Genomic DNA, 134472 nt, shown 5'->3' with positions numbered 1-134472 from the left:
GTTTTTCTGGAAAGCCCCTAAGTGACAGACAGAACAGAATTGAACACTTTGTCATACACAGTTGTCCAGCTGATCCCAGTGCTAAGCTTTTCAGCCTGTTGTCACCGCAGCCTGCTTAGTATAAGTAGTCACATGTAGCTATTTTTCAAATGACAAAGATAAGGACTGCATCTTTCATATGTAGACTCTAGAAAGACAGAAAGGGAACTATTAGAGGCCAGAATGTCAGAGGCAGACTGTATAGTGTGTGGGTGAGTGTGAGGAAAGTATGCTTGTATGAGGGTGCCGGCGGGAAAACCAGGCACAGCGGCACATACCTGGAATCCCAGTACTTGGGAGGTGTAGGCAGGGGAATTACGAGTACATGGTCATCCTTAGCTACATACTGAATTGGAGGCCAGCCTGGATTGTGTGACAACATGTCTCCAATAAATGTAATAATGAAAATTATCAATCTTTTGTAATTAATGTACACTAAAAAAGCATAATGAAAAGGGTATCTTTATTTAACACTCCCCAAACTACTAAGGTAAAGCCTTGACATACAATGTCAGACATTATAAATGGCTGTTTAGTATTTCTACTGATAAAGTAGTTTTGAAAACATTGCAGTTTTATGAATTAAAATGATGAAAAGTTTATAATAGCTCTATTGATAATCATGCCGAATCAGAGCCAACCTTAACACCTAATGGATGGATCAGCAAGCTGTTGTACATTGGCACAATGAAATACTTCTCAAACATAGAAGGAAACAAATTATCCCCATAGCCTACAACATGACGGGTAGTTGAGGGGCAGACACGGGCCTCGAAAGGCTTTAGCTGGCCTCTCCTATCCAGTGTTCTGGAAGCTAAAACTGGAGGAGGAGCTGATGAGGTATGACAGTTTCTACAATGTAAAACATCGATGAGGCCCTGGGTTTGAGTCCCAGAACTGCTTAAGTAAGCATGAATACACACTCTTGTAATCCCAGCCTTCAAGAGGTGTTGGGTGCAGAAGGATTGGAAGTTTAAGGTCATCCTCCATCATGAGTTTGAGGTCAGCCTGAGCTACATGAGATCTTGTCTCAAAAACCAAAACCAAAACCCAAGGGAGCCCCATAAAAGAAGTATTGCCTGATTATGTGCATCTGTGTTTTCCTTCCTTCCTTCCTTCCTTCCTTCCTTCCTTCCTTCCTTCCTTCCTTCCTTCCTTCCTCCTTCCCTCCCTCCCTCCCTCCCACCTTCCTTCCCTTCTTTCTTTCTTTTTTCTTCAAGATAGTTTCTTCACGTAACAGCTGTGGTTGTCCTTGTACTCACTCTGTAAACCAGGTTGACCTTGAACTCAGAGATCTGCCCGCCTCTGCCTCCCGAGTGCTGGGGATTCAAGGTGTGGGCCACCATGCCTGGCTATGTGTTTCTTTTTCCATAAAGTAGAAGTTTATCCTGCAGACTGACTTGGAAGAAGAAGAATTTTAATTTAAATTCCTGCAAGAAATGTCATGCTCTCAGGGAGGGAGAATGGGGAAAGGAGAAGTGCACCCCTGAGGAAACAGCCTGTGTCTACTGGTGTGCAGGCAGCTGCAGAGGGGCGAGCACTCTCATCCAAAAAGAAGAGCAGGGAGGAAGGGTCCGGCTCTTCTGTTGCAGAAAGCCAAGATAAAAGAGGGCATGGCCAACCCCAGCGCTTGGAGCACAGGGCAGAGTAGAAATGAGGAGCAAGTGCACAATCGCTTTAGCCACTTCTTTCCCCCTATTTTGCTCAGTGATAAATTCCACATGGTGAACATTGTTCTATGGGGAGTGAAGGTTAAATCTGGTTAAATCTGTAGACTTTGTCGGTCACTTCAATGGTGGGAATCCTACTTCATTGTACTGAAAAGTTGGGAAACATCTTTTGGTTGAGGGTTTTGTGTTTGGAGCTGGGGCTCTGCAGACTGGACCCAGAGTTCTCACACACCAGACAAGCGCTCTATGCTGAACCCTGTCCTCAGTCCCCAAGGTCTTCTATGAGCAAAGGACTCCACTCTGGCATGGGCAGGATACCGGTTGCCTTAGTCAGTTATGGTCGAAGCCCACGAGTACTAAAGCAGCCCTGTGTGGTGGCTGAGGTGTGGAGGCCCACAGAAGTGGATCCATTCCATCTTGACTGGAAGGTCAGAGAGTTCAGACCTGTTCTAGCTCCGTCAAGGTTATATGACAGGATGTTTGACCTATGGTGTGGCTACAGGACGTCTTGACTGGACAAAAGGATGGTTTGCCAATGACTGTGGTGACTTGATGTTTTGAGATGTGGGGAGAAAATTACTTTGTTCTTTGTATCACGGTAAGGAAGTCTTTTGCCTTTCCCCCTTTTGGGTTGGAGTATATAAGAACTTTGAGAAATAAACGAGGCAGACCACAGTATTCACTGTGCGCCCTCCCGTGGCTATCGCCTGTTTCTCCTTTATCTCTGCCTTCAATCCACACTCCCCTCCACAGGAATGTAAGCACCCATCAGGCCAGATCCAGCACTGTGGTTTCCGCGGCTCTCCCTGTTCCGTCGGACATGGGATGGCTGGAGTTGGAGGGCTAGGTCTGGGTCTTTGGTGTGACTGTCAGCACAGTTCCTCTAGCTATGTGGTCACTGCATGTCCTCAGGGACTGAAAAGGTTTGTATCATCTCTCGAGGCCTGGACTCAGAACTTGCACGGTCCTGTTTCTGCAACATTTTATTTTAAGTGACTTACAGAGCATCGGCAGAAAGGTACACACCGCTACACTGCACAGGCACACCATTCTCTGGGCCCTAACTGTAACCTTCAGCTACCTTTCCCAGGAACATCTAACACTTTAGAAACAATGAGCTCAATTCGCTCTTTGTGTTTGCTTGTTTTGGTTTCTCAAAACAGGGTTTCTCTATAGTTTTGGAGCCTGTCCTGGAACTAGCTCTTGTAGACCAGGCTGTCCTCGACCTCACAGAGATCTGTCTGCCTCTGTTTCCTGAGTGCTGGAATTAAAGGCATGCACCACCACCACCCCACTTGTTTTATTGTTTTTTTTTTCCCCCAGACAGGGTTTCTCTATCATATAGTTCTGGCTGTCCTGAAGCTTGCTGTGTCGACCATCAGGCTGACCTTCAGCACACAGAGATTCACTGCCTCTGCCTCTCCAGTGCTGAGGTTAAAGGTGTACTCCACTAAGTCCTTATCTCTAAAACGATGAACTAGGTGAAATCAGGCTAAAATCTCTATATTTTGAATGGAAAATTCACATTCAGTGCAATTTTAATGGAATTAATGATTCAAAAAACATCATGAATCAGTTGTAGATGAACGTGAGAAATATTATTTCCTGTGATTTTGTTTGTTTTAACTATTTACATACTTATTTTGTGTGTGCGCATGGGTGTACATAGGTTTGCTTGTGTGCATATGTGTGCATGTGTATGTATCCAGGGATGGCACAACACGCATGAAGAGATCAGAGGGCAGCTTTCTGAAGCCAGGACTCGCCTCTCACAAGTTGAGGCTCCTCTTATTTCTGCAGCCTCGCCGCCTTCTCCCAGCTAGCTGCCCCCTGCTGGGGTTATGGGTGCAGCAATGCCTGGCTTCTTACATTGTTTCTGGCGACAGACTCAGACTGAGTCCTCTCCTCAGCCCCACCTCTATTTTTGTTTTGTCGTTGTTTTAGATTAGCATGGAAAATAACACATTTCCTCATACATTTCATAGATGTTTATTTGGGTTTTGTTGATTCCTCCCTCCATTCCCTATCTCTGTACCCCCCATTCTGTCCCCTTTGTCCCCTTTGCACCTTCCTGTCACATGTTCTGTTACCCTCCCTCCCAGCTCCCTTAAAGCCTTTTTCTTTCCTCCTCTCTGGTCCCTCCCTGCTTTCCTGACCTCTGCCCACACCGACTCCACATAGATACACACATGTAGCTAGAGCCATATGAGAGTACATTGATGTCTTCCCAAGTTACCCTACTTAACATCGTATTTTCCAGCTATATTCATTTTCTTGCAAATTACATGTTTCTTTACAGCTGAGTAAAATTCCATGGTGACTGCGCACCCCATTTTCATGGATTGATGGACATCAAGAATTCCCTATTTTAAATGAGTTTTTTTCATTACGAACTAATAAAAAAACACCACAGGCTCCATTCACTATTTTAAAATGTACTATTATCATGTAATTATGTAATCTCTTTGGTTTCCTGATGTCTAAACATTGCCCAATATTGTAGAACAAAGCAAAGGATCCAATTCCAAGAAGGATGTGGTCAAACTTGAACTTTGTGATGCCCTGGAACTCAGCTATGGTGGCCCTGGTGGGCAGCACAGAGAAAGACCCGTATGATCTTTCCACACCGTGTTCAGACTTGCTGTTTCCCACACACCCCTATGCCCTGCCAAGCCACGCCAAACCAGGGCTCTAGCAATAAGAAGGCATGCTTGGATGGAGACCAGCTCCACAGTGACACCCAATCACCTCTGCAGCCTGGGCTCATTCCAAGAAATCCCTGGAAGAAGGTACCATGCAGAAATACCACAGTTAGAAAACCAAAGTCCAGCCTGCGCAATGATTCACCCTTGCTAACCTCTTCATTTCAAAGCCTTTGTACTAACAGTTCTCTTTGGCCATGAACTTGGCCCTCAAAAACATTTAATGAAAATCAAGAACATAATCAAGGTTTTGGAGTTTTGTATTCTCTGGCCTGCCATTCTATAGTTTAAGCCCAAAGTTTAGCCATATCCATCCATGGATTTTTTTTTCCCCTCTGACTTTGAGTTAGGACCCTCACTAGAATCCTGATCCTTAGCCTAAGCCCACACCCTGAATGTTAGAGGAGACATGAGGCCACGCTGAGATGCCAGTCTCTTGGGCCGGTGGAGAGTGCCTGGTACTTACTGACAAGCTGGCAAACAGCAAAGGAATATGAAAGAGAAAAGGGGAAAGGAGGAAGAAAAAGAGACAGGAGGCACAGGGCTCCTGTCCCCATGGCAGCTGAAGTTGAGGTGACACTGGCTGTCAGTGCAGAAGCCTGAAGGGGCTGGCAAGTACAGTGTCTTGCTGGGCATGGGGTAGGGGTGAGGGGTATGTTGTAGAAAAAGCTCTCTTGGGCAGCTCCCAGCAAGGCAGATGGGAAAGGTACTTCCCCAAACTGAGAACTTTGCGACCTCCTTCCAAACTCCAGGTCTCCTTCTGAAGCTTCTGGAGCTCTCTCTGGTGCTCTGAAAGCTCTGTATTTCTGACCCCCCCCCCCCCCCCGAGCGTCCAATGTCTCAGGAAGCAACCTGAAGATGGAAGCGTTTATTTTGGTTCACAGTTTGAGACTAGAGTTCCTCCTGGAGGGGAAGGCATAGTAGCAAACTGCTCTGTGGCAGGAAGAGAAGGGCAGGCAGAAGCAGGACGCAGGCGAGGTTACACCTATCAAGGCGTGTAACTTCCTCCCCAAGTAGTGCCATCAGCTAGAGACCAAGTTTTCAAACACACAAGCTCATGGTGACTTGTTTACACTGCAGACATAAGAAGCAGTTAGGGAGACTCATGCTGCAAGAGCTGAGAATGTCAGACCAGTTGTTATTTCTCTGGAAAATGTGAAGGAAAGCTCAGCAAAGCAATGTGACTCTCCTCGCTCACCACGGTCCACTGTTATGCATTTACCTCCTCCCCTTCGTTGCCTCCCAGACAGCAGCCAGGTGAGACCCTGGTTCTCTGTCTCCAAGATCGCCTGGATATGAGCCGACCACCTGCCCAGGGAAAGTAAGTAGTACCCAAGACCTCCAGGTTACCCTCTAAACTTTCTGGTACAACATTGACTTTGTGCCTTGGTTTACCCTCTCTCTTCTCACTACTGCTATATGCATCAAATACTCAGACACGACGAAGTTTTAATGCAATCTGGTCTTCCTTCCCAGAAGCCTCTTTTCTGAGTTGCTGCCAACACACAGACTCTTTGGGAGGTTAAGGTAAATATTATCTCAGCTGCTGAGCTCCTCCCCAGACCTGGCAGATCCCTCGGCAGAGCTGGCCTCTCTCAGGCACCCCTGTGAACTTCTCACTTCTAGCTGGAACATCTGGGATGGGCTGTGGCTATGAGTTGGGTGTCTGTCTCCCTCCCACCCTGGTGCTTATTCCCCAAGGTGTTCTTCTGCTCCATCTCCTCTTTCTTGCATTCTGGGATATTTGTAGAAAAGCTCTCCTTAAATCCCCAGGAGGGAAGTTATTGGTGCTCTGCAGGTCTCCTCTTAGGCTACATTTAATTTTATTCAGTGTGAGTGTGTGTGTGTGTGTGTGTGTGTGTGTGTGTGTGTGTGTGTGTGTGTGTTGTGGTCAAAGCATGGAGAAACTTGTGGAAGTTGGCGTTCCCTTTCACCTCATGGATCCTTGGGGTCAAACACGGGTCGTCAGATCTGGAAGCAAGCACTTTTACCTGTTGGGTCATCTCATCACCCTTGTTTGCTTTTGAAATTGCTTGCTCTTCCCCAAAGTCCCTCACTTACCACTTGACCTCAGCAGTCTTGCTTCGAAGGCAAAGGTCAAAGGAACTAAAATCATATAACCACACCATTTCAAACGATTGTTATTTTTCACAACAGCAAAAAAGCAGAAACAATCTGAGCATTCAATACCTGAGGACGATATGCACAAAACGAGGAGTATTAATACAGTGGGCTATTAGTGGCAATTGAAGGGAATGAAAGCTTATTCATGCGATACCACGGGTGGGCTTTGGAAGCATGTTACATAAAAAGAGTCTAGATATGAAAGATCACATGCTCTCTGTCTTACTTTTCTATTGCTGTGAAGACACCATGAACAACAACAAACTTGTAGAAGAAAGAGTTTATTGGGGTTTATGGTTTCAGATAGTGAGTCCATGACCATTGTGACAGGCAGAACAGCAACAGACAGGTAGGCATGGAGCTGGAGCCATAATTGAGAACTTACATCACGGAGATATAATCTCAAGGCAGCAATAGCTAATTGAGAAACCAAGCCCCACCTTCAGGGACACACCTCCTGCAACAACCTCTTAATTCTTCGCTAACAGTTTCAAACTGTGGATTTAAATATAGGAGCCCATGAGGGCCTTCTCATTCAAACCAACACACTATCCGAAATGGTCCATTCTGCCGTCAGAAAGTGGTTCGGCAGCTGTCAGTGACTGGAGGAGCACGTGACTGCAGTGGGGATGGCTTTCTTCTAGGAAAATGGCTAAGATGGATTGTGTCAGGGTTCTGCAACTGTTTTAATAAACAAAAGCACCAAACTGTATGCTTGCAGAAGAGTGAGTCAGACCCAAGGGGGCCTACAAGTGTTTGTAACTTATTGTCTAAGTCAGGAGAGCACAGGGAGACTGCTCCAGGCTCTCTCTCCATCACCTCCCCTTTATTCCATGCTTCCTCCTCTCTCTCTTCCGTGGTGAGGCAGTATGGAGATTAGAGAAGGCTCTCGGGGCCACTGAAGGTCCTTGGGCGGGCGCAAAGGACCTGCAACTCTACCATGTTCCCAGGTCCATGGTTTCCAACATTTAAGGAACTGTTTTCAAATTCTTGGTGCTAGCAAATCAGACTCTGGCACCTGGATTCCATCACTGTCAATCTTGGTGAGAGTTCAAGGCTAGCTTGGTCCACATAGTGCGTTCTAACAAAAACAAGCACAAACAAAACAAAACAAAACAAAAAACAAAAAACAAGAAGGCTGGTGAAATGGCTTAGCAGGTGCAGACACTTGCTGCCAAGGCTGGCAACTAGAGTTTGATCTCTCAGACCTACATAGTGGAAAGAGACTGACAACTCCTACAAGTCATTCTCTGACCTCCACCTGTGAACGGTGGCATGGTCCTCCCCAACCCCACATTCAAACTAAATTAATAAAAATATAATAAAAATTATACAATACACATCGGGGGCTGGCTCAGCAGTTGAGTTTTACTGTTGCAAAGGACCCAAGTTCGGTTTCCAGCACCCACACTGGACATCACAGCCACCTGTATCTCCGGCTGCCAGGGGATCAAAGACGTCTGGCCTCTGTGCGCATCTGCACTTGCATATACAAACCTCCACCACTACATAATTAAAAACAAAGTAATCCTTAAAATATGCATATACACATTGAAGTATTTAGGGGTAAGAATGTATATTTATAATCTCTCAAATGGTTTTTAAAATAAATTGACACATTATACAGACACTGAGAAACATTGGTAAAGAAAATGTGGCAAAATAGTAACTTTAGGCTACTGTGAATGAAATATCTGTAAAAATTTGTACTACAGGTTTCAATGTTCTTGTTAAGCTGGGGATTATTTCAAATGTAGAAGAGGATCAAGGACTGAATGGGATAGTCTTGTTGCTGAGATGAAGGGAACTGGGCTCAGCAGTGTGAGCAAACATGCACACGCGCATGCACGTGCACACACACACACCTTACTGAAAACATGTGGGGAATCTTACGTCCTTGTGCCCATGAGTTAAGTCAGACACAAAAGGTCTACATCTCCTTCTGGATATGTAAGTTTCAAACCAGTTGGAGCAGCAGCGTGTCATGGAAGTCATATCCGTGTTGAAGAGGTGGGCACTGGGGGAAGGAGGAGACTCCTGGGGGAAGCTGGAGAAAAGGCGCTGCTCCATTCCTCCTCTGGATATGATTGGTTGTAAATGATCAGGATGTGCACTCATGCTGTGCACTTGCTCTGCTCTTGTTAACGCTTAGATGGCATGGAGCACTTAGATCCACACCCTCTTGAAAAAAATTGAGGTATTCATACACATTCAGTGGAGGTTGCATTTATCTTGTTATTTTGTTGCTGAGCAACACAGTCTGAGCTGCACAACCCAGTGAGGAAAACCATTAAGAACCAACGCTGGGGGTATGCTAAAGAAAGGCTCAAAGAATGACAGGAAGGAAGAATTCTCTGCCCCCTTGTACTCCCAGGGGTAGGGGATTGGTTGGGCACATTGAGCAACACAGACCACACAGAAGGCTTGGCCTCTACTGGCATGGGCTGCTTGTATCCAGTCACTCTGCAGAGAGCCTGAGCCTGCATCTATCACCATGGCAACTGCCTCCCTAGCACTGGGGCTAAAATGAGGCTCTGTGGGTGTCCAACAGTGATTGGATTCTCCACTGACATAACGAACAAACTGATGAGTCACTGAAAGGAAGGGCTAATTCTCGGGCACCGTCATTTCTGATGAAATGAGACAGACTGGAGGCTGGGGAAGAGCACTCCATGAGTGTCAGAAGGTCGGGGTGGGCAAGATTCCAGCTCTAAGACCTCGGAATTAGTCACTAAAATTAGATAAAAATAAACAAAGGTCATCCAAACGAGAGCAAGCAAAGACTATTCTGTAGAAAAGGAGTCCACCATTCCCATCTGTGTTTGGCAGAGACTAAAGGCGAGCAGAAAAGTGAAAAACCTTTGTAAAGAAAAAAAGGAAAGCTGAGGTGGGTAGGGATGGGACTTGGCAAGAGGCAGACGGTGTGAATGAGGTACAGGGGCTAACTTGAGTCAGGGCATTCCGTGTGACAGGACTGGGAGCGCATTTGCCTTTCTCTGGCTGGTCCTGAAGCAGGAGCAGCAGCAAACATGGAGTCAGTGCTATAGATTAAATCCTGACCTGGCTGTGTCAGGCTCCCTGCTGCAGAGAACGGAACATGGCTTTCTGAACTGGCTGTGGCAGATTGTGGGACAGAGTTCTATTGTTACAAATGGTCTGGCCACCATCTGCTTCTTACATAAGCAGGTTCTCAGGGAATACCCAGAGTTAGAGAGCTCCAGAGATGGGTGCTCACAATCCAGTTAACAAAGAAGTGGGGTACGTGGGAGGGTGGGGAGCAAGCTTGAGGGCTATCCTACTTGGAGACTCAGGAAAGCTACGGAAGGGGTGAACGAGGGAGGAGGGCTCTTCTGGTGTTAAAGGCGAGGTCGCTAATCCTCTGACAAAACAGGACCGACACGAACTAAATGTGGCCAGTTGGGCAGGGCTTACAGAGCCTGGGTGCTCATGGCTGTCTCAAGCTCCTTCCTTTTCTGTCCCGATGTTACTGACAGAGGCATGACTCTGTAAGAGTGAGAAAAGTTTTGGATATTGTTATGATTCGGTGCGAGATTGGACCTTGGCGGGTGGGTCCAAACCACGGTGGGTGATGGACAAACGTGCAGACAGGGCTTGCCTGGGGGAAGGGAAGGGAGAGGGAAGAGAGAGTGTTGGGGTGGGGGGGGGGGGAGACAGAGAGATGCAGAGAAAGGAAGAAGTAGGAGTAGGTGGAGTTTTGCCTTTTAAAGGGACAGGGTGAGATCACACAGCATGCCAGGGTACTGCCTGCCATGTGCAGGGTTGACACACTGCCAGGTTCCCAAGGGGTGGGGCCAAGTGTGCCTGGATGCTAAAAATTGTGGTTTGAATGAGATGTCCCCAGAAGTCTCAGGCATTTGAGTACTTGGTCCCCAATTGGTGGCTATCTGGGGACGTTTAGCAAGTGTGGCTTTGCTAGAGAAAGTATGTCACTGAGAGCAGGCTTTGAGGTTTCAAAGAACTGGTGCCATTTCAAATAAGCTCTCTCTGCTTCCTGTTTGTATGCTTCCTGTTTAGGATGTGAGCTATCAACTGTTGCTACAGTGTGGTGGTTGCCAGCCTGCTCCCACACTCCTCACAACAGCGATGTACTTCGGTAACCCAGTTAAACACTTCCTTCTGGCGCCTGACCAAAGTGATTTATCACAGTGACCCTAATTGAGACAGGTAACTCTTGGGAGACTTTTGAGACTCTCAACTGCAAGTTAAGGAATTTGAAACAGCACGTATTGTGAAGATTATGAACTAAGGAATTCATCGGAGGTTTGGACTTGGGGCATAGCAACTGTACCAGGTGGTGGGTGACAGAGGCGACCATAACAGATACCTAACACTGTGTGCAGGGAGACATGCACATTCAGGCTGGGTGAGAGCGTGTGCCTCTCCAGGGATGGGAAGGAATTCCATGGGGGTGATTTCTACTATCTGCTGTTATTCCTTACTCTTGTAGTTTACCTACATTTACACACACATAAGCCCTCAAAGAATCTCCACAAAGTCAGTAAGTTCAACATAGGTCTATCCATCCAGAAGAATTCATGTTTCCTCTTGTCAGGAGCTTAGGGACCTCACAACCCAAGTTCTTTTCTTTTCTTTCTTTCTTTTTTTTTTTTTTTAAAAAAAGACAGCATCTCAATATTAGTCCTGAATGGTCTAGAACTCACTGTATAGACCAGGCTGGCCTCAAACTCAGAGATCTGCTTGCCTGTATCCAAAGGTGTGTGCCACCAGGTTTGGGCCCAAACTTGTTTTACCAAACTCATTGCCTGAGATTATTTGATCTCCAATGGCTGAGTCTGAGCTTCGGTCCACACCAAGACTAACTCATGAACTTCATTTCAGTCATATTTCTAGCCCTTCCGTCTTTCTACACCTGCACTTTCTGTTGCTGGAAAATCTGGCCACTTCGCTCTTCACGTCTTTAGTTGCTCAGTATGACAGATTGTCTAGCCACACCAGGTTTCTCTCTTTCACCTGCACACTCTTCTTGCCTTCCTTGCTTTTGGGTCGCACTTCAAGGAAGAGAAATGGAAAAGTAGACAGGAATGGAGGAAGGTGAGGAGAGGAGAGGAAGCGAAGTGGGAAGAGTCATCTGTCATACCATCACAGTCATGGTAAAGCTCTTGGCTCTTGCTGGACCTCTGCTTCTTCAGGAGAGCTCTGTGCCACTGTTGCAGGGACACAGGTTGGAGACACACTCAAGTTCACAGCAAAAAATAGAGCTTAGGATGTCATGACAGTAAGAAGTTGCTAGCGCTAAACCAACCAAGTTTAATATATGGCGCCCTGGAGTCAGGCAGAGCTGTGTCTCAATGCTGCTTCCTCTTTCCCTGTAGCGACCTACTGTGGATCTGATGGCTCATCTGGGAAACGGGTGTATTTACTTTGCGGAATTGCTATTGATATTCATTGGCCGTAATAGGGACTTTGGTTAATTACTGTTATTATTCATTTGCTATTGTCATAGTTCTTGCTCAAAAAATTACAGTGTATCTTCCCACATGTCCTCTCTGAGTCATCTTCTACCTTGAGAGTAGACAGCCACATGGCTCACTCTGTTTAATGGTAAGGCTGAAGCTTTAAAGCTGAGGGCTCTCAATGGCCTTGTATCCAGTCATATGGAAGAGGCTGGCTGGACAAGATGAAGCCAGCGTGCACAGAAAGGCCAAGCTGAGGATGAGGAAGAAAGACTGAGCCTAGTAGTCCTGGAGCCCAGCAAACTTCCGATGCTTGAAGTTCATGTTGAAATGCTTTCCTCCTTTTAGCCCAAACATAGTTAAGTTTCTATCAGGTCTGACTGATTTACACAACTTAACAGCACATAGAAGGGGCTAAACAAATACTGTCTAATTATTTCTTTTTTAAAAAAATTTATTATATATAGTGTTCTGCCTGCATGTATACCTGCAAGCCCGTAGAGGGCACCAGATCTCATTACAGCTGGTTGTGAGACACCATATGGTTACTGGGAATTGAACTCAGGACCTTTGGAAGCTGAGCCATCTCTCCAGCCCTACTTCTATTTTATCCACAGAAAAGGTAAGTAACTGTGCATTGTATTGCTATGTGGAAGAGAAACCTGGTGAAAAGTTCTTTCCCTTGAGCTCCCAAGAGAAAACAGGTAATTGAAAGAAAGCCCTCCACTCTACGATCTAACCGCCATCCCTGGCCAAGAGGTTTACACACCTGCCCTGAATACTATTAATAGTGCTTCCTTCAGTAGAACTTTCTCTCCAGAATCCTTCCTCCCATGCTGCGAGCCTTGAGTTCTGGTTTTGTGTCCCTGGTCTCAGTGGGCTCAAAGTGTGCTGCAATAGGCCTTACACTAACTGAATTCTTACTGCGATCACGTGAGAAGGGTACGGTTGGGAAAGAGCTGCCTTCGACTATAATTTTGCTTGTTTCTGAGAGTCTTTACTCAATGGCACCTCAGTTCTCAAGGTCAGCCTTTGACAACAGTACATCGCCATTATTGTGGCAGTAAGCTTGCCACAATACAGGAGACAAATCAATGACCTTATTCGAGAGCTGCTGTCTTTCTTTGAAGGGCTCTTTTTTCATTATTTTAAGCCTTACTCCGGTGAGGATCGAAAGAAGGGTCTTTCCAATTCCTACTCACACAGAAAAGCTGTCACTAGACTATTTAAGCGTTGAAGTTGGAGAGCCTTCTTCGCTTCTGGTCTGTACTAGTTTATTTCCTTAGAGAAAACTCCAAGGATAACGTGAGGAACGCTGGCCAACTGATGCGAGCAGAGCCCAGTTTTTCATCATCCTTTCATCAGTAACTTAGTTCTGGCCAAGTAAGCGTTCCTAATTGTATCGCCACCTAGACCAATTCCCCTTCGCGGCGAATTCCATTTCGGCATTCGGCTGTGAAGTGTCCTTTCCCATCAGTTGCATAAGCCTCCCCTGGAGAGATTTTAATAATCTGGGTGATCATCGTTTTCAGGGATGCTTTCGTACGCCTTTTAAACCAAGCGCCGGAGTCACGCTGGTGAGGAACCAAAATGCTTGTTCCGGAGCCCATGCTGCCGGTCCTGGTCGAGTACCCCACGCCGTAGATCTTCGTCCCGCACGCCCGCTCGGGGGCGCGCCCGGTTGCCGCGCTCGCCCCGGGGGCTCCCGCGCTCCTTTGTCCTGGGACACACGCCGCACGTCCACGAGACGCTGCCTCGGCGTCCATGCCCCAGAGACGCTGCCTCGGCGTCCATGCCCCAGTGCCGCGCAGCTCTCGCCATCAGGACCGCTCACCTCCTCCTCTCCCGCCGCCACAGCAGCCACCACCGCCACGGGCCGCAAGCGAGCCGAGTGCGCGCGCCGGAAGTGACGCCTGGAGCCCCGGCGCCCCGCCTTTTCCGCCGCGCGCCCCGCCCAGGCCCGTCTTTCGGCCGCGTGCCCCTCCCCCTCCGCGGCGCTCGCTCTCTGTCAGCCGCTGTCCGTCTACCCCGTCGCCTGCCGTCCGGCTTCCTCTCGCACCTGAGCTTACGCACCTGCCCGGTCCGCGTCCTCTTCCTCCTCCCCTGTCTGTCCCCCTCCCGCCTTCCCTCCCATCGGGCCCAAGGCTCTGCCGGGTCGCGGGCGCCTCCGCGGCTGCGTCACCGCCGCCCCCCAGACAAGATGGACACCGCCGAGGAAGGTGAGGCGGCGGCGCCCGCGCCCTTGCAGCGGCGCCCGCGCTCCAGTCGGGGCCGGGGCGCTCGCGGCGACCGGCGCACCCCCGGGGGTCGGTTTGCTCGGCGGGCGCGCGGGTCGAGCCGGTCGTCCCGCGGGCTCGGGTCGGAAGGTGACCCTCTGCGCGCCCCCCGCCGGTTCCCTCGGCCGACGACCCGGGAGTGCCTGGACTTGGGTGTCCGAGACGCGGGGTGTCCGGGACGTGGGGTGCCTGAGATACGGAGGTGCCAGGAAGTGGGGTGTCCGAGACGTTGGGGCGCCGGGATCTGACGGTGCCGGGCACCGGAGCCTCAGCCTCCGCCATCCCGCGGTCCGCAGAGGAGGGGGCGGCGGTGCGGAGGCCGGGGGCGTTTTCCACTCCCCTCCCCCACTGTTTTTTCCCTTCTAATTCTGTGTTCTGGTGTTTGCCGATTGTCCTGAAGGCCCTACCTCTGTGCCACCGAACTTCTTTGTTGACTTTGAAAGTTCGCGGAAAATCCACGGTCAGGTGATGACGGCCGAGGGGACTGAACTGGCCTGACCCCCCTGTTGTAACACTTTGCCCTCGGCTCACCTCACCCCAAAGTGCACCGCCCTGACCCGGGAGGCGAGGGCCCCAAGAGACCTTTGGAGGGACCGCGGCTAATGTTTACGTTTCTCTCTTACCGCTTGACACAAGCGAGCCAGGGTCGGTTGGTTTGTGAGCGTGGCTGGTGGATGTGGTTGTTGGGAATGAGCGCCGAACACGAGAGGGACATGAGTGTAGAAAGTAGATGCCGCCCTGACGGTGGCGGGGTCTTTTCAAAGCGCTTTCAGGTTTGTAGAGTCGCTGATTGATCAGCGGGTCTGTAGAGGAAATTACTGATCGTATACTTACTTACCAGTGCGGATACTTACACTTCGGATATGTTTTTGTTAGAACGAGCGTCTTTTTCCTGCCTAAGAGTTTATTTGGGCAACTTTCAATGCGGTTGGGTCAAGCACTGTATTGAAGTCACTAGAGTAATAAAAAGTTTCATGTTATTGTGATGAGTTGATAAAACTTGATTTTTTTTTTTTTAAAAATAGTCTTTCCTTAATAAAATTGTCTAGTTTACAAAATCTGCTCCGGAGCTTTCACTTTGAAGTTCCGACGGCCCGGGAGGGAATGAGTGTGTTGACCTTTCACGGCTGTAGGGATTTCGGTTTATTTTAATAGCTTGTTTAAGGTTCACCAGGTAGTAAGGGACAGTTGCCCCTGTTGTCATTGCTTGTCGCTGTCAGTTCGTTAGGCTACAGTGTGGCTCTTACGTGCAATGAGTGAAGCTGGTTGCCATTGGAGACCACTTTGACTGTAAATGAAACTACTGAAGATTGACAGTCACCCAGGTTCATCTTGTAAACGTACATCTCCGTAGATTTCACATCCTTTTAGTGAATATTCGGTGTTTGTCTTCTAAGAAAGAGTTCTCCCTATTCGTCCGTTTACCTATACGAGTGTTTTATTCACGTGTATGGACGGCTGTAAGCTGCCGTGTGGGTGCTGGGGCTCAGAACCCCCGCCCTGTGAGAGCAAGTGCTCTTAACTGCTGCTCCACCTCTCTTGCTCCCTAAGTTTTAATTAATCTAGTAAGCCATGAGTATATTACTTGCTCTGTACCGGCATGCTATATGAAATTCTGATTCTTCTCACCTGGGCACTTAGTACTTGCATAGACTTACGATATGACCATAGTTATTAGTACTCAGAGATTGAGAAACTGAGTGTCTCTGGTGTCTTGTAATGCTTAAGGATACCTTTTTAAATATTGGGATAAGATAGAAGTGATTTTTAAAATTGATTTTTGATATCATACTCAAAGTAACTAATACTTACCAGGAGTCACTGTGTACTTCCCCTTAGTAAACACTGTATCTTGCCTCTCAATTCTGTCCACATGTTCAGGAAGGTAGAAACCTGCCATTGTTCTGGTGAAGAAGGAACTAAGGTTTAGCTTGACTGACTAACTTTCCCAGGTTCACTCAGGTAGAAAACGGCAAGAGAAAGATTCACACTCAGGTGAGATCTCATACTTAGACGTTTATCATTTGTTCTGCAGTGAGATTTCGTTTATATAGGATGAATCAGTAGTATAAATTAGCAAGACCTTACTTTTCAGCTGTTCTGTGTAACTATATTCATGAAAGTTAATATTGGTATTTTATTTATTTATTTATTTGTATGTATGTGGCAGTCAGAGGACAACCAATGGGAGTCAGTTTTCTCCTTCCACCAAGTGGGTTCCAGGAGTTGAACATCAGGTCACTTCAGCTGATGAGCCATCTCTCCAGGCACATGAAAGTGAAATTAATAGTTCTCATGTCTACTTTTGTAAAGTTTCAAGTTGGAAGTCTTTTTGAAATGTTCACAATTTAAATTTCACTTGAAATAGCTGGAAGGATAGTTTATGACATAAAGTGAAGGTGACAAAAGCTTGTGAACAGCTGTTTTACCTGCTTAGTTACTGCAGGGGATTTATTTTAAAAAAAGATTTATTTTTGGTTAAAGATTTATTTATTATTATTATGGGTGTTTTGACTGCATGCATTGTATGTGTGTACACCACATGCATGCTGTGCCATAGAGGCGAGAGGGCATTGGACCTCTGGAACTGGAGTTTTGAATATCTGTAAGCTTCCCTGTGGGTACTGAGAACTGAGCCCAGGTCCTCTGCCAGAACAGGCAGTTTATTGTCTTTTGTGTTTGGAAAGTATGACTTAACAGAGAGCATATTAAATTTTTTTTACTACTTTTATTTATTCATTTACTTATTTAGAGCGTGTGTGTGTGTGTAAGTGTTCCCATTTCATGGTGCAGTTATGGTGGTCAGCGGACAGTTTGTGGGAGTTGATTCTCTTCTTTTAGTCTCTCCTTCAACCATGTGTGTCCTGTGTACTGAACCCAGGTTGTTAGCTTTAGTAACAGGCACCTTTACTTGGTGAGCCAGCTCCATTACTTCACAAATTGATAGTTTATTTTTTAGTTATTTATTTTCGAGGCAGGGTTTATCTGTAACTTTGGGGCCTGTCATGGAACTAGTACTTGTAGACCAGGCTGGTTTCGAACTCAAAGAGATCCGCCTGCCTCCACCTCCTGAGTGCTGGGATTAAATGTGTGCACCACCACTGCCCGGCACAAATTGATTATTTAAATATCCGTTAGTAAGAGTGCATGCTATATGGATGGAGAGATGGCTCAGTCGTGAAGAGTGCATACTATGGGCTGGAGAGATGGCTCAATAGTTAAGGTCACTAACTGCTCTTCCTGAAGACTTGAGATCTAGTCCCAGCACCCACATGTCAGCTCACAACTATTTGTAACTTCAGTTCCAGAGACTCCATTGCTTTTTTTCTGACCTCCAAGGGCACCAGGTATGCATTTGGTGAACAGACATATATCCAGGCAAAATATCTATACAAATTAAGAAAAAAAAACCTTAAAGTTCATTCATTTTTATTCTTTCATATTCTTCTAGAGGACCTTAGTTTACTTCCCAACCCCCTTGTCAGGTGTCTCACAAATGCCTCTAATGCCAGTTTCAAGGGAGCCGACACACTCTCCTGGCCCCCAAGGGCAAACCTTCCAACCCCCTGCCCCTTGTATACCAACATACATAACAGATACACATGAAGAAAAGAATAACTCTTTTTAAAAAATCTTTTAATGCTATCTCCTATTTAAGGAAATGCTTATTTTTTTAACCCATTCTATGAAAAATGATTGTGGTGGGTAAATGATCCACCACAGAAACTGAATGTTACTCTTAACAATAAATAGTATGTTGTATTCTTCTGATAGACCATCTACAATGCTGTAATGCCGGGAATATTTGTATTTGCAGTAAATTGTTTATTTTATAATTTCTTCCTGTTCATGGTAAATGATTCCCTTTTTTTGTTTTTTTGAGACAGGGTTTCTCTGTGTAGCCCTGGCTGTCCTGTCTAGCTGTGTTAATCAGGCTGGTCTCGAACTCACAGAGATACGCCTGCCTCTGCCTTCCAAGTGCTCAGATTAAAGGCGCATGCCACCACCGCCCAACTTAATTACCAGATTTTAAAGATTGCTAAAGTGCTAAGTATATTGAATTATATTTTTGTCAAGTCAGCAAGTTTTGAGTTCATTTGCGTATTTGGCAGGTGACTCCTCTGGATATAGTTTGCAGGAGTACAGGTGTGTTACGTAACTATTGGCATCACTTCTTTAAACTTCAGAGCTAGAGGAGAACTTAGCCATATGTCCTCTTCCTTTTATGGGTCAGGAGTCTAATCTTGCAATGCACTGAGATTTTTAAATTTCACAAAACCATTTCTATACTGTGCTCAAAGATACATTTTTTTCCTTAAAGGAAAAGTGCTACAGTGTTGGAATAGATGCTGCAATTAAGAACTCATGTCTGAAGCTCTCATAAAAAATATTAAGCATTTTGCTTGAGACGAATGCTATTATTTCAGCCCAATGATATATAAAACAGTCTCCTTTGTTTTCCATTTTGCTAAATAACTACTAGTGGACATAACACACATATATTTATATTTTTGTGGGAAACTAAAAGTTCTGTTTTGTGCTTTATGATGAAAAATATTCGTTTTTCTATGTGTATTTATTTGGACCTCTATAGCCCTAGCTGCCCTAGAACTCATTATGTAGATCAGGCTGTGTAGAATGATTAATACAAACCCGGAGACAGATATTGGGGTTCCATCTGAAGGTCAGAAAAACAAAACAGCCAGCCACTGACTCCTACCTCTACCTCAGTCTGAAATGGTGATTCTGCCTCCAGGAATCCTCAGAATGAGATTGTCTCCTCCCCTCTTATATTCCTCTCTAGGGCTGGGGTTAAAAGCAATCACCACTACCATCCGGTTTCTATGGCAAACTAGTGTGGTTACTGGAATTAAAGGTGTTTGTCACCACTGCCTGGTCTGTAAGGCTGACTGATGGAGCTGTTTTACTCTCTGATCTTCAGGCAAGCTTTATTTATTAAAATGCAAATGAAATATCACTACAGGGCTGGCTGAGAGTCCCAAGTGCTGGCTCAGATCAGTGACGTTCACCAGCATGTCTGGCCCTGGAAGATCCTCATTTTTAAAAGTATGAAGGTGAACTGTATTGTGACTGGATCACACTGTTTAACATTATGGGAAAACTTGGAGTCGTTTAAGTTTAGGAGAAAGGCATTAAAAAAGATGGACTGATGTCAGAGTCAGACAGGTAACTTCTTTTTTTAGAATGTTTCACCTGTTTCCAGACACGTCTGCTTCATCTTGTCCACAGACCTGTGAACCAAGCATGCGTGCATTCGTCTGGCATATCTTTGAGTCCAGACAGTTGGTGTACTTGAATTAGGAAGGAAACAAATGGAGAAAGTTCTTTTTTTCATAGAGCTTAAATCTAATTAATTTGGTAGGTGAGGAAGGGAAAACAAGTATCAAATAAACTATGTGGCATGTATAAATAGAAGGTACTATGTGTTGTTTAGAATAGCAAGCATGAGGGCAGAGCCTACAATTTTGACAGCAGAAGACATAATAGATAGGGCATAGGAGGAGTTGTTCCTGCAAATGCTTTGTGGGTAGAGCAGGAATAACCTCTAAGGTACAAGCATGCTCAGAATGTCAGGAAACCACTAGGAAGGCGTGTCTCTGCGGGGTGTGTGTGTGTGTGTGTGTGAGTGAGCTTCAGGAGAACAGGTACATCATGAAGATATTTGGGGTGGTTGTCTAGGAGAAGTTCCGAGGGGGCACCAGTGAGGAACTGTCTGTAGCCCTAATAGGAGATAGGGCCTCTAGAAAAGTTCCCTTTAGCTAGAACAGAGGTGACATATAGACTTTCTTGGCACTTCGTCACTGATTACTTTCCCTGTGTAGACTTGTTTGGCACTAGGAGCTCACCCTGAATTTCTGGGAGCTAGAATATGACTAACTCATTTTGATCCAAGAAGTAGGGTGTTATTGGGAAAGGTAATAATAATAATAATAAAAAAGCAAAACTGATTGCATTGTCTTCAGCTGGCCAGGCATTCCAAAGGATGTCTGCTGCATGGCTGAGCTGATTGGAATGCTGCTGTGAATGCTGTGCTACCCAGAGGCTGTTTCTCAGTTTTCTTTATCCCATTCTTCCCTAAGGACGTGAAGAGCACTCATTTTTAGTGTGATGAAGAATGAGGTCTTAGAAGGGAATAAGAAGTCTTTCACCAGGAAAGCTTCTTGTAAATGTCTATTGTATTTCAGTGGGTCGTGAAAGTTTGGATTCAGATAGTGGGGATGAAATGTACATAAAGCAGATCAGTATAACCCTTAACTCCGTAGATGATAATGGCTTTAGTTTTCAACTTGTCAACTACCGTGACAGTGCCATAGGCTGTGTGCTAACTGAGCACTGTCCTGCTGGACAGAAGCTTTGCATAGAGGTGTTGACAGGTGGTGTCCTCTCCCATGTGTGTTAATGTGGTCTCCATCTGCACAGATCTATGCCTATAAATTAGTTGTCTCTGCCAGTTGTTCAGACTGGACTTGTACAAAGTTTCTTTCCTTCATCCTGCTTTCGGAAGTGCTTCTTATAAACAGAACCTTAAACACAGTATAGTCTTTAAGGAGGCCAGAAAGTGTAGTTTCCAGACTTCCAAGAATAACAGTAAAGGTTATTGTTTTATAATGATAGTAATTAGAATCTTAATGTTTATTATTGTAAGTGAGGTAAATGTATGTATTGGTTTCTAATGATAGTAATCTGGAAAGGTAATACATACATAAGGAATCAGAATTTTAATCTTTATTACTGTATGTGAGCTAAATGCATGGGAAGGTGGAATCAGAGGACTGGTTTGTAGAGTCATTTCTTGTCCTCCAATTTTATGTGGCTTTGGGGGTTGGCCAAGCTTGTGCTTCAAATGCAAATGCTATTACCAGCTGAGCTGCTTGTAAGCATGGGAATTAGAATTTTCAACAATGTGTAAGGAAGGCCTGCTTCCCAAATTAAGTAATAACATTTTCATAGACAAAGAATTTGAGGAACATAGCCAAGGTTGAGACAGGGTATCATAGGCTTAGGTAGGTTGGCCTTAAAGTTTCTATGGGGCTTAGACCGATTGTGGGCTCATGTCTGTTGCCTCCACTTTCCAAGTGCGAGGATTTTTGTACTATTATACTTAGCAAAATTTTTTAAAAATAGAATTTGAGCAGCTAAAGTATTTTATTTTGTTATAATTGTAAAGTAGCAGCAAAAACACTAGCTACTTTGAGAAACTTTTGTTTCTCTTTTTTTAAACTGAAAATAGACTTTTAAAAATATAATATATTCTGATTACAGCTTCCCCTTGCCCCAGATCCTCCCTGTTCCTCTCCATCTCTCTTCCCATCCAGATCCATACCCTTTCTATCTCTACTTAGGAAAACAAGTGGGTATCTAAGGGATAATAATGAGATAAAAAAACAAACAAACTGATGGTAGAAAAATAGCCTAAGAAAAAGGATGGAAACACATACAGATGCAGAGACACACTTGTTTGCACACACAGGTATCCCATGAAAACAAGCAAAGGACTATCATATTGTGTGTAGAAGGCCTTGTTTCCTTGGTGTCCTCCATCCCCTCTGGATCTTAGCAAATTCTCTTCTAATCAATTATAATGGCACCAATTTTTACATTTTATTTTTTAGGCTGTGACCTAAAGTTTTTATTTCTGCTTTGTTTAGTTAATCTACATTTTTCTGTGTGCACATATAGTTTTAAATGAACTATATTCCATATAGTAAAAGTATACAGTTTATATAGCTGTGTATAGACTAACTAAAAATATCCAGCATAATGTTTTCAGTCATACATTTTTAATATTTGTCTATTATGTTGAAGCTACAAATTGTGAACATTTTCCTGACAGATAAGAACAATGTATCTCCTCCAGGTAAAACTGTATGGCTCATGTTGCTGCTGTCTGCTCAGGGTAGCATGTGAGAGTGACAGTGTGTATGCCTTCATCCCCTGCTCCAAACTAGTGAGGAACGAGACCGTTTCCAGTGTAGGGCGGTGAACAGTAGCTTTTCAAGTCATGGTCATCAAAACCAGGAAAAGTGAGAAACTCCCAGATCTGAGGAAACCCAAGGAGACATGACTTAAGTGTATATGGAGTGTGTATGGAGTGAGTGTACAGGAAAAGAGCACCAGGTAAAGACTAAGGGATTCTGAATCAACGATGGACTTCAATGATAATGTGTCAGTATTGGGTTATTAAATTAAAGAAGGTGTAACAAATCCTAATAAGAAATTAATAATAAGAGATACTACATGCTGAATTTTCTACAGTCTCTTATAATTTTTGTAAGTCTGACTGTTCTATAAAATAGTCTATTAGTAATAATAGTAAATTCTGAAATCATCACATTTATCATTAACAGAAGAACTGAGAGCTCTTCAGATCATCTTACATAAAATAATTTTAAAGAAAAAACAGGACTGGAGAAATGGCTCACTCAGTAGGTAAAGTACTTGATATGTAACTGTGAGGATAATTGGAGCTAGTGGAAAAGACACTTGGCTAAAATTTTATATTTTTAGCAATAAAGAGTGATGGTTAACTCTTGCATTAGAAGGTTTATACTTCATTATATAACTGGTAAAGAATTCTTTATTGCTGGTGGGAAACTGATACTTTAGAATCCGTTTAGTGTTTTTCCTACTTGAGACCTTGCCTGTCCTTGTTTTTATACAATAAGAGTGACTTAAGGAAACAAATGGGTAGATTCAGTTCTGGGGTGTGTGTGTGTGTGTGTGTGTGTGTGTGTGTGTGTTTGTTTGTGTATCAGGTTAATGAACTTGTGTCTAGGCTGAGTCACCCTCCATCTAGTGCTTCTGCACTGTTTATGCTGCCCACCCATTCATCATTATTACCCAATTTATCAGATCAGCTGTGATGCTATCGCATCTTGTGCAAAGATCTCTCACTTTACTTAATCATTATTGATGCTTGTGAGTCTGTTACCAGTTATTATGATGATTGCCTGTTCCCTTATTATTGTTGCTTAGCCTTACCTGTTACCCTGTGTGTGTGAGTGCACCAGTTGTGCGTGCAAGGAAGGCTAGTATATGTGGGGCACTCACTGTTCTTGGTGCTTGTTTGATGTGGGAAAAGAGAAAGTTTTGTTTGTGAGTTTTGTTTACTCCACCTCCTTTCTCTCCTAATGCTCTGTTGACAGAAATGTTATATACTTTGTTATAGTCACTAAGGTCTTTCAAGTATTCTCGCTATTGAGATTGAGAAGCTTCTATTGTCAAATCTTAAATTTACTATTTTTTCCAGTAAATGTTTTTGTTTTTTGCTTATTTTATTCAAAAATTTACACTGGGGTTTTTTTTCTTCTATGTCTCTGAAAACTTGATCTTTTATGTCTTTCAAATGTGTTTGTTATTGCTGATGAAATCATTTTTTTTTCCTTTTTTCTTTATTTTCCTCCGAGACAGGGTTTCTCTGTGTAACTTTGGAGCCTGTTCTGGCACTCTCTCTGTAGATCAGGCTGGCTTCAAACTCACAGAAATCTGCCTGCCTCAGTCTCCGAAGTGTTGGGATTAAAGCACCTGGCCAGAATCATTTTTATGATGGCTGCAGTGTTAACATCTATTGGTTGTGTTTTTTTCATTTAGGCTGGGGTTTTACTTATGCTTAGCATGAGTGATTTTTCAGTTGGATTGTGGATATTTTTGGTTGTGTGTAGCCTCTGGTTCTTATTAAAATGTTTAGGGGTTTGTTTTAAACGGGTCTTTTTTTATGATGTGCAGGTAGAAGAGGCACTGTCTCATTACCACCAGCTGGAAGTGAAAGTTCCTTCCTCCCCCTTTGATCCTTTTTGATGTTAGTCGTGAGTGCTTTTGTTGTTGCTCTTTAGGATATCCGGATCCTTGGTAGGCCCATCCCCGATACCCACAGGGTGAGAAAAGTGGTTCCTTATTTGTGAAAGCTGTAGTCACAATAAGCCTTTTTTTTTTTTAAATCTTGGTGGGTTGTATACTTGTTAGGTGGTGATATTTTGTGGGCTTTCATTGGCAGAGGGAGGGCTAGGATCACATTATTTTTTCATGTGGCATTTGTTTTGGGTGCAGTGGTAGAAGTTGAATTAGATTGTTGACTTTTGGGAATGTTGAGGCAAATACTATTTAAGTTTTTTTTCTTTTTCTTCCCCTGATGGAACTATTGCAAATACAATTTATCCAGTACTTATTATGCTAAAAGATAAAAAGATGGGTCAGTGAAATGAGAAAATTATTAGCATGAATTTTCCTATTTTCTTCTATGCATTAAGTTTAACCATATACTAGAACCTTCTTACAACGTCCTATGACCACAAATATTTATATTCTGCTTTTTATTGTTTCTATAAACAGTTAATAATTATGTGTAGGATTTCTTTGCATTTCCTCAGAGTATAGTCTATGAGGGATGTATGAGTATATTGCTGGCTTTAATTTTTTAATTAAGGTTTATTCATTTTATTTTGGTGTGTGTGTGTGTGTGTGTGTGTGTGTGTGCTTGAATAATTGTGTACCTGTGTGTTCCAGTACCCACAGAAGTGTCAGATGCCCTTGAACTAGAGTTAAGAGTTGTGAGCTGTCTTTACAAGAGTAGCAAATGCTTTTAGCCTCTGCTTTCTCTCCAGCCCCTTCTGGTTGGTCTGTCTGTCTGTGTTTCCCTCCCTCCCTTCCTTTCTTATTTTTTTTTAGAGCTGTATCTGTTTATTATTGTGTGTGTATCTGTGGGCATGGGTGTGACTCAGAGTGGAGGTCAAAGGACAACTTTGTGGAGTCTGTTCTTCTCTTTTACATTTACATGGGGTACATCTGGCTTGCATAGCAAGTACTTTAACTTGCTGAACCATCTCACCAGCTCCATATTGCTGTCTTAAAGTGTCTTAATTTTTTTGTGATTAGTTATGATAGATGCTTGAGTTTATTAATTTGTGTTTTCATTTAGGAATTGCTTGTTTCCCATTTTGATATAACTTTGTTTTATAATTATAAAATGATTTCCATGATTCTGAAACAAAATGGATGAGCAGTCTACAATTACCTTACTTTTTCCCCCATAGAATTAGTCTTATTATGGGAGGCCTTAATAATTTTATGTATGTTTGTTTGGAAAGGATCATTACCATTATTTAACCCTTCTCACCTTCTTCAAAGAGCCAAAAATGTATCAGAACAATTGCTAATGAACAGTGGCTGTTAAAAAGAAAGGTGTGTGTTGTTCACACACAGGTGCTGCAGTGCCTGTGCTGAGGTCAGAGGATAGCGCTCAGGGGTTGATTTTTTTGCTTCACTCAACTTTATTGAAACTAATTTCTGCTGTCGTGCTGTGTACTCCAGGCTAGGTAGTCTGTGAGCTTTCAGGCAGTTCTCTCGCCTCCACCGCCCATCTTGCTATACAGGTGCTGGGATTGCAGATGAAGGTGACTGCATGCAGCTTTTACTGAGTTCCAGAGGTCAGACTTGTGTGAGTCATGCTGTTACCTGCTGAGCTATGGCCTTGACCCTGCCTGGCTCTCAAACTTTTGAGATTTTAACACAATGTTTACACTCTTAAAGACCTTGGAAGAGCTTTGTTACATAAGAAAATAAAGTGGGGGCTGGAGAGATGTCTCAATGGTTAAGAGCTTTGCCTGATCTTCCAAAGATCCTGAGTTCAATTCCCAGTAACCACATGGTGGCTCACAACCATCTGTAATGAGGTCTGATGCCCCCTTCTGGCCTTCAGGCATACACGCAGACAGAATATTGTATACATAATAAATAAATATTTTTTAAAAAGAAAATAAAATGGAACCATTTTTAATTTTACTTAAATACCATATTCATTATGAAATACAATACTATTTTACATAAAACTCTATCTTCCAAATCCCCCAAATTGAGAAGAAGAGTGGGTATATTTTATATTACAATTTTTTTTGAGATGACCCTTTATGTAGCCTTGGTTGTCTTCAAGTGAGGTCTGCCTGCCTCTGCCTCCTAAGTGCTAGGATTAAAGGAGGGTACCACCATTTCCAGTTTATATTTACAATTGTCTTTAATTGTAATAAATAGTTAATAGAACAACAGCTGGATTAAAAAAAATCTATGGTAGCATCCAATATATTGTATCATGTGTCCTCCACAAACACCACTGTAAGCTAGATGTAGTGTTTTATGTCTATAATCCAAGCATTTGGAGACTGTCACAGGAGAGCACTGAGTTTAGGCTCAATCTGGGCTACAGATTAAGATCCTGTTTTAAAAGAAAAAAGGAAGAATGGGCTCACCAGTGACTAAAAGAGAATACTCAGGATTTCTAAAAAGAAGTTCTGACTTTTTGTTCTCTAAATAAGAAAGGAACTACAGAACTCCAAGGATCCAGCTTCTCTGCTACACATTAGCGCTGGCTTGAGTTTGAGTTGGTTGTCTGTGTATGGCATTGTGTTTGTTGGTCAGTCTCCAAGAAGGATGGAGACCTTCTGAAAAATCAGTGTCCTTGCCAGGTGTGTATTGGGCCTCCTAAGAAGATCTCCCCACCTCAGTCCTTCTCCTGCACAGGAGCACCCCTGGGATTTACCATCGCCTTGTCCCCAGCATAATTTTCTCAGCACACAAAATTGTGTTTCCTTGAACTGATCACCATGTCCATATGCTTTATCACTCACGCTAGTCCTTGTCTCTTGCCAACCACAGTGAGTTGCATCCTTGCTCTTCCCAAAACCATACTTGGTAGCTGACCTGTCACCATGTTCCTCCCTGGAGGGTGGGTGATGTGGCAATCCATATTTATATTTATATGAGCCTGGCTTTGTTACTGCTCTTTTCTTTGCATCTTGTTCCCATGGAGCATTCTCAAAGGAGGGCCATTGATACAGGATCCATATCTGGTACTGATCCACCTTTATCAACTCACACCATCCTGTCCCCTTGGTTGATCTGTAGCAATGAATGCCTCTGTCAGTATTCGTTATGGTGGTGGTGTGTAGGACATTGGGCAGCATTCATCTCCTGCCTGGATAACTGGTAACTTTAAAGCTAATCTGCGTCCACAGCACTAGTGGCTCTGGTACTTGAAGATAACCTTGTTCAGCTGTAAGCACCCATGCATGACCTTGTCACCTTTTTTGTGTTGGTTACACGATGTGCTGTGGCAATGACTAACCTGAAACCGAGGTGATGGGGAATCTTGGTTCAATTTCACAGTGGGGCCCTTGCTAAACTAACTCTCTCAAAAGAAGGCAGGGGCATGCATATTACTAACTCCAAGCGGGAAAGGGCAGTGAGTGCAGCCTCACTGAACTCTGCCAGAGACTGAGCTGTGAGATAGCTCTTCTGTGGGCAAGGAAGTGTGACTTTTCCATATTGGTGAAGAGACTTGTCTGGTTGCTTGGTAACCACAGAGAGTAATGTAGCGACCAATTAGGTTTTCCTGAGTGTTTGGTGTCTCTTGGCTTGGATAAGCAGCATTTTGTCATTCAAGAATGAACAGCCAGCAAGTCTATAATGTTCGCAGGTGGCTAAAATTGGTGCACCGTAGTGCTCATCTTGTGTGTCTTTTAATCCAAAGGCTACCACAGGGTCTCTCAGTTAAGCAGGGAGCAGAGTTGTAACTCTTTTCCTTTGAGTGAGGAATTCCCCTTAAGACAGGAAGTCAGAAACAAACATGTGTTTGCCCCCTTTGAACATTGTCTTTGGGATTAATTGGCACTTGGCGGCGAGGGATGGCTGAGAAGACTAAGTAATAGCAGTAGTGAAATTTCAGTATGTGGAACGCAGAGGAGCTTTAGGAAATGAACAGGAGAGCACCAAGATCTCCCAAGGGTCTCCTCCGTGAGGTTTGCAGGCCACAGCTATGGGAGGGCAGGACATGTTTGTGTCTAGAGCCCTTTGTGATGCTCGTCCTGGGCTCCTATAGCTCCTGCTTAAAGAAGCTCCTGGTTCCCCTTTCCCTAGTAGGAGTCTGCTCATCCTGAGGTGCCTTCCTTGGGTCCTAGTGATGTGTGTGCACACAAGTGCATGTGCTTACCTGTTTCTACTTTCATTCCTTGTACGTGAAGCAAGGAAAGAGAATGTACTGTGTGTTCCTCTGCTGTTGCTGTCTTAAGACCCCAGACATGGTTTTTTAAAAAATACAATTATTTAAAAAATTATTTTTCCTTTAATGTGTCTAGATATTTTCCCTGCATGTACTATGCTCATGCCACTAGTGCCGGCCGAGAAAAGAAGAGGGTGTCAGGTCCCTTGAGACTGGAGTTACAGACAGTTGTGGGCTACCAAGTGGATGCTAGAAATCAAACCCTAGTCCTTTGGAAGAGCAGCCAGTGTGCCCTTCACCATCAAGCCATCTCTCCTCGCTGAAATTTAATTTTAGAAATAATTTTATTTTAAAAATAATTTTGAGGTTGGCATACAAAGCAGCGGGCTTCATTGATGCATTTTCATGTATGTCAATATATTTTGGGTTCATTTCCCCCTTCCCTCTCAGTTGTTTTTGTGGTGCTTAAAACCCTTAGGACTGGATTTAGACTTTAAAAAGTCACACTGTAGGAACACTAATATTTGTGGCTAGGTGACCTGATTCTTCTTATTTCATTGAGTGTTTGTTACATGATAATGTAAGTATAGATAAATGAAACTTTTTTGTTACTTTCAGCTTTATATACAGCACTTTCTAAGGAACAGCTCATCTTTATGCATTTTGAAGGATTGTTCTTAGGATCTGATATGTCCTCAATAAAAGTTCCATCACAGTTTTTAGGTCTTCATCCTGTTGACTGATGTGATAGATTTCACCTTTAGCACAAAATATTCTTGTTTTGTTGGTCTTCTTATATAAAAATCATAACCAAAAGTAATTCCATTTTTCTTCTGTTATTAGACATATGTCGAGTGTGCCGGTCAGAAGGAACACCTGAGAAACCTCTTTATCATCCTTGTGTGTGTACTGGCAGTATTAAGTTTATTCATCAAGAATGGTAAGTCATTTGGAAAATTGTATAACTCTTAAATTCAATTTTGTCTTCTCTAATAAAAGTGATCATTTCAGTGAATTTGACCTGTAATTTATTATATTTAAAACTTTTACTATAAAAATCTATAACAAAATGTATAGTTTGACTAAGCAATTACCCATAGTTAATACCAGACAATTTTGGTATATTGTGGATATGCTAATGATAGCTTATTGTTTATTTCTAGCATTGAGAACTTGTTTTGTTCGTGGAAAGAATTATTCTTTTCTGGTTTTGAGTGGCATAATTATAGCTTATTCACTATTCTATGCCAAGAATTGTCTTCTGTACTTTACATATCTTAAACTCCTTTTCTGGAACATTATTATATGGATGAAGAAATGGTATACCAACAGGTTGAGTGATTTGTCCTAAGCACATATCCTTGCCAGGGGGAGAACGGGAATTCAGACCTGGTTACCAGCTGTGAGCCTTGTGAGACCAGTATCAAAACTGATGCTGAACTAATTGTAATTCAGTGTTCGTTTAGTTCTGAAGAGGTTAGAATTTTGGCTAATTAAATATTTTTATTCATATATTGTATACTGATTTGTATTATCTGTTTTTAAGTTTTATACTCTTAGAAGGCACATATAAAAAGTTAAAATATTTCATATTTGAAATATTGAAAACTATCAGAGGGACTGGAGAGATGGCTCAGAGGTTAAGGGCACTGACTGCTCTTCCAGAGGTCCTGAGTTCAATTCCCAGCAACCACATGGTGGCTCACAGCCATCTGTAATGGGGTCTGATGCCCTCTTCTGGCCAGCAGGCATACACACAGACAGAACACCATATACATAATAAATAAATAAATAAGTCTTTAAAAAAAAAAGAAAACTATAAGAGGTCTATGATACAAAAATTTTAATAAAAGCACTAGGCACTAGTTTTCAGTGAAACCTTAAAGTTGTTTTGTTTTTAATATTGTATTCATGGATGTATTTGTGATTACAGCTTAGTTCAATGGTTGAAACACAGTCGAAAAGAATACTGTGAATTATGCAAGCACAGATTTGCTTTCACACCAAGTAAGTTCGTTTGACATTTTCACTGCAGTTTTCTTTTGTTATTTCTGGCAACAAAAGGTGTTTAAAGAATTTGAAAGCAATAATCTTCAACTTCATTGTCTTTGATAGTAATAGAAAAAAACTGTTGCACTTAGAAGGATATTTAAAAAACAGTCATCTTTTAATTTAATATACTTATGCTTGTTTTGTAGGCTGTTTTCTTTTTTCTTTGTGTTTTTGCTTAGTTACAGACAAGTGTAACATAATACACAGAGGTATTATGAGTGCTTGTGAAAACCCATCACTTAGTTCTATTGTTTTTCTTTCTTTTTTCTTTTTCAAGATAGGGTTTCTTAGTAGCTATGCAGTGTGTCCTGGAACTCATTCCATAGACTAGGCTGGCCTCGAACACACCTCGAACATTCGCCCATCTCTGCCTCCCGAGAGCTGGGATTAAAGGCATGTACTGCCACTGCCTGGCAATTGTACTTATTTTTCAACTCACATGGTCTGTCTCTTTTTATCTGTGCTCTCATTTCTTATTATAGTGTTTAATTTTTTTTTAGGTTGTCCTTTTTAAAAGAAACCCTATGAGTTTTAATTTCATCTACATTTCTTCCTTTTAAGAAACATTATCTCTGCAGAAACAGTGATGCCTTGAGTTCATAGAGTCTAATGCCGTTCAGCTTGAACTCCTGATTTGGAGCTGTGAAAATAAACACAGTGGTGAAGAGCGAGCCTTCGAGCAGTTTTTTCTTTCTGAAACCAACTCTTTAAAATATCTATGTATGTGTGACTGTGCGGGTGTATGTGTTTGTGTGTGGGTGCACACATGTGTATGCGAATGCACTTGAGTAGCCAGAGATAGATGTGGGATTTCCTTTTTTTAGACAGGGACAGCCCTGGCTGTCCTTGAACTCACTATGTAGTACGTGCCAGGCTCAAACTCGCAGAGATGGACCTGCTTCTAACTCCCGAGTGCTAGGATTAAAGGCATGTGGCATTGTGGCTGACTGGCATGTCCTTGATTTTTTTTTTCCCTCTATTTTATATACTGTCATTTAAGTCCTGAACTCCTCACCTCAACAAGTCTAGCCAGCTAAATCTTCTGTCCCCACTTTTTAAGCACTGGATACAGGCAGACCAAGGCTTCCATGCCCATCCAGCATGCTTACTGTGGATGTTGGAGATCCTAATGCTAATCTTCATGCTTGCAAGCTATTTCCCCAGCCTTGGGAAACTAACTTTTAAGCTCATGTGTTATAAGGCTTTAATAACTATTTTTCAGATGTCTAAAATTTTAGTTGTAATACTTGTGTTTATTGATTAATATTGTTATCTTAAATAAACAGCACTGTATTGGCAGAGTACTAAAAATGTAAAGCACAGTTTTTCATGCTGGCTGGGGTCCTTGTACATTGCACCTGATTTTTTGTATTTATAAGACTCTTGTGCTTCTCAACGCAAATACTGTAACTTAATCATTAGTTTTACTTGATATCTGAGAAGCATGGATAATTAAAGTTACTGTGTTTTCTTTATTCATTGCCAGCAGAAATGCCACTTGTATTTGTTCATAGTCCTTATTTTCTCTAGTGTATAATCTTATTACTAATTGCGAAGATTTATAGCAAACTAAGACTGCATGATTAAATTCTTCATGAAGTTTGACTGGTAGAAAATACCCTGTGGACTTCTACTTTGAGACCAATAAAAGCTCCCTTTGCATGCGTGCTCTTCTGATGTTTGTGGGCTGTTCTCTGTAGTCCTTCCCCAGGACTCTGCTGTTCTTTACACTGAGTGTACTCTTGGCTGGGGGTCTGCGGCATGGACGGACTTGACGTTTAAGTCTTGCTCCTTATGTTTGTAGATGAATAGTTCTGTGACACTGCTTTTGAATGTTTTGTTTGTATTTTTTTTTTTTGACTGCTTAGGATTAAACCTAAGCAAGTACTTTCTGTCTGAGATACACCCCAGCCTTGTCTTATTTGGTAGTCTAGTTTTAGTTATTTTTTCTTCTCCCCAAGCTCTGTTTTATAAATTTTAGACCATTGGTTTTATATAACAATTCCTTGTTTTTGCCCCATTGGAGAAAAGAGGTGTTTGAAAGACAATGCGTATTATCTGGAGTAGAGAGTTTTAGTAAATAGCAGTTTTTACTGAAACAATTGTGAAGATATTTTCTAAAATGTGGGACTATTCTCAAATGAATTACATTTCGTAAAGATGTCTGAATTTATTGTTTGAAAATTAAAGTAAGATGTTAGAATTGGAGGAGGGTTGACTGAAACCTCATGAAATGACTGTCCCAGGCTTGTTGGGATGTTGTGTCTAAGCCTGCATTTAGGGGGTTCTGTGATAACATACTTCAGGTTACTTTTGCACTTCTTACCTTTTCTTGATCCTTTATAGTTCGAGAAGCCAGATCATTGTATGGCTTACACGTTACATATGTGTAAACTGACTCTGCTTGAGATTCAAGGCTGTGAGCAGGGGAGGTTAGATTTCTTACTCCTGCTGCTTTTTCTCTGCTCAGTGGCCTTTTTTGTTGTTGTTCATTTCCATATTTTAGTTGTGATTTGTATAGATAGATGTCTTGTATAAATGTAGTATTCTTGTAATAACTTGATTTTCAGTGCCTTATAGAAAAACACTTAAGCGCAACATCTCTACTTTGTATTTATGAGTTAAATCATTTAAAAGTTCTCATGAAATCCTGCATATCTTTTTCCTCTTACAGTTTATTCTCCAGATATGCCATCACGGCTACCAATCCAAGACATATTTGCTGGACTGGTTACAAGTATTGGCACTGCAATACGATACTGGTTTCATTATACACTTGTGGCCTTTGCATGGTTGGGAGTTGTTCCTCTTACAGCATGTGAGTAGTCATAACTCTTCTGGAGTTATTTAAACATTCTATAACTATTTGCTATTTTAATTATGTTTCCTGATACTGGGAATGATGTTTAATTATTATTTGATTTATATTATCATGTATTTGGGAAACCTTGTTTAGAAAACGTCCTCACTGAGTTGCTTCTGGAGGAGGGAAGAGTGTTTTTCTTAAAGACATAGAGCAGTATTGATAATCCATGAGTGGCAGAGTATATAGATATGATTCTGTGGACTTTAAAATAAGCAAGGGTTTTAAATACATGTAATTTAGATCCTCTTCTCTCCTTAACTAAAACTAGCTTGACTGCCTATGGAGATGAAAACCATAAGCACTGATGGAGAGTGACTTAGTGAGCTCTCCTGTGGTATAACTCAGAGACAAATAAGGAGGTATGGGAGCTGGAGCTGGCACTTTTAGTAACTGCATAGCTTGTTGTTCTACAAGGTAAGATTGTTGGAGATGAGGAGTTGCTCATTTCTGTTAGCAAGGAGACCACAAACCTAAATAGTCTCAAGTTTTCCAGAACCAGGTAGGGTGATGATGGTGGTAAGTGTATGGTGATATTATACTCCCAGATTGCCCTACAAAGTGGAGACAATCAGATATAAAATCAGCTGGTTGAATGCTAGAAGACAGTGTCAAGTTCCAAATATGACAGTTTTAAGTTCCTCAACCCCCCAAATATACTCAGTTGGAAGAACAGAATACAGACACTTCCTTAGACTTAAGTGTTCAGAATGTGTGCCACCTTAAACTTTAAAGTAATGCACACCTTAATTCTATCACTCTGGAGGCTGAAGCAGGAGGATCCCCAGTGGGAGGCCAGGTTGGTCTATATGGAGCATAGGAAATGAAACAGAAGAAAATTTTTCAGTTAAAGTGGAAGACAACATGCCTTTCTGAAAATCAACAGACCGCACAGTTGAGCACAAGTGAACGTTTAGTTCATTTTAACAAGCTTGGTTCTGTCCCGACTTTGCATATACACTTGTGCATCATATTATAATACACACTCTTACAGATTCTTCTTTTTTTAATTTTTCTTATTTAATGTATGAGTGCTTTATCTGCATGCACAAGTTTATGCCAGAAGAGGGCATCAGATTCCACTATAGATGGCTGTGAGCTACCATGTGATTGCTGGTAATTGAACTCAGGACCTCTTAATTGCTAGCCATCTCTCCAGCCTCCAGACTCTTCTTTATGATTCTGCTCCCCATCCCTCTTTCCTAGTACATATCAGAGGTTTAAGGTGTCTTAATGATGCCCAGCCCATTTACCTACTGACTGATGGTTTGTGAGTTTTACTTACTGTAAGCATGCTTGTTTCCTTTTGTATAGGTACCTAAGTAATTTCCTTTATAGATACTCTTTACTATTCTGCCCTTTTGATTTGACCTGTAAAAGAAACCATTGAACTCATGAAAATGTCTGATTTAAGACTAAGGACAGTGCTTAAACTAATGTGCCAGAAGTGTTCTGAAGGAAAACCTCAGGGTCTCCTTAGTCTTTGAAAAGCTGTGGTCTTGTTACCACATTCTCTCTAGAATTCTGCCTTTCTCACTAAAATCCATTTAATCTTTTCTGAATAAGAGGGCAAGGGATGGCTGTGAATTCTTATAACCTGGTGTTTGCCCTCCATGTTTATAATTTAAGATATTCTTTGAGACCTTTTGAAACTATCTTTCTGTATGTATGTGTGTATGTATATATGCGTGCATTTTTAAAGTCTTTTAAAAACAATTTTCTGTGTATGTGTTCTTGTACCATGGTGTGTGTAAAGGTCAGAACGACTTGGTGGAATACTTCTCTCCTCCAGATTTATATGGGTTCCCGGAGTTGAACAGAGGTTGCTCCCTCTTTACCGATATATAGAGTGTGAAAACCAATTCCAGAAAGTTGTCTTCTGACGTCTACACACACACACTGGTATGTGGGTGCTCATACTCAGTCAACCGTGCACACACACATGTACATACGTACACATGAAAATAAAATAACTAAACCCAATATGACTCATGCCTACAAAGAATAAGAATGCTTGCTTTCTTGGTATTGGTAATATTTCACTTTACCTCTGCTTCCTTGAGCCACACACTTGTGTGAGTATGTGATGCTAGTTGTGACTGTGCCTCTGTGCCTTTGTTTGCAGGCCGCATCTACAAGTGCTTGTTTACTGGCTCCGTGAGCTCACTACTGACACTGCCCCTAGACATGCTGTCAACGTGAGTATTGGCTCTGAGAGTGAAGTTTGGGCAATGTAATGATGCTTTTCCTCTTGTATTTATTCTTTTTTTGTTTTTGTTTTTATTTTTTTATTTTTTTTGAGACAGGGTTTCTTTGTGGTATAACCACCCTGGCTGTCCTGGAACTTACTCTTTAGACCTGTCTGACCTCAAACCCACCAAGATCCACTTGCCTCTGCCTCCCAATCGCTAGGATTAAAGGCATGTGTCACCACACTTAGCCTATGTATTCTTATTACTTGAAAATTCACCTAAGAACAGCGAATCATTTTTTTTCCTTCTAACAGTTGTAGCTACAGTAGAAATTGCTATGTGTAAGTTCTGTTTCTTGAAAACAGAAGAATTTAAGGAGCCTTTTTGTAATGTTGGCATTACATTAGCACCTTGCTGGACCTGTGTTGGCATGTCCATTGACAAGCTTACGGGCTGCTTCCTTCGAAGGTCAGACTACTCACAGAAGAAGGCTAGGGTGGAAGGAGAGTTCTACATATTCTCTATAGGTTGTTACTTGTTCCTGAAAATTTTGCTGATATTTCACATGTGTTAGCAGTGTTGTATGTAGTTGAGTTGGGTCATCTCCAGACAAACCATCTCATTTACACAAATGTACAAAACAATTCTGAGACATTGTGGTGTCAGACAGCTGCCATTTTGCTTATCATAATTCTGGAGGTCAAACTTGGTGTGGGCTTAGTAGGGCTTAGTTGGGAAGATCATCTCTGATCTTGCCTGAGTCACACGTGTCTTTGCTGGAGCTGGATAGGTCTGACGTGCCGTACTTATTCACATGGCCTTTCCTCTTCAGGAGGCTAATGAACACTTCTCCACAAGGGGGACTTGGGGCAGCATTCTGAAACTGGAATAGCGGTAGCCCATAAGCCCTTTTCTAGGCTCTAGGAGCTACTTCAGAACGAAAGCATTAGAGAAAAGGGCTCTGAAGTTTGACTCCATTTAAAACTACAAAAAGCAGTTAGTGGTTTGGCAAGGAAGAAATGGAGGATTATTTCAGCCCCACCTCATCCTTACTTTGATGGTATAGAAGTCCTTTAGGAAGGTTTGGAGATACTGCAGGGAGAGAGCTGTTACAGTGTGGGGCTGCTAAACTGAAGTCTCTCAGACTCACCTTTCCTTCTGTTCACCAGGGACAAAAAAGTAGTCAACTTTCTAACGTCTGTTAGTATTTTTGAGTTATTCTTAAATTATTCTAAAATCACAGACATTGATAGTGAATGATAAGATTTTTCAGAAAAGAAGGAACAAAGGCTCCCAAGTGCTACAAATCTCACATTTCCATGTTTGGTTACTAAAGAACCACACTCTGCCTCTTTGGATTTATTTTGGTATTTTTGCAGCTCGTATTAAAACTAGATTTGTCATGTCATGCGAGTTCCTGCATCTGGTCCATGGTGTACTGAGTGTCTTTTAGTCGTTTTCTTTTTTTTTCGAGACAAGGTTTCTCTGTGTATCTTTGACTGCCCAGGAACTTACTCTGCAGACCAGGCTGCCCTTGAACTCACAGAGATCCACCTGCACTTGCCTCCTGAGTGCTGGGATAAAAGGCATGCACTACCATACCTGGCTCAGCCTTCTTTTTTTACGTTGCCATATTGCCAGTCACTGAGGGAGCTTCCCTCTTTTTTGTTGCTTTCATTTATGTACTTCTATGTTGATCACCCCTGTCAGTTAAGCATTAAAATTCTGTTAAAAGGATTGAGCAGAAGCAGAATTGTTCACCTAATTTAGTAAATTATATAAATAAAATTTGTTGAGTGTTTTGCTGGATTTTTTTTCCTTACACTCCTGTTTTTTTTTGGCTACACTAAAAGGATAGGCTGTATAGTTAATAACTGTATATTCTGATGTTATTTTATATCTACTTAATGTAAATATACAGTAACATAAGTATATAAATGAACATATTAGCTAGCTTATAAGATAAAATTTCAATATCATTATGAATAGTCCTTGAGAAGCAACTGAATTTTACTGAAAAATTAAAATTTTTCTGAATTTTTTTTTTTAAAATAGGGAAAATTTGTTGGCGGATTGCTTACAGGGATGTTTTGTGGTGACGTGCACACTTTGTGCATTCATCAGCCTAGTGTGGTTACGAGAGCAGATAGTCCATGGGGGAGCACCAATTTGGCTGGAGCATGCTGCTCCACCCTTCAATGCTGCTGGACACCACCAAAATGAGGTAAGCCTTTCACTTCACCTGAAATATATCTTACTTGGGCAGAATCTGAAAGCCATTCCACCCTCTTGACTTTCCTGTGCCTCATCACTGTGCCCATGCCACAGAAGACGACAGTGGGAATGTGTTGTCAGAGGGCCTCTTGTTCGTCCCCAGCTGCCCAGAACCAGAATAATCACTCAGAAACTGTATTTATTAAATCACTGCTTGGCCAATCACTTAAGCATATTGCTAGCTAACTCTTCCATCTAGAATTAGCCCATTTCTATTATTTTATATTACCTGCTTCAAATCCACCCTTTCCTTACAGTCGCTGGAATTACCACTCTGGACCACCATGCTTGGCTTGATATCCCAGAAGAAGAGCCAGAAGAAAATGCATTTAGGAATTGATAAAGGCCATATGTGGAAAATCCTTGTCTTTAGCTCAAAATCAGTTACTCAAGTGTTAATAGCAGCAAGTTAAGGTGTATATATGTGTATACATGTACATACATTTATTTAAGAATGTGTTTTCATCCCTTAGGGAGTTAGACACACTAGTCATATTTATAAAAGATTATGGATGATGTGTTTAAGATAGCCAGATTTATAAGCCCATATTTTATAATGCTTTTTTTCTTGTGTGTGTGTGTGTACCCATGTTTACAAGTATGTGCTCATGTGTACAAGTGTATTTGTGCATGTGTCCTTGTTCTGTGTGCATGTGAAGGTCAGAAGACAATCTTTGGTTGTAAGTTCTTTTCTTCTACCTTATTGGAGATAGACAGGGTCTTAGATTCTCTGCTAGCTGGTCCATGAACTTCCATGTTGGAGCACAGGATTGCAGATGCTAAGCTGTACCCAGCTGTACGTGAGTTCTCGGAATCCAGTCAGGTCCTCACACTGGTGTGGCAAGAGCCTTGTCCACAGCAGCCACCTCCCCAGCCACACTTTCTGAAGTGTGTCCTCTGAAAAGTGAGTTCACATTCTTAGGTACCAAGTTGATCCTAAATGAGATGCATTTTAAAGAGATGACTCTGAAAGGTACTTCTTTTTTTTTTTTAACTTTAGTGGGGTTTTCTTGTTTACTGGTTTTGTTTTTCTTGCAGGGTAAAGTATGATTTAGAACTAGAGTAAAACTGAGCCAAGTAGATGAATTCCTGGACTTTTCTTTCTTTTTAGGCTCCTGTAGGAGGAAATGGTGCTGAAAACGCTGCTGCTGATCAGCCAGCTAACCCAGCAGGTGAGAATGCAGTGTTGGGCGAGAACCCCGACGCCCAGGACGGACAAGCAGAAGAGGAGGAGGAGGACAATGAGGAGGAAGATGATGCGGGTGTGGAAGATGCTGCTGATGCCAACAATGGAGCCCAAGGTAGTGGCTGCTCCATTCCCTCACTCACTCTTCAGGACTCCATATTCCTAACTTGCACTGAAGACAGAGAGTGGTGTTTCATATTTTGTGATTGCCAGAGCTCTGTTATGACTGATTTCTGTTTTGACAAGCTAACAGTTATGAATAGACATGCACATAAGTGTGCTTTCTGTGAAACACGACAGCTCGTGTATTACAGCCCCTACACAAGACCTTTTCCTCTCCCCTCTCTCCCTGTCCATTAGATAGATGGGGAAAAAACAGTCATATGTGACCAGGTCTATGTTTTGAAGAAGGGACTTGATCTAGAATTTCTTGGGGTGTGTGTTTGGTGTGTGTGTGTGTGTGTGTGTGTGTGTGTGTGTGAGTGTGTTTTCTTCTGCCTCCATGGGGTTACTGCACTTTTCAAATGAAGAAAACCCTGAAGTGTATACTGCAGGCTAGGTGCCACCTTTGGAAATCATCTTTTCATTTTCTGTCAGTGGGAACTTTGGAATGTGAAATGAGATCCAGATCTGTGTTCCATTGTTAGCTCATTGCCTGTCTTCTCGTGTTTTCATTGAGTCCATCTTGCTTATGTCTGTGTTCATAGTAACAGACACTTGAGACAAAGTATCCAGTTGTGAACAAAATGCCTGCCTGCATTCTGGGAGGTTCTGGGCTAGAGAAGAGGTAGGAGATGTGTTAAGTGTAAAATATGGGTTGCTCTGAAGATACGTGTCTTAGAGAAGTTTCTCAGGAAGCTCAGAGTGAGTGACTTTTGGGCTGACAACTGAAAGATAACCAGAAACAGCATTCACAATGGGGGCAGTGGGCTTTCCGAGGGACCCCTTTCGGTGCTGCTGCCTAGTGATTCGCGGTCACCTGCCTGATTTAATCCCTGGATGCTTTGCATACTGCTACTGTTACTGCTTCTTCTTCTCCTTCTCCTCCTCCCTCTTCCTCCTCCTCCTCCTCTTCTTCTTCTTCTCTCTTTCTTCTCTTTTCTTTTTTCTTTTTTTTTTTTTTGAGACAGGAGCTTACTGTGTAGTCCAGGCTGGCCCAGAATTTGCAGATCGTCTGCCTCAGCCTCCCAAGTGGTAGGATTGCAGGCTTTGTACCACCTGATTTAGCTCTTACATTTTAAATTTATATATTTACTTCTAATTATGTGTCTACATGTATGTCTGTGTGGGTTTGTGTTTGTGTGTTTTGTGCCCATGGAGGCCAGAAGAGGGTGATCCCCTAGAACTGGAGTTCCAGGGAATTGCGAGCCACCTGACATGAGTAGTACTAGGAACTAAATCGGGTCTGTTAGAAGAACAGTCTGAATTCCTAACCACTGACAGGCCTGAGTTTTGTACTTTATCTTCTGCTAATTTGCTAATTCATTAGAACGTTAATCCCTTGACTTCCTTTTTTTCCCTTAAATCTACCAGATTCATTTCTAGCCCACAGCATTTAGATGTTGTCTTTCATATAATCCTAGTTATTAATTTTCTACCACAGTCTAGGATTGTCTTATTTTATATGTTACTGCTTATTTATAAGTATGTATTTATTTGTAGAACTTATAACCTAGTAAGTAAATTAAGTTTGATAAAATTTTAAACATGGCTCAAGTTCTCAACCAATTGTAATTAAAAGTGGCTTTTATATCTGTCAGTAATCTTGACTTTGCAATTGCATTTCCAGATGACATGAACTGGAATGCTCTGGAGTGGGACCGGGCTGCAGAAGAGCTTACTTGGGAAAGAGTAAGAACTTTCTCTGTCACATGTCCTTGTGTTATAATCCTAAGGTGTATTTTGAAGTTTGGCATATTTAGCTATAAATACGAATTTCATAGTTAAATTTAATGAAAACGGGTTAACCAGGATTTAATTTCTACAAAGACCAAGTGATGTCGAGCTGTGGTGAAGACAGTGGCAGTGAGGTCTGTGTCTGCTGTGAGTACAGACCTTGCTCTACAGAGCCACTTTGACCTCAGATTGTGGAGTTGGTGAAAATTCAGTCAAATGCAATAGGAAAATAAAATTAATTCTATAATAAAGTTATGGCTGGTTCTTCCTAATGTTAGAAACTCAGAATGGGTGTTTTTTCTTTTTGTAGTGTTGGACATGTAAACCCATGGCCTTGGAGATGCTAGGCCAGCGCTCTTTCATTGGTCTTCACTTACCAGCTCTTTGACACAGAGTCAGGCTCTGTCTCAGTAGCTGCCCTAACTTCCCTAGTGTTAGGAACACAGACATGCCTCTGTCTGCTCAGGATGGAAATTTCTAGAGGATATTTGCTATATGACCTAGGGTAAAAGGGGCCCAAAGTGTAATACTTAAATACACAGGGTTTTTTGTTTGTTTGTTTGTTTTTTGTTGTTGTTGTTATTAACCTATGACTGGTAGGGTGTAGAAAACTGTTTAGTGACCCTGATAGGAAAGCAGTCTTCCTGTAAGAAAAGAAGGTTCTACTGCATCTTAAATTAATGCTCATTATCTTTATTTTAGATGCTTGGACTTGATGGATCACTAGTTTTTCTGGTAAGTGGAAGTATTGCTTTGATAGAATTAGGAGATGTTTTTGTTACCCATTGACTCTTAAATTCTTGGAGTATGCTTTTTAGGCTAAATGTAAAAACAACCCTTTAGCTTTTGATTATTTGATATTTGAAAGCATATATTGTATGTTGACAATACTAGAAATATTTAAATATTTAAAATGTTATTTAAAAACAAAGTTGCTAAATATTTGGGAAAAAAAATCCAGAGTTAATCGCAGTTAAAAGAACTTGATGTTTGAAGTTGGGTCTTACATGTTTAATACCTGCACCATTGAGAACAAAAAGCAGCCTTGTCTGTTCCACAGGCGAGAGGCACATTCTTATCTGGAAGTCTGCCGTAGGAGTAGAGCTTATATTTTCATGTTTTATTTTGTAGTTTTTAATTTTTTGGTTCTTTATTTACTAGTGTATGTGAAGGCCGGAGTCTTTTATGTGTTATCTCCTTCCACTGTGAGAGCTGGGGTCAAACTCAGGTCATCAGGTTTCCAGCAAGCACTGTACCCCAAAAGGCCAAAAATCCCCCCCCCCATTTTTTTGTCTTTTTGGTTTTTTGAGACAGGGTTTCTCTGTGTAGCTATGGAGCCTGTCCTGGAACTCGCACTGTAGACCCTGAACTTACAGGCATCTGCCTGTTTCTACTCCCAGGTGCTGGGATTAAAGCACTGCACTGCCTGGTGCAAAAGCAACAACTTAAAAGTAGATGGCTGGAGCTGGAGACAAGGCTCATCAATTGAGAACACACGCTGCTCTGTCCGAGTATGGTTCTCAGTTCAACTTCCTTTAACTCCAGCTCTAGAGGCTCCGACACTAACAGTTTGGGGCTCCGTGGTCCCTGTACTAACGTGCACCTACTCCTGTACAGACACAGACACACTACAGGATAATAAAGGCGTGTCTTTAAAGGAGGGGCAGTTCTTTCAAGAAGTTTATTCTTTAAAGGAAACATGGTGTTTTTAGGTCATGTAAGGCACAATTGTTTATTATTTGGGATCAGGGCTTGTGTGCAGCAGCAGAACTGCCACAGGTGGAGACATGGCAATAACAGGAAGCCCAGAGGAAGCATAGACTTGAGGGTTGCATGATCCAGTGGCCCAGCAATGTTATAAAAACCCAGATAATTAATATCTGTCTGTTGCTATTTACTCAGATACATCCTTTACCTCATTGGTATTTCATAAGAATGACAGGAGTTGTTGAGGTCAAATAGGAAAGTCATTTGCAGCCTGACTTCATTCCTTATACAGTTTCAGGGGAATGAGAGGTAGAGGTGAATGCAATATATTCTGCTTTCAATAACGTTTTAAAGTTGATCAAGTTATCAAAATGTTGAGGGTATAATGGTGCGAGCCTGTAATCCCACCACTTGGAAGATAGAAAGCAAGTAGATCTCTCTGAGTTCAGAGCAAGCCTGGTCCACAGTGAGACTTCCAGGACAGCCAGGGCTACATTGAAAATCCCTGTCTCAAAAACTAAAAAAAAAAAAAGATGAGTGTTATTTTCATATTAGCTATGACTAAGTGAAATTGTTCAATTGAGCATGAGATATCATTGATTGATCTTACTAATGCTTTCTCCTGTAGGAACACGTGTTCTGGGTGGTGTCTTTAAACACATTGTTCATTCTTGTCTTTGGTAAGTTGTGCCTATGTATTTAGTGTTTGTGGTATCATAGAAATTTGACTTTCTAGGAGTCTTGTTGAAGGTTTTTGTTTTGTTCTTTAGGAATATTAAGGAACATACAATGTGGATATAGACCCCAGATCCCAGACTTTTACGCAGTGATTGAATCATCCTCTACCCTGTTTATCTATTAGGGTGTTTATTGTTACCATGGAGAAATGAGAATTTATTCAGAACAAACTGAAATTTGACTAGAAAGGATTCAGGAAAAGAGAAGCATAACAATCTTTAATAAGAATTTAAGTGTACTTTGTGATTTAACTGTAGTGTCATCTAAAACTTGTAGAATTCACTGTTTATCAATAATCCATCATATTTGCAATCTTTAAGTTGTTCACTTAAATGCCATTTTATAGTTGGTTTGTTGAATAAAATCCCAAATAATGTGCACACATTACTGGGGAGCTGGAATATTCTTTTCGCTTCCTGCTTCACTTTGCTGTGACATTGTGTATTGTGCACATGTGACGACTTTTTTGATGTTCTCTACCCTCATCCTCTGCCTACTATGTTTTCTAAACTGGAAGTCAAATTAAAGGGTCAGGCCCAGTCATCTTTGACAAGGCTGTTGGGCACATATTTTGACTTCGAGTGTGAGATAGGAAGAGGTATGTGTCTTTATCCATTTCTGCCCCCTGGATTTTTTTCATTTTCTGTTCACATCAAGAAAGAAATCTGGGATGATACTTTAGTGTCATGGGGCTAGTGGGTCGTTATCCTTTCACCCAGTGACCACGTCAGTCCTCGTCAGGACTGCAGAAATGCCACCTGATTCAAATTCTGGCATTTTCAAGATCTTTCTTGTCTAGCTTTTCTATAAAGAAGAGTTCATTTTCATCAGCAGGAACAATTCAGTTAGTGTGAAGTTGGTTCCCAGGAGATGCCAGGCAGGTGTCCTCTGAGTAGTTGGTGCAGAGGAAGCAGCTTGTGCACGAGTCCCTTCCCAGACACGAACTCTTTGTTTTTGTTTTGTTTTTTCATGTTGCTGCCTTTTTCCTTTGTCTTTGGTATTTGGAGCTTTGAATATTAAGAAGAGCTCACAGGTTTGGTTTCTATTGTTTCCATCAATTTTGGTCATTTGGGTGGTTGTTTTTAATTTTTAATGCTCATATCAGCCATTTTAAAATGCCAGTGACACCCTCTTCAGAGTGGTTTTGTGTCTTTATGATAGGGTCCTATTAGACCTTGATGTTTTATTGTGCCAGGTATAGTTTTGGTTTTTTTTCCAAGAATTTTCTATTCTAAAAAAAGTCCCTGGTTCTTTTAGTGGAGATTATGTTAAGAGTGCTCATTGTTTTAATGATAAGTTTTCTCCTCCCTTTTTAGCATTTTGTCCTTACCACATTGGTCATTTCTCCCTTGTTGGTTTGGGATTTGAGGAACATGTGAGTATAATACTTTCAGAATTTTACTTCTACTAATTATCCCCAAGTTTGTTATTTTTTAAAGAATATTTTATTTATTTTTGTTTTTTTGAGATAGGATTTCTCTGGGTAGCCCTGGCTGTCTTAGAACTCACTTTGTAGACCAGGCTGGCCTCAACTCAAAGATGTGCCTGCTTCTGCCTCCCAAGTGCTGTGATTAAAGGTGTGCACCACTACTGCCCAGCTAGGAATATTTTATTTTTATTTTATGTATATACATGCTTTGCTGGCATGGTGTACATCACATGTGTTGTGTGATATCTTGATTGTGTTCTGACAAAGCTTGCTTGGAGTTGGAGGAGTTAGCCACTAGCCGACCAGAATTGACCACAGAGGTTTTGGAAGACTGAAGACAGGTAGGAGAGGAAGTAGTAAGGCAGGGCGGAGAAGGATTTGGCTCGCTGTTTGGAGGAAGGAGAAGAGCGGGTAGGGAGGACTGGGACTTTTCTACTTCTCTGGTCTTTCAGGCTTTTACCTCAATATCCGACCCCTGAATTTTTATTGATAAAGAATAATTAGAGTAATGCTTCACACTTGTGTCTTGTTGGATCCCATGGAACTGAGGTTATGGATGCTCGTGAGCCATTGTGTTGATACTGAGAAGTGGACCCAGATTTTCTGCAAGAGCAATAAGTGCTCTTAATATTGCTGAGCCATGTCTCCAGCCCAATAAGGAGCACAGTGTTGTTCTTTCTGTTAAAGACTGAACAGGAAGTCATGCCATATGCTAGCCAATGCAGGTAGGCTGCGAGTCTCACAGTATGGTGGTCCTGAGGCACACTGCAAGGGGTTTCTCATAGATTGCTTTTCCCCACTTGATGAACTTGTGTGTCCTTTCTATCCCTTTGCTCAGGTGGTCCAAAGGGAATTTTGAAAAGTATCAGTATATTTATCAATTTTCAAAAAGGGACTAGAAGGCTCTCTTGGGGTAATGAACTATAGTATTTTCTCAAGAGTTTGCTGATGTTTTACATTTTGTCATTTTCTAATGATTGATAAATATTTGGATAGTTTCTTGCCTTCCTTTTTTCTAAAGCATTTTAATAGTTTAAACACTCCAGTAACCTGGCATCCACCAGCTCCTTAGCTGTAAGGATGTTAATGTCTGACTCTGATAGCAATTAGATGGTAATGGCATTGCCCATGATAAGACATCTCTTCTACTAAGGGGCTACCACAGCTAGAGGTCCAAAAGATCCATGGAGTATGGCTACTCTTGTGGGCTCTGAGGATTTCTCTTCTAAGGAGGACCTGAGTAGGGTCTTTTGTTCTCTTTGTGTGTGAGTTCGGAGATCACTTTTGGAAATGTTCCATTATCTGCGACTGCTCCAATACCTTTTACTGGTTGCTGATAAGAACCTAAAAGACTGAGATAAATAGTTTCAGCAGAGACTGACTCTCTGAACTGTTGCTATTTATTACCCATAACTCAGGAAATGAAAAGCTAGGAATGAGAAATGTTTGTCATTCTCCAAATTTTAGCTTTCTGCAAGTCTCTAGAACAGTTATGGAGAGTTAGAGAAACTTAAACAGTTACTCCTGAGGCTATGAGATGGTGTGGTCAGGATGTTACCAGGCAAGTGGGCAACTTGAGCAGCATGCTTGTGGTCAGCCCTTACCAAGTGCATCTTTGTGAGAATGAGGACTGGCTGCTGAGATTATGGTCTTATTGGGAGATTTCATTCGCTCTCTTATTTTGACTCTAAATAAAGTGTTACTATTTCTTTAGTCTTCAGTAGTGTTTAGGTCTGTGTATGAGACTCTGATTTACAGATACTTTATAAAGGAGATTTCAATTTTTAAATTATAAATATCTTGAATTAACAGTTTACTCTCTATCATTCAGATCACTTAGTATGCTTAAAAACTGGGTTAACAGCCATGGCGGAAAGCTTTATTTTATTTTTTTGTTTTATTTTCAGGTCCAAGCATCTCATTTTGAAGGTCTAATCACGACGATTGTTGGATATATACTTTTAGCAATAACACTGATAATTTGTCATGTATCCTTTAATGAGCCAGTTTGGAGTACAATGCTGTTTGTACCAAGGAGTTCTCATTAACAATAAAGCCGTTTTCCACTATGTCTTCATAAAGGTTAGTGTTTATGAAGGGATGAGTGTAGGAAGAATTTGAAACAAATGAAATTTGTTATTACATTCATATAACCTGAGGAGTTTCTGTCTCCCACTCTTAAGTGTTCAGTCTCCTTGACTAGATGCTGCAGGCCTTGGCAACTCTTGTCAAGTTTCATAGGTCTCGACGCTTGCTGGGAGTCTGCTATATTGTGGTTAAGGTAATCCAGTTGTAAATTAGAGCCCGAAGTGGTTTGTCTTCCATTTGGTTGATACTGATGACTCTATTTCTGTTTAATTAAGGTTTCTTTGTTAGTTGTGGTAGAAATTGGAGTCTTCCCTCTCATTTGTGGCTGGTGGCTGGATATTTGTTCTCTGGTGAGTTGAGCACCACTGTCATAGAAGACATTCCTTTTAAAGAAAATATTTGGTGATTTACTTATTCTTGGAATGTGACAATATTGAGTCTAAATGTCATTAGTTTGTCCTGTATTGTTTAATGTTTTATATGTATTTGAATGTCAGGGTATTTTAATTGGAGCTTTTATGATAACTATTGGAGAATTTTGTTTATAATTTTCCCTCCTAAATTTTATACTAATGTTGCTCAGTTTTTAAAACTATGATACTAGATGTTAATGATTCCTAGTTTTGATTTTTTAAAATATATGTAGAAAAGCTGCTCTGAGATTGACATTTATTTCTTATTCTTTACTATTTAAAATGTCTTGTGAATGCAGACCTATAACTAAGAAATGAAGATTTTATATAAAGAGAATAGTTTTTACTAGTAAAGGGCTGAAAGTCTAGGTCAGTTAGTAGAATGCTTGCCTAGGATACATGAAGTCCTGGGTTCAATCGCCAGCACCACATAAACTAAGTGTGATAGCGGTGTCTGTAATCGCAGCACTGAGGAGGAAGAGCCAGGAGGGTCAGAACTTCCAGGTTTCCTTCCGCTTTATAGCAAGTTCTAGGCCAGCCTAAGATATATGAGACCCTGTCGTAGACAAGAAATGAACTAGTGAAACTAATTATTTATGCTTCATTGTTTTTTTAATTGCATTATTGGAGTACTTGCTCATGTGATGGTGAGAGCACAACTTGCAGTAGTCCACTTCCTTACCACGTGAGTCTCAGGGCTTGAACTCAGGTGCCTTTACCCACTGCCCATGCTTCAAGATTTTAAAGTATCATGTACTCTGCATATTTCTGTGCCACTGTGAAATGGCATTAAGAGAACTGAAAACCAAAAACACTGACATTATGTACATCTGGTGAACTTACTCTTAGTGGTGGAAGTACTGAGCATTGCAAATGTAAGTGGCACAGATCTCTAACCTGTTGTGTTTTGACTCAGGAAATGTTTGATGCTACTCTGAAAGACAGAGAACTGAGCTTTCAGTCGGCTCCAGGAACTACAATGTTTCTGCATTGGCTGGTGGGAATGGTGTACGTGTTCTACTTCGCCTCCTTCATCCTGTTATTGAGAGAGGTAGGTCCTATTAGGGATGTGTGGGTGCTCTGTGTTTTTCAGACGGGCTTGGTTTTGACCACCAGTCAAAGGATGTTTTCTTTGTTTAGTTAGCACGTTTCCTAAACTAAACTAAACCACACTCTCTACTATTCTAAGAGGGAATTACCAATAGTAGTGGTTTGATTACTTTAAATTAACATTTATCTAAAAAAAAACAGAATTTTTAAAATGATCAAGGCTAGTTTAAAACCCAAGTTCTTACTTGATATGTATCATACTTACCCTCTGTTGTATACTCCTAAAAGTGGTTGTGATAATAAATTGATCTTAGATTTTATCCCCAAGAGAAGTCTTATAGAATTTAAAATATCAAAATATTTGGAAAATGACATTTGAAGTACAGAATTACAGTGAGGATTCTTTATGATCCCAGGTCAGTTGCCAGATGAGTACCTTCACAGATCCTCTTCTAATTGGCTTAAAAATGAGGGGAGATTAGTGTTTCCTTAATATACATCTCAAGCTACAGATTCTATGCTGTAATAATGAGAAACAATACATCTCAAGCCACAGATTCTATGCTGTAATAATGAGAAACAAAGGCACAATTCCTCTTCTCCTCTGTCTTGGAAATGAGGAAATCCTTTGAACAGATTAGCTCACTGTGCTCAGATGGTGACGGAGGAGAAAGCCTACAAAGCCAGTGGGAATATGGAGTGTGAAGTCATCTGTATTTTACTCAGTGAAAAGTTTGAGGAGGATGGGGGTGGGTCTGTATCCGTCCCCTAAATCATACAGTGTAATAGCATTCATATTTTACCTCAGTGATCTAGATTTCTTCATAAATTGTTCTCACTGAGTGTTTTCTAGTTTACGACTAAAAGCATCAAAAGGTTATTAAAAACACAGTAATTTGATAGAATTTCTGGCTGAGGAACTTCTTTTTTCATGACAGTTGTAAATTCTTTAGGATATTATTCTTCTGTTTAGTGTTCATGTGCATAGCTAACATAATGATGTTATTGGGTATCTGTCACACTTTAAATATGTCTGCAGGTACTTCGACCTGGTGTCTTATGGTTTCTGAGGAATTTGAATGATCCAGATTTTAATCCAGTACAGGAAATGATTCACTTGCCCATTTACAGGCATCTCCGAAGATTTATCTTGTCAGTGGTGAGCAGGTCTTTTTATCTAAGCATACTACCTTTTTTATCTATCTATCTATCTATCTATCTATCTATCTTTATTTTTTGGGGGGGTTGCAAAACCTTTTATATGAAAGAACACATGGATTGCTAAATAATCATTTTCCCTTCATACACAAGAATCAAGACTCTCTCAAGTCAATGAAAAATAATTGAAGATTCTGTCATGAAGTGTGATAGATTAAAGTTATATTCGTCTATGTTTTCTTCAGGAATAGATTATAATCCCGGTACTTAAAATGCACTCTTTGAAGAACATATCAGAACTTGAGATAAAAATCAAAACACAAAAATCATTTGTGTTTCCATTTCTTGAAACACAATAGGTTTTTCTGGAGCAAGAAGCAATGTCTTTCCTAATTTCAAGGGAACCTCTGTTTCTTCACAAGGCAGTAGGGAAAAGTTCTGCAGGATTTTTACAATAGCAAGTTTCATGTTAATGAGAGCAAACCTCATGCCAATGCAGTTTCTAGGCCCATATCCAAAAGGCAGGTATATGCATGGATTAATTCTATCTTGGTCCAAATGGATTTATGAAAAGAAGTATCACTAGGTGTCAGAATGAAGAATGGAAGAGAATTCGAACGCTGTTGTCTCCAACCTTCTCCAGTGGTAAACTGAAGGAGATGTTCCCCATCATCCAGCATTATGAAGATGCACTGGTGAAACACATTGGTCAGAAGGCAGAGAAAGGCAAGCCTGTTAACATGAAAGAGATCTTTGGAGCATACAGCATGGATCTTATTACCAGCACCTCATTTGGAGTGGAGGTGGATTCCCTCAACAATCCCCAGGATCCCTTTGTGAGAAACACCAAAAAGCTTTTAAATTTTGGCATTTTCAATCCATTGCTTCTCTCTACAGCAGGTCTTGATTTTCAAAGACTGAAATACATCTTTCTAAGCCCTCCGATCTTACATGATTTGCATTGAGAATTCAGCTGTGACACTGATGGATCTAACTTGCATTTATTGTTCTCTTGGAATTATACAGAAGATAGCACTCTTTCCGTTCCTTAAAGGACTATATGACAAACTTAATATATGCATTCTTCCTAATGATGCTACAAGTTTTTTACAAAATTTTGTGAATAAAGCAAAAAACATCGACTGAAAGATAACCAGAAGCGTCGAGTAGATTTTCTTCAGCTGATGTTAAACTCCCAGAATTCGAAAGACATGCTGTACCATAAAGACTTCCTTCTTAGGTGACTCTAGACTGTGGGATATTGGAAGTTAAAGATTTATTAGAACACCAATTTAAGCATCAGTGGAAGTACTCTATCAGGAAGCACCTGCCACTTATGAAGCCCTGCTAGATATGGAATATCTTGACATGGTAGTGAGTGAAGCTATGAGATTGTGTCCAGTTGCTAACAGGGTTAGCAGAATCAATAAGAAAGATGCTGAAGTCAATGGTATGCTCATTCCCAAAGGGACTGTGGTGATTATACCGATCTTTGCTCTACAACGAGATCCAAAATACTGGCCAGAGCCTGAGGAATTTTTGTTTTTTTGTTTTGTTTTGTTTTGTTTTGTTTTGTTTTTAAAATACAGTGTTTTTGTTGTTTGTGTTCTTTTAGACTGGGAGGGCTGGGAAGCATACTGACTGTACTTGCCTAAGCCCATGGGACATGCTCACCATGTAGTGTGCTGGACTCACAGTAGAACTATGCCTCTTACTTACTGCAGATTGTCTTTGGCTCCATTGTGCTTCTGATGCTCTGGCTTCCTATACGTATAATTAAGAGTCTCTTGCCTAATTTTCTTCCCTACAACGTCATGCTCTACAGGTAAGGATTTTGTTGTTTTGGTGGTTATTTGGGGGATTGAACTCAGTGCTAGCTAGTATGTTAACCAAGTACCATACTACTGAGTGGTATTCCCAAACCCTATAACTAAATTTTTAAAACTTAGAAAAGCTGTAATGATATATCTATCACTGTTGGAAATTTAATATTCAGATTACATTGAGCCTTTTGTGTGAGACTTCCATTTTGCCATAGTCTTAGTCATACTCATGTTCGTAGTTACATTTTTCAAAGGAAGACTTGTTTTTGCATTTATTTAGAACGTTTTACCACACTTAATGAGAATTAGTAGCATTGTTTTTCTTTGTGTGCACCTTTAACTATGAACTAAGACTCAAGGCTTTCATCCTTTTGGGTTTAAACTTTCCAGTGACTTCATTACCCCATGACCTTGAGCTCTGGGAATGGGATTGCTTCCTCAAATATACTTCTGTCCTTTTAAGTCTTGTCAGCTCCAGGCCCTTAAGACCTTGCACTAAACAACTCATTCACCACTCAGTAGTTTCGTTTCCGTCTCCTCTGTTCTCCATTTATATCCCACTCTTATCCCTGCTGTCCCTAAAGTTTCTGAAAGTTTGGTTGTATTATTCCCCTGTTAAAAAGTTGTCAGTAGTTTCTCCATAGTAGAGGTTACATTTATGGGCAGGGGAGAAAGGCTTTAAAATAGATAAAAGATATAGTATGCTTAATAATCATTGCTGCTCTAGGGAAAAGGAGAGAAAAGAATAGCAGATGTCCAGGATGGGGCTTTAATTTAGAAGGAGTAACTGATAAGTCTGAGGTGACAGTTGAGGAAAGCCCTGAAGGGAGGTGAGGAAGAGCTGTTGAACCATATGGATCCCTTGAGATGGAGTCAGATGGGCACAGTAGCACACAGGCCTATTTGATAGGCTAGTTTGGCTAAGAAAGAGAAATCAAAGTAGCTGGCTGTGAAGTCAGAGAAGTCCTTGAAAGCCAGCTCTTTGAGCTTCTTCAGAGGCTATAATAAGCACTTTGGCTATGAGGCTCACTCTGGCTCCTCAGTGATAAGGCATAGAGTGGGGATGATCAGGTTAGAAGCAGGAGGATAGCCAGAGTGTAATGTGATGATCCCAGTGGAGATGGGAAGGGATGGATGAAGGAGGTAGCGATGGAAGCTAAGAAGCAGTTGGGATTCATGATATTGCCAAGAGTCAAAGGACTCTAGCAGTGTGCACGTGAGGTGTAAAGAAGGAAGTCAGAATCAGAAGTTCTGTTGTTAGCATGAGAAAGTAAGGTGGAGGCAAGAGTGGGAAGAGGTTAACAATGGTTTGGTTGGATGCTTATTCTCAGTATGATAGTGCACATCAGCATGGAGCATTGAGTTAGGAGTCGGGAGAAATGCGAGGAGTAGGTGACGGTGGCATTCAAGCCGGATGAGTCACAGTTGCACGATTAATAAGCTTGGTTGAGAAAGAGGCTAGAACTGGGCCCTCACATTTCTAGACTGGGGAAGCAGCTGGTTGGGAAGCTGTTGAGGAAGACATTAGGAAGAACCTGTTACTCTCATAGTGCGAGTGAGCACTGTGGCATGACCATTGGTGGACACCAAGGGCCCAGGAGCAGCTTTGGTGGAGTTTGAGAAGACAGCCTCACTGACTTGAAGAGAGAGTGGGAGAAAAGCAGTAAAAATAATGGGTTCAGTTGACTTGGAGACCTGTTTAATTAGATGTTTTGTAAGTTAAGATGGAAAAAGGACTCATGTCGTAAACCTGTCACTGTTGTAGTGATGCCCCGGTGAGTGAGCTGTCCCTTGAGCTGCTCCTGCTGCAGGTCGTCCTGCCAGCATTGCTGGAACAGGGACACACGAGGCAGTGGCTGAAGGGGCTTGTGCGTGCATGGACCGTTACTGCTGGATACTTGCTGTGAGTATGGCAGCTAACTCCCTAGGTGTATGTGTTGTCTGTGCCCATAACTTTTCTTTTTTCCATTTTGAGACATTCTTACCCAAGCTAACCCTAGAGTCCCCATGCCCTAGTCTTCTTAGTGCTGAGAGCACATTTGCCACCATGGTCTATCTTGTTTTATAACCTTTCTGAAAGAAGTGTGTTCTATGTTCCAATCAATAAAAAGTAGTTTTAGAGGCCAGAGAGATGACTCAGCAGTAAGAGTTCTTGCTGTTCTTCCAGAGAACCCAATTCATTCCCCAGAACTAGTGTCACTGTCTGTGAGTCCACATCTGGGAATCTGGTACCTTTTCTGGCCCTGTGGGCACCTACACACATGTGGCATACATACACATATGTACATATAAACTCTTAGAAAACTCTAGGTTTAATAAGAAACAGTTGAGTACTGTCTGCAGGTTGCCCTTTCAAGGAGGGTGTGTGCACACGGTTCTCTCTTATGCATGCTCACTGCTGCGCTTTTGTGCTGTAGATGTGGCACACAAAGGGTACTGGGGCCAGGCCAGCCCAGTTAGACTATGTGGTGTGCTTATGTAGGAATGTCACAGTTCCATCCACACACATTAACCTAAGAGTTAAAAAATGCAGTACATTTAAAGACAAGCTGGATTCTAACCAGGTAAAGTTTTCTAAGGTTTGATTTTTTTGTTTGTTTCTTACTTAGTTACTTTTTATGTTGCTGCGTTAAAATACTCAACAGAAGCAATTTAAGGGAGTGTGTTTGTTTTGGCTTATGTTTTGAGGGTAGAATCCATTGTGGTGGGGTAGTCTTGGCAGCAGGAGCTTGAGGCATTGGCTCTTGTGTTTGCATTCAGGAAGCAGAGAGAAAGAAAAGCTAGTCTACGGCTAGCTTTCCTCTTTATTCTGTTCGGAATCCTTGGCCTGCCCAGTGAATGGTATCATCCACTTTTAGGATCCTATATTAGCCTAATATAGACATTCCCTCACTGACATTCCAGAAGTCTGTCTCCTAGGTTCTTTCTTTAGTTAGGATTCCCATTGCTGTGACCAAAAGCAGCTTTGGGAAGAGAGGGTTTATTTCATCTTATACTTCCAGGTAGCAGTCCATCACTGAGGAAAATCAGGGTGAGAACTCAAGACAGGAATCTGTAGGCAAGAAGGATGCAGAGTCCATAAAGGAATGGTGTTTACTGACTTGATTCTTACGGCTTTATCATCCTGTTCCTTATATTCCTCCCTCCCTCAAACCACCTACTCAAGGATGGCACCTACTCCTTCCCACATCAATCACGAATCAAGAAAATGCACTATAGGCTTACATGCAGACCAGTCTGGTGGGGCATCTTCTTAATTTATTATGTTCCCTCTTCCCACGTGACTGTAGCCTGTGCCAAGTTGACATAAAACTGGCCAACACTATTGACTCTAGATCTTGTCAGGTTGATGATCAGGGTTAGCCCCTCCCCCCTCAGCCATTTGTATTTATCCATCTGCGTTTATTTATTGAATTTATAAGATAGGGGAGTTTCTGTGAAATATTTGGCATATTGTGGTAAAATTACTGTGTGGTGTAGACTTGGTTATATTTGATTAAACACCACTCTTCCCCCTAGTGCTACTCTTGTCTGAATTGATTTGTAGCTTATACAGGAGACACAGCAGTCATTTGGAAAGAAGAAAAGTTTTTCACTCTGTGGAGCCTACCGCCAACTGTCAGTATTTTCCTCTAAATAACTGGTTTCTTCCCAGGTGTTGAGTGAAGAAACAAAATAGGTTGAATTTGTGGAGTGTCCCACAAGCTAGGTAACATAGTTTAGGGTTTAATTTGAAGCAGACACCAGCATTTAGTCTAGATAGCAGGAGTAATACTCTATATGGAATCCACATACATGTTTTCTATTCTTTAAGAAAATACATTATGCTTGTCATTATCACTCTGACCCGAAATGAGGCTCACTGGTGTAACTTGTGTAGGGACCTGCATTCCTACTTACTGGGAGACCAAGAAGAAAACGAGAACAGTGCAAACCAGCAGGTCAACAATAACCAGCCTGCTCGAAACAACAATGCTATTCCAGCTGGGGAGGGTCTGCATGCAGCCCACCAAGCCATACTCCAGCAGGGAGGACCTGTTGGCTTTCAGCCTTACCGCCGGCCTTTCAATTTCCCACTCAGGGTGAGTCTGTACAGCCTAACTTGTGTACATTAATCTTTTCTTTCAATTTTCTACTGAGAATTAATACTATTAAAATCATGGTTCTTGAAAACAAACCTGTTTTATTATTCATTATATAGCTTAAATGTTCAAAATAGATTTATCAGATTTTGGAGTTGGACACTGTATGGAATTAGAATCCCATGGACTTTAGCTCTTACTGTTTGAGAAAAAAAAAGACTGTAAATTAGAAGAAGCTAGCATGATGGATAACATTTCAGGTCTGTGTGTCAGGAACTGTAATGACATGTTAGTGCTTGTCTCTGATTTAGTCACCATTCACAGCTATTGGATCAGAACTGAACTGTGTTCCTGAGTAGGCAAAGAACTACGAAGCACAGTACAGTGAGCATGGAGCAAGCATGAAGGCCTTTAAGGCTCTTCACCCTGACTCCTGCCCATCCCAGACGGTTGTATGTCGCAGCTTCCCTTGTCCCTCACCTCTCCTCTGGAAATGCTGTCTCCTAAATACAGTTGTCTGCAGTTCCAGGTTACCATGTCCAGTGTATGCTTAAGGACCTGCTATATGTCAGATGTGGGCAGTCATCTCATGTTGATAGATAATGAAAGTGAAGATCAGCTTGGCTAAAAATATGTCTGCTTCATGGTCTTGAAGCTAGCAGTCATTCTGTGATTCAAAGTCGTGACAGAAATTTATCCTGGTGATTAGTGCCATTTACATGCAGTTTGTTATATTTCAAATCCCTGTTCTTATTTTTCAATTACCTGTGGGTCATATGTAGCCATTGCCTAAGCACACCTTGAGTGTCTGTGATATTTTTGATCTGTGTTAGAGTTATAGAGATCATGCATGCTGTCTTTGCCCTGAAACCACTTTCAGACTACTTTGGGAGATTTCAAAGCAAAACCAAAGAGTAGCAAATTTGAGTTCTCAGCATAGATGTTTCCTAAGGGCACTGTTGGGCAGGGGCCATTGGTTTGTAGTACAAGTGTGCAGAAATCTTCATGTAGGAGGTGTCTTTAATGCTAAGAGGACAAGCAGATTAAGAAATGGAAAGTAGGAAGGCTATTCCAGGCATATGCGAGGAAAGGGCACATGGGGCCTGTCAAGCTTGGAACTGTGGGTAACTGGTTGTGATTTAGAGGGTGGGGATGTATGCAGAGGAGAGGTGAGAGACAAAAGAAACTGACAGACAGGACTCAGGAGTGGGCAGCAACCAAGTGGACAGTCTTGAATACTGGTTGTCACTCATGATTTTACACTTCCTGTCCCACTGAGAAACACATTTATTTAGATACAACAACGTATCCTAGAAAATGTTGCTTATAATGGTGAAGAAAACAAGGTCTTTAGTGCCTTTGTCTGCGAATCCTAAAAGCAGGCCTCCTAGTGAAATCCTGTTTCACTTTTCCCTGGTCTCCACTCAGTCCTACTGTTGAGTGGTGGTGACGCCTATAATCCCAGCACAGGGAGGCAGAGACAGGCGGATCTCTGCAAGTTCGAGGCCAGCCTGGTCTACAGAGTGAGTTCTAGGACAGACTCCAAAGCTACAGAGAAACTGTGTCGAAAAACAAAACAAAACAGCAAAGAAAGCCATCAATACAGAATCGCAGAATTGCTAAGGCTTTTTAGGCAGGCAAAACTGGCAAAACTGTAGTGTTAATGAGTTTTTTCTCATCAAAAACTCTGCCCTCTGATCTTGGGGCTCATGTTCATAGTAAGGTAAAAAATGAACTACAATGCTGCCTTTCAGTCCACCAGCAAAGGGTCTCCTCTTCCCTGTGTGCTGTTGTTCCATTGTCACTTTTCAGGACAGTAGCGACTGTCTACGTGTATTTATTTATAGTTAAGAATAATGAAAATAAAATTTGAAATTCTCTTATTACACTACACTATTCACATGTCAGGAATTCAAAAGCTTCACATGGCCAGTGACTGCTCTTTGCTGGACAGGCAGAACTAGATGTCCCTATCATCACACAGAACATCTGATTGAATAGCACTGTTACTGAGTTTAGAAGGATAGGTATTTTAAATTTGTTATACTAAATTTTGGGTGAGTTTGTTTGGCTGAGTACAAATATGTTTGCTTCTTTCTTGTGAGTATATCTGATTATGTGAAAACAAACACTTATTTTCCGTAGGCTACTTCCCTCCCCTGAAAGCACAGGTGCAGACTGCCTACTCTCTCGAAAGCACAGGTGCAGACTGCCTCCTCCCTCAAAAGCACAGGTGCAGATTGCCTCCCTCCCCTGAAAGCACAGGTGCAGGCTGCCTCCTCCCCCAAAAGCACAGGTGCAGACTGCCTCCTTCCCTAGAAGCACAGGTGCAGACTGCCTTTTTCTCTAGAAGCACAGGTGCAGACTGCCTCCTTTCCTGAAAGCACAGGTGCAGGCTGCCTCCTCCCCCAAAAGCACAGGTGTAGACTGCCTCCCTCCCCTGAAAGCACAGGTGCAGCCTGCCTCCCTCCTCTGAAAGCACAGGTGCAGCCTGCCTCCCTCCTCTGAAAGCACAGGTGCAGGCTGCCTCCTCCCCCGGAAAGCACAGGTGCAGGCTGCCTCCCTCCCCTGAAAGCACAGGTGCAGACTGCCTCCTTCTCCAGAAGCATAGGTGCAGACTGCCTCCTTCTCCAGAAACACAGGTGCAGACTGCCTCCTTCTCCAGAAACACAGGTGCAGGCTGCCTCCTTCCCCAAAAGCACAGGTGCAGGCTGCCTCCTCCCTTTCTTTCTCTCCTCAGTTCTGTGATTATAGGCAATGTGTCCCTGTGCCCAGTAGCTTGCTTTTATAGAGGGAGTGTTATGTGAATTCTTTGAAGAGTATCAGAATCCAGTGAGGACATGTGAACCACTTATGGACTTTGTTTTTTCTTACAGATATTTCTTCTGATTGTCTTCATGTGCATAACACTACTAATTGCCAGCCTCATTTGCCTTACTTTACCAGGTATGAAATTATCTTAGACTCAGCTATTAAGTGTTAGGATTCTTTTCTCAGAACAGGTTGTATCTTATAGAGAAGAGATTTATCATCAATTAGAAACTGGAAATAGACCTAATGTTTGGTTTACAGGCTATTGATCCCTTAGGGGTACTTCATCCTGTTGGACTCCTTAGAGCATAGGTTCACAAGTTCCAGAAACAGTTATTGTAGTAGGAAGCCGCTTGTTTGTTCCTAGCTGCCCAGACTTGAAATAACCACACAGAAACTATATTAATTAAATCACTGCTTGGCCAATCACTTAAGAGCATTGCTAGATAGTTCTTGCATCTTGAATTAACCCATTTCCGTTATTTTATATTTTATCTTGAGACTTGTGGTCTACCCGCAAGGTTCCAGCTGGTGACTCCATGGCTTCTCCTTGACTCTGCCTTCTTTCTCCCAACATTCAGTTTAGTTTTCCCCCGCCTACCTCTGTTCTGCTGTAGCAGGCCCAAGACAGATTCTTTGTTAACCAATAGTATTCACAGCATACAGAGGGGAATCCCACATCACCTCCCCTTTCCTTTCCAAATAAAAAGGTTTTAACATAGTAAATTTACATATAACAAAACAGGTATCAAACAAGAATTACAGTTACAATAATTATCTACTTTATCTTTTATCATAACTAAGGAAATCTATGATTATAACTATTTTTCAACTCCATCAAAGATTCCAGAAGGATATAATATTACCTAAGTAAACAGGAAGTGCATTGTAAGTAACTTCCAAAACTCTAGAATTGACAGAGACATCTTGCTACCTGGACAGTCACCCAAAGTATTTCTGTACCATTGGGGCCTCCATCTTCAGCCTACAGGCCCACAGTATCTGAAAGACTTTCCCATGAAGCAGGAAATTTCAAAGGCAGTTATGCAGCTTGTCTTCTGTGTTCTACAGAATGTCTGGCAGACTCTTTCATGAAGCAGGAACCCCGAAGGACTGTCTCACCTTCTTTAGACAACTTCAGCAGTCATTTCTCTGTGGGTCCTGCATGTCCAGTTCATCAAGCAGTCCAGGCAAGAGCAATTCTTGCCCATTATGGCTAGCAAACTCCATAAGGAGCCTTTTCGATGTCCATCTTCCTCTTAAATTAATTGATGCTGCCAGGAGCATATGTGTCTCGTCATGAGAAGTCCTAAGTTATTAAAACATTTTAAATGCCATATTCTGAAAGTCTCTGAAAGATTTGAAGAATACCTATCTAACTAAAATATATCTCTGTATATCTAGAAAACCTAAGATGACTATAAGCTTGACTATTTTAGATGATTATCTGTTAACCTATATTTCTTAATTAACATAATACCTTAATCAAGAGCAGAAATATACATATAATAAAATTGATCATAAATTTGTATCAATAAACCAAGATCCGTACCTATGCAAAGTATTGATCTCTATATCATGTCTTCCTTTAAATGTAAACATTTATAAACAATATTTGGGAATTTGGGCATAATTATCTCCAAACTGCTTCCTGCTTTTTGGGTGAGGTAATTTTGGGAGGTGTTCACAGCAACCTTTTGAGGGGCTTTGATCCATCAAACCACATTAGTCTGGAAGGATTCCACAGGTTCTCATCCTCTGTGAAAACAAAAGCAGAACCTTGTTTTCAAAGTAACATATCCTTAGACCCATATTTTGAAGTCAAGAAAACTTTTAAGGTATATATGTTGGTTTAGCTTAGCAGCCCGTACAATGAAATGTCTCTCTGTACTTAGTTCCTTCACAATAAAAAAATTCAAAGAAAACAATAATATACGTAATCAAGACTCTCTGTGTATTTTCCATCTTTACGTGGCTTATTTTTCTTTTCTTTAAAACGATTTACTTCTTTTTATAACTCTCTATACTCTTTTTCTTCTCTCTCCCAAGCCTACATACATTTATCCAACACTGTGACCCATTTAGAGGTCTTTTTTTTAAAATCTGAATCTGTTTTTATTATGTATCTGTAATTATTTTCTGACCAGAAGCACCCTTTTCTTTTTTTAATGCTAAGTGGGCATGACTCAGGCCAACACAGCCCTGCCTGCTCGCTCTGCCCAGTCCAACATGGCAGATGCATGTCCATTGCCTCTGAGAGCCATGTACATTGCCCCATTTTTAGGCACACAACAGGTCTATGTTGCCATTAAGCAGGGTGTAGCACTCTGCTCACAAACCCCATTTAAATGCTTGACCTCCTGAAAGAGCAAGAGTTCATTTTAGCAGCATGGCCCAGGAAGCTGCTGTTTTAAACCATGCGGGATTTTTTTTATGCTACTGCTGAGTCAGGAAGACCTCTCTTAAAGGAGCTGTGGCCAACAAACAGAGCCCAACTGGAAAAAAAAATGTGGCTAAACTTCTCAGGTTTTATGTGGATTTAGCTAGCACACCATGTTGTTGGAGGCCACTTGTTTATTCCCAGCTGCCCAGACCCCTGAAATAATCACTCAAACTATATTATTTAAATCACTGCTTGACCAATCACTTAAGCATATTGCTAGCTAGCTCTTACATCTAGAATTAACCCATTTCCATTATTTTACATTTTACCATGAGGCTCATGGCCTATTGGCAAGGTTCTAGCTAGCGGCTTGTGTTTTTCTCCTCTGGTGGCTCCATGGCTCCTTGGACTCCATGGAGTCTCCTTGACTCCACCATATTTCTCCCAGCATTCAGTTTAGTTTTCCCTACCTACCTCTATTCTGCCCTGCCAGGCCCAAGACAGATTGTTTATTAACCAATGGTATTCATAACATACAGAGGGGAATCCCACATCAAGTTATGGGTTTATTCCAGAGGATGGCATTGCAGCCTTTCAGTTTTTATGGTCCCCACACTGTGGGTTTTCAAAGTCATTTGTAAGATTTAAGACATTTTCCCAGTCAGTGCGTAAAGAACTTTAAAAGTTAGACTGTTTCCTCTACTCTGGGATTCATAAATGTTGATCTTCTCTGGCATTAATTGTTAGAAATTTCAACAAAACAGTCTTTCTTCATCTAACAAATGAGCTGCTCTGGTTGGATGCAGTAGCTTGTCCTCTCCAGAGGGTCAGCCTTCAGTGGGATGGAGTGTACAAAGCCAGTGATAAATCATAGAAGAGCTTGTCCTGTTGTTTATGCCCCGTCAGGACATTCCAAATCGTGCTGATAGTTGTTATCCACTAGAAGGTGTATTGAGTAAGTCTTGATTGTAATACTCACTTAATAATTTATATGTCAAATTTGCTTTAAAATTTGTTCCTTGAGTTGTTAAAAGGTTGGGAAAGAACAACTAGGGAAATTAAAATTACTTTAAAGCAAAGTTTCTAAAAAAAAATTTTTTTTTAATTTGAAGAAATTACAATTTTTACCTTCATTTGGTTAAAAGAGACATTTTACTATTTCTACATGGAGACTTTAAAAATATTTTTATTGATTCTTTGAGAACTTTGTTTTAGTTTTTTGAGATAGGGTTTCTCTTTGTAGCTCTAGCTATTCTGAAACTTGCTTTGTAGACCAGACTGCCTCTGCCTCCCAAGTGCTGGGATTAAAGGCATGTGCCACCACTGCCCAACACTACACAATGGTCAGCCTGCCAAGTGCCACTACCCTTAAAGAAAACAGGTTCTTCCCTAGTAGCCTCAGCTGTTCCTTAGTTAGGGGTAGGGCTCATGCCCTTCTTCCTGCTCCATGCTAGAAGTTGATTGGCTTGATCTTGTTGAGATCATGTGCAGTTAGTTCGTGAGTGCAGTGGTCCTATTGTGCTGTGTTGACATTTTCTGTTTCCTCTTCCTCAATGAACTCTGACCCGTGGGGAATGGCACGGGAATGCATGAGTGATACAAATGTCCTTTTGGCTAACACTCTGCTCGAAGACTTCTGACCTTGCAAGACTTTAAGCATCCCTGTCCTAAGATGTCCTTAGCCATCACAGCTGGCTAACTACCTAGCTACAATGTGAACATAGTCATAGTTTTTATGTTCCAGTCCCATGTTTTTGCCAGTATTTAAAAAATTAATAAAGGAAACTAATTTTTATGTTTGAGCTTAGTAATATGAAAGTAATTCAGTATCATTGAATATTGTTATTTAAACATTTCCCTTTAGTCTAGTTCCACATGATAAAGTAGTTTCAGTTCATTACAGAAAACCTTCGACAAGGTGCACTTTGGAGGTTACTGGGGCCTTGCTTCTTCCCATTGGTTAACCCTTAGCTACAACTCAACTGATAGGCTGAAAACTACCACTGTCTTCTCAGAAGCAGAGGAAACGGAGACAGAACAGAAGGAAGTTAGAGGGAATAGAAATTGGCTATTAAATATAAAACTAATAGAAAAATTTCAGAGACAAACCCTAGAATGGACACTTATATAGTGCACTAAACACTGTGACAGGGTGCCAGTGGTGATTTTGGTGGCTAAGGACTAATATGCACATTTACTTCTTTCATGAAACAGTAATTCATGAATTCATCCTCTTTTTTTGTTGTGGGTTGAACTTCAGGCTTACGGAATGATTGACTGTTCTCCGTCTTTAAGAGAGCCGTTTCCATATTCAGACTATTTTGTGAGTTGATATGAAGTCTGTATTTATTATGGTTATGGCTTGTAAGGTTTGACTGTTGATCTAGCTTAGTTTGACCAAGAATTAGTTACACAGTACCATCAGGAAAAATATGAGCTTTATCACGTGGATATGCATTCAGATAAATTTTCTACTATGTAACTGATGTTTCTTCATGTCTGTGTTGGAGGAAGGGTTAACCATTGGAGAGTGGATGAGATGATAGGCGGGAAAATGGTCAGCATCCTGACCAGCTCTGTTTAAATACTCAGACTTAGTATTAGGAAGGCAGTACATAATAAAACACCAGCGATCTTGTTCCTCTCTCAAGCTTTAATGTACAGGCAGTAAAGGAATTCTATAAATGATATACTTGAGCAGTTAGCTGTATGACTGTACCGTGGAGTTTATTCCTAACCTCTCTTTGCTGCACCTGTGCCTCACACTTGAGATTCCAGCACTTGGGAAGTTGAGGCAGGAAAATTGCTTTTGAGTTTGAGACCACCTTTGACTATAGTGTTAAACCCTGTCTTAAAACAAAGGAAAAAGCACAAAACTAATAACCTTTAGAAAGATCTCAGTTCTGTGTCTTGTTCTATTTTGGTATTGATTTTTAAAAAAAGTTTATACAGTTTTCTTTGATACTGTGTCTTGAAATGTTACTGTGCCTACCACATTCTTTTAACAAGCTGAGTTTTCTGTACAAATGAATGGATCATTTGGAAGAAAGTTAACCTAAATTATTTTTAAGGTTCCTAGATAGTGTTTACAGCACAAATAATAAAAAAATTCTTCTTTATTTTATTAGCATAATAATTACAGTTGGTAATAAAAATAATGTAAGCACCAGTGCTCATAACTTCCCAGGCTAGGAGAAATTAGTAAATGACCTGGCACATCAGGGTGCGTATTTTGGGGGAATCAGCTCATTGACTGTATTTGGGGTATTTCTGAGTCAAGTAATTCTGTTTTCTAGAGAATTGTTTTTGTTTATTCTGATTTGAAAATATTTGTAGAATGTCAAGATTACAGTTCTCTTTACCTAGCCACATGTCTCATTTGTCAGCCTTTCTATTTTCAGTATTTGCTGGTCGTTGGTTAATGTCATTTTGGACGGGGACTGCCAAAATCCATGAGCTGTACACGGCTGCTTGTGGTCTCTATGTATGTTGGCTGACCATAAGGGCGGTGACGGTGCTGGTAGCCTGGATGCCCCAGGGACGCAGAGTGATTTTCCAGAAGGTTAAGGAGTGGTCCCTCATGGTAGGTTTCTGTAATAAGATATTGATCCTATCTGGTGGTAATGAATATTTTAACAGTTGCTTCCCATTGTCTGCTCTTGTGTCACTGGTTTTCAGAAGTTTATCTTTTCATCAGAAGGAGTATTCCTTTAAGATAGTAGCCTTCCGTTTCTCCTAAACCACAGCTCTTTACCCAGGTGCTCTTGTGAGATAACTAAGAATTACAGAATATGCTTTTGGAGATGTGAATGCACAAGTAATGGAAGTCATTCTCAAAACTCTGCACACAGAGAAAGACAGATTCTTTTCTAAGTGTGGGGAATAATACTTGTACACACTGTTGGCTAGGCTGATAAATACGGTAGGGCACTTCTTTGCCTAGTCATCTGGGTAATTAGCTCTGATTTCTGATCCGAGTTTATAGTTTGCTTTCTCTTAGAGTGTATGCATTTATATTTATGCTGAAATCATTTTTAATATTTTATAGTTTTACTTGTTATTTGCACATACTATGTGCATATGAGTATATTCTAATCAGACTATAGCATATTTCACTTTTCCATCATTATACAATTACTGTGTGTTGATAAAATCCATGTGTGTAGTGAGATATTGTTGATTATTGTAGGTTATGAATGGAGGGAGTTAATTGCTCCTTAGTCCTTAGGGTGATGAGCAACTTATCAATATTTAATACAGAAACCAGCTAACTTTAGTTTTATTTGGTAGTCATATCTTCACAAATGCCATGCAAAGACGTAGTATGTATTCCACAAATACTGTGTTTGGTCATATAGTAGAGTAGCTGTATCCACTGAAGCCACCTTATGAAAAGGTCACCAAAACCCAAAGTCACTTTAAGACTGATTTTATTGCAAGTATTTTCTAGTTCCTTTTATCAATATTTTCTTATTTTGCTACTTAGTCCAAATCTAAAGTTTTATTGTGAATGCACTAGCTATAGTTGTTAATGTATTGAAAAGATAGGCATCGGGGCTGGAGAGATGGCTCAGTGGTTAAGAGTACTGACTGCTTTTCCAGAGGACCTGCGTTCAATTCCCAGCACCCACATGGCAGCTCACAACTGTCTGAAGATCCAGTTGCAGGGGTTCTGACACCTTCACACCAATGCACATAAAATAAAGTTAAATAAACCATAAAAAATATTTAAAAAAAAAAAAGAAAAGATAGGCATCACTTCTTCACCAGAAAGCCAGACTATTCTAATGGAGTCAGTCTGATTGGTTTGATGAATAAATTTAACTAGAGTCAGATTAAACCACCAGTTCACCCGAGGACTCACAGATCAGCTTATGGAGTTAGGTAGCTGTCGGATCAGGGTTTTGACAGATCAGTAGGCTTTTGCAGACAAATAAAAGTCAAGTACAGAGCCGGGCGGTGGTTGTGCACTTGGGAGGCAGAGACAGGCGAACCTCTGTGAGTTCGAGGCCCCAAAGCTACAGAGAAAGCCTGTCTCGAAAAATCAAAAAAGAAAAAAAAAAAAAAAAGGGCAAGTACAGAGAAGGATATTTTGAAGAAAACATCAGAATCATCTTGTTTATTGAATATAACAGTAGATGGAGTTTTTGGGAAAGTACATTTTATAGCAACAATCCATAATAGCAATAGGTTTTGTCGCAGCTCGAGCTCTGCATTCGTGCACTCTAGCAAGTTCACTTCACGGGTTTGGGGATGACTAGGCTGATAAAACTCTTGCCTAACAAACTGGAGGACCCAGATTCAGTCCCTAGGACCCAGATAGCATGCCGGGTGTGGTGACGTGTTCTTGTAATCTCAGTGATGAAGAGGCAGAAGCAGGAGGACTTGCTGGTTGAGTTCGCTGACTGACCAACCTAACCTAATCGATGATTTCTGTGCCAGTGAGACCCTTTTCACAGGGGAGGGGGGTGGCATTTGAGATGTTCCTCTGATTTCAATTGTGTTTGTACAGTTGGGGTACAGGTGCACCCAGCACATGTACATATATGCCTTAGAAAAAGAAACTCCACTGAAATATCTAACATCAAAATGTGTGTATATGTTGTTTAAAATAGTATAACTTTACAAAATAGTATAATTTGCCCTGTTGGACATCAGGCCAAAGAAGGAACAAGCCTTCCAGTGGACGGAAGTGTGTTAGAACAGAGTCTCCTCTGTAGTGACTAGGTGTTCTGTGTCCTGCTAGATAATGAAGACCTTGATCGTCGCTGTGCTGCTGGCTGGGGTCGTCCCATTGCTCCTGGGGCTCCTGTTTGAGCTGGTGATTGTTGCGCCTCTGAGAGTCCCTCTCGATCAGACTCCCCTTTTCTATCCTTGGCAGGTATGTGTGTTACCCTCCTGATTTGGTTACTTTAGTTTATGCAGTTTGTTTAGGAAGATTGTTTTCCTATTCTAGGAACCCTTGTAAAGTTGTTAAAATAATGCCCTTTAAAATGTGTAAAAATCTCTCCCTCAGAATACTTTGGGGATTAAATTGTTGCTCTTCACTGAGCTTGCTGTCTAGGACTCACATATATGAAGAACTGATCTGTGCCTATGCCATGGGATGCCCTTGTTCCTGTCTCCCTAAAATAAATAATGAAATTAAGAAAAAATTTTAAGGGAGTATTTCGTATCGTGGTAAAGATTTATGGTTCTAAGTGGGGACTAGTGCTTGTAGGGTCTGGTGTAGGTTGTTTAAAATGCCTTGATAGGATGGGAGGTGTAGGGTAGTCACTGGCCAGCTGAAGGGGAGAGGCTGGAGGCAGGGTACCATGAGGACCCTGGTTTCAGTGGTACTGGGAAGGGAAGACATACTGTTCTGGTAATAGTTCAGAAAAACCACAAATGCCTGAGCTTGTGAGCCTTTGGAGTAATTTCTTAGGTCTAAAATGTTTTATTACGGCGTAAGTTAGCTGAGTCCATACCAGTAACATAGGAAAAGCAACAAGCATGGTTGTTAAAATAATAGCATTTGTTTTACTTGCTTGCTGGGGTCTCCATTAATGCTCAAACTTCTATATTCTCTTGAGAAAATAATGTTAGGTTTCTAAAGGATGATGAGTATTTTATTCAACTTGAGCTTTTACATATTATTCCCCGTCCCTTGTTTCTGGAGAGTTTTGTACGATGTATTTGATCATATTCATCCCTTCCCTCCACTCTTCCCAGATTCATCTCCCCTTTCCTCACTGGCTCTCAACTTGGTTCCTTTGGGAAGAAAAGTATTTTTAATTCATCAAATAATGTGCTGCCCATATATACTCATGGGTGTGTGACCTTTACCCACCAGCAAAGAATTTCTTTTTTGGGGTGGGGGGACGTCTAAGATACGGTTTTTTTTTCTTTTTCTTTTTTCTTTGTGTGTGTGTGTGTGTGTTTAACAGTCCTGGCTGTCCTGAAACTCACTCAAGGCTGGCCTTGAACTCACAGAGATCCGCCTTCCTCTGCCTCCTTTTTGGTCAACTAGAACTCTTAAAGACAACTCTTTCTTCCCAGAAGCTGTCAGCTGTCAGCTGCTTAACTAAACATTCCCAGTTCTGTGCAGTTCCATTCTGAAACTGAACAGCATTGTGTAAGCTTATGTCAGTCAGTGAAGATGTGTTAAATGTTCCTGGTTTCTTCTAACTGTAGGACTGGGCGCTGGGAGTGCTACATGCCAAAATTATTGCAGCTATAACTCTGATGGGTCCTCAGTGGTGGCTGAAAACTGTCATTGAACAGGTAAGCCAGTTCAGAGAAATACATTTGAAGTGGGATGTGGTTGGATTTAGCTAATGGAGTTTTAGTTTCCATGATTCTGCTTTTCTGAGCTCTCTATTTTCATTAATGTGCACCTGTAGTTTTTTTCTTTTTTTTAAAATGTGTGTGTGTGTACCTATGTAGAACAGCTTTTGGGCTTTCAAGGGTTGCATAGCAAGTGCTTTACCCACTATGCCAACTTGCCGGCCTCTTTTTCCTGTTTTTTTTTTTTTATGAGTTTTGTTTTCTGATATATAGTTGTTAAAATAATATATGTCTTGAGAATGAGTAATTACTAAAGAGATAGCTTTAAATTCTAGCTGATGTAGTTTTATTTATTTTTTTTTTAAGAAAGACTAACAAAATTTTAGAGAACTGATAAGCCAAAAAGAAGGGATTTGAGACTGCGCTTTTTGGGAAAAGAGAAAAAAATGATTTAAAAAAAACTGGTTAATAGCCATGTCTGCTGTTGCATTCCTGCAGTTGAGATGTCAAAGGCAGGAGGATCATGTGTTCAATTATTTAGCAAGTTCAGGGACAGCCTGGGCCACATGAGACCCTATTTGAAAAAGCCGGGGAGAGCGTATAATGAGGTTTCTCAGGGTTCTTTGCTGTGGTCCTTTCTAGGCCTACAGGTTCAGGATGTCTCTAGCTGACATTTGCCCTCACTAGTAGGGTTAGGAGGGTGACCCGGCTGTTATGTAAAGAGAGAGGAAGGATTGGGTGCTTTCATTCCACTTGCTTTCCAGTTGCCTCTTGCTTAACACCATCCTTATGCCAAGGATGCCAAGGCACTTACTGCACTTTCACACATTATGGCAGGTTTTTGCCAGTCACCCATAACCCACCTGAAGGTTAGCAGTAAACTGATGCCTATAACTTTGTCTAAAGCAGAGGCAAAGCTGCTCCTAGTCTTTTTCACTACAGACGTTCTGATGAAACTTGGTGTTCGTACTTCTTAGCCTGTACTGACAAAAGTAAGGTACTACTCAATAACAGATAGGGCCGGGCTGCTTAGGAGTACTGTGATTACATAGCATCTAAGACTGCCGCTCGACTAGGGAGCTGTCAGGAAACTTGGTTATCATGGTGCTAACCTTGAGAAAAGTAGGTGGTGTTTTTGAACACTAATCAGTAGGAAGCACAGTAATTCATATCAGAAAGATTTCTTCCATCTGAATAGCCTAAGTAGAGATTTTAGTACTTGCTTCTTTAAACTTTAGGTATCTGGAAAATATACTCAAGGATAACTCAACCTTTTTATTCTTAGGAAATTACTAGGCAGATAGCCTTACAGGTCTGCAGCAGTTTTAAGGCACACCTCTTCCTGACGTATAGAAATTGAAGACAGTAGTTCTCTTTGGCCAGCATACATGAGAAAATCATTGAGATTATTCCTGGACCCTCAAGCTCTTGATTCTCATACCAAGAGTGGGGCCAGGAAATAGTACATCAGAAGGCCACTCTGTGTGCCTGTGGAAACATATCCCTTCGAGGAGAAACAGGAGCCTGTTCACTACAATGTCTCCTAGTTGAAACTCACTGACTTCTGCACAAATGCGTAGAAATAGGGTTTATTTGTAGTTGGGAGCTATGAAACCTTGTTTGTGGGATCCCTTTGTCTGTTGTACTTTAGAGTTGGGGGTGGGACAGGGGACACAGATGAGAAGCAGTAATGCGGGCCGACTGAGAAGCCCTGGGATGCCTGCTCCGTAGTGATGATGCATGTGGGTCGCTTTACTGGGAGGTAGGCCATGTCTTCAGAGGCTTAAGCCTGCTTGCTCTTTAGATCTTGGAGTAAGGACTTGAGTTGGGCCACATCCTAGCTTCTAAGAAGCCAAGAGAAGAAAATAAAGACAGTTCTGTCTTATCCCTCTGTCTACAATAGTGTTTTTCATTTTCATGGTTTCCCACTTTCATCCATTTTTTTTAATCCCTGCAGAACATAGCATTTTTTGAAGATAATTAGTGTTTCCTGGGGGCACAGCACTCATGTGAAGGCCAGAAGACAAGCTGGGAGAGGCAGTTCTCTCCTGATGTCATGTGGGTCCACGGGATCAACTCAGGATTTTTGGCTTGTTGGCAACCACCTTTATCTTCTGAACGTTTTCAATGTCCCACACCCTAACTATTACTTTTCCACATTTCAGGTTTATGCAAATGGCATCCGGAACATCGACCTTCATTATATCATTCGTAAGCTGGCAGCTCCAGTGATCTCTGTGCTCTTACTTTCCCTGTGTGTACCATATGTCATAGCTTCTGGTGTGGTTCCTCTTCTAGGTGGGTGATGCTCCTTGTGGAGCTCAAAGAGTTCTTTTATTAGAACACTAAAATACTGACGTTAAGCAAAAGTTAGCTTGCTGCTTTTTGGCTGTTTAGAATATCCTACTGGCTATTTTTTATGTCTATGTTTATTGAGGTAAATTACAGTTTCCCTATTGATAGTATGTAGACTTGAGAATTACTATTTGAAACTGGGCAGTTATGGCACACACCTTTAATCTCAGCACTTGGGAGGCAGAAACTGGCGGATCTCTGTAAGTTTGAGGCCAGCCTGTTCTACAGAGTGAGCTCAAGCACAGCCAAGGCTAAACAGAGAAATCCTTTCTGGAAACACACACACACACACACACACACACACACACACACACACACACTCTATTACTGTTTGATTTCCATATCTAACCTTTTCATGCACGGATTAGAAATTTCACTAGAAACATAGGATGGGTGCCGAATAACCCAAGCACTTGGGAGGCTAAAGCTTGAAGATCTTAAGTTTGAAGCCAGTTTGTACCTACGTCAAGATCCTGTCTGAATGAAAGGGGGAGAAGTGAATTTTAGTATACCTCTTGGGAAACCCTTAATAAAAAGAGTAACAGTAGTAAATGAATAGTAAAGCACTTATTGGCACTGTCTTGGTACTTTACATTGTTCTGTTATTATTCTTCAGTGTGTGTGTGTGTGTGTGTGTGTGTGTGTGTGTGTGTGTGTGTGTGTGTGTGTTAGGGGAAGCCAGAGAACGGCTCTGGATATTGTTTCTTAGATAACAATAAGGAGCTGTCCACTTTCTTTTGAAATGGGGTCTTTCGTTATTCTGGAGCTCACTTATTAGGTGAGGTTGGCTAGCCACTGAACCCAGGATCTGTCTGCTTCTACCTCTGCAGCAGTGTTACTATAGATTTCCCATGTGGGCTTAGGAGTCAGACCCAGGTTCTCCGCTATCAGTCCATCTCTCCACCCCTGGCTATTGTTCTTAGAAGACCTCTTGAAGGTTTTATCAACTTCAGTTTAGAGATGAGGAAATTGAAGGTCATAGAGATTGAGCATCTTCCCTAAATTGTGGATTTTAAGGAATGGAGTAGAAAGGGACATTCAAGCTACACTGGGCTCTAGAGCACATGGGTAAACCAGCTGTGAGACTTCAGAATCCATCCTCTGATTTTATAGTTTCCCTTTTTTCAAAGGAAAGTTAAAACTCTCTAGCTGGAATTTGAAAAGGAAGTATTTGAGTGTTATAAAATGAATGCTTAGGGGGCTGGAGAGATGGCTCAGCGGTTAAGAGCACTGACTGCTCTTCCAGAGGTCCTGAGTTCAATTCCCAGCAATCACATGGTGGCTCACAACCATCTGTAATGAGATCTGGCGCCCTCCTCTGGCGTGCGGGCATAGATGGAGGCAGAATGATGTATACATAATAAATAAATAAATCTTTAAAAAATAAAATAAAATAAAATGAATGCTTATTTGATTAGATGGTGTGTTTAGGATCGTACAAAGTGGGGGGAGTCTCAGGTAGTCAGACTGCCTTTGAACTTGCTGTGTAGGTGGGGAGGACCTGGGTCTCCTGCTTCTGTCTCCCTGTCACAGGGATTCTATGTGTGTCCCACTATGCCTGGTTTGTGGAGTGCTGCTATGGGACCCAGCTGGTCAACCACTGTACCAATGCCGTTTTTAAATGGTGATGTAGCTGAAATATATAGATGACACCACCAACTGCTTGTGGAATCCAGGATGTCTGCATTTAATGAAACCTGTGCAACACCTACCTGCTCTCACGTTACCTCGCAGAAGAAAGGCAGATGTTAGTGTGTGGCTTACTGCCTATGTGCAGTCTGCAAGTCAGTCAGCATTTGTGAAGTCTCTCTGCTGTACCCGGATTCCTCTTCTTACTTCACAGGCTTGTTAGTCCGTTTCTTTTACTTTAATAAAATTGTCTTTATTTGGTTTACCAGGTGTTACTGCAGAAATGCAGAACTTAGTCCACCGGCGGATTTACCCGTTTTTACTGATGGTCGTTGTGTTGATGGGAATCCTGTCCTTCCAGGTCCGCCAGTTTAAGCGCCTTTATGAACACATTAAAAATGACAAGTAAGTCAAGAATTCTGTTCCTCTAGCCACTCTTTTTTTTTTAAAAGATTTATTTATTATATATGGAGTATTCCATTTGCATGTATGCCTGCAGGCCAGAAGAGGGCACCAGATCTTATTACAGATGGTTGTGAGCCACCATGTGGTTGCTGGGAATTGAACTCAGAACCTCTGGAAGAGCAGCCAGTACTGTTAACCACTGAGCCATCTTTCCAGGCCCCATCTAGCTACTCTTAAAGTGGTGTCATTTTGTGGCATGATAAATCATATGAGAAAAATGATGTGCTACTTTGTAGCATCCGCAGGGTTTGCTAACAGATTGAGTGCGTGTAGTTTTTGTGGTTGGAAATAAGGGCATCATGGGAAGGGTAAAACTGGGGAACTTGTGTAAACAGAGACTGCACTTTCATTTCCCAGCCGCACAGATTCGAATCATCACACAGAAACTATTAATTACAACACTGTGGTCAATGACTTAGGCATATTCCTAGCTAGCCCTTATATCTTAAATTATCCCATTTCTATTAATCTATGTATCACCATGAGGCTGTGACTTACCAGTAATATTCTGTCATCTTTCTCCATCGGCAGCTACATGGCATCTCTTTGACTCCTTCTGCTCTCTCTCTATCTCTGTTCAGATTTCCCACCTGGCTTTACTCTGCTAAACCATTGGCCAAAACAGCTTTATTTATCAACCAATAAAAGCATCAAATATACAGAAGGGCATCCCACATCAAACTTCCCTGGCTTGAGAGAAGTCTGAGTCCTATCATATGTCTTACAAAGAAAGCAAGTTCATAACTGCCTGTGCCCGTTGGTCTGGAGCCATCACAACAGTATAAATAGTGCTGCCCTTCATTTGTGCATGCCCTGCTTGAGACAGATTCCATAGCCCCTTCCTTATTCTGAGGTTACCTAAGAGAAATGTTTTCATGGAGAATAAGACTTCTCTGAAAATGGAGTGACAATAAAGATACATGCACTGGCAGGTGGAGTGTAAGGACAGCTGAGGGTGGTTTTAGTGCTGGTTTTTAATCACGGCTTTGGTCGAGGAGCCCTGCAGAACTTCCCCACCTCCTCTTCACTCCGGAGTCGTCCTTCACATCCTCGCGCCTGCCTTTCTCAGTCTTCCCCAGCTCTGTGCCCACCTGTCTCTTACGCTGTTATTTTTCATTAGCAGACAGAATACTGTTTCATCATAGCATTTCCAGGCATTGTTTTTGTTTCTTTCCCCTTAGACCTCCCTTTTCCCTCCTGTAATCACTTTCTGGTTTTTTGTCACAAAGGAAAAGTTCCCACACTTTATTTCCTATTCTGTGGCCTAGTGCCCTCTTTAGCATGTGTTGTTTGTCTCTGTATGTACTGCTTGGCGTAGCTTGCTGTACTGTAGGAGTACAGAGAGAGACATGGACTTAGGGTACAGGAGGGAGGGTGAAAGAGTGGGACGTGAGTTCAGAATTTTGTTTCTGCCATTGAATCAGTTTGGGTTTTGGGCAAATTACCATCACTTAGTCTGTATATACTTGTATTTCCTTGCCTTTTCACTGCCGTGGCACTGCCCCCATTCTTGACATATCCTGATACATGTGGTAATGTGTGTTAGGTACAGTTCCATGGATTCTGTCAGGTAGCACCAGCGTTTAGGACATTTATAAAATCCTCAGTTTCAAAAACCACTGCTTTGTTGGGCATCAGTTGGCTAAGAAATGGTTACTGTCAAGAAAAGAACTAGCTGTGAGGAAAGGCATTAAGGTGCTGAGATCATGTACACAGAGCAGGAAGACTTGTGGGCATTATAACCAGTGATGTGGGCAGAAGCCGAGTGATGTCTTAGGCTCGTGTGCACTGACAGAAACATGATACATGAAGTGGTCAGAACCAGAGGTAGCGCATTGAGCTACCTCTAACCATGTGCCAAGTCTTTGTATGGCTTTGTATGTTTTCCTAGCTTCAAAATAATCAGGTGGCATGGCATTACCATTCTTTTGTCACTTAAAAATAAACTGCTGTCCCAGCCCTCTCTTCTGATAGCTTATAACATGCAGGCTCCATTTTCTGCTAGTCTCAGCACACACGTGTATGGCTTTCCCGGCCCATCCAGGTCTGTACTGGAGCCTCCAGTGCGTGCCTCCACATACGTGTTCCCATCTCTGACAACTTGCTGCCATTTAGTTTTGTCACCTGCCATCTTCCAGGTGTGGATGCCCAGGACATCTGCTTACTCACTGAGCCTTCTTTGCAGCTTCTCTGTCCTGCTGGGGAGTAAGGGGTTGTCAGTCTCCTTGTGGAGGTTCTCCAGCCTCAATACCATGTACCTCACTCTTAGAGGCCCCCCCCCCCGTTTTCCATTGCCTCTTCCCTCTTCACAGCACTTAAGTCAGCAGCACTTTTCTGTTCATTCCCATGACTCCGTCTCACCAGTACCTTTGACCCTTCTGAAATTAGCCCTTCATTGCCCCTTGCTCTAGAACCAGAGTTTTTCAGGTCCTGCTTTTTCCACTTTCCAGCCCTTTGCCCATCATATTTGTAGTCTGCTTCCTAAAGTGTAGAATGCTAAGGTGGCTTATATAGTGTGAACCCTAACAAACTGAAAAAAGGAAATGCCTTCATGTGTTTGCCATACCCTCTCTGGGACAAGTTTCTGCAGTCAGGAGGACCTCCAACCTCCCCAAGTGCAAGAGAGGCTCTACCACTGCGCACATGAGCACGCTCCCACAGACCACACCTTATCTACCACTGCACACCATGAGCACGCTCCCACAGACCACACCTTATCTACCACTGCACCATGAGCACGCTCCCACAGACCACACCTTATCTACCACTGCGCACATGAGCACGCTCCCACAGACCACACCTTACAGCAAACCTTGCTCCTAGTAAGCAGATCTGAGTACGTTTAGCAAGGTGTCCCTGCTGCTCCCTGGAAGAATGGTGTATGTGTAAGTTGTCCAGGAAAGTAACCAACCTGTTTTTGCATTCTAGGTACCTTGTGGGGCAGCGCCTGGTAAACTATGAACGCAAATCTGGCAAGCAAGGCCCATCCATGCCACCTCCACAGTCGTCCCAAGAGTAAAGTGCTTATCTCAGCTCCTTGACTTTCTCCTTGCCTTCCCGTGCCCTTTTTTGTGGACTTCTCACTTTGGAGATTCTCCCCATGATCTCTCAGCATTGTTTTTAAGTTAACCGTACTTGACTTGTGTCCTCAGCGTTCAGAGAGCGGCGCCTCTGGCACTGCTCCTCCCTGCATCTGCGACATCACTGCTGTCTGAGATCTGTACATTGTAAATAGGAGCTCCTCGATGACCTAAACCTTGGATTAAACAGAATGTGCATTGTACATCTTTAACAAATGTATATTAATTTATTAAATCTAGCTGTCACTTTATTTTGGACCTGCTGTGATCGACAGGAAAATGTACCACAGAACAGTAGTGCATAGGCGAGACTGAGTGACATCCCGTGGAGCACAATTCACGGTGTTGCCAGCACTTCTCACCAGGTCACTGCGTCCTGGCCTTGGCTGGTTAGTCCTTACCAGGAGCTGCATAGTGGTGGAGTCTGGTAAGGGGTATGGACAGAGTGCCTCACAGACAGCCGTGTGCGGAAGTTATTCCCTGTAACACCAAAGCTGTTGTACGTTTTCTACTGCCCAATTGTTTTCATGTGTCTGTGTTTGTAATATTGTATAGTATGTTGTGCTAGATGAGGAAATTATTTTTAATTTTGATAATTTACTATTCCTAATGATTAGCATTGGGAGTTGGGGTTTTGTGCTTTTTAGGGGCATGTATGTACTTAGAAAGATAAACTATCAGTGAAGATTTTCATTAGTTTCTTCCCCTCCATACAGCTCTTTCTTTCTGTCAGCAGCGGCCAAAAGTGTCATGCCGGGTGAGCAGTCTTAGGGGATACCATCAAACAAACAGTGTGCACGTGAGGCATTGTGACGGGTCAGAGGCTCACGTTGGGCTGTGTTGTGGGACTTGGAATACCCACCATGGTGTTTGTGCTGCCACTGAGGCTTAGTGAACGCATTGGGAAATCTCAGTTTCCAAAGCTGTTTGTTTGTGGTAAACTGAAAATAAAACAATGTTTTATTTGTGGAAAGGAAGCAGACTTAGCTGGTGTTTTCCCATAGGAAGGATCACATTGGAGATGTGCTGTGAATCGTAGAGGACAGAATGCTCAACCTAGCTCCCCTAGCCAAAACCCACATTTGAAGTTTAAAAGAATAGGATGGTTGGTCTGCCATCCGAGTGTTTAATGGTGAAGGTGTACTGTAAGGGTAGTAGTAGGAGCTTTTCTAGGCTGTAAAGGAATTCCACAGAGTATTAAAACCCGCAGGTGGAGTTTTTTGTTTCCCCCCCTCTCTTTTTAAATACAAAAGCCAAACATAAGCTACCAAAATTAAGAGCAATGTGTTCTGCTTTTGTTGTTTTTTTTATTCACCAAGTGATAAGCAAATATTTTGTTTTAAAACGCAGTATATTTAAAACAAGAACAGTGCTCGCCATGGAATCCAGTGTTAACACTGTCTGTCACTTTGTAGCAGTTCTTTCTCAGGTGTGTAAAGTAGGGTTCCTCTAGCAAACCCACCTTCACTTAACAGACTCAGTCCTGTTAGAAAGAATTAGCATTTTAAGATGTGGGGCCACCTGTCATGGGATAGGACTATAAAACCGAATATTTTGGGGAGAAAGATGTCAGTGAATTGGGCATATAATATTATTTATGTTTCATTTTTAACTTTTAAAGAATGTATGGATCTACCACTAAAAAAGTTGAAAATTATTAATCCTCCAAAATTTTAAATGAAACTTGTTTTGTTGAAAAACAAACACAAACAGTACAGGTTACCAAAATTTGCCCCCATATTGCTGGCAGGAGACTCTGCTCTCTTACAGAGGAATTCCTCCAAGATTTTCAGTTGTGTTGTGTCCTGTGGCTTTCAGTTAAATATATTCTCAAGGATTTTTCACGAATAACGTTTGCATATTATCACAAACATTAAAACCCTCAGTTCAGAAACTGTGTTTCTATTTGTTGCCTGTTTTTACAGGGAATTTAAAGAGTTCTGCTTCATTTTGAATTGGGCTAATCCAGTCTTCAAGGAAGTTTACTAGGAAAGACCTTTGTGCTTTATTATTTGTAATCTGTAGACAAATCGCCATTTGGGATTAGTTTTACATGACCGGTTATTAGATGTCAGTTTGAAATATGTAGTTGTCCATTATTAGCAAATTATGGGTTGATTTTTAAATGACAAGGTACTAATAGTCTAGGTGAAAGTAGAAGAAAATGCCAATGTAAACTTTGTATGTAACCAGCCTTAAAGTTCTGTGTTTATGGCCATGGCCCCCACCCCCGACTCCCATGCTCCAGGGGAAAGAAGGAGATAGGACATCTCTATTCCAGATGCGAACAAATAATTTTTATTTCAACATTTGGTTTGATTAGTACTACCATGAAATCTTCGATTGTCCTTCTCACATAAGTAACAAAGTAACTTTCCTCTGATGAGTTCATCTAGTAGTGAAAGTCTATTCTTAAATTTAGGTTGGGATGATGGATTTTTAAGACAAACACAAAAGATGCATTTGGCTGCTTCTACACTGTTGTGTTTGCAGACACAGGAGCTGGTGCCCTTATGCAAGAACTCTGGCCCTTGTCACGGTGCTGCAAAGTAGCTTCTTCCTTTCCTCTCCAATGTGGAGAGTAGTAGGCTAGTTCCTGGGATGCCTCACTTTTACGTTGTGACGTTCAAAGTTCGTGTCTAAAACAGTCCTAGAATCTTAACGGTTCAGTCATTATCAAGGGAAAAGATGAAAGCAAAGTACCACTAAAGTATTGTGAAGACCTCATTTGTGCCGGGGCTGGAGTTGCCCTGCATCCACACACACTGTTTGCCCCGTCAGTCGGATGTTTTGTTTTGTTTTCAGCGTATTGCTGTGTCAAATCTTCAAACAGCTGTCATGAGTAAGGGCTTCTTTCAAATACTCTCCAACAATAGCTTTGGCATTAGTATAAAGATAGGCAGTATACAAGATATGTGTGTTTCCATTCCTGTCTGTTTGTATGAGTGCCTCATTTTGTAATCATGAGAGTCCCTTGTACCTTAGATGGAAATGAACGACTAAGACCTAGGAGTGTCTGTTGTAGGAGTGAGATAGAACACTCAGTGATGTGGGATGTCAGTTTTCTATTACCGCAAACACCTCTTCCCAGACCAATTTTATGTATATATATTCAAAAATGCTCCCTTTTTTATGTGGTTATTTGTTGCCTTCTGAGTTAAAGAGAACAGAATTGAATAAAGTGAATGTTAGTTGTAGCCTCGTTTTCTTTTCGGTTGTGTGTTTTTACTCTGAACCTGAGTGCAGAGCATTCTACTGGAATGAGTGATGCCTCTCCGCTTGTGCCCCAGGCTGAACTGCCCCCTTCCTTCATCTTCATGCCATAAGCCTTCTTTGGGATGAGACTGTGCTAAGGACGTGTCAGAAACCATGTACCAGAGAATGAAAGGGTTACACGACCTTTTCTCCTTTAGGGTAAAAAGATCTTTTGATTTTAGGGGCCATTTTTTTTTTATTTCTAAGTTCAATTTTTTTTCTCAAAAACATTCAACATTTTTCTTATTTTCCCCCAATTAGATACATTGTTACTTAATGTGGGAATGGTGAAAAAAATGCTCTTTGACTCACAGACATCCTTTAATCTGTGAAGCTGTAAGTTCATCAAAGCAAATCAGTACTCAGAAAATTGGCTATTAATTCTTATCCACTCATTTCAAACAGAGTGTGTCAAGAGACCAAGAAATTAGTCTCTTAGGGAAGATGTCTGCCTTCAAGGACCAGTGAAGAACAGTGACTAAAAGATGGGAGGGGTACGTCAGGTGCCTGGGCCAGCACACAGGGAGACTACTGGGACCTAGCCGCTTCCTCCGGAGAATCTATAGCTCCTTGCATCAGTTTACATTGTTCATTTATGAATCCTTTTCTTTGCCTATATAGTACCTATATTCATTTGTTGTTTAGGACACCCTTGGAGGAGGAGCTTCTTGCCCAGGAACCACACACTTGTTCTTTGCTTAGGAGGCGAGTTACTTGCAGCTGTATGTGGGTCTGGTAAAGGACACACTCCCATAGGTAGTCAGTGAATTCTTTACAGCTGTGCATAGATGCCGAGAAAACTGAAGTATTTGGATGTTGGTTACAGAATGAAAAGCAAGCTGATAAACCAATTGACACCACAGGTAAGTACTAATTAAGGGCAAAGTGGGGTAGCCCTAAGTAAGGCCTGAAACAGCAACTTCTGGAGGAAAATGATTTTTTTGAAGGCCAGTCGTGAACTAGGCACACTTTTTTTTTTTTAAAGGTAAAATTCATTTAAGGAAAAAAATTGTCAAAATTTAAACCTCTAAAGAGACTTCACTAAGAATAAAAAGAAAAATGCCTCGGTGTCCACATTGTTCTATGGCATTTCCAGCTTTATGGGTCGTGTGCCTAATTTTTTGTGGTGGTGGTGTGGGCAGGGGACAGACTAGTTGCCCAGGCTGGTCTCCCAACTCAGTCCTGCCACAGCCTGAGTCACTGAAACCGTGCTGTGTGCCGGTTCCCATGGACATTTTTATTTATTCCTCATACTCGGGCTTAAGTTCTTTTGTAGGATAAATATTACTAGCTATATTAGCAGTGTAGCTAAGGCATCTGGAAATTCTGTAGTCCCCAGATATGTGAGCACCTCTGTCAACACTGAGAGTTCTTAATCATTCTATCAACGTAAATGGTTTTTATACCTAAGCTGTTTTGTTTTGGAAAAGTGTATTCATATGGGGGACAGGGTGCATGTGGGCCAGATGGAGCCTAGTCCACAGCAAGAGGTGCCAAGCCAAGGCCCTGGTTTCAGAAGACAGTTGATGACCTCCTGGGATTCAAACCGGCTCAACCTAGTGTTTTAGGAAAACAGCGCTCTCCCCTCTGCAGGGATGGGGAGTAACTCACTGGTCACTTCGACCAGGGCTGGTGGCCTCTCTTAGCTCTCCAAGACTGTGCGCCTGCGCAGCTCTGGTTGCCTGGATACCTCACGCCACAATCGCGCGCTCTTGGGCGGAGGGCGGTTGGGCCTCAGTTACCCAGGAGCAGGCGGAGGAGCCGGTGAGAAGCTGAGCCTGGCCGCTGCGCTGACCCCTGCCTCTCCTCCCCGCAGCACACCGGATCGTCCCTGGCCGCCGGTGCGGTCTGCTCAGAGCGATGCCGCTGCCCGACACCATGTTCTGCGCGCAGCAGATTCACATTCCCCCGGAGCTGCCCGACATCCTGAAGCAGTTCACCAAGGCTGCCATCCGCACGCAGCCGGTGGACGTTCTGCAGTGGTCAGCGGGGTAAGCGCTGGCTGCGAACCTCATTCGGTTACTGAGTGCAGACGCCTCAGTTGTGGGTGTAGACTAAAGTTGAAAGACTGAGTTAAAAATCAGCTACAGGGGCGTTTCTAAGTAAAACCGCCTAGAACAGTGTGCTTATGCCGCCTCCTCCCCAGGATGAGGTGTGCAAAGGCTGTCATCCGCGAAAATTGGACAACACAGCTCACAGCGAGCAAACATTAACACCCTAGTAACAGAAACATAAACCTTAGCTGGGACCAGACCAATATAATCTTACCACTTTTGGTTTTTACAAGAGGTTCTAAAATCACTGCTTAGAGTAACAAAAGTCTTAGCCATGTAGGCAGAGTGGACACTAAGGGACCAGCAGAATGGGTTTCTCCTGGTCTACTGTCTCCACTGTCCACGTCCACCTATGTGACAGATTTAGACAGTGTCTGGTGGCTCATACATACCTGTTGTCCTGGTGTTTTACGTTCATTTTGCTGTTGTTATTTTTGTTTTGCTGGCTACAAGTTCTTTGGTTAACAACTGTAACCCAAGACCCTGTCCAGTACACCTCCCTCGTCTGGCCAAACCTGGAGTGAGTTCACTCTTGAATGGCTGCCCTGAGCCATTTCTGTGTTTGCCTCTAGCCAGGGCATTTTCAGTGTCCTTGAAAGAAACAGTTGAGGGAGAAGTACCTGGCAGCTAGGGGAAAATGTCAAATACCTCAGAAAGCAGCTATCAAAAAATGAATAGCCTTGGGTATGGGGCGCCCAGAGAGGTGAGCCAGCCTTGAGAGTATTTGCTTGCTTTTTCCTAAGGACCTGAATTAAGCCCCTAGCACCCTGTCACACAGCTCACAGTGGTCTGTAGCTCCAGCTCCAGGACATCTGACTCCAAGGACATCAGCACTCCCGTGCCCCTACCCACGTGTAGACTATCTATACTAAAAATAAAGGTCTTTTTTTTTAAAAAAAAAAAAAAAGTGAAGTAGCACAGCATTGGGTTGTTGTCCCTTGGTGCACATGTCCAAAGCTCTCGGAGGAAGTGGGACAATGAACAACAATGAGATAACGGTACAGTGAGGTCCCCCTGGCTCCCGCGTTCTCTTGTCACTTGGTGCTTTCGGGAGCCTCAGATGTCAATCGTCGTGTTTGCTTTGCTGATAGGGAAACCAGGGCACACAGTAAAGGTCCAGGGGGTTCTCAGCAGAGGTATCTGCGGTGATATTTTGTTTGTGCTCTAACAAAACTTGCTTGAGGATCAGAGCGTGGAGCGGGCCACTAGCTAGCCATAGAGGCCAGGTAGTGGTTGTAGCGGCATTTCACTTGTATTTTAATAAATAAAGCTTGCCTGAAGATCAGAGAGTAAAACAGCCCCACTGGTCAGCCTTAGAGACCAGGCGGTGGTGACACACACCTTTAATCCCAGGATTTGGGAGTCACATGCCTTTAATCCCAGTACTAGGGTGGTAGAGACGGGAAGCATAGCAGAGGGGATTATATACAGGAAGGAGGAGATGGGAGCTCAAGGCATTCAGTCTGAGGAGTCCCAGAGACAAGACTGCCCGTTCGGTCTGAGGATTGAGTAGAGGTAGGAACTAGCGGCTGGCTGCTCTGCTTACTCCTATATCAGACTTGGGGTTTTATCATTAAGACCAATTAGAGATGGCACTACAGGTACCAGGACTTCGGTGTTTGCAGCTGGCCTTGGGAGCTCTGACCACATTTGCTGGGTTGTCTCTGCGTGCCGTGGGTGCTGCCTGCCGACTGATGCTCTTCAGCACTGTCTGTCATTCCAGGTATTTTTCAGCCCTGTCCAGAGGAGACCCACTTCCTGTAAAGGACAGAATTGAAATGCCTGTGGCCACTCAGAAGACCGACACAGGCCTGACCCAGGGGCTCCTGAAAGTCCTGCACAAGCAGGTGGGTGACCCCCTCAACTGCCTGTGCTTCGGGTACCATACTGTGCCCCTTGCAACATTGGGACAGCTGCCCCTTGTCCCGAGGCCTGTTCTGCCACATTTAAGGATGACTTTGTTTCTTGGAAAGAACCCCAGCTTTTCATGTACAAATTTTATTTTCATTTGGTGAATGTGTGTTGGTACATGTGCTGTGTGTGCACCAGAGATCAACACACCCACAAATTTGTTTCATACTTTAGTTTTTTTGAGACAGGAACTTGCTATATAGTTCAGGATATCCTCAAACTTGAGGTGACCCTCCTGTCTCAGCTTCCTGAGTGCGAGGACTACAGATGTGCATTCTTCTCTGGTTCTGAAGTTCCTTTTACTGGGAAATAATCTGGACAGTAGGAAACATGTGCTCCATGTCTGCATGTTCATTTCAGGAGGCCAGGGTAGAGCTGTTTTCTTCATTGTCCCTCCCCTCCCCCTCCTCTCATCTCCCCTTCCCTCTCCTCCCCTCTCCTCTCCTTAATTCCCTCCTCCTTCCCTGTGTGTGTGTGTGTGCGCGCATGTGCATGCATACTTGATTGTCTGCTCATGAGTGTGCATGAGTCTGTGGTGTGTTTGCCAGAAGTCAACTCACATATCTTCCTGTATATTCTCCATCTTATTTTTTGAGACAGGGTCTCTCACTAAACCTAGAGCACAATGTTTCAGGCTCACAAACCCTGAGGATGTGACACCAGATTTTAAAGTATATGCCACCACATCCAGCTTTTCGGTGGGTGTTGGAGTGACAAGCACTTCCCCACTGAGCCATCCTCTAGCTGCCCCCCACCTTTCATCACCAGGTGGATGCAGTCCCCCATCTACAGCCCATAACCCGCCCTGTGCGCACATGGGGGTGACCCAGTCTTCAGAAGCATCATTTTCATTTCACCTTTTCCACTTACATTGAGCATGTCATATTGTGTCTCCTAAACAGTGCAGCCACAAACAGTACGTGGAGTTATCCGATCTCGAGAAGAAGTGGAAAAACTTGTGTCTGCCAGTAGAAAAGTTCAGAGCCATCCTGGAGCTGGACCCGTGCGATAACAAGATCGAGTGGATAAAGTTTCTAGCGCTGGGCTGCAGCTCCCTGGGTGGCGTATGTACCTATACATAACATCTAATATTATAATTATTATCTCATAATCTGTGTAATTAATTACATGCCTGGCTTAAAAATAATTTGGATTAAAAATACTTTGGGTTTAAGTAGCTACAGAAAACACTTGGATTACTTTATTAACGTTCTCGGAAAAAAAATCAAATTTTTCTGGAAACGATGTTTTTCCAGACTTAGTTATGTGATGAAGACCTCAACTCAAAAGATGTTAAGAATGGAGCAAACACACAGATACTCTTGGAATCTATTATCTAGGTTTTCAAATGGGGTGTACCAATGAGTTCTTTTATTAAACAGTGTAATTTTGAAATCTGGTAACAGATGTCTTCATCGGTGGGAAGAGACATTAAATTCCATTGCATTTGACTTATCGAGTATTGATAAGTAGTAATACAGTGTAACTGTCCTGCCGTTACAATGTAACTCCAGCAGTTTAGGACTAAGACAGCAGGATGGTTGATTGGATGGTTCTCAGCTGAGGGTCACTGGCATTTGTGAGCCTGGGGACTTGGGCATGAGGTGGGTCATCTGGGGCTGGGGTGGAAGGGTGGGCAGAGCTTCCTTGGGAGGCCCCAGTGTGATCAGCATGTGGTGAAGTGAAGGGTGACTTGGTGTTTGGGAAGAAAGGGACTTTGGGAGGGGAAGCAGCCTTCTGCTGGCTGGATAAGCACATTATATTGCTCTTTCAGTCTCTACACGCCTCGTTATATAACTGTACACAATTCATAATCCTTGTTTAATGTCCACTCATCTTTAAAAATGGATCTTTATTTAATTTTTTATTAATTTCTAAATTTGTATGTGTGTGTGGGGGTTGGGGGTTGTAAACATGAATGAATGTCTGTGGAGGCCAGAACAGGGTGCTGGACCCCTTGTTAGCCTCCTGATATGGGTGCTGGGAACTGAGCTCATGTCTTCTGGAGGGGCACTTAACCTGCCATTGCTTCTGTTCCCGTCTTCCCCAGCTTTGCTGCACGTGCAAGTTTCTTATTCAGTTTTACTTTGTAAAAAGTTTCTCTGCATAGAATTGTCAAGCATGAACTTGAAGGGGAACTCGAGTAAAGTAATCTCACAATAGCTCCGAATTGGATATAATAATAAAGGATTCTTTATTTAAAGGGGAACTCACAGATCACAAGGGGGAACAGGAACTGAATCCAACATCTATGTGTGAAAACAGGGTGGGGGGGAGCGCTGCACCTTTTTGATACCCAAGGCCACGCCCAACCTGGTCCAGCCTCTCACAGGCCACTGGCTGAAGGAGGTTCCCAATCAGCTCACCCTTTTGTCTAAATAAGAGAGTTTTAAACCCAATACAAAACTATACACAATAAGAACAGATATCAAGTATAAAAATTAGAATTACAACCAGCATAAACAATATTAAGCAAGAAACATGTTAACTGTTGTAATAATTATTTTATTTTAAGGAGTCTAAGTCTTGTATTAGAAATGACTTGGCTAAATCATGAGAGGAAGGTAACTATGACTATCTAGTCTTTAACCCCATCCAAGACCTAGGAATGGAGATAATATTGCTTGAGTACAATCAGTGTACTTCTTGTAGGCAGGAAGTACAATCAAGTACAGTAGCTTTTAAAATGTACAGTAAATGACTGGAGAGGAGGGACAGAATAATTCATACAATGAGAAACAACAGGATAATTCATGATTTATGACTTATTCTGTCCCACCTCTCCAGCCATGAAAATAAATCCGAGTTGTACACAGTGAGTGACACTAGGTGGCACCATTCTGTAAAGAATGGAGCTTCATCTTCCGCCATGACTGTGTCAAAACCCAAGCCCCTGTTTTCTTCTATACTGCTTAGTTCTTAGGAAATCAGTTTACGGCACCGTACGCTTCCTTCCTGTCCCCTAACCTAGGTTACTTTTTGGCACCGACCTTGTTGTTTGTCTTAATTCTCTTAGGTACCAGATACCATAGAGGTGCTAGAGTGTGGCTTGGGCCGAGGGCTGTTGGGAGCACAGAGCCTTTCCTGTACAGGGGTCTGCTCCACTCTGCCACGCCCCACCCCACACTGTGGAGAGTGAGCTCTGTCTCAGTGTGGGCTGTGCTTGCAGGGAGGTACCCAAGCCCCACATGGTCACTGGCACACTGACAGTACACGGCTGCCCGTGCAGGCCCCACGTGTGCAGCCTGTGTTGCTTCTGTGGCCTGAATGTACACTAAGAACACTTTAGGTCTCAAGAGAGACCACCTCATTGTCTGCAAACACTACCTTCCAAAAGGAGCTTGTGGGCATGCTGGGTGCTATTACTTCTATCCCAGAGCCTGTCAAGAGACAACGGAAGGGAGCAGACAGATGCTAGCTCCTGGCTTGAGATGCTGTTTGTCGTGGTAGGCAAGGCATGTGCTCCAGTGGCAGGCTCTATGGTGGAAGGAAGGCAAATGGTGAGCGTTCGCACATCCTCAGATCAGAAAGCTGAGACTTCGGGCTCAAACTGAGCCCTCTTGGAAGCCCACTTCCTCTAGCTCAGTCCCACCTCCTAAGGGTCCCACAGGCTCCCCATGGCAGCACCAGCTGGGGATCTAGTGCCACACAAGAGTAAGTAGCAGCGGCTTCCTGCCTGCTACTGTGTCCTTTTGGATGCTGCATTAGTGTCATTGAGACCCTTCTAAGTTCTGCGCTTGCTGGGTTCTGCGTAGCCTACCCTCTGCCCCCTTAAGCTTCTCTTAGCCATTATAGTCCAACTAATTAAGGTTCTCTCAAGGAACAGAGACCTGAAGCCTTCTGTGAGAGTGAGGTCGAAAACTGAGCAGCAGGGGCATTGAGACACACAGGGCCATCTGCCCTGGCATGTGCCCTCTGCCCTGCTGGTCATGCCCTCTTCTGGTGAGCACTGGTTCTCAGTGTCCCTTAGCATCGTACAGTGTTTTTCTGGACCCAGTGGGGTTGCAGTGACTAAAGTTTGTGTTTAAATGGCTCTGGACTCCCAACCACATGGATGAGGTTCATGGTTAAAAATGGTGTGTTTATTGTCTTAGGGTTTCTATTGCTACGAGCAAATGCCATGACTAAAAAGCAAGATGGGGAGGAAAGGCTTTATTTAGCCTACACATCCACAGTTGCTGTTCATTATTGATGGAAGTCAGGATAGGAACTGAAACAGGAACCTGGAGACAGGGGCTGCTGCGGAGGTCATGGAGGGGTGCTGCTTACTGGCTTGCTTCCTGTGACTTACTCCGCCTCCTTTCTTACAGAACCCAGGACCAGCAGCCCAGAGTTGACACCACCCACCATGGGCTGGGCCCTCCCCCCATTGACCTCTAATTGAGAAAATGCCTTACCGCTGTATCTCAGGGAGGAATGCCCTCAGCTGAGGCTCCTTCCTCTGATGACTGTGGCTTGTGTCCAGTTGACACACAAAACCGGCCAGTATACTTATCTTGTCTGTGGCAGTCATTTCCATTTTGATATTGTTATTAATAACGTGGGTGACCTGAGGTCTGTCCCAGGAGGGGTGGCAGCAGGTGACCCAAGGCAGGGTGGGTTCCCTTGGCAGGCAGGAGACACACAGATAAAGCCATGCATGGTACCGAGTTTATTTAGTGGGCATTGGGAATGGCATAAGAGTCAGGGGAGGGAGAAGGGGAAGAGAGGTAGGCAGAGGCTGCCACTCCAGAAGAAGGGCAAAGAGAGAGAGCACAGGCTGGAGAGGAGGCAGAAGGCTTTCCTCCCAGGAAGGTGGGGAGGTGGGAGTGTGTGGGGCTTGTCTCTTAAAGGGACAGGGTACCCAGGTGATAGGCCAGGTCAGCAGATTACAACAGGTATAAAGTCCACGAATTCACCGTGTCTGGTCATTTGCATCCTGGTCAAGCCTTCCTTCTTGCTTTATGCTGTGGAAGCTATGTGTCCACCTAGACCTCTTCCTCAAGATGGAGAGCACGCTTGGGTTTCTGTCGCTGGTGTTGTCTTTACATCTCTGTGACCACAAGAGTGACTGTGTCCTATCCTTGTCGCATTTCCTGCCTAGACACTGAACACCGCCATGAAGAATGTCTGCCAGATCCTCACTGCTGACCCAGAGGGTGGGCCTGCTCAGATTCCATTTGATACTTTTGCCTACATCTACCAGTACTTGACCTCTCTGGACCCAGAACTCCCGGCCTCGGAGACGGAGACCTATCTTGCCACTTTAAGAGAGAAGTCGTAAGTACAGTTCTTTGTGGGTTCAGGTGGGCTGAGTTGGAGAGTCCACCTCTTTACTAAGAATGCGCCCCTGGTGGAAGGAAGGCAAAGATGCTCCCCTTGATTCCAACAGTGTTGAAGGGGAGCGACCTCTCAGAGATCATGGGCAGAGCCGCAGCCCCTCAGCCTGTTCTCTCAGTGCCAGGCAGGAATCCAGAAGATTCCATCTTCCTAGACGTTAGATGAAGTGTGTCCTGTCGCAGGAGAAGCTCAGGTCCAGCCTGTGCCGTCAGACAGTCTTAGACGACAGCTCACTGAAAACTGACATTGATGGAATTCACCTCACCCACACATGAACCCACGCATGAGGTTAATATCCACCAGCGGATGCCAAGTCACCCTCCGACTGTTACTGCTGTCACTCATGCAGTTGTTGATCTGAGGGGCTGGCAACCGACACCCGTACACTGTATCTTCAGACTGTTGGCACCTTCCTTAGTGAAGGAAGTCGGGTGCTTTGAACTTTCCACTCAAGGCTGCCTTGGGCTGCTGTCTTCTCTCTGTGGGATGTGGCCCTAGGTGCGTGCACCTGGGACGGCTCCACTCCTGTGCTCTGTGGATGTGGGAGCACTGTCGTCTTGGTCTGGAGGGTTGTGGCTCTATGTGGGAAGCTCGTGGGTTCTTTCCTGCTATGTTGGGCTATCCCTGGGTGTGTAGAGGAGGGGCGGCCTGGCAGGGAAGCCAACTGGCAGAGCTCAGCTTTCTCACTAGGTCCTCATTGGCACCCACCCTGGAAAATCCCAACCGTACTGGTTCAGGGAAGTCTAATGATGGACCTGGCTGCCCAAATGACTGTGTGCCCAGGGCTAAGCCAGGCATAGCTGATTGGGATATCCCAGTTGGCATTCTTTGTGTGCTAAGAATGCACCACTACATAGCATGTGGTGAGCACCCATGCCGAGGTCAGGCTGCCTGGGCTACCCCGCCTCCCCGCCTCCCCACCTCCCTCCTCAACTTGTTAATTAGGCGGCTTCTTTACAAAAGGAGCTCCCATGTCTGCCAACTAGGGAGAATTTCTCTCTCCCACAATCTTCTATCCATAGGTTTGCTGTCTGCTTGGTTCTGACAGCATCTGGTACCCCTTGATAGCCATACCTCTGTGGACAGTGTTGCTGGCCGTGATCCATCTTAGCTGTGGAGGACAGCAAGTCATGTGGGCTCAGCAGCCCTGGCTCCCTCTGGCCCATGTGCAAGAGAGTTGAGCTGGGGTGGACACCGAAGAGTTACTGTGGGAGGCATGGGAAGGTCACAGTGGTCACTGCCTGTCATGAGAACCGCAGTGTGTTCTGAGCAACCTTTGCCCACTTGCTGACATAAGAGTGGCTCCCAGCACTGATGTTTTACCTAGAAAAAGACATCCACTCTTGTACAAGTAAATAGAGCTGTTCTGCTCAGAACTGTTGCTAGTTGGCAGGAGGCTGTGGTGAGGCATCTCAAGTGCCCAGCGCTTGAGATAACCTTGCCAGCTACATGGTACCCTGTTAAATGGCATTTCTAATGGCATCTCCGTCTGTTTTCCAGAGACTCTAGGAAGAATGGCATGATAGGACTTTCGGACTTCTTTGTTGCAAAAAAGACAATATAGGAAGCCTTGCAGAAAAAGCTCTGAAGAATAAACCATTAGTACAGAGAAGAACACATTTAATGCAGTGCCTTTGAAAACCTTGGCGCCAAATACAGCCTGTCATTAACCATGTCTGTGTGATGTGTGACTTTCTCAGTGGAGCTGTAGTGTGGCAGGTGCTCATGGGACCACTTAGTAACTGCTTCTCACTGTCGTGGGAAGGCCTCAGGATGGCAGGGGAGTGCAGGGGAAGAAGTGGAGTGAGAACTTTTAAGTGTCCAGCCCTTCTGGAATGCACAGATGCTTGCTCCCTGATGCCGAGACTCTCCTGGAAGTTGGGCCTTCTGTGACACAGGACTCCTGGGCTCCCCCACGGGACACAGGACGCCTGGGCTCCCCCATGGGACACCTGGACTCTTCCACGGGACACAGGACACTGGATTTTCTCACAGCAGCTAATATAATTAAAACATCCCTCCACAGACATTCCTACAGACCAGCTTGAACTAATCATCCCTCATAGAGACTGTCCAGGTGATGCTTGTTTGTGTCAAGTTGAGAGAACGAGCTAACCATCCATCACAGATGACCTCACAGAGTTAGTCCTCAGAATATCGGGGCGACTGTAACTGTCATTTCCTGCGTTGTTTTGGTCAGAGGGTTGAGGTACATCATAGCACAGGCTGCTCGCAAGCTCTTGCTCCTTTTGGGTTGGCTATCCAGGTGCTGGGACAGCAGGTGTGCTGAGAGATTTGACATAAAATGAAGCTACAATATATGCTTCTCTCCTGCTCCTCCTCCATGCTGAGAAGCAACCAGGAGACCCTTGGCCCAGAACCAGAAACTGAACAAACCTTTTCTCTAGTAAAGGACAGCTTGGGGCATTTTGTTACAGCAGCAGGTGGCAAACCTGGAGTTAGCAATTGAGGAGAAGCTGCATCTCAGCCTGGAGTTACAGAAAAGTGTCTATGGGGGTGGGGGGGGCACGATGGAAAGGCTGCGCGCCTGGCTATCTCTTCCTTCAGGTCTCCTCTTCTGCGGTTTCCTGTGGCTGCTGTGGCAAGTGCACACTTCACTGGGTCTTCCCACCTCAGCCTCCATTTCTTCTATTTGTCCTTTTCTCTGCTTCCCTTGCCACGTGGTTAGGACCTATCTGAATGACAGAATGGTCCTGTCACTATTTTAAAGACATTTTTATTACACATGTGTGCATGCATGTGTGGACATCACAGGATAAACAGCATAAGTCAGTTCTCTGTGTCGGTCCTGGAGATGGGACTCAGGTCATCAGGTTTGGTGGCAGGTGCCAATACCCACTGATTCATCTCTCTGAACCTCATCTCTTGATTACCCCTTTTCTAAAGACAACAGTCATGGGCTCTGGAGGTCAGGACATATGCACAGCCCTTTGGGGGATGCTCTTCAATACACCATTCTCCTAACTGTACTTTAACCTTTAGAATAACTGACTTCCTCTTTTCCTCCAGCCCTGAAGCAGCGGGCTGCCTATTGGAGATCCCTTGGACAGCATGCCAATAGGCATGGTGTCTGGATGTATCAGCCCATTCCGTCTTCTCCCTTCCCTTCTAAAATGGGCTCCTATCTGAAGGACTCTGCTTCAGGGAATGTGCTAAAAATATAGCCAGGCAGAGTCAGGTATGATAAGATAGCAAAAGAAATGATTGTATGAAGAGACATGTTTCTAGATCTGGTGTGGGGGGGGTACATGACCCACACGGGTCCACATGGATCTGGAGGAAGAGGAAGAGAGGAAAGAGCTGTGATCTGGACCAGTAGTAGTCATTCCTCAGTGACGGGTTCCCGAGAGCGGGGGGAGGGCCAGGGGAAGACGGAGAAGACCAGCAAGTTCTGGGTCAGGAGGTCTTGCATAAGTTGATGGCCCATGCAAGCACATTTATTAAGAAATGCAGCATCTTACAGTTTTCCTGGAAGAAATGGGACAGTGTCAGCAAAAGCTATTATTCAATGGGACACAGTCAGCAAGAAGCCAATCAAACAGTGCTGCACAAAGAAAACACAGGATCCCTCAAGGGTATAGAGACCAAACACACAGCAGCCTTGGGACTGGTAACCATAGGACCTTAGGGTGGGATGCGTTGGGTGCTCAGAGTCCAGAGCTACAGCTCCCCCAGACCCCAGGCCATTACAGGCCTTACCAAGCATATTCCTGGACGTAGACATGGAGCTAAATTCCTTCTCCATGCATCATGGCTTCAGGAAAAGCCCCAGACCGCCCTAGCCCTCAACAGGGTGAGCCACGTCCAGTCTTTAGTGAAGGAGAGGGGCAAGATAGGAATACTAAGACAGCTTAGTGGTGGGGTGTTTGATTTCAGTGGGCACTGGGATTCAAGCATGGTCCCTGGAGCTGAGGTAGTGGAAGGCAGAGAACATGGGCTGATCTCCAAAGAAGAGAGATGGAGTGTGGTCCACGCCTGTGATCACAGCACTCGGAGTCGGAGGCTGGTGGACTGTGAGTTCCAGGCCTGCTGGCCGATATACTGAGACTCGGGTGGGGAGAAGGAGGTATCAGAACATGGGAAAGCAGAGTCCATGCAAGAAGGAGATAATCTTCCTGTGTAATGGATTCCTATGAGCCTGGGGATCCTCCTTGAGGGCCTCCGACCAGGCCTGTGAGATTCTGTAACCTGGCCCATGAGAGGGCTGCTATTCTGGTCATGAGAAGTCAGCAGAGGAGACCTCATTCATTGGCTGTCAGGGCCCAAGGACCAAATAGACACTTCCTGAACAGGGGCACAGGTTGCATAGTGCCCACAGGACCTGCTTGTGAATACAGTCTGATTGGCAGAGTTTGGGATGACGCTTGATTCCATCTTGTCCAGAGCTGACAACGTGGGCAACAGAAACCCACTTTCTCTCCTCACTGAGGCTGCCCATGGGTCCCAGAACCGCTAGCCTGCCGGGCTCAGGTCCACTTGTGGCACAGTATCTCTGGGCTGGGGAGGAAGATTTGGATATCGACTTTGTAGATCTGAGTGTGAATCAGCCAATAGCCTCCAGGATGAAAGTCTGGACAAGGAGGGACTTGCACCTATTTAAAGAAAAACAAAACAAATAAACAACCCAAAACTATGACAGGGCATGGTGGTACATGCATTTTATCCCAGCAGATCTCTGTAAATTTGAGGCTAGCCTGATCTATATATTAAGACACTGTCTCAAAAATAAAGAAGTAAAAGAGAGAGAGAGAGAGGTATTGAGTAATAAGACATATCCATCCACACTAGGACTTGTTGCCATGGTTAAGTCGGCACCTGGTAGTTGTGTGTCCTGAAGGCTTTTGCCTGTGAGGGTGGATTATAGCAATGGTATCCTTAGAGCTGGACGTCACATTCTGGGACCATTTGCTTGGGCAATCATAGGAAAGTACCACAGCCTGGGTGGTACAGACAACAGAAAATTGTTCCTTATTTCCAGAGGCCAGGAAGTCCCTAAAGTTTAGAAGGACTAGTTTTCATGGTGCTGCAACTTTTTCTGGGAAAATTGGAACAAAAATTCTGCTCCCAACCCCCAGTTAGGATGTGAACTGTCAGCAGACTGAAGTATGATTCCACCGAGCTCAACTTGGAGTACCAGTGAGTTTGCTGGGTTACTTTCAGGAGTGTGGGAAACAGAAGCTGCATCCCAGGAGCTCCCTGTCTGACTTCCAGGCAGCTTGGCCAATTGGAATCTCCTATCCCCAGCAATTACTATTACTTTATGTAACCCTGAGAAGGGGCCTTCTGAGTCCTGTAAGTTTCAGGAACTCTGTGCCTTGTAAGTCTCTCTTACTTCCTGGGAGTCTCAGTAGTCTCTCTCATGTTTCGACTCTGCCATCTTGACTTCTCTGTTTCTTCTGCACACTCTGCCCTGCTTTCCTCTTAGCAAGAGTCATGCTGGATCAAGGATCTATCCGATGACTTCTTTTGAATGTCACCACCTTTAGAACCCTTCTGTGCACATGTGGTCACTTTCTAAGGCGTTGGGGGTTAGGACTGTCAGCCCATGAATTTGGAAAGGAACACAAATGAGCCAATATCACATTCCTTTGCTTTTAACTCTTTCGAATTGTTTTGACCTAACAAGTTAGGTCATGAACTGCTAACAAAAAGAAAGACATAATCCTGATGTCTTAGGGTTTCTATTGCTGTGAAGAGACACCATGACATTGGCAGCTCTTATAAAGGAAAAGATTTAGCTGGAGTGGCTTACAGTTTTGGAGGTTTAGTCCATTATTATCATGGTGGGACATGGTTGTTGGAGGCTGCAGACCCCTGGCCCTTGACTTTCTTTGCCTGCCTCAGACCCTTGGCCTGCTGGAGTTAACTGAGCAAAACAACTTGTTTTCTTGTGCCTGCAGCTGCTCTAAGCACGAGACCCTGGTGGCAGGGGAGTGGGTTCTGGTGAGGCCTGCAGCTGAAAGATTCCGAGAGCTGTGGCGTGGCTATCAGTTAAGGATCCCTATATAAGCTTCCCTGGAGCACAATAAAGTTGGCATTCTTATATCAAGGATGACCCGTGTCCCCTTGTCTCTGTCTGTCCATGTGCATGTGTTTTTAAATCTCCAGGCCCTTCCCCGAGGCCAACATAGCTTAGCACATAGCACATGGTGCAGGCCGGGCTCCACACATGGTGTCATGCAGGCAGAGATGGTGCTGGAGAAGGAGCTGAGAGTTCATACAACAGGAAGTGTCCTGAGACAGTGAATATGGCTTGAGCATTGTCTGAGACCTCAAAGCCCACCCCCACAGTAACATACTAACTCTAAGAAGGCCACACCCACTCCAACAAGGCCACACCTCCTATTAGTGTCACTTCCTATGGGCTTATGGGACAATTACGTCCAAACCACCACAACTGGCCTTTGTCTAGCTCTCACCACCTGAACACATGCATCGTCTCAAAATGGTGACCAGCCCTCAAGCTCTGTTTCTGAGAGTAAATGCTCACCAGCCAGGTCCTAGTTAGGTTTCAAGAATGTACTTTGCGGTGGACTCTAGGTCTAAAGAGGATTTGGGGGTGCCTGTCTACTGAATTCCTGTCCTCCTAATGGGGGTCACTGGCTACCCAAGCAAGGGATACAGTGGCAACTCCCCTTTGGGTCATCACACACCAGGGCCACCTCCATGTTCTGTCTCCATCTCCCCCTTAGGAGCCTGTTATCCCCCTCTGGCCCTGGCTGCTCAGCTCAGATCCAGCCCCCAGGTGTCCTGCTAGAGAGGCTGAGCTCCCCCAAAGTTGCAAGATGAGCAGTGGTGTTTAATAACATGTAAAGGAAATCACTTTCTAACCCATTTTGGTCCAGGAGCTTCAAGTACCTTCTTCTAGCACCCAATTCAGGCCCCATGCTTGTCTAAGGCAAAACCAGATGGCTTCCTCACAGTGTACCTGGCTCCCAGTTCCATAATGCACAGCTTCCCCTCATTACAGAGACTGCTCTCCCTTCGAACACCAGCTTCATCTCTCCCGTGACAAGCGGAGGCATCTGTATCCCCTGCAGTCACTTCTTGTTAAACAGCCATAGGAAGCTGGGCCTTCAGTCAGATAAGTAACCAAATTCAGGTCCCAGTAGCTGTACCAAGCAGCTGCCAGCTTCCTGTCACTCCAGCTGCAGGGATGAGAAGTCCTCTTCTGGACTCTGAGGACACCCGCACTGACATGTGCACCCTCACCTCCCTCATATATATATATATATGTGTGTGTGTGTGTGTGTGTGTGTGTGTGTGTGTATGTATGTATGTATATGTATATATGTATACATATATATATAATTTTAATTTTCTAGAATAAGTCAGAGCCTAACCACTGACTCCCCTCTCAGAAGGGATTACAGTAGAGATTCGGAGGCTCTGTGTTAGTGAGTGATCAGTAAGAAGTCAGGAGTCACAAGCCAGATGCAGAAGTAGGACGTGTACAAAAATAACAAGCCATGAGTCACAGGGCAGCAAGTAAAGAATATAAATTGAATAAAAAATGGGTTAATTTAAAATGTAAGAGCTAGTTGGTAATAAGCTTAAGCTATTGGCTGAGCATTATTTATAGTTAATAATAAACTCTGTGTGGTTATTTGGGAAATGGCTGCCAGGACAGAAAAGTTTGCCTAGAAGGGGGCAACATCGGGGCAACATCATGGCCAACAGAGTATTGTTCCATGAGAGGCAAGAGGGAAGTCTGGTTCAATACGGCTCAGTAGCGGATGTTCAAACTTCGAGAGTCTGACATCGGGTAGTTTATTTTAGGCATGTTTAAGCACAGTGCACTGTAGAAAAAACCTTTCCTGGTGACATTAACTCAATCCCATGATAAATAAAGCATAGACATGACTACATAGAAACTCTTTGTAAAGTACACATGACATCGTCCATAAAAATGGGTTTTATAGATTGACAAGCTCATGATAAGGGTTTAGGGGGAAATCTGGTGTGCTCTCTGTCACATAGATAAGTGCAAAGGTCACCAGGCTACCAACTACGTCAGTTCCCAGGCTGGTGTAGAAAATAAAGGCTATACAGCTCTTTCTTTGAAGAGACAGTCCTGTGTGTTTGTCACCCCTGGTTCCCCTGGTGCTTACCCGTGATCACAAGGACCTCTGCGTCTCCTATGCTCTGGCTCATCTGGTGATGTGAACTCTCAGTCTCCCACGCGCTCCTACCTCTACATCCTTGCCAGAGTCAGACCTGTGTCAGGGTCACCATGCCCTTGAACTTCCAAGCCTGTGAGCTAAAGAAACCCCTTTCCTTTATATCTATCCTTTAGATAGTTTACTGTAGCAACAACAACGACAAAAATGGGCAAATACATGTGGCTTTGAAAAAATATCTGGCTAATATCTCCTGGATGCAGTTGGAAAGCCAGAAGTGTCATATGTGTGTGTGTGTGTGTGTGTGCGTGTATGTGTATGTATGTGGGGGGCTGGTTTGCCTGTGCATGCATGTGTGTGCTTGCCCCTGCAGATACATGTAGAGGCCAGAAGTTGATGTCAGGTGTTTTCCTAAATTTCTTCTCCACCTTATTTTCCAGGGTTTCTTCCAAACACCCACAGCTCACTATTTTGGCTAGTCTGGGAACCTAGCTCCTGGGATCTCTGTCTCCACGCCCTTTCCCCTAATGCCGAGGCTACAGGCATGCACATGAGCTTGGGCATGCTCAGCTGTTTTCATGTAGGTGCTGAAGATCCAAACTGAGGTTCTCATGTTTGCACAGTGAACAGTTTACCCACTGAGCTCTCGGCCCAGCCCACTTTTTGTGTTTTTGAGACAGGGTCTTAGCGTAGCCTAAGCTGCACTTTAAGTTCAGGCATCTTCTTGCCTCAGCCTCCTGAGTGCTTGGGTGCTGGACTGCAGGCATGCATACTATAAGTCAGACACAAATTCTCTTAAGGTTTCAGTCTTATGTCTCTGAAGCCTCTCAGTCTGTCTGTCTGTCTGTCTGTCTCTCTGTGAACATCTATTGATATCTATCTATCTATCTATCTATCTATCTATCTATCTATCTATCTATCTATCTATGGAAATACTGAGCATCATTTTTTCCTCTCCTATAGGTATTTATGGTATGTAAAAAAAGGCAGGGTGAAGAAGGGTGACTGGAAATATGTGATCACCTGGTGTGAAGGTGTGGTAGTGTGAATATAACATGCGATCGATCACCTGGTGTGAAGGTGTGGTGGTGTGAATATAACATGCGATCACCTGGTGTGAAGGTGTGGCGGTGTGAATATAACATGTGAACACCTGGTGTGAAAGTGTGGCGGTGTGAATATAACATGTGAACATCTGGTGTGAAGGTGTGGTGGTGTGAATATAACATGTGAACACCTGGTGTGAAGGTGTGGTAGTGTGACTATAATTGACACCAGGAGGGGCACTTTCAGGAGGTGTGGCTTTGTTGGAGTAGGCAGGGCCTTGTCAGAGGAAGTGTGTCACTGTGCAGGTGGGCTTTGAGGTCTCCTATGCTCAAGATAATACCCAGTGACTCAGTTCATTTCCTGCTGCCTTTGGATCAAGATTTAGCCAACGCTACGTCTGCCTGCATGCTGCCACGCAACCTGCCATGATAATAATGGACTAAACTTCTGGAGCTGTAAGCTGCAGAAATGTTTTCCTTTATAAGAGGTCATGGTAGTCTCTTCACAGCAATAGAAACCCTAACTAAGATAGAAGGGATGCTGAGGAGGGGGGTAGGCACAAGATCACCTGGTGTGAAGGGTGCTGAGGAGGGGAGCACCCTCCTCACAAGCATCTGCTACTGCAATGATTTACGTGCAACCCCTCATTTAGTTCCTGATCAGCTGTTATTTCCTGTCACTTGGTAGCACACTTGGGATTTCTGGTAAAGCAGAAAAATCTGACTTACAAATGGTTTTCAAATGTACTCAGATTTTTATCTCAGTTTAGCAATTAATGGGGATGAATATATAAATTAATCATTCAAGCCGAATGAGTCTGCTTCTCCAGTAATTTGCAGCTGGTCATTCTTTTCCAGAGTCTCATCATTTCCACAGGCCCTTGAGACACTTGCAAGTCTGAATCTCTGCCCTAGCGTCTGGGAACTGAGCTGGGCTCAGAGCCCTTGGAAGCAGAACCCGAACTTTCTCACCTGCTCTGCATGGCTGGCTCTCCTCTGATGGGAAGGGATTCCCCATAGATCTTCCGGGGCAAGTCACCAAAGAGTTTACCGTCTTTCCAGGGAAGAAGAGGGACACTCAGGCTTCCTGCCCCAGATTCAGGCTATCTCTCTCTAGTCTCTCTACACGAGCCAGCGTTTCTGGCATCTGCCCCATCTCTGCCCTGCCATGAAATCAGAAGACCCAACAGGTAAAATACATTGAGCAATGTGACACATTGATGCCAGTCTTCCTAGGGTTCTCTAGAGGGTGGCTGTGCCCAGTCTGCCAGGAGGGAGTCAACTTGGAGCCAGCTGACCTCAGATGGAGAAGAGTTTCTTCTGGGCGGCTGTCCCAGTCAGCCACCACCCCAGCGCCAACCTCATGTTCAGATTAACACAGAAGTAGCAGGGACATGAACAGGTGGGCAAGAGAGTGCATGCCAGGGGCCTGGCAGTTGTTCCCGAGGGAAGCCTGGAGACCGGAAAGACACTTGTGCTGGGAGAGCACCTGGGCTTGGGCGAAAATACATTTCCCTGGCACCTGCTATGGGCTGGATCCTGTGTCAAGTAAGAGCCTTGCATCCCACTGAGTTCTCACGCTCAGAAAGAGGCTCCTGCCACCCACATTTTATGGATAAATTCCCAGCTTCTTGTCCGAGGTTAGTTAAAATGACTATAAACCTGGGGAGCCTGCTTTCCAAATCAAAGAAGAGCAAGGTGACTCCTGGGAAGGGGGCAATGGCAGGATGGGGTAGGGGTTTATTTCTTGGTTTCTAGCCAGATTGGTGTGTAGAACAGGCTGCTTGTGAGGGACCCTTGAATAGAATTTGGGAGGAAGGTTTCATGGAAGATTGTTCACCAAGTGTGGAGGAGGTGTCTTGGTTCGTTTTCATTGCTATAACAATTCCACAGGCCAGATTGCTTACAAAGCGTGCAGACTTCCCCCTCTCATGTTTCTGGGATCCAAGGTGGTGCCTGCCTTACCGAAGGAGACCTCCCCAGGGTCCCAAGGCTGCACATGAGCTTCGCCTAGCAAAGGGCCTCAAACAACCCCCATGGTGCCCACCAGCTTCCCCAGCAGCCGCTGAGCTGGGTGGGCCCTTGACCTTGCCTTTCCCTTGTCTTGTTTTCATGATCCATGTTATGTACGGATTTGTGCTTCGAATAGAATCACACATCAGTCTAAAAAAGAGTTTGAAAGCAGCTAAAGAAAATGCAGGCAGAGGAATAAAAGTGGATCGTTGGTTGTGCAAAGGTGTGTTTGAGATGCCTGCAGAAACAGCATGCTGGCAAGGCCTTTCTCTTCTCCTGATGCCCACCAGCGCAACATGGGCAGCTTCAGAGACACCCTGTATCTCTAACCGGCAGACAATATTAAAGGTGTGGGGCACTGGAGGGATGGTTCAGAGGTTAAGAGCACCGACTGCTCTTCCAGAGGACCTGAGTTGAATTCCCAGCAACCACATGATGGCTCACAACCATCGATAATGAGATCTGGTGTCCTCTTCTGGTGTGCAGACAGAACAATGTGTGTATAATAAATAAATAAACCTTTAAAAAAAGTATTGAAGGTGTGGGGGCAGGGCACAGGACTTCAAGGTGGGATACTGGCTTCACAACTAAGTGTGGGGCTTAGGAAGGGGGAATCACTCAATCTTTGCCATCATTTGTAGTCTGCATAAGAAAATGGAACACATGACCTCCGTGTAGACAGGACAAACAAGCTAAGCTGCTCTATCAAAGTCACGTAATCACGTTGTACCATAGAGCACACAGCTGGTTCTTTATCTGGGGACCCTTGGACGAGGGCTTCTTGATGGTGAAGCTCCTGTGCACCACGGGTCCTTCAGGGAAGTAGGTGCCTCCGTTCTTCTACATAGCCGGTTTCTCTTTTACTCATTGGTGGCCTGCCACCCAGCTCCCAAATTAATATATGGAGACTTGTTCTTATTTAGCTTGGCTTGTTTCTAGCTAGTTTCTCTAACTTAAATTTTCTCGTTTCTCTTTATGTTTTGTCTCTGGGTTTTTTTACCATTCTTTATTCTAAATATCTTCCTTTCTTTCTTGCTCCATGGCTGGTTCTGTGACTGGGTGGCCCCTGGCATTCTCCTTTTCTTCTCTTTTTCTTGCTCCTCCCTCTTTTCTTCTCCCAAGCCTAGATTTCTCCTGTGTATTCTCTGCATGCCAGCCCTGCCTATTTCTCTCTCCTGCCCAGCTACTGGCCATTCAGCTCTTTATTAGACCAATCAGGTGTTTTAGACAGGCAAAGTAACACAGCTTCACAGAGTTAAACAAATCCAACATCAAAGAATGCAACACATCTTTGCTTCATTAAACAAATTTTCCACAGCGTAAATAAATGCAACACATCTTAAGCTAATATTCCACAGCACTCTTTCTTGCTTTGCCATCCTGAGTCTGTCTCCTCTCTCCGTGGTTACAGTCCACAGGAAGAGGAAGGAGTTGGAAGAGGAAGGCACAGGAAGAGGGAGCAGCTGGAAGAGTTAGAGCACAAGGTCATGTCTTAAGACCCAGATTCAGAGATGCTGCTTGTCCCCCCCCCACCCCCGTTGGCCTTCCAGTGGGGGCTGAGGCAGGCTGGGTCATGTGACCATGCTGACACGCCCAACCTGCTGGGCAATGGGATCTCCATCAGAGCTGCCCCGTGCCAGCCCGGCTGTATCACGTGGCTGACAGCTGTCAACATCCTCCACCCCATTCCATCTCTTCCTCCCCGAGTCACAGAGCAAGGGTCCAGGTGCACACCCCACAGACAGTCCGGTAACAGCCTTGGCTTGGTGGGAAGCCCATGCCCCATCATCTGGTTTTAACATTTTTGGAATGAAGACCAATAGAGCTTGAGAAAAACAAACCAACTTTCCGTGCTGCAAAGTCGGAAGTGTTGAGGAGATGAAGAAAACAGTCCCTGTCCATCTGCTAGGGAATACAGAGTTTTCCTCCCACATAACAAATTAGAAACCATCTGAGACTCGAGAAATCCGCGCTCAGGTTTCCTGAGTCTGTTTGCACATGGAGCAATGGTGGAAAGTTCAGAAAACGATGAGTCAGTTTGGAAGAACTTTTGGGCATGAAGCGGAGAGGCGGCTGGAAGTTTTCAGTGCTTACGTGGAAGACCAATGGGTGTGTGTGTGTGTGTGTGTGTGTGTGTGTGTGTGTGTGTAAGGATTTCAGAAGAATAACGACCCAAATAATGCCTGCAGAGTCACACAGTACATCGGATCCGGATGCTATACTCTGGATCCGAGTTAATGTCTGTCCACAGGTGCCACCGGGAATGATGAAACCTGGAAGAGGTGGGGCCTGTGGGGAGGTGGGGCCTGTGGAGAGGGCGGTCCTTAGGTCATCGGGTTGAAGCCCCATCCTTGATATTTTTTACTCGCTAGCTATGAATTAAGCAGCTTTAACTTCATGCTCTTGGATAACGTCTTCTGTCCCTAGCAGAAGTTTCAAAGCAGAAGGTCTACTCAGTCATTGAGTAGAACCCCCAAATCATGAGCTGAAACAAACCTCCTCACTTTGTAAGTTTGTGATTTCAGGTGTTCTGTGTAGCTATAAGTATTCTCCGTCCTGCTGGCCCCCCTGGATTGGTTTCTCTCTACCTGCCTGTTCCCGATAACCACTCTGAGGCTTATTATTAGTTATAATTGTTTGACCAGTGACTTAGGCTATTATTGGCTGGGTCTAACTTTAAATTAACCCATTTCTATTAGTTTATATTTACTGTGAGGTTCGTGGTTTGTTACGTCACATCTTGCTTCCCGGCGGCTACGTGGCGTCTCTCTGACTCCACCTTTTTTCCTTCCTGTATCTTTGTTTGTACTTCCCACCTGGCTAGATTTTGCCCTGTCCATTGGCTGAAACAGCTTCACTCATCAACCAATAAAACCCACACTTGCAAGCATACAAAAGGACGTCCCACATTGGTTTCGTCATAGTCACAGGGAGTTGACTGATACACCATCTACGGCAAGTCAGTGTTTCAGGCACCATGGTAAGACTTTGAAAATTGTAATCTCCCGCCAGACGGTGGTGGTGCACACCTTTAATCCCAGCACTGGGGGGCGGGGGCAGAGGCAAGCAGATCTCTGTGAGTTCGAGGCCAGATTGGTCTACAAGAACTAGTTTCCAGGACAGGCTCCAAAGCTACAGAGAAGTCCTGTCTCAAAGAAAGAAAGAAAAAAAAAGGAAACAAAACAAAAAAGAAAATACTAATCTCCCTAAACTTCATAAAAATGTCTTGACATGAGACTGTCATGGCCACCAGAGCTGGGGAACCGGAGGCAGATTGTAGGGGATAACCGACCTAATGCCACAAAGCCAGCCAGAGTGGATTTAAGACTCCAAGTCAGGCAATTTGGTTGCTGAAGTTCTGGGTTCAGTCCGCAGAATTCATACGCCAGGCGAGGTGCATGCCTATAATGTCAACATCAGAGGATAAAGGCAGGAGAATGGACCAGAGGCTCCAAGTCACCTCAGCAACATAGCAAGTTCTAGCTTAACCTAGACTACACAGTCTGTTTCAAAAACAAAACAATAACACCCTAAACTGGCAATCTCACAGGGCCCCATTCTTAGACAAAGGACTATGAGCAAAAAACCCCTGCTGAGAGATGAGCATTAATTAGTCTTTCCTGGAGAGGAGCTCTCTCAATACCAAGTGGTTAGCCTTGAAATAATATACACACATACAAGCAATACTAAGCATATATGTATTTATGTATATACACATAAACAACATAACACATAAAATATGTATATAGTTCTACATTATGCATACATACAAGCAACACAACACACACACACACATCTATATAAAATAAAAAGAGGTCATGAATTTGAGAGGAAGCAAGGAAGGGTATGGGGAAGTTTGGAGGGAGGAGAGAAATGCAAAAATAATGGAATTATGTTTTAACTTTTTAAAAATTGCAGCCAGTGGTGAGAAACCCAAGTGTAGGTGACGGTTCTGAGACACAGCTGCCAAGCTGGGCCCCAGGGAGATGGCTGAGAAAGGCCCCAAGGCCTTGCAGGACATCACCTCGATGGTGGAGATGCTCTTGCAAGGGGTGCAAGACAAGTTTCAGGTCACTGGAAGGACCGACAACAATGAGCAGTCACATTGATGCCTGGGAGGAAACTATCGGAGAGGAAGAACTGGAAGGTGAGAACAGGATTCTTGCTGCACAGAGGCGCTGGAGGCCCTGATATGCACACCAAATCCAGAGCGTCGTTTTCCCAAGCCGTGGCTTTCTGCCACAAACTACCTACCATGTGTCGACAGTTTATGAAGCCTGCGCTCTTACGACAGCCTGCGTAGTCTGTAGAGTGTCCTCCCAATCCCCCAGTTTCTCAAACTTGGCATCTTTACATCTTAGTCAGTTGTCTCAATTATGCAACACCAAAACTTTTTAAAAATCAGGAAAAATTTTAATTAATCAAAAGTTTTTTTGAAAAAAATATTTTTAAAAAATCCCAAATGGCAAATTCAAAACAAAACTAAAACAACTAACCGAATAACTAGATGGGTTTTATGAATGAAATAACTAGATCAGGTTTTATGTCTGAGGCGTGAACCAGTCTTTGGAGCGCGTGATGACAGCTCCTTCCGCTTCTGGGAGTACAAGTCAAGGTGGGGCCGGCCTGTAGGAGCGAGGACACTGCCGTGCAGACACCTCAGAGTCTAGCCGTCTTCTCGGAGTCCAAAACCCTAGAGCCGGGCCCTGGTCATATACGTCGTGACTCTCCTTCGTTAAATACATCTCCAGGATTAAGATGGGGTTTGTGCTCCATTTGGATTGTCCCGCAGTTTCCAGCGAGCCTTATCAACTGCTGTTTGAACAAGATGGCTTGGCAGAGCTATAAATGGAGGCAGGAGGAAGGGACCGTGGCACCGGCACCCATAGGCTTCTCTTTGCCAGCAGAAGAACATTCAGGGGGGCATAGCTGCCTCCTGGCAGAGTAGAACCTCATGGAGAGTAGAACAGAGGTGGCCAAGGTGGAAAGAGGGGACAATCCTACTGACTCTATGGTCACCATGTCTGCCTCTCCTGACTTAGGGGAGAGGAAGCTCCTGCCTCACTAATTCCTCCCGGTGGCTGTAGGACTCGACCTGCAGGAGAGGCTAGGAATTACCATCTAGAGAAAAACATCCGAGTAGGGGAGGTGCTAAAAATAGAGCTTCCCACATCCCTCCAAGAGCAAATAAATGAATAAATAAATGAATAAATGTAATTGACTGTAAATAAATAGAGCTACTTCTGCTGAGTTTTCTTTGCCTTTGACTGCCCCCCAGAGCTACAACATACACAAACATGTATCTTGATAGACTCTTTCATTAATTTTAAAAAAAATCAGTTTCTCACCCCCAACTGTGTGTGAAGTAATCGATATGGCACCATTATGAAGGCTGGAGGTAGCTTCTGATAAAATCACCCAGGGCAAACCTCTAGAAAAATCCCTAGACTCTTCAGGGAGTACAGCCTGTGACGGTTAGCTTTTCACTGACTTGACACAATCCAGAATTGCCTTGAAAGAGTTCTGACGAAGGATTCTCTAAATCAGGTTAGTCTGTGGGATTTTCTGTGGAGGGGGGCGGTTGTCTTGATTTCAAACCACCACCCCGAACCCCGACTCATTAGAAAGGTAGCCTTTGCCTGTCTGAGGATACCTACAGGAGCCATGTACCCACTGAAGCCAGGGGACACTCTCCTCCTACTCTCTGGTTGCTGGAACAAAGTAGCTAACACACTAGGACAAGATTTATTTGGTCTTATGACTTCAGAGGTCATTCACGCCTCCATGACAGGGGGGTCATAGTGGACAGGAAAGACTTGCAGAGAGCAGAGGAGAAATGGGGGTGTGTGGGGGTTTGGGATGGGTACAGAAAGAACCAGAGTCCCCAAATATTCTACAGAGTAGGTCCCTAAGGACCTACTTTCTCCTACTGTCTACACCAGTACTTTTGGGGCCACGAATCATGTCAGAACCACAGCGCTGGGCTGGAGGACTCAGCTCCCATCTTCAGCGGGCTTTGCAGTATGACAGGTCCCTCTTGGAGGACCCTCTTGGATTCTGATCACTTTTTTTTTTTTTTTGATTCTGTGGGGACTATGGGATTCTCAGGGAATACTAAGTGTCGTCACAGGGTAAAGGACAGTCAGAAGGAAGAAGTGTATGCCCAGTGACATAGTCTTTTCTCTGTCACTGTGTCTGTGGATAGCTCTGTCACCCAGGAGCTCAGTAAGGACCAGTGAGATGGCTCAGAGGGTCAACCCACCTGCCACCAAGCCTGACAGTCTGCATTTGAGCCCTGGCTCCCATGTGGTAGATGGAGCACAAACTCCTGACCTCCACACACATACTGTGGTATGGAGCATATGTACGCACCATGAATAAATAAATAGAACATTCAATAATTGTTTAAATCACGGAGGGAGTTCATCAGAAGTCCCTTGCATGGCTGAACGGTTTCTTTTCAGTAGCCTGTCTTGGAAGCCTAGGGCTGCGCACTCAGGTGGTGGTAACAGGACCTATTATTGCCCAAGCGACCGTCAGAGAGCGGTGGAGGGATGAGATGTCACCTGTAGTCTTGGGCTTGTGAACACTGGGTCCCGGGTGGATAGCACTATTTGGACAGGTTTAGGAGGTGTGGGCTTGCTGGAGGAAACATATCCCTGGGGGCAGACTTTGCAGCTTCAGAGATTTGTGCCTTCCCCAGTTTGTTCTGATCTTGCTAGCAGTTCAAGAGGTGGGACCTCATGTGTTCACTATGGAGGGGGCACAAGGTGGGATGGAGTAGAAACCAGAAAACATTAACTTTCTATCCTCATTCGGGAGCCGTGTATCCTACAGGGCAACCCACTCCTTGTCTAATGATGCCACTCTTGACCTCCTTCCTAAGTGCTTAGACTTTATCTCCACTCATTCCCGTTTTCACAGCCACGTGCATACATTATAGGCTCGGTGTAACATGAGGGCTGGCTTGCTGGGGTATCTGTTCCCGCCCAGTACCCCACAAATCCCAAAGAAAATCACACAAAGTCTACATTAGGTTATAAAACTGATTGGCCCATTCGGTCAGGCTACTTATTAGCTCTTATAACTTATGTTACCCCATTATCCTTATCTACGTTAGCCACACGGCTCAGTACCTTTTCCAGCGGGGCAGCTTACATCTTTCCTCTCTGGTGGTCTGGGCAGAACTGCAGAGGGAGCTTCTCAGAATACTCCCAGTTTCTTTGCTCCACCCCTACTTCCTGTCTGGCTTTCCTGCCTATACTGCCTGCCTGGCCAATCAGCGTTTTATTAAAATATGATTGACAGAATACAGATAATTCTCCCGCACCAGCTCGGACCTGTGTATGGGGGAAACACGGGATTCTTGTCTTTCTCAGTTTAGGTCACCTTGCTTGGTTTTTTTTTTTTTTTAATGGGTTCTGGGAACTGAACCCAGATCTTCTGGAGGAGCATCCAGGGCTCTTAATCAATGAGTCATCTCTCCAACCTCGTCACCTTGCTTACTTACACTTTCTAGGTCCGTTCATTTTTCCTAGAAGTTTTATGCTTTCATTGTTCTTTACAGCCAAATATATACAGTTGAATGATATCCCAAGCGTATATAGACCACCTTTTCATTATCTATTTTTCTGTTGATGGACAGCTTGGTTGGTCCCATTTCCTTGCTCTCATGATTAGAGTAGCAATAATCATGAATGTACAAATATCTCCACAGTAGGGGATGGAAATCTCTGGGTATGTGCCCAGGAATGAAACGACTGGGTCATATGGTAGTTCTATTTTTAATCTTTTGAGCAATCTCCAAACTGGCTTCCGTGTTGGCTGTATTAATGCGCACTCCCACCAAAAGTGGATAAAGGTCCTTTCCTTCTCCATATCCTCACTGTTGTTTGCTGTTAGATGTCTTGATGATGACTTTGGCTGGGGTTAAGTGGTATCTCAAAAAAGCTTTAATTTCCACTCCCCTGACAAATAAGGTTGACCACTTCTGAAAATACTTCTGGGCTATTTGCACGTCTTCGTTTCTTGAATTAGCCCATTTGTTGATTGGCAGTCTTGTTTCCTTGGTGCTTAGGTTAGGGTTGTAAGTTCTGCATGTTAATTCTCTGCCTGAAGCATAGCTGCTCAGGACTCTGCTGTGCTGTGGGCTGCAGGCTCTGCGGGCTGTTTCTCCTGCTCCACAGAAACCTTCAAAGATCAGGCAGCCTCATCTATTGCTTCTTGGTGGTAGTCCCCATGCTGTGTGTGTATGGGGGGGGGGTCCTGTCAGGTTCTGCTGACACTGATGCTTATCCTTGTTTCCTTCTAGTCACCTCAGACATTAAATTGGGGTCCTTGTTCCACTTCAGATTTAGCATTCCCCTTTTCTTTCTCCTTTTTGAGACCAGGCCTCACTATGTATCTCTAACTGATCTAGATCTTGCTATGTAGACCAGACTAGCCCTTGAACCCAGTGATCAACCTGCTTCTATCTCCCGAGTTCTGTTACTAATGGCACATGCCACACCACGGGTGACTTCTGAGTTGATTTTTGTATAAGATAAAAGATGAGGGGCTGGAGAGATGGCTCAGCGGTTAAGAGCATTGCCTGCTCTTCCAAAGGTCCTGAGTTCAATTCCCGGCAACCACATGATGACTCACAACCATCTGTAATGAGGTCTGGTGCCCTTTTCTGGTCTGCAGACACAATATTGTATACATAATAAGTAAATAAATAAATATTAAAATAAGATGAGGATCTGATTTCATTCTTCTGCATGGGGATTTCCACTTTTGCCAGCATGACTTGTATCTTTCCCCACTATACGTTTTTGTTACCACTGTCAAAAGTAAGATGGCCATAGCCTTCCAATCTCCACTCTTCCATTCCATTGGTCAACCTGTTTTTAATGTCAGTGCCAGGTTACTATTGTTCCTATAGCAGTGCAATATAATGTGAAGTCAGGCACTGTGCTACCTCCAGCTGAGAGCTTTCTCTTTAGGACTGTTTTGACTATTTGGGGGTTCTCTTTAAAACAAGCAGTGGAATGAATACTTTTATTTTGTTCTCCCAAACCAGTATAACATACTTCACAGTAGCTCAGTTACATTTTGTAAAAATTAAGCTTTTAAGTAGTAAGTATACTGAAGAAAATTTTGAAAATGTGACTTAAAAGTTGTTTTAATTTTTTTTTTGCAAGATTATACTAAAGTCTTAGTAATACTAGCATACACTTGATGTAAAGAAGCAAGTGAGCAGCGGTGGGGATCTTGAAATTCAGGGCTTCCTCCCTTACAGATGAAGCAGCCCGGTATCCTTCCGCTTATGACACTGTCTCTTTCAGATCTTACTTTTTAACTGTGTGTGCACGTAGGGGTTTGCATGTGTGCAGTTGCCCTTGGAGGCCAGAAGAGGGCGTCATATCCCATGGAGCTGGAGTTGCAGGCGGTTGTGAGCTGCCTGCTATGGGTACAGGCACTAAACTCTGGTCGTCTGCGAGAGGAACTGGTGTTCTTAACCACTGAGCAATCTCCAGCCACCACGTTATGAAAGTATTAAAAAAAAAAATCGTGTTGTAGAGCATGGCTTTTCTTGAAGTGCACGTCTGCAAGCATCTGCTACAACACAGTTTGTTAACAGACACTGGTTTCAAAAGCCTCAAGGAGGGTTTGGATGCTCCATGTGTATTGTGTTAGAGACACGGGATTCTGAAACAGCTGGACTACAGGCTCTCAGGTTCACAGAGAAGCAGAGGAAACACAGCAGCTGATTGCCATGAGACAGCGCGGTCCAGCTGCCCGGGTCTGAGGGAACCCGGGACCAGGAGCGCCACTGCAGGCACTCGCGTCTTCGAAGATCAAGGGCAGGCGCTGTGTTTCCACGGGAGTAAGCACAGGGCATGGGTCATTGGGAGTTTAACGTCCTGTCTCCACCATGGCAGTCACTGAAAGACTTCCACGATGGGAAGGCGCTGGAACTTTTTCAGTGGCAAATCAGGTTCAAAGCGGTTCAGCCTGAAAGGGCAATGCTTTCGGACTCTGGCAAGCTCTTAAGTCCGGGGCCTTCAGGACTGGAACAGGCATGGGGAGGAAGTGAAGACTTCGTCAGGCGCCGACTTTGATATGTGGCTTGTCTGAGATGGACACAGCTTCTGGGGGTGTGCAGGAAACAATTGAACAGGAGAAAACCGGGGTGGCACACCTTGAGACTGGGCGTGCTTATCGACGTCATTAAAGTTTACAAATCCCTCAAACAGACCCATTCAAGCTCAGTGTGAGCAGCTCCACACACCGCGAATGGGCTAGCTTCAGCCACCTGACAGCACTGGTTCAGTCGCCACACATTCCAATACAGAGGCATGCCTGAATCACGTGACCGACGTGTGACTCGCATGGAGCGCTGGAGGGAGGCGTGGCATGCGGTGAGGAAGAAGCCCTGCCCCACCCAGAAGAGAACGTTTCTAGAGGAAAGGGCAGAGCTCTCTTTCTTTTTTGAGAACAACAGATATATGGGTGTGGGAAGGGCCTGACCCTGATGGTCTGCGTCGATTACTGGGCAGGCAGCCAGATGGAGATGTTGGGCCCGCCCGATGCGGGGCAAGCCCAAAAGCTCTCTGAGTAGGCACAGAAACATTCCTCAACTTTGTTTAACTCCGGCACTCTTACCCCACCCTGAGCAAGTATATCAGCCCAAGCCTTTTCAGAATGGGCTGAGACCCAAAATAGACGAAGCTCCAAGAAGATAAATAAACCAAATGAACACCGCTTGGCTTCCAAACGACATGCTGGTTCCTAGGCAGCCTGCGCTCGCCTGCTGGGAGAGAAAAGAGCAGAGTGTGTGGAGGAGGGGAGGGGCAGACCCTGAAGCTGTTTCTGTAAGCTCCTCTCCCTGGGGTGGGCCCCGGAGGTCTTAGGGGGAAATGGAGACTGCTTCTGCAGGTCTGGAGCAGCCTTTGAATCTGCTTCCAACCCTAGGTGATGCTAATGGTCCTGGTGCCCAAAGGAATGAGGATTAGAGACTAGAATCATCCAGGCTAAAGGAGAGACGATATAAAAAGTTGTGAGCCAGGAGCATGGAAGCCACCAAGATGGGCAGCCCTCATGGTTCCCAGCAAGACAGGCAGAGAGGGGCTGGTGAGCCAACCAGGTCGGGAGACCCGCTTGAGCCTTGGCCAGTCTGAACTCTCCGAGGTCACCCCCTGGACACACAGAGAGCTTGTATTAGCATTCAAAGGAAATGAGGGCAGATCTCTCGATTGGTTCTGGGATCAGCGCCCAATGATCTCAGCGGGGTCCTCCCTGGGCAGCCTGAGAAGGCGAAGGGGTACAGGTTTCCTTCTGGGCCCACATGCCAGCTTAATCTGGCAATGATGGATACTGGTCCCTACCTCCTCTTCCCTAAGCCACACAAGGATCTCCTGATACGCAGGCTTTACTTCCTGGGTACAGTAGCTGGTCCTTAGATGACCAAGACTCCACAGACATTGTCACGGAGCTTTGGCTCTGGACTCCCTAGAGCTCTCTGGTTCTCATGATCTCCACGGAAAGAATTCAGATGAGATCCCCGGACTGCAGCATAGCAAGTGGACAGGGTTTATTACAAGCAAAGCGGTGTCATAGACAATGGCAGACCGCTGGGTAGGAACCGAGGTGGAGATGGGAGACAGTGGGGATGCGATAGTTAGGGACCCACGCTGTCCTCACTCAAGGTGACAACCTGCAGGAAGGCAGAGATGCCACATTATCGCCACATTTCAGATTTATCTCTGAGCATGGTGCCTAGTTTGGTCACCCCCCTCAACCTGCTTTTGTGATTCTAAACAATTTCCGGCCATTTCCAAAAACTGGGGTCCAGACTAGGGAAATAAAGGCTCACTGTTGCACCTTGAAAAGGAGAGAAGGAAGCATCATTCTTTGGAGACTGCCCTCAGGGCCATCAGCTTGTGGCTGACCCATATCATTCCAGTCCTGCAGTCTCAGAAACAGGAAGAGGCGTGGCTTTGGGCCCAGGCCTTTTCCTCTGATTTTTGTCGTCTCACGGTATGCCTGCACTGAGAGCCGAAGGATGCCCATGTTTCTCCCCACGCTGGGCAGAATGTGGTTGATGCTTCTGAGAGCAAGCGGTCCACATCTTCCCAGAAAGTACCCTGTGTTATTCTTCTGCTGTCACTTTAAGAACTAACCACGCCCACCCCAGCCTCTTCTGACCTCCCCCTTCGCCATCTTTCTCTTGTGTGGTTGTCTCCTGTCATGTGCACACGTTTCTCTCTGTCTCTGTGTCTTTATGTCTTTATATTTGTCTATCTCTGTCTCTCTGTTCTTCTCTTTCTTTTTAAGTAATAAATGTTTACCCTTATGTTTATTTACTATGTCTTGTGAGCCTTTTATCCGCCGTAACAGCCCGCCTGACTCCCCGCCGCATGGCGCTGCCACCCTGGAGACAAAAAGCTGCTCCAGGAGCCGCCCGGGGCCATCCCATCATCATTATTTTTTTAAGAAAGAACAATACCCTGTTCTTCTCTCCATTCTTCTGTACACCAGCTCCCAAGAGCTGGGGTTTGAACACAGAGCCTTGCATATGGTTGGCCGGTGCTCTATCTCTGCGCTTGCTTCTTCAGCCGCTGTTCCTTCTGCTGACCGTTGTCGCCCCCCCCCCCCACACTAATGTTAGGAATTAAACCCAGGAACTTTGTGCAAACTAAGCCAGCATCTCCCTCCCCCATCTAGGTATTTTTTAACCTAAGAGGTAAAAAGAGGAGCATCATTTGGTTGTATTTTGTAGTTTTCTTTCTTTCTTTTTTTAATCCCCGTGTCTGCTCTTTTCTTTCCCCGTTGTTTTGGACTTTGTGCCTAGTTTACATGTGCCAGGGTGAGGGACCTTTGTACGCAGCCTGAGGTCATCAGTTTTCAGAGAAATAGGAGTCTTTTGGGAGAATGAGCGAGCAGCAGCAAGACTGCTTTTGTGTGGGTGGCGAGCACATTTCCCAGAGCATTTGAATAAAGTCCCAGCAGAGGCTTTGGGCTGGAGCAAGTTGCTCAAGCTTGCCCGTGTGTCCGTCCTGGGTGGGAAGTGAGATTCTGGGGATCTCACAAGTTCTCAGGTGACAACCACCCAAGGATCCTGCTTTGCCTAGTCTTAAGAACCTCAGACTAGCCCACCTTCTGAGCCAGAACCTGTGTTTTCACGGACTTTTTGGGCCATTATAGTGTACTGGAATGTGGGAGACTTATCCATGTGGGGACCCCAGTGGGGTCCAGCTGCATCCAAACACCCCCTAGGGAGTGACCTCAAGGACCAGAGCCTGAGACATGCTCAAGATCTTGACGGAGGGAAGAGCGACCCAGACCCTGGAAACTGTCCCAGTGTCCCAGGCTGCTCCAACGACAGCAAGACTGGGCTACTAAAGCCCCAGGCCCTAATCTGACACCATGGACTTTCTTGGGGGTGATTCTCAGAGCCACTTTAGGCTAGAGTCTTAGTTACTTTTTTATTGTCATGATAAAGCACCACAACCAAGGCAACTTCGAGAAGAAAGAGTTTATTGGGGCTCACAGTTTCAGAGGGTGAGTCCATGAGCCAGGAGCATGGTGGCAGGCAGACACGGTGCTGGAGCAGTAGCTGAGAGCTCACATCTGATCCACACACAGGAGGCAGAGGGAGGGAGGAAAGGGGAAAAGAGAGCTAACCTCAAAGCCTGCCCCTGGTGACACACCTCCTCCAATAAGACCACATTTCTCTCTTTAACGGTCCAATAAATGGGGACCATGCATTTAAACACATGGGTCTGTGAGAGCCAATCTCATTCAGAAGGCCACCACCATTGGGAAAGACACTGGGACAGCTGGGAAGTGGCTGTGGAGTCTGCTCTTGAATTGTGCCAGAACCCTCAAGCTGGACCTGGTTGGTAGCAGATACAGGGCAATGTTAGGGAGCACAGTCTTCATTTCTTTTTCCTGTCTGTATCTGCCCAGGTGGGAGAGAAGAGACCCCACCAACACTTAGTATAGAGACCCAAACTCTCGCCTCTCTCTCCCACAGGCCTCCCCCACACGTCTGCACACTCTCCTTCAGGAGGAATCCTACCTGGATGGTCTGGGAGGGGATGCCACTGGGGCAAGCAGCAAAGTGCAGGCTGGTGCAGGAGAATTGTCTGTATTTTGTCAGTCATGTTTTAAATAAACGCTGATTGGCCAGGCAGGAAGTATAGGCGGGTCAACCAGACAGGAAGTAGAGGTGGGGTGATGAGAACAGGAGTATTCTGGAAGAAGGAAGCTCTTTCTGCACTCCTGCCCAGATCACCGAAGAAGCAGGATGTGACCTGCCCCTCTGAGAAAGGTACCGAGCCATGTGGCTAACATAGATAAGAATAATGGGTTAATATAAGCTACAAGAGCTAATAAGTAGCCTGAGCTAATGGGCCAATCAGTTATAACCTAATGTAAACTCTCTGTGTGTGATTTTCTTTGGGGGCTTGCCAGCTGTAGGGTACTTGGCGGGACAGAAACCTCTACAAGCAGGCCCCTCATGTTACAGAATGGTGCCCAACGTATTTGAGTGTTATAGCAGGCCATGAGCAGCGTGGCCAATGAGGAAGGAGTAGGCGGGCATAACAGAGATGGTCTTTGAAAGGATGCCCCTATACCTGGGCAGCAGGATCTAGACCAGGAAAGGGCAAGGCAAGGATGGAAACAGGGAAAATTAAGGGCACATGAGACTCTCATCAAACCCTTTTGCCAGCTGAGAGTCAAGAGTATTGGCCCAACGAATGCACTGTGATGATCGCCTACGTTGAGGCAATCAAGACTCTTCACACAGGGACACTTTAATAAGGAGGTTAAAACAGCAGCAAACATACTTAAGACTCAGCACACAAGATGAGTGAGTTTAACTTTGTTCCTTCCCAGCTCTAAATCTGAGAATCTCAGCAAGACTAGCTAGCATCTTGTTTCTGGTCTGAGCGTGGTTTCACTTCCTTGTGTACTACATGTAGTGAGGGTCCTCTTGGCCCTTTGACCTCTTCTTTATCCAATCAGCTGCTACTCTTAGCCAATGTATGCCAGAGGCCACCCCGTGACCTCGTTTACACACACACACACACACACACACACACACACACACCCCTTAGAAGCCCCCTGAGCAACGTGACTTCCGACGCCACCAAGAAGGCACCGCTGAGACACTCAAGCAGCACCCATGTTTCGGATGCACAGAGTCCTTTCCGTAAGCTCTGCCCTCACTCATCTCATGCCTCTACTTTACATCGATGTTAAAAATCTTTTCCTTGAGGTTGGAGAGATGGGCCAGTGGCTAAGAGTCTGTACTGAGAGGACTTAAGTTCAGTTCCCAGCATCCACATTGGGCAGCTCAGTTCACCCTCGCCTCGGTAGCTGCTATACTCACAGGCATAGCCACACATAGATACACAGACACACAGTCAGATAAACACAGACGACAACAACAACAAATCTTAAAACCCCTTTTATTTTTCTTTGCCTTTTTTCTTTTGACAGTCGTAGACTAGCCTCAAACTATGCAGTTGTAAATAAGGTCTCATGACCTTTCTGCTCTGCCTCCTGGGGTGACAGGCATCCACCACCACTCCCTGCTTAAAATCTTTACTCAGCAAACCCCAAGTCTGCTTCACGGTAACTCACCCTGCAACATTGCTAGGAGCTCAACCTCGCAGCCAGTGAGCAGGCAAACCTGCTCTGAAAAGAGCGGGCAGAAGGAAGCCTGGAGCTGAGATCCCTATCTTCCCTCCCTTCTGTTGCCACTGGTAGGAGGGACCTGGAGACAAGCAGGATGTGGGGGGGGGGGAGAAAGGAGGAAGAGAGGAAGGGGGAGGGAGAGAAGGGAAGGGAGAGGGGTAGGGGGAGAGGGGAGACCGGAGGAAGTTGGCATTGCTGTTGAGAGGTCTGCTCCTGGTCCATCCTGCCCATGTCCAGAGACCTTCACTTCTCCACCCCTTCTCCAGAATGTTTCTCCTTTCTTTATCTAAGCACAGGGACAACTGTATTGTCCCATTTGGACCACCATAACCAGTCCACATGCTGGGCACCTCAAGCCACAGAAACACATTCTCTTATAGATCCAGAAGGCAATGGTTCGAGATGACCGGGTGTCAGCAGATGTAGGCTCCTGCGCCATCTCTCCCTGACTTGAAGATGTCCGACTTCACACCGTGTCCTCATCTGGGTTGTCCTCTTAGGACGGCTACCATATAAGTTTAGGGGCCACCCTACCCCATACCCTAACCCCCCATTTTAGCATAACTACCTCCCTGAAGACTTGATCCCTCACATTCTGAGGTCCCAGGACATGGGGCCTCAGCATACAAGCATGGCGGGACATGGTCCATCTATAGTGATGTAGTGTGCATCCCCATTCTTCACCTCACCAGCTGGGGAAACACGTGGAAGGGTTGCCAGATACAGTGCCGGTCATCTAGTTAAATCTGAGTTCCACATAAATAACTCTTTTATGCATCTCAAACATTTTGCTGTTGATCTGCAATTTACATTTAGCCAGCATTCTGTGTTTTGGGCTGCCGCATGGCACCTCACCTTCCCATGAGCCTCTTCACTCATTTGCACAGGTGTAGGGCAGACTCAAGGAGAAGGGAAAGAACTGGAAACCAGAGGAGTGTCTGGGGTCTGGGGGGGCCCTCAAGGGCCCTCACAGCCATCAAGACACTCACAGGCGGGGTGGTCTGAGGTCAGAGCACCCATTAAAGGAGTTCTAAGAGGTACCTTCTGTTTCCTCCTGGGTCTCAAGTCTCTGTCAGATGGGAAACATTACATAATGCTAAAAGGGATTTCTCTGAGCTTCTCTGAATGATCTGACTTCCAGTTGCACAAACACATTACATCAGCCATGACTGTAACCCAGCACTCAGGATGCTGAGGTGGTGGAGAACCAGAAACCTGAGGCCAGCCTGATCTACATAGCAAATCCCAGGCCAGCCAGGACTACATAGGGGGATGCCAAAACCAGGGGAAAAAAATCCCCCAGAAAAATGAAATGATCTCTTCAAATAACCAAAGAATCACCATCCTCCAAAACATCCCACCATCCATGTTAGGAGGATGAAAATCTAGAGTCCAATCCCATAACTGCAGCTCTGTAAGCCATTGAGTAACTCAGGAAAGTTTAAGAGGGATTTGGAGACCCAGCAGGGGGCACAGCTCATCTGATTTGTGTCTTTTTACACACTTTTTTTTTATTCTCTGCTCTGGACGGTGCTACCTTAAGGCAGCAGACTCATCGGCAAGAAAGGGGGCATGCCCTCATTGGTGTGACTCAGTCAACGCTCACCTGCACCCTTCCAACACCTGCCTCCAACTCAGCTCCCCAGCTGGCCTCAGGCAAGCCCCTTCCTGCACTGAGCTCCCTCTGTGAACTCCCCATCACAGCAGAGTCCAGCAACAGGCCACTCGCCCATGAACTGAGATCTCTGACATCATGAGGCAAAAGAAACCTTCCTCTTTTTAAGAGGAATGTCTCGGGTATTTTGCTATGGTGAAGGGAAGCCCTATTCTCATTTCAATGTTCTTATTTCTGTCTAGACTCACGACTAACTGACCCTAAGCCATTATGCTAGGAAGCAGCAGAGAGGAGATGGTTCTGTTCGTTCACTTTTCCTTCAGCATAGCACTTGCACAAATAATTATCATAGATCCAGAACAGCAAATTCTCACAAACTGAATACACACTCAAGTAACATCCTAAGAAATAGAACACTACTTCCCTAGCCCCGCCAATCTCATAATTCCCAGGCTCCAGATCCCAAAGGACCCTTTGTTACTACTCAACCCCAGAGGTCAAGAGGTCACCACTGCTTTGTCCAGCCTGGCATCCCGTGCCTTCCACCGGGATAAAGGGTGTGATCTCCTTGGTGTCTGGTTGTCTCCTTAGCTGCTGCAGCACCAACCTGCGGAGCTGGGGTTGGCTCTGCTTTCCTGTGGAGTAGAACCCTGCTGTTGCTGTCCTGACACTGCACAGCCTGCTCACCCACCCCCCACGGTGATCACAGGGCACACTCGGGGTCTCCAGCAGCTGCCAGCAATGCTGTTCTCTGAAGTCTGACTGCACTGTCCAGTGAGGAGTATACACACACACACACACACACACACACACACACAAACAAACTGGCAGTCCTGGGGTGGATGTGAGGCAGTGTGCAGTGTGGGTGTGCATAGCTTTTGGAAAACTTGCAGAGTTTCAAGGTAATTATACCTATCAAATATTCCCACAGCCCTTATTGTTACACATATAATACCCACTTAAGGCCACATGAATACGTTAAGATGCAACTTTTTGTTTTGTTTTTTAGGGTTTTGTTGTTGTTGTTGTTGTTGTTGTTGTTTTGTTGGTGGTGATGTTTTGAAATGATGTAATCCAGGCTGGCCTTGAACTCGTGATCCCCCTGCCTTAACCTCTGAGTGCTGATGTTTGTGCCCCCACAGAGTTTATGGATTGAGTTGTGTCCCCTCCAAGCTTAGGCATTGACACCCCAGGCTCAGAGACCTCAGAGCTACCTTATAAGTAATAGGGTTACTGAACGGAGGTACCAGTTCTTTAAGTTGGGAAAAGGCCACACTGGAGAAGGTACCCCTCCCTGAAGGAAGGGGCAGAGAGCTACACAAAGTGGGAACCACGCCGTTCCTCTACAAAGGAATGTCATCTGAGTGTCTCCAAACCACTTACAGCCAGCAGAAAGGCCTGGAGCAGACCCCTGGGGTGCAGGACTCTAAGGTCAGGCATGCCACTCAGCAAGGGCAGCCCCGCGAGCAGGGCTCAGAGTGGCAAGTCCTGCAGACAGATGTCTGCTGACTAGATCCCCAATGGGCCTGGCGGAGCCCGGTTAGATACTGTGTTTCCGGGAGGTTTTCCTTTTGAATCTCCTTCCGGAAGCCATCTCCTGCAGCATTCATCATCTTTCTAAACGCTTCCAGAGAAGGTTAACAAATGACTCGGAGGACAGTGGAAAGCTGGTTGGTAGTGACCAGCCCACTGTCGCTACTCACCTGCCTTGTACAGAGAGGGCCTAGGCTGGCCACAGGCACCGCATTGGCAGACTGGACCTCACGACACTCACATACATACACATGCGCGTGTACACATGGGCATCTACATACCCTCCAATAAAAACATAATAAATCTTTAAACATCATAAGCACCCACTCTTACTTAGCAGGCCAAGGTCACTTGATACAGCTGTGAGGAATGAAGTCAGGCCAGGTTGGAGGGGCCACAGCACAATGGAGACTGTGACAATTTTATTGAGAACAATCAGATTTTTTTATACTTTTATCAGACACAGAACATAATGGCCATCTCCAGGATCGAACAGTTGTAGCCCCAGGAAACAATGTTGCTTGCAAGCTATCCAGGGCCACCATTTTAATGTCTGAGACCCATTGTCCTGTCAAACCTTCATGCTTCCTTGACTACCAAGGGAACACACAGAGAAATACAAAGTGACCAGAATGCTTCACTGCCTAAGGGAATGCATGGGTCTCTCAGGATCTGGGAAGCTCATGTTTGTCAAGACTGTCAAGTGAACTCCATGATTTCCTAGCCAAAAAAAAAATAAAAAATAAAAAAAAAATCCATAGTTATCTAACATTAACTTTTGTAGTCTTCCATGGAGTTTCATTTACTTCATCCCAAACTGCTCACTGCTATAAAGACCAAGATGCTGGGCAGCGTTTTGTCAAAGGGACACAGCCAGGATCACCTGAGAAGAAGGAATGTCCAACCGTTGAGAAATTGCCTCCATTAAATTTGCCGGTAGGCAAGCCTATGGGAGGCGGTCTTAAAAGTGATTGATGCAGGGCGGACCCAGCCCACTGTGGTCCTGAGGTGGGTAAGAAAGGCTGAGCAAGCCGGAAGGAACAGGCTGGTAGCAATGTTCTTCCGTGGCCTTTGTTTAGGTTCCTGCCCCTCTCATGTGGCCTGTAAGGCAGATAAACCCTTCCTCCCCACGCCGCTGCTTTTGGTCGTAGTGTCTATCACAACAGTAGAAGGCAAACTAAAGCAACCGCATTCCATTCCTTTGGGCTCCTGATGACTGACAGGCAGCTGGGTGCTCACCATAGGCGTGGATTATGGAGTGAGCAAAGTAAGAAAGCCCTACGCCACGTCGCACTTGCTGAGCGTCAGCACCTCCCCCTGGGTCTGCCCCTGACTTCCTGTCTCTACAGCTGGAGCTGGACCTGGACAGTGTTTGCTGGTCCTTTCAAATCGGTTGAGTGACATTTATTCTAATGGACATCTTAAGAGACTTGATGTGCTTAGCAAAAGCCATCTGTCTGATGAAATCAGCCTAGTGGCCTCAGAACAGCCGGACATATCCTCGACTCTGAGATTACAGCGCTGTGGGGGGGGGGTGAAATCTGGGTCAGCAGGACACAGGTTAACAGAGCTTGTGGAGGCTTGTGGAGGCCATCGGGGAGCGGAGCCCTGGGCTCAGCTGAGCTCTCTGCAGTCAGGAGGTAGTAGAGGACACAGTCTCAGTTACAGGAGGGAAGGGAGGGAAGGAGGAAGAGGCAGAGAAGAGGAGAGGAGTGAGGGGCAAGGGAGAGGGAAGATGGAGGGCCGGAGGAGGAAGGGAAGGAGGGCAGGAAGAGAAGGGAGGAAAGGTGAAATGGAAGAGGGAAGTGAGGGAGGAAGAAAGGAAGGGAGGAGAAGAGGAAGGGGAGAGAAGAGGAAGGGGAGAGAAGAGGAAGGGGAGAGAAGAGGAAGGGAAAGAAAAGAGGAAGGGAAAGAGAGAAGGAAGGGGGAGAGAAGAGGAAGGGAAAGAGAAGGGGAAGGGGGAAGAGGAGGGGAAGAGAAGGGGAAGGGAAGAAAGACAAGGTTTACTTGCCAGCGTCTAAACGAGATGGAATGAGTTGTCTGGGCAACAGTAAGAGGCTGTGTGCTCTGTGTCTATCGTGTGCTGGGAGCAGAACTAGGCAGCAGGTGTGTATTTTGCTAAACGATACTCTGCTCATTTAAACCTTTTCTTCCAACCTGAAAACCCACACAGCCTTCCACGGAAACATCTCAGAGTAAGGAAAGCTGTTGCAGCAGAAAACAAATGTCTGTGTGGAGGCCATGGGCCAGTCAGCGCTAACGCCCATCGGGTCTGCGTGAGACACGGGCTAGCAGCTAGGCTCTGTGGAATGGATTTGGATCTGGGCCCTCCACAGCCTGTCAGATCTGGACCTGCATACTGGCTTCTTAGAGATGTAAAACTTTCCTGGGGCTGTCGTGAGTGCTTGAGGTGACAGAAGCAAATTCTTTCCATTTTGGAGGCCAGGAGTTCAAAGCTCAGGTTTTTGCAGGGCCTTGCTCTCTGAAGGTTCCAGAAAAGGAAAGGGCCACCAACTTGTTTAGTTTGCCCAAGATTAGTTTCTGTAGTGAAGCCCTCACACGGAGGACAGGTGGCCTCCCTCCTCAGCAGACAGATGGACAAGAGCCGTGTCTGCCTAATCTGCTTTGGCTCCTGTCTGCTTGTTCAGATTTAGCGCCTCGTTGAGGATATACAGCCAACAGGTGTTTGCTGAGTGAACGTCCCTCATCAGAGAGTGGACAATGGCTGCTAATATTACTGATGTTACCAATACATAGGACAGATTGGACTTGCAGCTTGGCCCAAGGCGTGACAGAAGTTCTGCGCTAGTACACTGAGCCAAGTCATCAATCAGAGTGCCTGGAGCGCATCCTGCTTGCCTCAGAGGGTCTGCACAAATGTTTGGGTCCATCACGTACTCATGGTCTCATGGCTGGGCCCCGAGTTACAGGAGCCACGGCAACAGCAGGATGGATTCACCGGGCTAACCCTCATGGAAGCCTTGGTTGCCACTTGGGTTTCCCTGGACAGAGGTCCTCTGCATATGCCTCTGGAATTATCTGACAGAAAGCAAACTCTCCACAATGAGAGACTCAAAGGAGCCTGTCCCGGGCTCCCCAGATGTGAATGGAAGCTTCCGGGAAAGTTGTCACATTGGCGCTGCAGAGCTTCCAGGCGGATGGATTACTGAGAACTCTGGGATCGTAGAGTTGGAATATTGCAAGGCCAGAGCCAAGTTATCTTGGTCTTTAGCCTTTAGTCTCTTAGCGGTCCCTTCTGAGTCTGAGCTGCCATTCCTGTGACTATCAGTGAAGCCTAGGACGCCATGAGAGGCTGGCAGCAGGGATCTCTGCTGTAACTTGCCCGCCTGGCGCTGCCGCTGATGTACCAGGTAAATCTGCTCAGGTGTGGCTTTCTTTGGTCCTGTAAGTAAACAGGCTCCTGCAACGGTTTCCAGAGAGGGTGCGCCATTCCGGGGACGCTTAGATCCACGTTCCTGTGGTCACTCGTGTTCAGTTTCGTAATAAGACATTTCTTATTTCCTTTGGAACAAAGACTCTGCTTCACGTCAATAGTCACTGCACATCTTCTTCTCGGAATAAGTCTTAGCCGGGCGTGTAACCCACAAATCTTTCTGCTTAGTCTTCCCAGAGACTCACCAAGCCCAGAACTCCAACACACAGTCTGTAGAGGTGTGTGGAGCTGCTTGATGCTCCTGGCCACCACCACCCCCCGCCCTCGGCCCAGGCCCAGGCCTCTCTACTCTTGTAAAAATACCTTATCACTGATTCCAGGGCTAGCCCTCCTGGAGAAAGTGGCAGAAAGCATGGCGCCTAGGGCGATGGAGAGGGAGGAGAGCCGGTCTCAGGGCTGACTGCTCTCAGGAATCTCCAGGATGAGTGGACTCAAACTGCTTATGGGAGGAGTCAAGACCTTAGGGTCCTCCTGGGCCTCTGTTACATAGTGGGTAGTTGGCCAACCAGCTGCCTGGCCCAGAGTCCCTGCAGCCCCGCAGTCTCTCACAGGTGACCAGAGTTCATTCCACAGTCCACAGGCGCGTAATAAACACCTCTTTCGCACTAGCATTAGTGTTTTTATATGTGTAAGTGGATGAGTATAATCATGGACAGAATGTCAATAAAATGGTCACGACATAGATCTGAAGAAATCCCAACTTGCTGGAAATTTGAAAAAGTAATCTGTTTTCCAGGGCAGCCTGGTCTACAGAGTGAGTTCCAGGACACAGAGAAGCCCTGTCTCAAAAAAATTTTTTTTTTAAAAAAAGGTTAAGCAGGCAATGGTGGTGCACGCCTCTAACCCCAGCTCTCGGGGAGGCAGGCAGATCCCTCAGAGTTCAAGGCCAGTCTGGACTACAAGAGCTAGCTCCAGAACAGGCTCCAGGCTGCAAAGCTACAGAGAAACCCTGTCTTGAAAACCAAATAAAATAAAATAAGGTATCTGTTTCAACAGATCGACTCACTAGTGAATTAAACATATTGCAGCTCAGACTGCCAGCATCTACATCACACAGGAAGCTGGTGGGAGCCGGGGAGATGGCTCAATGTGTAAGCGTGTTCGTATATAACCTTGAGTTCCTGAGTTCAAATCCCCAGCACCTGTGTAAACAGCTGAGTGTAGCAGAGCCCAGCTGTAATCCGAGTGTTGGGAAGCACTGGCACAAACACAGGGGGGAGAGCATTGCTGGGACTCCCTGGTCTAGCACGAAATCTGAAAACTTTAGGCTCAGTGAAACCGTCTCCCGAGGGAATAAGGCAATAGAGCAGGACACCCAGTCGGTCTTCATCTGGCCTCCACATGTGCTCACACAGGAGTTTGCACACACACTCCACATACACACAGTTATACGCCACATCCAACACATACATGTGCTGCTCCTCCCCTACACAAAACAAATGAACTATCCGGTATGCTACAGTTGCTAAAATGATCCAGAAGACAGACAGGGTAGGGCAGTCCTCATGTCTGGATTCTGACCACATTCGATGGTGATGGAATCAAAGCAGTGTGGGATGGGTGTCAGGTAGCGGTGCAGCCCAGGGACCAGAGCTGAGGGCCTCTACGAAGGCCTGCAGGCCTGTGGTCTGGTGAATTAGCGACAGTGCCAGGAGCAGTCACGGGGAAAGAACAGCTTTTCAACAAATACAAGAGTTTCTGTTCCACTGAACTGGATCAAGATCTAAATACAAAATTCATGATGTTACATTTGGCTTCTAAGATAAGGCACCAAAATCCCGAATACAAGACAGAAAGCCTCGATAAAACTGCAATTAAAACTTAATCTTCAGCAACCCACAGAACGGGAGGGAAGATTCGTAAATCATTTATCAGGGAAGAGTCTGATGCCTGGAAAAATATACATATGTTCAACTCAGTAATAATCAGAACTCAATGTAGAAATGGGCAAAGGGCGTCATTAGAGAAATGCAAATCAAAACAACTCTGAGATTCCATATTACACCTGTAAGAATGGACAAGATCAAAATCACTGATGACAACTTATGCTGGAGAGGTTGTGGGGTAAAGGGAACACTTCTGCATTGCTGTTGGGAATGCAAGCTGGTACAGCCCCTTTGGATGTCAGTGTGGCGATTCTCAGAAAATCAGGAAAAATCCTTCCTCAAGACCCAGTAATACCACTTTGGGGTATATATCCAAAGGATGCTCAGTCGTGCCACAAGGACATGTGCTCAACTATGTTCATAGCAGCTTTGTTTGTCATAGCCAGAACCTGGAAACAATCTAAATGCCCCTCAACTGAAGAATGGATAAGGAAAATGTGGTACATTTACACAATGGAATACTACACAGCAGAAAAAAATAATGACATCTTGAAATTTGCAGGCAAATGGATGGAACTAGAAAACATCATATCGAGTGAGGTAACCCAGACCCAGAAAGACAGTTATCACATGTACTCACTCATAAGTGTTTTTTAAACATAAAGCAAAGAAAATCAGCCTACAAATCACAATCCCAGAGAACCTAGACAACAATGAGGACCCCAAGAGAGACATACATAGATCTAATCTACATAGGAACTAGAAAAAGACAAGATCTGAGTAAATTGGGAGCATGGGGACCATGGGAAAGGGTTGAAGGGGAGGGGAGCAGAGCTCAAGAAAACCAATAAACAAATATAAAAAAAAAAAGAAAGAAATGGGCAAAGGAAAAAAACTGGAGTTGGACATGGGCGGGTCTTGTGCCTAAAATCTCAGCACTTGGTTGGCTGAGATAGGAATGCAGGAGGCAAACCTGGGCTACATAAATGCCTTAAGACTCAACAGGGCTACATAGCCAAACTCTGTCTCAAGGAGAGGAGGCAGAGAAGAAGAGAAAGAGGAGGAGAGAAAAAAAGAGAAAAGAAAAAGGGAGGAAAATCGGGAAATGTGGGCAAAGGACTCATGTAAACATTTTTAAAAACTTATTTGTGGGTTTTCTTCCATACTTAAAGAAAGAAAAGACCCAGCTAGTTGGTCTTTCAGAAGGGCCTACATTCAAATTTAAGGGGCTGGAGAGATGGCTTATTGGTTAAGAGCACTTATTGCTTTCCCAGAGGACCCTGGTTTGATTCTTGGCACTCGTATCATGGCCCACGAGCCTCCGTAGCTCTGGTTCCTGGTGATCCTATGCCCTCTTTTGGTATTTGTAGGCTCCAGGCACCTAAGTGGTTTATGGACATACATGCAGACAAATCACTCATACACATAAAATAGAAATAAATTAGTCTGTAGAACACTACTTGTTCAAGTTCATGCATTTCTGTGGGAGGGCTGCCGCCAGACTAAAATTTGGGAGGATGCACAGCATTCAGGAGGACGCACACGCCTGAGGACGGAGGGAGCAGCGTTAGAGATGTGAACCTTTCCCACACTGCTTGAGCACTGCGAGGAGAAGGGAGCTTTGAAGCAGGGAGACTCCTTCCTTCCCCTCTGGGGACCAGCTGTCTGCCAGCTGTCCTTGGAGTACGACCCTTGGTTTTTGACTCTTGACCTTGTGGGACTGCTGTGTGCACAACCAGCTGTGTCTTCACACAGTGCCTGCTGCTCACCACAAGGGAACTCAGGCCCCAGCCAAGGGAACCCGCACCATGTTCTCTATGCTGCTGAGGAGGACCCTGATTTCCTAACGTGCTACAGTTTCCTTCGGTGTTCATGTGTGTGGGTAGCATTCCACAGAAGCAGTGTGAGGTCAGAGGATCACTTGTAGGAGTTTGTTCTTTTTCATAGTGGGATTGAACCTGGGCTGTGGGGCTTAGCAGCAGACACCTTTACTCTCAACCCCCTCCTCCTCCTTAGCATTGATAGCGATTTGTCCTTGGCTAATGGGCAAGTGACCAATCAGATGCCCCAGTTTTTTAAAAAAAAAACAAAACAAAACAATGCTGTCGCTGACTGGGAACTGGCCTGAGCAACTGTCACCTACACGGCTTCTGGAACACACAATGACCCATCTGGTGGGCAGTGAAGGCCTCCACCTGCCTTAGACTGTTTTCTGATGCTGTGAAAAATACCACAGGACCAGCAGTTTATAAAGAATGAAGAATTATTATCTCAGCTCTGGGGCTGAGAGTCCAAGGACATGGTGCTAGCGCCTGCTGAGACCTTCAGCACAAGGGCCTCACTTGGGAGACAGAGCTTCATGTGGTGGCTCAAGCCACCTGCCCTGTGTTTATTGAAGACATTAAGTCTGTCTTGGATAACCCGTCACCCCCATGATGATATGCCCCTCTAATTGTTCCCATGGGGTCCAAATCTAAGTGCCATCAGGACATGAACTTGGGGACAGTTTAAATTACAGCATCATCTGGGCAGGCATTTTCAGGCTCTGGTGTTGCAGAGTCAGAGAAGTTTCAAAGTCGTCTGACCTCGGAGAGAAGTTTGAAAGCTCACGTGCAGCTTAGGTGTCTTCAAATCCAACTGCAGGGCAGACTCAGGAACAGCGTGGGGAGGGAGCCCTTGCTGGGAGAGATTGGTTTTCCCCTTGTTTCCAGTGACCTCTAGAAGTTTACCCCATTAACAGGACTGAAGTGAGCAGGTGATAGCTTTCACCCCTCAGGTGGCTCTAGTGAAAAGGCTGATCAGGTCAAGGTGCTGTCTACCCAAGCCTGATGACCTAAGTTCAATGCCAATATCCACACGGTCTGACTCCAGGCTGTCTTTTAACCCCTGCTGTGGGTGGTGGTGTGTGTGAACTTACCCCCTCAAAATAAGTGGATAAAATGTAATAAAAAACAGAGAGCAAAGGTATCTCAGTTGGTAAAGAGCTTGCCTAGCATGAGCAAAGGCCAAGTTCAGGCCCCAGTACTACACTACCCATGTATTGGGACACCCATGTGTAATCAGTACTTGCGAGTGGAAGGGCAAGAAGAACAGATGTTCAAGGTCATCTTTGGTTAATTTGAAGCCAGCCTGGGCTACATGAGACCTTGTAAAGAAAGGAGGGAAGAAAGAGGAAGGAATGAAGGAAGGAAGAGAGGGAGGGAGGGAGAAGGAGAAGCAAGGAAGGAAAGAAGGGAGAGATCGAGGAAGGGGAAAGAAAGAAGAAAAGAAGGAAGGAAGGAAGGAAGGAAGGAAGGAAGGAAGGAAGGAAGGAAGGAAGGAAGGAAGGGTGGGTACTGTTTCTTCTCTATCTCTGGAACTCAGACTGGCAATGTGACAGAAGAGATGCTTCATGGCTCCCAAGGCCAAGGTCAGAACAGTTCTGAGGCTCTGTTGCCTCTCAATGTGTTCCTCAGGACTCTCCTGCTTGGAAAGTCCTTCCTTCTGAACTTGGGGGAGGAAGGCAGGTACAGGGTTTCACACAGGGGCTCAGTCAACCCCACCTTCGAATCAGCCCCATTCAGGTGCTGAGAGTAAAGGAGCCTGCTATGCTCAGCCCTTGTCACCCTAACATTTTCTGCTGGGATCCAGGTAGACCCACTGTGCCTCACCCAAAGGCTGCACCCTTGACCTTTGGAACCTGTGAACTCGGTGATCTCATTCTTGCCTCTGAGAGTTGTTGGGCATGGTCATTATGCAGCATAGGCAGAGAGGGCACAATCCAGCATGGGGCATTGTTAGCTGAGGGAACTCTGGGAATAGGATCTTGATGAGATGGAGTCCTCTGGAAGACAACAAGCTGTAGAGCCACAGTACCTGGCTCCAGTCCCTAGCTCTGCAGCCTCAGAAGAGTGACCTGACCTCTCTGTGCCTTGGATGTATTTCTCTGTGCAGTTAGGACAGTAGTCACCCCCAGCTGTGGAGCTTAGGGTGTCCACGCACAAACAGGTCATTGGAAGTGTAGTTGGTGTTTTCTGCCATTGGTGACCAGCACAGGCTAGCCAGGGACTGACCACGGGAGGATTCAATAATGCCAGCTTCAGGGCGCTTGTACATGTCTTTGTCCCACGGGGCGATAGTTGAGAAAAACAGGCTATGTTTCTCTACTTCTCACTGACCTTTACACTGGAAGAGTTGCATGGCTTCTGCCAAGAGGCCTGGTGGAGCTGGGGACAGTGACTCTCCAGAGGGAGGGAAGTCAGGAATTGTGAAGACAGTGAGGTTGGTTTGGGTGCACATTAATTTAGTTGTTTGTGTATATGAGAGTCTGTAGTGTGTTCAGAGAGACATGTGGCCCTAGTGAAACAGAGGCGATGCCTCTGGTAGATATTTCAGAGTCTGTAGTGTAGGCTGGGTGTCAGGGCATCCAATGACAACCACCAGGTATTAGAAGGTTTGGAGCCCCGCGCCCCGTGCAGATGCATGCGTGTGTCTCTTAGAGTCTGTTAACTCTCTCCCGGTTGCTCTCACATGTCCTGGCAGGTGAGTGGCCTCCAGCTTTCATCCTTACTTTTTCCGGTCCCCAAATGGCAATAGTTCTCTCATGTGGCTAGGTTCTCCTCAGCAACACAGCCTGGAGCGGTGATTCTCAGTTTACAAGACAACCAAGCCAAGGAAGGTGGCAAGCAGTTTTCAGAACCTTGAAATTACTTTGATGAAAACCCCTACTTACGATAAACTCCTATTGTGCAGCAAATCTGTGTGAGCCATCTGCCTTTATTAAAGACCATGATTTGATGGCTGTCCCATAAAAGACGTTTGCGACAGCCACCGCTCCACGAGAAAGGAGATTATATTATAATCACTCTGGGCTCCCGAATGGTTAAGCCTCATTGTGCCCATCACTGCACTTAGTGGGTTCTTAATAAGGGGGTGAATGAATAACTGGATAGAGGCACAGGCAGTTATGAGGACCTAATTAAAATCTTTCCAATTTAAACCTCTCAGCTGGAGGCAGCTGGGATTTCAAACGCCACCCCTGCATGGCTGCGCTGGCTCAGTCCCTGGTTTTGTAGATTGGAAGGGAAGGCATTGGGAAACAGAGCAACAGCTGGCTGGCCTGCCATCCTTTGTACTGCAGGGTTGGGTTGGCACCTGCCCCCAAGAACCCCTCCCCGATGAGCCTCTGTATATGATTGGCAGTTGTCACACTTGGTGGAGACCTTGAGAATCTTGGAATTGGCCTCTGACATTACAGACAACTAAGACAACCAAGTAGCCTTTGTCTTTGGCAACCACAGACCCTGTGGCAGCTTGTCCTGGGAGGGCCACCATTGTTGACCTTTCTGGTCATTGACCCTATTTGTGGCATCCCTGGACGTAGCAGGCACCTTCTGCTCTAGCCTAATTGAGGGCTGTCAAGCACTTTGACTCACACTTTGGAGCACTTGGGGGACACAGCCTGCCTAGAGGACGCTGGTTCCCTCGGCTTTCATTTGGGAATACTCTTGAGGACTCAGGTACAGGCACTGCAGTGATTTGAAAGAAAATGGCCCCCAAAGGGAGCGGTACTGTTAGGAGGTGTGGCTTTGTTGGAGTGGGTGTGGACATGTTGGAGGAAGTGTGTCACTGTGGGGGTGGGCTTTGAGTGCTTATATCTGCTCAAGTCACAGCCAGTGTCTCAGTTCACTTCCTGTTGCCTGCCAAGCAAGATGCAGGGCTCAGCTCCAGCACCATGTCTGTCTGCACGCCACCAAGTCACTCCATGATGATAACAGACTACACCTCTGAAAACAGACGCCACCCCACTGAATGTTTTCCTTATAGAGTGGTCCTGGTGTCTCCTCACAGCAGGAGAAACCCTAACAAGGCGCCATCGTCAGTTTCCAACTGTGGAACTGTGGATTTGACGTGTGAGTCTGCTGCCGCCCCCAGGAATGGGCCTCAGTAGCATAGACCTCAGACTGGATCGGCCTCAAGAACCCAGGATTCAGGAGAATGTGTGTATCAGGGGTCCAAGTCCATGAGCTGCTTTCAGACCTGTGACACACTGTTTCCAGTATGTTCCCATGGAAGAAAGAAAAAACAAAAACCAAAAACCAACCAAACAAGCAAAAACGGTGTCATTCTCTGAGTGTTGATTAAATTCTAGAAAGAGCTGTGTCTAGGGAGCCAGACTGGTGATCAACTTGGGAACATGCATAGGAATTGAGGAATACCTTTACAGCCATCAAACTGGTTCCCGTGACTCCCAGCCTGATTTTACAAAAATCAAATGCAGATTCCCTTGACAGGGGCAGTATGTTTATCAAAAGTGCACTTCCCGGGGGCAGTGAGATGGTTCAGGGGGTAAAGGCCTTCATGGCTAGGTCTGACACCCTGAGTTCAATCCCTAGCGCCTGCACAGTGGAAGGAGGGACCCAGCTCCCACATGTTGCTCTGTGACCTCCACACACACTCTATGGTATGATGCCCCTCCAAATAAATAAATAACTAAATGTGGCTGTCCCTGTAGAGCTGGGAACATCTGTCTATGTGGCAAGAAATGTAGTCACGTTCTTTGAGTGCATGCCCAGGGCTCCCATCAAGAGATACCAGGCCACCCCAAAAGGCATTTTAGCTTCAGAAAGCAGTAAGTTTTGGTGTCTACTGATGGGTTCCATGTTCTGTTCTCTGTCTTTAGAAGGAGATGCTGCTGAACCACTAACCCTGGCCCCGCCACAGGACAAAGGCAGGATTTATTTACTGGGTCAAAGCGTTTGCTAGATTCAAGTTGCAATTTATTTCCTAGACTCTCTCCTAAATAATGACATTCAGGTCACCTTGAGTTTCTGTGGCAAAATCATTATCACTCCAGCCAAGTCCATGCCCCCCTCTGCCTTCTGAGAGGTTCTCTAGTTATTATAGTGAAATTTATTCCCCTTGTAGCCAGAGGCATATTAAGTGGAAGCAGAAGCCAACAGATTTCTGTAAAATCTGGGTTTTCCGATAGGAGGCACAAACATGTACGCGCCTTCCCGTCATTCCTTGCTTTTCAAAGGTTCGTACAACGTCTGGAGCTACGGTAGCCCTTATGCAAACAAGAAACAAGCCTTAGAACAAAGAACTCAACTGACAAAGATGAAGACAAGGTTGGGTCCTCGGTGACAGCACACAAGACAAAGAGAAACTGTGCTGGCCCCTTCTCCCAGCATCAGGCCCAGAAGGACTTAACCCACAGACTATTCTACCATCCAGTAACTCCTTAGTGGAGCTTTGGGGAAGACGGAAATACCCCAGAACACTTGGAGGACAGGTGGGAGGAACCAGAGATCCATAAGACTGGCAGATCTTGTTAAAGAATTTTAGGATCAATGGCTCTAATGTAACGTTAGCCTCCGACTTTAAAATGCACCGAAGCAACTCAATATTGCAGTGCTGAGCTGACCATGGTAAGGATGACCCCGGAAATCCCAGCACTTGGGACACTGAGACAGGAGAAGCTGCAGTTTGAAGCCAGGCTGGAGTTTTCATGTGCCTCATAAGCTGGAGCCAGGAACTGGAGGGTGCTGGTCAAGGCCCCTGTCAGGGGTGTGAGGAGTCTTCCGCTTTGCTTTGTTCATCACCTCGTTTCATTTCCATGGCAATCTTGACAGCAAGGTCGTAATCTCCCTCTTTCATATATTGGAACCCCCAAATTTAGAGTAGGTGAGTAACTTTTCCGAAGTCTCACAGCAGGTGGGACGGATTGGCCTCCCAGCTCTCCTATAGCACCAGCTCGCTGCCTTGCATGGCTGCACCCAACTCCCAAGTTCTTAATGGTCAGTGAAGGTCGGGTAACTAGGGAAGTCCATTCCCTCCCTCTTGTCTCCTCTTCCTCTGTCTCCTCCTTCCATCTTCCTTCTTTTCTTCCTGTGGGGTTAACTTTATAACCTTGCCTTTGCTGCATGAATTTAGGGTGCTGCCCTGGACTGTTAGAGAACTCATCAGTTAGGAGCTATTGAAAGAGACAGTAATAGATGCGAAGCTATGATGATTCCACTAATCCCGTGTTCATGAGAAACCCACCCAGAGCCATCTGTCTAATGCTCTCGTCAGAAAGGAAAATAACAGCTATGATTAAGCCATTCTGAGGGCAGTTACAGGTTCGCCTTTCTTGTAGGCAATGTGCAGAGACCGTCCTGCGGTCAGAGATTTGGATACGGCATAGGAGTGAGCACTCCCTCAACCTGAAACACATTTTAATTAGCTTCGTTCCCACCCAAAGCCTCCCAAAGGCTGCGCTGTAGCCAAGTGAATGAATCTGTAGGATGTGTGTAGGAAGGCTGAGAACACATCAGAGCTTCACATGTCCAAACCTGCACCTCCTTATGTCACTGTCTCACGTGGCATCCATGAGCAAGCAGTGGCGGAGACTAGATCCTGCTGAAGGGGACTTGTGCCCACCACTCCCTGCAGAAGTAGTCCTCACTCTGTCCGCTGGCAAAAGGTTGATCTGTAGGTAACAGGCATGAGATTGTGCTAGACTAGGGTGGGCCTGATGCAGCATGCCTGCTGCCCTTCTAGGAAGGGGATGCTTGCACACACACACACACACACACACACACACACACACACACACAGTGTAAACGGAGAGGCAGAGGTTGCAGTGAGCAAACCAATGAGAACAAGTGAAAAAGCAACACTATTCTGATCTCAACGTGTGGTGGGTGACAGTGGGATTAATCCAGTTTTAGGTTTAAAAAAGTGTGCATATGGCTAATGGATTCATTAAAGGGTTGAGAGTGGCAGATTGATGCCTCCTCACGAGCTTGAGAAAATTTCTGGGTAGTGCACTATGTGTCCTATAATGATATAATTAGCCAGTTTAAGCCATGGCGGCACAGATTTATTTGTTTTGACAACCTAATCTTTTTTATTAGGGGACTGGGTCTCAAGAGGGTGGGCCTGGGGCCTCCCTGAACAACTTGTTCATTGGCACAGCCTCCAGAATCCTGCAGCTTCGTCACATCTGGAAGCTCCAGAGGGTTGGAGAAGGGCTCATGGTACAGGGCTTTGAAGACGTCATCTGCTCAGAACACAAGTCCACTGTAGCTGGGGACTATGACTGGCTGGCTGGTCACACTCCCCGAAGTTTTTCCAGCCTCAAGAAACTGGCCATCCTTGGACGGCCACCACCCGTCAGCAGCCACCCGAGGATGGCCTTGACGACTTGCTTCAGCTCAACACGATGCTGGAATCCTCTGTGTCTGTGAAGATGGCGGTCTTATGTGCCAGATCATGAGAAATTCATCCATTTCCTGGTGGCTACTTCTGGCTCCAAGTATCTGGAGGTACAGGTTTGCAATCCCAGCACTCAAGAGACTGAGTCAGGAGCATCATGAGCCAAGAGCAACTGGGATTACATGATGAGACTCCTTATCAAAGAAATCAATGAAAATGATAAATAAGGACAAACATGTCCAGAAGGAAGTTGATTCCTAGTTAGGCAAGGACAGGAGATACCCCAGGGGAGAAAGCCCCAGATAGCGCACCCCAGAAGATGCTGTGAAGGACCCCATTGGTCTTCACTTTTATGTGACTTAATTTTCACTATCCCTTCTCTTCTTGTTGCCAGAAATGGAGGTGCTGTCTGGGTTTATGTTACCCAGATACAGGGAGAGAAAAGCTGGTAGATTCCTTATCTGGACCTGGGATGTGACTGCTACTGCTTGTATGCCATTGAATGGCATCCCCAAATTTCCTGGCCTCTTGTAACTGAGAAGGTCCTCATTTGGAATAGGGTCTTTGATTAGAATGATATTGTACTGTAATAGGGTGGCTTCTAACACAATATGACCAGTGACCTTAAGACATGTCTTGAAGATAGTCAGGTGAAGCCACCAACGAATGGAGAGAAAGGACCTATGATAGCAAAGACGGGGGTGGTATTGACCTGGCTGGTGCGTCCACAGGGAGCATAGAGGTGTGACACTGAGGTCAGCCTCATGGAAGGAGGCCAGGGATGGGGTCTTCTCACCCTCATTCTGCAGGGTTCAGCGCCATATTTGGAGTTCTAGTGTCCACTGCTCAGAGAACGGAAGTTGACTGTTCTCAAGACCCCAGCTTGTGATATTTTGTTCTGGCATCTGCAGGGTATGAGTACACCGTGTCAAGGCCAGGAACCTCTGCTTGCTGCCCCAGCTCAAAGAGATTGTCTAGATGTCCAGACGAGGATGCTGCCCAGGAGCTGCGGGGGCTCATGGGGATGTCAAGCTAAAAGAAGCAAACCCCTGCCCCAGATCAAGCAGGGCAGGGGCAGTGCCCAGCATTTGGAGAATGAGTCTGTTCTGGTTGGATTTTTCTTTTAGTTGTTTGTTTGTTTTAAAACAGGGTCTCCCAACTCACTACACAGGGACCAAGAACAGAAACCATGACTGAAGGGTCCAGCCTCTTCCTGGGTCAGCAGAGGAAAGGACCATAGATTCAGAACATGGTTAGTTCCGGTGCCCAGATGCAGAGCTACAGTCCCCATGGCAGCCACTCCCCAGGGCCCCTGTTTCCCAGCCTCCACCACTCTTACTGGACATCAGCCTCCCCTGCAGTTCACCGCCTGTATGGTTTGCACACGCACAGTCTCTCACCCTGGCCGGATGATCTCAATGTGCAGAGGAGAGGCCTCCTCTCTGGCTGCTTAGTGTCCCCTCAGAACTAGAGCGGAGGGAGATTAGGGGTTGCTAATTTGGGACCAGGACTGATGCTCTATAAAAAGCAAGGAGGCTTTGGGATCTGCAAGCCGTTTTAGAAAATGCATCCCACACACAGAAAGGATGAAGTCAGTGGGATTTGTCTCTCTCTGCACCTTTCCTCCTTAAGATCCTCCCAGTACCTTCCCTGAACCCTTCACGCCTTCACTGATGTCCCTGCTACAGAAGTTCTGGATGGAGGGGTCAGAGGTGACACACTCAGGCTTCTCAGTCCAAGGCCAGCACCTTACTTGTCCTCCTGGGGATCTGGGGACCGACTCCAAAACATGGGAGGAAGTTGGAAAAGGCTTGAAGGGGCAGCAAGAAAGTGACAAATGGAAAGAGGGCTGGCCCTACTATGATGTCCCCACCGGGAACATTGGCATGTAAAAAAAAAAAAAACAAAAAACTTTAAGTTATGTAGAAGAGTTGTAGTGAGTGGGGCTCTCTAGTGGGACCCTGAGAAAATCACCCTGAATTCTGCCTCTCTCTCTCTCTCTCTCTCTCTCTCTCTCTCTCTCTCTCTCTCTTTTTCTCTCCCTTTCTCTCTGCACCCGGAACATCATAGATGTCTCCTCCCAGTGTCAGAGGGGCTGTGTAAACCTGACTGGAAGGGTATTTCTCTCTGCCCATCAGAGTATCACATGGACTTTGAAGGGACATGGCCATCTGACTTTCCAGGGAAGTCATTTTGTTTCAGCTTCAGGGCCAGCAAGTCGCTTAAGCCCTGACCTTGACA

General features: G+C 44.5%; 2 protein-coding genes and 1 pseudogene across 3 annotated transcripts; 2 read left to right on the top strand and 1 right to left on the bottom strand.

Moving 5' to 3' along the window:
* Nucleotides 1-13981: 13981 nt before the first annotated feature.
* Marchf6 (membrane associated ring-CH-type finger 6) lies at nucleotides 13982-78391 on the top strand. Of its 2 annotated transcripts, none has more exons than XM_087896976.1 (26): nucleotides 13982-14189; nucleotides 29098-29194; nucleotides 30188-30261; nucleotides 32981-33124; nucleotides 35295-35367; nucleotides 37417-37585; nucleotides 38747-38936; nucleotides 40611-40672; nucleotides 41420-41452; nucleotides 43053-43104; nucleotides 44479-44537; nucleotides 46499-46579; nucleotides 46804-46872; nucleotides 46955-47029; nucleotides 48009-48143; nucleotides 49182-49301; nucleotides 51025-51125; nucleotides 52889-53026; nucleotides 55004-55205; nucleotides 58082-58151; nucleotides 63801-63982; nucleotides 66146-66280; nucleotides 67573-67662; nucleotides 69831-69963; nucleotides 71919-72054; nucleotides 75043-78391. In XM_087896976.1, exons 1-26 carry the CDS (start codon nucleotides 14171-14173, stop codon nucleotides 75131-75133), a joined length of 2730 nt encoding a protein of 909 aa, XP_087753102.1. In that variant the 5' UTR covers nucleotides 13982-14170; the 3' UTR covers nucleotides 75134-78391. The 2 variants fall into 2 exon arrangements, with proteins under 2 accessions (XP_087753102.1, XP_087753101.1); XM_087896975.1 differs by having other exon boundaries at nucleotides 63786-63982.
* A 1799-nt stretch (nucleotides 78392-80190) lies between these two features.
* Nucleotides 80191-89406, top strand: Ropn1l (rhophilin associated tail protein 1 like). The gene is made up of 5 exons (XM_048457028.3): nucleotides 80191-80440; nucleotides 82227-82350; nucleotides 83317-83478; nucleotides 87498-87673; nucleotides 89234-89406. The coding sequence occupies exons 1-5, from the start codon at nucleotides 80310-80312 to the stop codon at nucleotides 89295-89297; spliced, it is 657 nt and encodes a 218-aa protein (XP_048312985.1). The 5' UTR covers nucleotides 80191-80309; the 3' UTR covers nucleotides 89298-89406.
* Nucleotides 89407-120899: 31493 nt separating this feature from the next.
* On the bottom strand, nucleotides 120900-132305 carry LOC148119719 (elongin-B pseudogene; annotated as a pseudogene).
* Between the last annotated feature and the right edge of the window lie 2167 nt (nucleotides 132306-134472).

Source organism: Myodes glareolus, chromosome 15 (assembly GCF_982192425.1).
Source record: "Myodes glareolus chromosome 15, mMyoGla1.1, whole genome shotgun sequence".
Taxonomy (NCBI): Eukaryota; Metazoa; Chordata; class Mammalia; order Rodentia; family Cricetidae; genus Myodes; species Myodes glareolus.
The sequence above is the reverse complement of the archived record's forward strand: the minus strand, read 5'-3'. Positions and strand labels throughout refer to the sequence as shown.

What these genes read in the sequence shown, in the direction of transcription:
- Marchf6 (XM_087896975.1), top strand. An exon ending in TACAACGTCATGCTCTACAG is followed by an intron (nt 51,126 to 52,888) that starts GTAAGGATTTTG and finishes TCACTGTTGTAG; the next exon opens with TGATGCCCCGGTGAGTGAGC. An exon ending in GTTACTGCTGGATACTTGCT is followed by an intron (nt 53,027 to 55,003) that starts GTGAGTATGGCA and finishes TAACTTGTGTAG; the next exon opens with GGACCTGCATTCCTACTTAC.
- Ropn1l (XM_048457028.3), top strand. Translation starts at nt 80,310, where the DNA reads ATGCCGCTGCCCGACACCATGTTCTGCGCGCAGCAGATTCACATTCCC. An exon ending in TGAAAGTCCTGCACAAGCAG is followed by an intron (nt 82,351 to 83,316) that starts GTGGGTGACCCC and finishes TCTCCTAAACAG; the next exon opens with TGCAGCCACAAACAGTACGT. An exon ending in GCCACTTTAAGAGAGAAGTC is followed by an intron (nt 87,674 to 89,233) that starts GTAAGTACAGTT and finishes TCTGTTTTCCAG; the next exon opens with AGACTCTAGGAAGAATGGCA.